This window comes from Micromesistius poutassou, assembly GCF_964030765.1.
Source record: "Micromesistius poutassou genome assembly, chromosome: 11".
In the NCBI taxonomy this organism is placed as follows: domain Eukaryota; kingdom Metazoa; phylum Chordata; class Actinopteri; order Gadiformes; family Gadidae; genus Micromesistius; species Micromesistius poutassou.
The window spans coordinates 13,815,461-13,945,285 of NC_140281.1; the positions used below are offsets into that span (position 1 = coordinate 13,815,461).

Sequence of the window (129,825 nt, forward strand, 5' to 3'; positions counted from 1 at the left end):
ACAGTTCAAATTTTAAGAATGTAAATGTACCAACCTTGTACTGACAGAAGGAAAGCTAGAAATCCTGTTGCTGCTGATTCATATTTTGTTTCTCTCACTCTGTTGTTCTAGAGACACATTTCTACACACATGCAGGTAATACATTTACTGAAAGATATATCATTATTTTTGAAAAATCCCAGATCTGACCTTCTGATTTATTTTACTGCTCACATTTTTATGCTCATGTTCATTCTTAGATCATATAAAGGTTGTGTCTCAGTCAAATGCAAGAGGGAGAAAAAGCTGAACTTCTTTGGAACCTTATCTCACCCTCAACCTTCAGTTTCCGTTTCCGTTGAAGGTACCGATCAACTCCAAAGTGGAAACTTATCTTCTAGTTTCTTCCTCCAAGCATATGTAGTACTATACTCAAGTAAATTAAAAATATTTTCTAAAATAGCACAATATATACAGTATTTTAAAGGTAAATGAATTAGTTATCATAACAATAACTTGTTATTTCTGTGTCCCTGCCAAATAACCACCGAAGTCTAGAAGGCTCTGTCTAGAAACCTGACAAAATAACATGTTCAACACATCGATGATCCATTAGCCAGCCTGACAATATAACCTGTACAACACATCGATGATCCATTAGCCAGCCTGACAATATACCTGTCAAACGTTGATGCTCTGTTAGTCAGCCTGACAATATATAATGTTAAACACATCAATGATCCATTAGCCAGCCTGACAATGTATCATGTTCAACACATCAATGATCTGTTAGCCAGCCTGACAATGTAACCTGTTTAACACATTGATGCTCTTTTAGCCAGCCTGACAATGTAACCTGTTTAACACATTGATGCTCTGTTAGCCAGCCTGACAATGTAACCTGTTTAACACATTGATGCTCTGTTAGCCAGCCTGACAATGTAACCTGTTTAACACATTGATGCTCTGTTAGCCAGCCTGACAATATAACCTGTTTAACACATTGATGCTCTGTTAGCCAGCCTGACAATATAAAATGTTTAAAACATTGATACTCTATAAGCCAGCCAGATGTTTAACACATTGATGCTCTGTAAGCCAGCCTGACAATATAACATGTTTAAAACATTTATACTCTATTAGCCAGCTAGACGTTTAATACATTGATGCTCTGTTAGCCACCCTGACAATACAAAATGTTTTTCGGTCTACATCAGCAGAAAAGAACAGTCTTTGTAATCATCACCAAACATGCCTATCTTTTTAACTGTCAACATGTTGCTGTTGCAAATTCTTGAATTGGATATAGGTGGATTTTTTTCATACCCATATAAGAAATGTATTCAGCAAGAAGTTGTAGGCCAATACATACTAAGTAATGTTATTACTTATGTGAATTTCATAATTTATCATGAAAGAATAAACAGTCCCCAGACTCAAATGTTTGAATGCCTGAACTGTCATGTCATGTATACTTTTGACAGTTTATTCATGTTATCTGAAGGTGATGTCAAGTCAGGGTGTAGGGGACAACAGTAGCAAACAAATAGTTCCCCTTTGTGTAATTATATAATTTGGTTTTATTATGCAGTTATTTACAATACAGGCACATTACAACAGCTGTTCCACACTGTTACTTACTTTGTCTACCTACGTGTGTGTAAATTATATATTTACTCTCCATTCTTGAATCTTGAAATATTCTTCGTAAAATAATTTCTAGTTAATGTGACTGTGAATGTGTCAGTCAAATTAGTTTGATTACGTTTAAAGAACATCATAAAATAAATCTGTACAATTCTCAAAAATCCCCAAAAAAACATTAAATTATCTCAGATCATTCACATCATTCACCCATCCTGTCCAGAACTCATTATGTAAGTATCATTGAAATAGTGCTGATAAAAGGTGGTTTTGATTCGGCGAAACCTCCAAAATAAAGTGACTTGGTTGAAAATCTCTCAACATATCTTCAAACGTTGACATTCCTTTGCAGAAACCCGATTGCGTAACAAAATGTCCTATCTGACCAAACGCGTGTTGCGGATGCTTGTATTAGCTCAGGGGGTAAAAAACAACAACAAGGCTAGAACATCGTCTCTATGACGTCTCCTCGTTGGGCTCGATGTTAGCGACCAGACCCGTGGTGTCCACGCTGGATCGGATGGGGTTATTAAAGTACAAGTGGTTGTCGAAAGTACACTCTCCCAGGGACGGTCTTGGAATCCGGTTGCGCAGCAGGAAGAGCCCGAGGCCGACCGCGGCGATGCTAACCAGCACCACGGCTACGATGACTCCCGTGTTACCGCTGGAGGCATTTCGTTTGCTCAAGGGCGCTGGGGGAGATGGAGGTGAAGGTATGGAGCGAGTTAGACTGAAATGTTGGTAGTCAGCAATTGTATCTTTTAGTTTCCTGCGTTTAACAGACCCCGACGTAACACTAAATAAAGTCTACAAGACAATTTTGAATACAGTGCTAGCATAGCAGTTGCATATCAAAGATTTGTTCGGCTTAATTAACGTTTATTAGCTAACATTTATTAGCTAGCAATACCACCTGAAAAGACTTGCTGTGGTCAGGTATAAATAATGAGAAGATATTATCACATGTATTTATTATTATTATTATTATTATTTATCTGTGAATGTGCTTACCGATCACTGGAGGCTTCTCTGTTGGTGTAATGACTGTAAATAAGATGAAATATACATGTAAATAAAACAACAAAACAAAATCTATATTAATATTATACTACTACTAATGACGCTACTTCTACTGACTGCTTATATTAGTAATAACTTACCTTTTCCTTAAGTCATTTAGCCAATGCTTTTAAGTGACTTACATTGAAGAAGAAAAGTAAGAAACATGTCACGAGGAGCAGATAAGGGTTAGGCATCTAGCTCAGGGATGGCAATAATAATAACCACAATCAGATAAACAATAGTAATGATAATAGTGCTTACTTTTGGCGGTCTTGCAGATGAAGCCCTTGTATCTGCTGCAGCTGCTGATACTCCACAGTCCGCTCTCCGATTGGATGTCCACGCAGCCGTCGTTTATCACAGGGCGGTCTGGCTTCCAGTTAGTGTAGTCCACTACACTGTTGTCGAGCCACATCCCCTCAGCTTGGAGACAAGGGTCACAACATCAAACTAACCTCAAAACAAACTATTAAAGACGGAATCTTACACCTAAGTGATATGAGTATGAATAAATGCTTCCAAGTATAAACAATATATAGTTATATCTACTCTAAACTAAATACTATATTTAATAAATACTTAAATATCTGGAGAATATACTCTACATATATATATATATATATATATACAGTAGTATATATTATTTCTATATAACGACCTTGCATTAAAATAATGGCAGAATATAATGATCTTGAACCATATGCAGCACACACACATATATATATATATATATATATATATATATTCTCATCAGCCAGTCCTACCTTCATGGTTAAAGTACATGCCGATCCAGACATAGGAATCGTCCACTAGAAGCTCCAGGTTTTGCTGGATGAAGTAAGCCTCTGCTGGGTCCGCAATGCTCACCAGAGCTCCACCTGAGTAAATGTACATCTTACATTAACTGGCATGTTACAGCATGTGCACAGCTAGCACTGTACAGCACTAGCATGTTACAGCGCATGCACAGCTAGCACTACGGCGCAAGAACACTACTGCATGTGCACGCTATGGCAAAATGCTACCATGGTGCACAGAACCCCGGCCGGTTTATATTGTATTTGAATACTGTGAAGTGAATCCCAGCTGCATCAAAATCAAAGCACCTGTCCGGAGGCACTTCACCGAGGCGTGGGCCCAGTTCTCCATCTCATAGGTGTGGAAGGAGTAGCAGTGCCCCCGGAACGGGACCCACGACACCATCCACTTTGATTCTGGACAGGTCCCAGGAAACTGTGGTGGCAGCGTTGGGGCGATGGCTGTGTGAGACACAAGAAAGGACCACAGATTGACAGTTTACTTTTAACCATGCTTGCTGTTCAGAATGTAAAAACATGTCCCAGGATTTCCGGCTAACCATCTGGATGAACAAATGAACATCATATACTATATGTGAAAAAGTTAACTTACTTACCCTTTGTTTCTGCTTTGATTTATGCTACCGTTCTATATCTGTCCATTGGTCCATTAATCCTAACTGTTTTTTCTAATCACCCCTGGAAGGAGGCATTCCATTTCTGTGTTCATTCTCAAGGTTTCTTGCCTTGGACTTTGAAAGTAAAGGCTTAGTTAAGGTTGTACGTTGACGCAAGTTAACACGTTAACACAAGAGGGTTTAAGGACCCATTACGTCCTTGCGGACCCTCCTTGCGTCCACCACACGGGCCTGACGTGCGCCACCCAAAAATTTTAACCTTTCGTCGAGCAGCAAGGGCTGTGTTTCGTCTGCTAACTTCACCCCGACGTAAATCAGACACAGAACCAAAACAGGTTCACGACTGCGTCGAAACGACTGCTTGGTCATTGCGTTGCGTCAACGTGGAACCATAACGAAGCCTTAAGTCCTTGCAATTCAGAGGGTGTAGGGTTAGAGGGGTCGAATAATGTGGGCCTGTGAAGGCTTTTGAGACTGACCTGTAGACTGTTTGCAGAGTGAGTAGTAGTTTTCGGTACAGGCTGCGGTCTTCCATGTTTTATCGGTATCCATGTACACGCAGGCTTGGTTCGTCTTGGGCTCGCCCGGCGCCCATTTTGTGAAGGACAGAGGCCAGTTGTCAATCCACTGGAACCTTCCACCGGTCTACAGAAGAGAAGAGACTGTTATAATTGTGTGTTCAGGGAACTTCCTTTCAAGAGGACAGATATTTTTTTCACTACACAGGAAATGCCATTTCTGTTCAGTTGGCGATAGCAGCTTTCAGCGGGGGCTGTGTGGTTATTCCCATGATGCACTGCTTTCCCCCACTGAGCTCCTTTCGCTCACAAATGCGAATCAAAATATTTTATTGTCTGTAATTGTATTTTGCACAAATGAACAAAAATTTTTTAACTATGATTTGAGGTTAGGGTTTGTGTTCCCTTAACTATTTAGACTAGGCTCACAGTGCTCTTTCTGAAAACGAGTCGCAGTTAGGGGCTTCGCTATCCACTGGATGACGGCACGACGAGGAGCCACCATGAAGGTACAGTCACTGCTCTCACCAGGTTGCTGTTGAGCCCGATCCACACAGACTTGTTGTGTCGGTCCACTTGGAGGCTGGTGAAGGCATGGGTCACGGGGTTCAGGATGCTGGCCAGGTCAGCATCGTCTGCGAGACACTGTTTCCTCGCCTCGTCCCACCGCATCTTCATCGTCTGCATCTTGTAGGAGTCGTTGCCAAACTTGACGAAGGCGTTCGGCACAAAGGTGGTGGGCTTCACCGCAATGTTGGAGTCTTTGTTCAGAAAGGGTGTAATGTGTCTGTTAGATTTAGACTTAGTCTGGGTTTTTTTGTCATTATTAATTCATAAAATGTATCATATGTTCAATATATACTTGTCATTTTAGTTTTTATCAACTGCTTAATGGTGCTGTAGTGCTATGGTTGTTTGTGATAAGACGAGACTTCTGGCCAACGTCCTGGCTCCTTACCCACGTTTCGTTTGCAGATGAAACCCCGCTTTGCACCACAGTCGTCTACCTTCCAAAAGCCCGCCAGCTTGGGGACATTTCCCACAATGATCACGCAGTCAAACTCCTAGCGGGCACAACATTCACACACCAAGTTAAATCGATATACTCATTTTTAGATCAGACAACCCATTTCCAATTTAACTTAAAGTTCAGCTCCCTAACATTCCAAGGGGGCGCGACCCCAGTGTCATACCATGCTGATTCTGGCAAAGTGCCCGCTGGGCGAGCTGGAGGGGTGACCTTTGGCCCAGTTGGTGTAGGTTACACCCTTGCCGTCCGTCCACAGGAATCGCATCTCCCAGTTGACGTCATTCATGCCGATCCACATGTTCTGAGAGTACTGCTGCAACTGCATGGTGAGGAAGGCTGGGACAGGAGCACAAAGTCCGCCTCGGCTGATCACCTGACCACTGCAGTAGCATTGTGATCAACCTATGTAGAGGCCCACCTGGCTCCATATTTACATCTTATCCTACGTTTTAGAAACGTTTATATTACCACATTGTTACAACTTAGATTGTGTTTAGGTATAATTTCTGTATGTATTTGTAGCCTTTTCTCTTAACTTGTGTCTCTTTTGTCCCACACTTGCTGCTGAGACACCTAAATTCCCACCTGGGTTTAAGAAAGTACCATCTTATCCCTTGTCTCTTGTTTGATTCACACTTACACTTTAGAGTAATGCACTGGGTCTGTATCTCACTGTATGAGGCTGCTAGTACTAGGCTAGGCTACTAGTCCTCTGAAGGAGCTTGTGGGACCACATCTCTCACCTTGTTCTCTGGTGTTGAGGATGGATGCCAGATTTGCTCCCTCATTTACGCAGTGAGTTCGGGCGTCTTGCCAGGTCATCTTGTCGCTACCTGTCACAAACTTGTAGCACTAGGAAAACAGGATGCGTCACCACTGACGCAAGGAGAAAAACCTGACCACCCCGCTCGCTGTGATCTAATCAGAGGTTCACAGGTTCACCAGGAGGGGAAAGAAGGGCCATTGGGGCTCACTCAGACCTTAATACAATACTATAATCGCCAAATTAACATTAAAGTCAAATTGAATTGGGTGTCCATTTTTTGACTGACAGTGACATTTTATTTGTTGACAGCAAATTATTTTGTCTGATGGGTCAATATTTGGCACAAATCAAGTAACATCAAGCTCAGGCTTTAACAGTTAATCAGATAGATAGACGGATCGGCCCCAGATCCATCCTGCTATTAGATATCCATAACAAATCGGTTATGTACAGTCATTACCTAGCTTAGCTTAACACTGGACTTGGCATCCTTACCTTTCCTTGGAAGGGCGTGAAGTTTGGCGGGCAGCCCCCAATGGGGGCCGAGGTAGGGGCCACGGTGGTGTTGAGGAAGTCTTTGTGTCTCTTGCAAATAGAGGGCAGTTCCACGCCACAGTTGATATCGTTCCAGAACCCTGCATGTCCCAGGTATGCAGAAGAAAAGTAAGAAAGTAAGGAATATCTGGGGTCCGCAAATAGCAATACTTGGGCAAAAATCTGGTCATGATGTGATTGAAGCGATTCTATGCATCAAGCTCGATACGATCATTGAACAGCATTATGTTGAGTGACGAGCCCCTGTACGCACCCATGCTCTTGTATATTGTCACACAGTTCTCATCGTTGTTCGCAAAATTGGGTTCGTTCTGTTCCCAAGCAGCGTAGGTCACTGGAGTCCCGTCCACCCAGCTGCAAAAACACAAAGAAAGCAACTGAATCTTCACAAACATAGTATCCACTTGGTCAATGATGTCAGACAGAAGATACTGTGAAAATGACCCGTTTGTGATGGGATTTACCTGAACGACTTGTCCAAGTTGAGTCTCAGTCCGATGTAGAACTGTCCCGACGTTCCTCTGCTAATCTGATGAAACATAGGAATACATGTAAACACAAGTGTGTATGTTGTTGACTGAATGTTTTAAGGTATACTGCTGCTGTCTTGGCTGGGTCTTTGTTATCAAAGATGTGTTAAATCTTAATGAGAGCAACCTGGTCAAATAAAGTTAAAGGTCAAATTTTATGGATGCTTTAATATAGGTGTTAGTGGGCCCCTAATATAGTACTTGAAGATGTTCAAGAAATTCAGCCTTGGTGCAGAGTTACAGCCACTATGAGCCAGTCCCACAATGAGCTCTCCACAAACGTGCTGTTTTTAGAGGCGGGTCAAGGTGGAGGGTGGGGGTGTGGCCCTGAGCAGCTTGCGGCCACGGTACCATGCACTAGTGTTTACAGTGGAACACTCCGGGTGCTCCGGCGGGAGTCCTGGAGCTCCATATCTAAATAATATCATATTATATTTAGATATCTATATAATATAATATATATTATCATGGTCAAAAGCTGTTTGCGCCTCCGGATGATATTATGAATCTCAAACGACTGCGTCGGGTTCTCAGACGCCTCTGGTTCTTCCACTTCCACGTCAATATTAAGTACAGACTGAACCGTGAAATGGAGGAGAATGGGATTGTTGCCCGGGGTTGTCTCCCGCTGAAGCCCCGCTGCCCGCTACCGCGGTAGCGCTGCCCGGTAGCCGCTGCCCAGCTGCCGCGGTAGCGGGCAGCTGGCAGCGGGGCTCCGGCGGGAGACAACCCCGGGCAACGGGCAGCGTTCAGCGGGCAGCGGGGCTCCGACGGACAATCCTGGGCAACAATCCTTTTCTCCTCCATGTTGCGGTTCCCAATTCCTTCTCACCACAGATAACCTTGTTGTGGAAATACCAGAGACCTCAGAGAACCCGACGCAGTCTAGTCTTTTCACCAAATGGGAGCTTTATGCAAGCTTGCGTTATTGTGTTGCGTGTTATGCACCATAACACCAACAGCAGAACGGTTATCCAAATAACAAAGAACACTTGCGTTACAGTGTGTGTATTCACACACACACATGTGGCGCTCGCACGGTCCTAGCTCATTGTCTCATTGGCGGGCCAAATTCTCTGGGCGGGCCAAGCAGAGAAAGGGGAGGTAACCTGACCCCATATGACGACATATGGGGCCAGATCCCAAATCCACTCGTTTGAGCGTTCATTTTTTCAAAGGCGGAGCAAGATACCTACTGCTCGTTTTACACTTAACGCAATTTTTAGCTACTGGGGGAACATAGGCAGGCTAGGGGAACTCATATTAATGTTCGAAAACCTCATAAAGTGAAAATTTCATGCCATGGGACCTTTAAATACAAAAAATACGAAAGAAAAAGATCACCCAGCAGAAGCATAGCTGTTGACACTCAGACTCAGAGAGAATGCCACCTGCCTGTCTCCAGAGGAACTTCCTCTCGTCTTCCCCGGTGATCACCGCCAGCTCTCCATTCTTCTTATGGCACACTTCTCTCGCCTCTTCCATTGCTAGCTTATCATAGTTCAGCAAGTAATGTGTGTCGTTGTAGATAATCCAACCATCCTCTGTTTTGTTGTACACTGGAGACACGCAATACAACCTGCTTAGACACTAGTGTTGAACACTACAACAACAACACACTGCTTGGACACTAGTGTTGTACACAATATAAATAGCTGACCCTGATTAGACACTAGTGTTGTACACAATAATAACAACACACTGCTAAGACAGTAGTGTTGTACAATATATACTTCTTGATATAGAGAGGAAGAGGGAGGGAGAGAGAGAGTCACCTATGACTGCTGCAGTTGGGTCAGGTTTGGGTGTCACGCCTGAAAACATAAAAAACACCAACGGGGGGATTGAGTGACAGCTCAGAGTGTGTAATGGGTTGTATAACAATAATAAAAATATAAATACGTGAAAACGTGAATAATAATAACGATGATGTGAACAATAATAATATGAATACAAATAACGTGAATAAGTACACATATTGCGGGACCTTTTCGTATCTGGCAGATCCAGTCTTTGTAGGCTTCACAGAAGCAGTCGTTCCATTTGCCGTCGTATAGCTCCACCTCGACACAGTGCTCCAGGTCGTTGTAGTTGTTGGGCTCTCCGAAGCGCCACTTCTCAACGCTCAGCTGCAGAGGAAAGAGGTTCAGGACGATTTGGAATTGTTTCCACCATGTGCATATCGTGAATGGTGAGAGTGATGAACACGGTTAAGTATATCAAATATAAGACAAAGGCGAAGACGACAATGAAGGGGCCGGTTAGAACGATATTATAAGGCCCGTTAGTGCGATATTATCAAGGTCATGAGATGGTCAGTTGACTCACAGCTGAACCGTCACTCCAGGCGAACCCAGAATTGCTATCAAGAGAGCTGAGCCCGATCCAGGCCGGATCACTGCCACTAGCATTCAAAAAACAAGGTTGTGAGAGTCAGAAAGAAGAGAAAAATCAAAGCTTTCTATTGCCAATAGTCCTGCCATATCATGTCTATGCTAGGACTACAACAGGCTAACATATGCTAGGCTAAGCTGGTGATGATGAAGACAACGATGACAATGATAATGATAACGATGACGATAACAAGATGACCATATTGATGATGATGATGAGAATAATGATGGATTACTTACTATAAATTAGTGAAGGGTGTGTTGCTCCGGACGCTGGCCAGGTCTCCACCGACCGCCCTGCAGAAGGACTTGGCTTCTGCATAGTTCTTCTTCTCCTCCTTGGGCTTCCTGTACAGCTACAGAAACAAAATGCTGCTGTCAATCACCTGATTTCACAAACTGACCGTGTGCACTGATTTCTATAGCTACTGTCCTATTGATTTGTATTGCTACTGTCCTACGAATTTCTATAGCTACTCTCATCCTGATTTCTATAGCTACTGTCCTACTGTGTTTATTGCTAATTCTGTTCTGTCATTCTGTTTCCTATGGTCCTTCTGATTTTACCTTTCGATTCAGTTTTAGTATGTTTTAGATACACAGACACACTTTTGTTTGACATACTCCAATTATGATTGCATGTTTTGATTATAAATGGCTAAATCCAAACAAACACTTGCATCATCAAACCAATCACTCACTCTATTGTAGGTGTAGGTCACTCACTCTATTGTAGGTAAAAGCGTTCTATTACATGTACATGTAGGCTAGGGTTATATTTCAGGTAGGCTAGGGTTATATTTCAGGTAGGCTAGGGTTATATTTTATGTAGGCTAAGGTTATATTTCATGTAGGCTACAGTCTAGGTATAGAACTATAGTTATTATAAAATGACTACTGTTAGTAATAAAACATATTTTTTATAACTTGCCAGTTTGTATTTATATAATATGTTTGGTTTAGGCTATTGTTTTTTTTGTAGTGCAATAGAACCCTCAGTTCTATTGCACTGTAAGGGTCTGCTATATTGATGTGTTGTATTCATGGTATGTGGTTCTGGAAGTCCGACTAGGGACTACAGATAGCTCCTGGTGCAACATGTTTACTGTGCATTGTCCCTGTTAAAGGTAGCCTCGCTGGCTAATCAGCACACCCAGACGGCAGTCGTAGTTGATGATGAAACCGGTCAGTGCTGCTAGCTGAATATCATAATAAGATAATAATAAAATAATAACATTAATGCTTCTTTGGAATCACTTGTATTCAAACGGCAGATGTTAAAATTAATGGTAGCGATACCATTTGCGGCTGACCTACAGCATCTTCAAATGCAAATTGAATAACACTGGGGTGACCTCTGACCTTGGTGCAGAATTTATGGTCTTCGGACACCCAGCCGTCTGGGCAGCTCAGCCAGGGGGAAGGGGTGGGTGCCATCGTCGTCATGGAAACCCCTTCAGCACGCTTCTTGCAGATGTACTTCTCACGGCTGTCGCAGCTCACCACGTCCCACAGCCCAGCCCGCATGCCGGTCATCATGGCAACGCAGCCCGGAATTCTGTCTTTGGGCGCAAGAAACAAATGCGGGATTATGATTAAAGAGAGGGAGTGAGGGACTGTGTGAGTGAGTGAGTTCTGTGAAGTCTATGTCCGTGGCACATATAGCGTTGGGCTGTGGGGGTGAAGGAGTGGAGGGGTGAGGTGTAGGGCTGTAGGGGTTTGATTTTATTAGATTTTTATTAGGAATTTAAAAGTAGTGTAGGGGTGGGGTGTAGGGCTGTAGGGGTGAGGTGTAGGGGTGTAGGGGTGAGGTGTAGGGCTGTAGGGGTGAGGTGTAGGGCTGTAGGGGTGAGGTGTAGGGGTGTAGGGGTGAGGTGTAGGGCTGTAGGGGTGAGGTATAGGGGTGCATTGAATCCAGAATATGAATGCAAGGCTCTGTAGTTTAGTGTGGAGGGACATATGCAACATGGATAGTGTGAAGTATATAGGCCTACATATAAAGATGTATATGATAGTTAAACTGATTACATATTCAGATGAATGTACACATATGTCATGTTAATAGTGCTGCCATACCCGGCAATCCTATGTTGAAGTGAGTAAATTCCACAATGGTTCCGGCGGTCCATTTAAAGGTGTGTCCGTCCTCCATGTTGGAAAGTCCTGTCCAGAAATACTTCTCCGGTCTCAGACCGACCAAACTGACAAGATATGCACTCTCATACCTAAAACAAAACACATTGACACATATTTAGAGTTGACGTTTACAGTACTATACTTCTGAATGGGAAAAAACAGCAGCCACTTCAACCAACAATACAATTTGTTTTGAGCTGGAAAGTTAAGGTACTAGGTGAGAGATGGTTAGGTTCAGCTAAGTTACAGATGGTTACGTTGGTTAAGTTACCGTGGTTAAGTTTTAAGTATTAAGTTAGGGATACAGCAGTGCATGATGGGAATAACCACCACTTTGTGTGGAGGCAGAGAGGATGGGATACCTGTCGTGTACATTCACTAGGTTCCCGCCGGACTCCTTGCAGACCTTCTGGGCGTCTTCAAAGGTCTTGGTCTGAGCTCCGATCTGGTAGCAGTACCACTGGAACCTGGTCCAGCCCTGGATCCCACACAACCACAGCTCAGAACCACAGCTCAGAACTAGTCCAGCCCTGGACCCCACACACCACAGCTCAGAACCACAGCTCAGAACTAGTCCAGCCCTGAATCCCACACAACCACAGCTCAGAACTAGTCCAGCCCTGAATCCCACACAACCACAGCTCAGAACTAGTCCAGCCCTGAATCCCACAAAACCACAGCTCAGAACTAGTCCAGCCCTAGACACACCACACAACCACAGCTCGGAACCACAACTCCCCCTCCCCCAGTCAGGAGTGGGAAGAGGACCACTGTGATACAAACATTAGGACACCAAATTTGGCTAGTTCCTGATGAGTGCTTTTGTTAATGTAACCTATTAATATTAGTACTTACGTAAGGTACATTATAAATGTCAATGAACTCCTATTTTTGGTCAATGGTTTGTACAACACTCTACCTATTACCACTTCTCAACTGGATTTTATGTTTTTAACTGAAACATGGCTAGAACAAAATAACAGTGCAACCGTTCTGATAGAGACAGCTCCTCCCAACTATAACTTTTTTGATGTATGTAGATCTGGAAAAAGAGGTGGAGGGGTTGCTGCTATATTTAAAAATGTATTTCAGGGGAAACAGATGCTATTTGATGATTTTCCATCATTCGAATACCTTTGTGCTGTATTGAAATGTTCCCCCAGAGTTCTCCTATTAATTATTTACAGGCCACCCACATACGCTGCAAATTTCTTCGATGACTTTACAGAATTATTGTCTAGCATCTCCACAGACTTTGACTGTCCAGGTATAACTGGTGACTTTGAAAAAGCTTTTTACCATTTTGGACACATTTGAAATGTCTCAACATGTGAAAGAGGCTACTCATTGTAAGGGGCACACTCTAGACCTGGTTATCACAAAGGGTCTCAATGTTTCAGATCTCTCTGTGACTGATCCTTCACTGTCTGACCATTTCTGTGTTTTCTTTAATATATCTTTTATTCCCGACATACAGACAAAATCAAATACTGTCAAAAAACGGTATATCAATGAACATTCTAATGTACTTTTTAAAAAGGCCATCTCCTTGCTACCACCTCTCAACCCATGTTCTGCTGATGATCTTTTAGAAAACTTTAATTTGAAAATTTTGAAAGTCATAGATGTCATTGCACCTTATAAGGTTAAAACGATTTCTGGAAAGCAAAAGGCACCTTGGAGAAAAGCTGCTTTTGTAACAGCCCAGAAAAAAGATTGCAGGAAGGCTGAACACATATGGCGTAAAACAAAACTTCATATTCACCATGACATCTATAAAGGCCTCCGTGCCTACAATTTAGACTTAAAAAGTGCTAGAGAAACATTTTTCTCCAATATCATTAAAACCAATACTAATAATGCCAAAACCCTATTTGCAACTGTTGACAGACTGACCAAGCCCCCAACACAAATTCCACCTGACCTTCATTCCACTCAGAAATGCAATGAGTTTGCAGCATTTTATACTGATAAAATTGAAGGCATCAGACGCGCCATCAATGTCTCCACTTTAAACAAAAATGCTGGACTACCACCATATTCAGGCAAAAGTAACGTGGCAATGACATGCTTTAATGTCATAGACTCTAAAACTCTTGTGGAAACTGTGACACAACTGAAACCATCCACCTGTTGCCTTGATACTTTACCTACCAACCACTTTAAGAATGTTTTTGACTGCCTAGCAACAGACATATTGCAAATAGTTAACAACTCTCTCCAATCAGGCACTTTCCCAAAAGCTTTAAAAACTGCAGTTATCAAACCCCTTTTAAAAAAGTGGAGCCTAGATGCCTCTATTATTAACAACTACAGACCAATATCAAATCTACCCTTCATAAGTAAAATCATTGAGAAAGTTGTCCTCCAGCAACTTAGTGACTTCCTGGCATCAAATGGTTGCTATGACACCTTCCAATCCGGATTTCGACCCCTTCACAGCACCGAGACCGCCCTTATTAAAGTTGTAAACGACATCCGTCTTAACACAGACTCTGGCAAAATCTCAATACTAATGCTACTAGACCTCAGTGCTGCATTTGACACTGTAGACCATACAATACTTTTGGACAGATTAGAAAACTGGGTGGGGCTTTCAGGCACAGTCTTAAATTGGTTTAGGTCCTACCTACAAAATAGGAACTACTTTGTTTCCATTGGCGACTTTGTTTCAGAATCAACAAACGTGACATGTGGAGTCCCACAAGGTTCGATCTTAGGACCCTCTCTATTCAACATCTACATGCTCCCACTAGGGCAAATCATGCAAAATAACAATATTGACCATCACTGCTATGCTGATGACACGCAAATCTATGTATCTCTATCACCAAATGACTATCAGCCCATAGATCTGTTGTTCCAGTGCAGAAATCTAGGGGTTATCATGGATTCAGATTTACATTTCGACAGTCACATCAAATCAGTTACAAAATCTGCATATTATCACCTTAAAAACGTAGCAAGACTTAGAGGGCTCATGTCTACCGAAGACTTACAAACACTTGTACATGCCTTTATCACTAGCAAGCTTGATTACTGCAATGGTCTCCTTACAGGTCTCCCAAAAAAAACTCTAAGGCAACTACAGCTTGTTCAGAATGCTGCTGCTAGAGTTCTAACAAAGACCAAAAAATGTGAACATATTACACCAATTCTTAAATCATTACATTGGCTCCCTGGATGTCAGAGAATTGATTTTAAAATCATGTTGCTAACCTATAAATCCCTACATGGTTTAGGGCCAAAATATTTAACTGATATGCTTCCACTACATAAGCCTTCTAGGCCACTAAGATCCTCTGAGACCAATCTGTTAATTATCCCCAGAGTCAACACGAAACATGGGGAAGCAGGATTTAGTTACTATGCAACAAATAGCTGGAATAAACTCCCTGAGGATTTAAGACTTGCCCCAACTCTGACAGCTTTTAAAACAAGACTGAAGACTTTTATGTTTGCTTTAGCTTTCTGCTAAATCTTAAATCTACAATGCTTCTATTTTTTATTTTATTAGTAACTTTGCCTTTATTTTCTCACTTTCTAAAATGCATTTTTTTTAACTCTGCCTTTCTAAAATGTTTTTTTTTAACTTTGCCTTTATTTTCTATCTATTTTACTTTTTACTTATCTATTATTTTCTTTTATTGTATGACAATGTTTATATGTGAAGCACTTTGAGTCTGCCTTGTGTATGAAAAGTGCTATATAAATAAAGTTGCCTTGCCTTGCTTGCCTACCTCATCCTAATCTCTACTCAAATTAAATATTAAAGATGTATGTTCGGATGTATGTTCGGATGTATGTACGGGCCCATCCTTGGACCCAGGACAATTCGTAGCCACTTTATGCTGCTTCTGTAACTAAGTACGTATTGGAACCGCAGGCACAATGGTGGTGAAGGAGAACATGTGAAGGTTAAGGTAGCAAGGACAAGTGCAATTGCTATACTAGGAAACCTGCCACACACCCATGCCCTGTACTCACCCTTTTACAGCCGGGGTTCACAACCTCGTGGGGTCCCGCTGGTTGCTTGGTGGAAGCCGTCTTCTTGCAGATGTATCCGTTCTCCTTCTCACAGCCTTGGTCGGCCCACTTACCCTCCTGAAGCAGGAGGAAGAGAAGAGATTGTAAGAGAGAGAGAGAGAGAGAGAGAGAGAGAGGGAGAGAGAGAGAGAGAGAGAGAGAGGGAGGGAGAGACATACAGGAGGGGAGGATGGTGTATAGGCTAGCTAGGATGTTGGGGTGACTCCCAGTCCAAAGGTTCTGGGTTTTATCCCATATATCCAGCAGCCTACATGACCGCATCCTTTAACAAGATTTTAAAACTAAAACAAAAACACCACCCCTCCCTCTCTGCTCCCTCCCTGCCTACGTTTCTCCACCCTTGTATTTCAAGTGCCTGTGATTGACAGGCGAGTTGTATTCTCCAAGGCCAATCAGGGAAGAGATGTCCTGATTGGTCAGGGCACCCCCCCTCCCACCCCAGGGCGGTTACCTTTCCGCGGATAAGCACGCAGTCCTCCTGGAGGTTGGTGGCGTGGGACGGCTCGTCGCTCTGCCAGCGGGTGAAGGTCACCTGGGAGCGGTCGCTCCACTCAAAGAACATCTGGCTCCTCTGGTCGTTCAGCCCGATCCACAGCTGGTCCGTGGCCACTGGAGCCGCACCGCCACAAGACAGAGTCAGCCCTGTGCTCCAATTCTCCAATTCTTATTCTTCTTCGTTTCCATCCCCATTTGGTCATACAATTCTTGCTAACCCAAACTTCTTCTTAACTTGCTGTGCATCTGCTTCCCAGCACAGTGATTTAACCCAAACAACAAGTGTCCCAGTGAAGACAATATCAGAGGCATTTTATAAATCCCAGCAGGGAATTTAAGTAGTTGTTTGCATGTGGCTACGTATCATTAAGCCGTCTGTTCATATACCAGTACCATGATCATGTTTTAATCATAAATGTCCCATTAATTAAATTGCATATAAGTCAGCATCCCCCCCAACTAGAAATTGCATTTCCTATGACCCAAAGTGGGCTCCTGTCCCCAAGGCTTGGAAACACTGATTTAACCATGTTTACAAGCGTGTCATAAATCAGTGTATCAGCAGAGAGGGTTAGGTCTATAGTTAGGATTAGGATCAGGGTCAGGGTCAGGTTACCCTAGAGAAAGGGTCAGGACTAGAGTAAGGGTCAGGGCTAGAGTTAGGGTCAGAGATAGAGTTAGGGTCAGGACTAGAGTTAGGGTCTGGAGTCTGGACTAGAGTTGGGGTCAGCACTAGAGTTGGGGCCAGGGCTAGAGTTAGGGTCAGAGCTAGAGTTAGTGTCAAGGCTAGAGTAAGGGTCTGGACTAGAGTTAGGGTCAGGGCTAGAGTAAGGGTCTGGACTAGAGTTAGGGTCAGGGTGACTGTGTTCTTACAGTATCCCATCTGCGAGATGAGGAAGCTCTGCTCCTCGATGTTGTGAACACTGGCCAGGTCTGCCCCATCCTTGTGGCAGGCAGACAGAGCGTCCTTCCACATCTTCTTTCCGCGCTGCAGGTTGTAGCAGTTGCCTGCGTACGGCACCCAGTGCCTTGGACAGAACCCAGATTCCTTCCAAGCTTGGGGGGGGGGGGGGGGGGGGGGCGGACGGACGAACGGACAGACAGACATCTTTAGCATCACAACTACATCACCACAGGAGAACAAGAACCACACTCCGACCCAGACACCTCAGAGGACGAATACAAGTCAACATAATGATGAACATAATAATATAGTAATAATAATAATTTAAAAGTAAACGTAAAGACAACAGGCCCTCAGGTAGACAGATGGACGGACAGACAGACAGTTGGATCTCACCGAGTGGAGGGACCTGATTGGTGCCGTTGCCGCGGCGACATATGTAGCCTCTCTTCTTGCTACACTCGCTGCTCTCCCACTGCACCGCCCTCGCCGTGTTCAGAACCCCGCAGGCCTGGCCCGGGGCTGAGGCCGGCTGGCCTGGCTCCCATAGGGCAGAGATGTTAATTTAAGGTTAAGTTAAGGATAAGGTTAACGATATGAGATACAGGGAAGTAAGGTAAGGTATGAGTGAGGTGAGGTACGGTAAGGTATGGTAAGATAAGATTAGGGTAAGCAGGGCGTGGTTAAGGCATGGTAAGGTTTGGTTAAGTTAAGGTATGGTTAAGGTACGGTTAGGTTAAGGTATGCTTAAGGTATGCTTAAGTGAAGGTATGTTTAAGTTAAAATAAGGTACGTTTGTTATGGTTAAAGTATGGAAAAGTTATGTTTAATTTAAGGTATGGTTAAGTTAAGGTATATTCAAGGTATCATCTAGTCAAAGCATGGTTGAGGTACGGTAAGGGTAAGGTAAAGGTGAGGTAGGATAAGTAAAGGTCACTCACCGGGGGCCCAGTTGAGGTATCTGAAGGGGTTTCCGTTGCTCCAGCACCAGCCGCTGTCTGCCTCCAAACTGTTGAGACCGGTCCAGAGAGTCGCCCCCAACATGTTGGTCAGCCCTGGAGCACCGACACCACAGTCACAGCCTGAGTTTCTATGGTAACACCACTATTCACTACTACTATTAAGCCATGAGCACTATTGGCTCCTATTGTTAAGGCCTTTAGCAGAATTTTTTTTTACAATGAGTAAATCTGTGGATACAGGCAGGGGTTACATCATGCCTACTGTAGACTGTTGACATTAGGGGATCGAACCCAAAACCATTCAGCTGGGAGTAAAATAGCCCACGGCTAACCTGTAGGAACCCTTGGGTGAACTTAAGCAAGACGCCTCTAGCCCCCAGCACCCACTGTGGTGAAACACAGTGGTAGTAAACTGGTAGAGTGAGGAGGATGGATGCCAGATAACCAGAGCTGTTCACCAGATCTTCCATTGATTAAAGTGCACAGAGAGGAGACCACAGAAGCTTCCGGAAGGCGTACCTGCAATGTAGCTCTGCTCGTGGAGCTCCACGATGCTGAGCAGGTCGGCCCCCTGCTGTTGGCAGCTCTTGCGGGCCTGGTGCCAGGTCAGCACCGACATGACGTTTCTCTGGTACTGGACCCCCGTCACCGGGTCCGTGTCCCAGTCTTTGGTTCCTGAGTCCCAGTGATATATACAAATTCAGATTCACATCCAAATTCGGATCCACATCCAAATTCAGATCCACATTCAACTGCACTGCACTTAGATTGACATCCAAACTCAGATCAGCATTTACATTCAGATCCAGATCCACATCCAAATTGCGTTCCACATTCAGATCCACATACAAATTCTGATTTAAATTCAGCTCCAAAATTCAGATCTGCATTCACATCGAAATACAGATGAAAGTTCACGTCCCCACGCTCGTTTCCAAATGTGGAAGTACATCTATACCTCAGATCCACTTCCATATTGTGATTCCCATTTGTTAGACAGGACCTATGAGATCTACTCACAGGCCAGTATAACATATGTACAGTATCTATACAGTCCAGTGCTGCCTCTTAAAGCATTGCAAGCTTGGGATGGATCTGGAAGGGAACCAGAAATAGTAGCTCTGTTCTCTTCCTGTGTGTTTCCTGGCAGGATTTAGGAGCAAACGTCAAACAAAGACGGTTTTGGACGACTAGAGGAAGAGGGAGACAGCGATGCTGCGTTAACACTTTGGGAGAAGAGAAAAGGAAAAGGTTGTTTATTTTTGTACCGAGGTCAGCCGCCAGGCCTGCTCGGAGGCGACCTTTTCCCTTTCATGCGAGAGTTCATAGAAGAATACACCTTCTAGAAAGACTACAAATCAGCAAAATCGGAGGCGCCGGATCACATACTGCGATCCAATTCGGAGGAGAGATGGGGATGTTGTGTCATGGGTTCCTACCTTTGTCAGGACAGAATCCCCACTTCTTGTCCTTGTCATAGTCGGTTTCAGTGGCGCACCACAGCTGTTTGTCCGTGCGGCCTTCTGTGGTGCACTCGGAGTACCACTTCTTGATGAAGAGAAAGGGGAACTGGCAGGGGCCACCGAAGGCGTTACCGGCCAGCGTGAACGTCTCTGAAAGCAATATGGTAGTGGAAAGTAAAGTTGACGTTACAGGAATAGAGTTGACTAAGGGATAGAGTTGCTGTCTATCAGCAGAGTGGCTGATATCAAGAATCATTTACGAGTACATAGAAGCTTAACGATAAAGCTATAAATTAAAGCAGATCCTATAACGGATGTATTCTACAAATAAAAAATGCTGGCCAACCAGCCAAACCCCTGACACTCACTTCGCGTCACACAGTTGCACAGCCACTCCCCTTGCCTAATAACGGGGGGGGGGCGGAGAGGCTCAATCTTACACATTGTGCCAAACAAAAGGGTAAACTACTAGTTAACCCTCAACAAGTGTAAACTACTAACATGGGACGAACATGGGTGAATTACCAGTTGAACAATGGTTGACAACTAGTTAACACCGAACAAGGATTAGCTGGTTAACCCTGCTGTTAGTCGGTGGTCCTTGCTGGCTCTATCTACTTCCGGCTGGCTCTAGCAGGTTCCAGCGGCTTCTAGGCGTCTACCTTGGTAGCCCTTGGAGCACAGGTCTAGTCCGCCATATATCTTCCAGCGACTCCAAGTGCCGATGCCCCAGTGGATCATGATGTTTTTCTCATTGTTGTGCCCCCAGTTGAAGTGGAAGTTCTCCCCCACCAGGCCGAACAGCGTCTCGTTCTTGCACTCCCACTGCTGCAGCTTGTTCTTCTCATCGCAGGGGAAGGGCAGGACCTTGGCAAACCCCTTGATCTCGGTGGCCCCGATGCACATATGGAGGGACGTGCTGAGGACCCGGGAGCCGGACGTCCAGCGAAACTGCTGCTCGGCGTCGTTGGGGTCGCAGCGGGCCACCGTGAGGGACGTGGCGCTCACCGCCCTCACACACTTGTTGTGTTCCTTGTTGTGGATGAGGAAGGAGCTGCTGTCTGGGGGGCGGAGAGAGAAGACAGCGGCTCAGGGCCTCTCTGGGGAGCTGCACTTTCTGAGGAGCCCAAGTCTTGGTAACTGGAGATTGGACTTGTGAGGACTATTAAGAATAACTGCTTGACAGAAAAGGACATCTCAAGAATGTTTGGTTTCGTTCTTTTAAATAACTATTAAATAAAAGTATATTCGTCCAAAGTTGTTAATTGGTGATATTGATTCTAAATGTAGAAGCTATTTAGGAAGCTATTTAGGTTTCTTAGGAAAATATGGAGGATGTGCATTAAGGAACCACTGAGTTCCAAAGAAAAATTAAACACAATTTATTAGAATTATCCCGATAAGCGTTTGTGACTGGGACCCCTGGTTTACATGTAGCAGGACTTTCCCCTCACTGAAGTCTCCTTCCTTTCCAAAATGACATTTTTAGTTCAAGAATACATCCAAATACATTTTCTTCATCCGGCTTACTAAAGTGCCTAGGTGCTCTTATGTCCCAAGTGGATATTACTAGTCACAGTTGTATTGTTATTAAAAAGCAAGCAGTCGAAATTTGGAGCAGCTATGAAAAACCTATTGTGCAGCATTATAACCATACTATATTACTACCATACTATACACTATGACAATGATGATTATGATATTCTTGTAGCCTCCCTAGAAATTTGGATTGCTTGCTTTGGTTGAAGCCAGCCTCCAACGTGTGTGCTGAATGGCTCAATGTAATGGGCAGTACAGAACACATCGAACAGACAGAGACATGAAGGCACGTACCCACGACAGCCTGAGCGACAGCGAGCGCTTGCAGGAGGATGAGCAGAGCTGGCAGGGCGGAGCAGACGGCCATAGTCCCCAGTGGTGTGGAGGTCTGGACTCTTGAGCTCCGATCCAGAGGACGGGACGGTCTGAGACGGAGGAGGTCCGGGCTGGAAGCAGCACGCCACTCAGCAGAGACTAAGAGACTGGGACCCAGAGGAACCCTTCCACTTAACCTCAACACTCTGCACTTCCTGTCACATGGGGACACGGGTGAGGATGGTCAACAAACGACAGCAACTTCCCGATGAGAGGGAGAGGGAGAGAAACTTCAGGATCATAAGGACAACCTGACGCTGGCCAGAGCATCACATCCTGCCAATGACACTGGCCTATTCCTAGGAATGAGAGAGTGTGGAACATTTAGCTATCAACTTCAACTGCTTTCCACAACCACTGCTTGTCCTCGTGCACAAGCAGTGCATGTTAAATCACGTGCACCAGCACCAACCCCAACACACGGAGCAGCCCTTTCACAGGAAGAAATGGTTGGTACGCATGGGTAGACATTGTAGGTTCAATCGAAAATATTTTCATTTTGAAAAATCCAAATATAATGCAAAACAATAAGCAAAAAGAGATTAAGAGCTGTGGCCCGAGAAAGACGACATACTTGTTATTATAATAGATCACATCATGTACAGATCTCTAGGTGGAATTAGAGATGTGGGGGAGCGGCGATGATATCCTGTTTCCAGGGTTATAGTAGAGGGGAGCCCCACCGTATCAGCACAGTGGAGCAGCAGAACGGATTGGAACACAGTAGAACGGATCAATAGAACAAAACAGCAGAACACTGGAGAAAATAGTAGAACACAACTGTAGAACACTACTTTAGAACAGTAGAACACAACAATATAACATAACAGTAGGACATAACAGTGAAACACTGTCGAATATAACAATAACACAACAGTAGAATAAAAAAGAATAACATAACAGTAGAACACGGTAGCACATAAGAATATAACATATCAGTGGAACATAACAGTAGAACATAGTAATACATAAAAGAACATAACAGTTGAACACAAAACACAATAGAACTTTACAGTAAAACACAATAGAACAATGCAATATAACATAACAGTAGAACGCAGTAGAATATAACACTAACGTAAAAGTAGAAAACTGTAGAACATAACAGAACATAAAAGTCAAACAGTTTAACATAACAATCAAACATAACAGTAGAATAGAGCAGTAGAAGATAACAGTAGAACTTGACGAGAACAGGCTCAATCCAGAATCATCTTCTGGTTCTTTCAACGGGGCGATCCAGAAGAACCAGCCTCTCATCTTTGGTTCTCTGGCCGACTGCCCACCGCTCCCACACCAGGTGACCAACTGGGGTTGTCAGGTGGTCCAGTTCAGGTCAGGAACCCAGTAGATGAATGTTATTCTAATGTGAGTCGTGTGTGTTCTTATCATTCAGGACATAGTGCCTGTGAGTTACTTTCATTATGTTGCTTCCAACCATTTTGATTGGACTGAAACAAAACGGGTTAGTGACAAATCAAAAACAATTCCCAAGGAGTATCCAAACAAAATCCATTTTAAATGTTTTATTAATTTTATCCAAATATGTAGATCAATAGTACAAACTCAAACTTGATTTTTCTATGTGGTGGTTGGGTTCATAACTCAAAGCTCAAGGTTACAACATATCTATTTTACACTCTTTATGGTCATAGAAAAAACACAGGTACATTCTGAAGGTGCTGTGGTTTAAGAACCGGTCTGAGGTGGGATGGGTGATTTAAAAAGTTACTTTTAACATCAAAGAATAACAACAAAGAATTTGGTGACACTTAGAAACAAAGTTCCAGTTCTTGTGATCGAATGTCACAACAGCTGTCTGTTCCCCCGCGGCGGCAGCGGCGGCCTCGCTCAAAGAAGACATCAAAGTTCTGCCCTTGCTTTAATCCATCGCTACCCTGCAACGTCTCAACGGAGCTGCGTCCACGCGACGGTTCCCTCACCCCGCTCGTGTCCGCCATGTTTTCCTCCATTTCTGCGTGGTGGGGGTGGGGGGGGGGTGTCTAGAAGTACATCCTCTCCGTGTTGAGGAACCTCAGCTTGGTCATGAAGTTGAAGTAGACGAAGGCCAGGCACACCAGCAGGTTCTTCATCAGGTAGAGCACGGGCGTGACGAAGCCGAAGAAGGCGATGAGGCCGATGCGCACAAACAGGAAGGGGAGGTCCTGCAGGACCACGCCCAGCGCCGACAGCAGCACGCAGCGAGGCATCACCACCAGGCGCAGGCAGGACAGGAAGCTGAAGATGTAGATGGGGAACACCCAGCCCGAGTAGTAGACGGCGGGAAGGCCGGCCACGCGCACCATCTCCACCGTGTCCATCCAGAACAGGAAGCCGTCGGCGAAGACGTCGGCGCGGGCGTCGGCGGCGCACAGGAAGCGCAGCGGGCCGTTGTAGCCGTACGGCGGCCGGTACATCCCCACGCCGCCGCTGCCCGCCGAGTTGGAGCTCAGACCCGAGACGCTGAATGGTCGCCCAGGGCGACCGACGGCCCCCGGCACCGCACCGTTAGCCTCCGTCCCCGGCCCGGCAGGCGCTGCCGCTCCCGCCGCAGGGGCGGCGGGGTCGGCGGGGGCAGCGGGCGCAGCCGCGGGTGCCGGTGCCGCTGCTGGAGCTGGCGTGGCGGCGGCGGCGGCGCCGGGGGTCACTTGCTCTATGTGGGTCAGGACCATGGAGGGGATCTCAGCGTCTCGCTCCACATCGGTCGCTGGAGGGGACGGGAGAAGAAGAGGAGAGGTCAAAGCGAGCCGCTAGGGCGCTGTGGATGCCTCGGAGCGAGCCAGAAGACCACGCTCTGCTACGGGACATTCCAAGACACCGTAAAGGCAAAAATCCCATTAAATATTTAAAAAATGTAAGATTTATTTTTGCATTTTTGTGCTTTATTGTAGAGTGAGATAGATAGGAAGGATAGAGGGCAGGAAAAATGACCGGGATGGCAGGAATCAAACCCGGGTCAATGCGATCAGGACTGAGCCTATATGGTACGCGCCTGGTGAGCCACAGGGGCGCCCCCCGATAAATATACATAAAGGAGGTTCATTAAGAGTTCATAAAGTAAATAAATGTTTGTTTTTACACTATCACAGACTGCCCTTGTGGGTTATCGGTAAGTAAGGTATTGGTATTGGTATGATGTTTAAAGGCTTTAAGGCTAGAATTCCTTCTCATTTAAACCTTGAGAAGAAACTGTTGAAACAGATAAAGCAAGAATCCTAGAGAATATTGCTTCTTTTAACATACTGCAACATACTTCTTTGAATTAAAAAAAAACGGTGTCCCTGGCATTCATGAAATGCTGTGTGCAAAAAACTCAAAACATCTGGCTGAATTTGATGATTTAGTTGATTCAGTTTGGACTAAATCTTAAAAAATATATGTTTTTTAAAAATGAAACAGAAAAGTCAACATGATTCAGCAATTCTGTGATTTAAAGTATTTTCTTGGAACAGACAATAGCATCCCAGAGGAGTACAAGGAAAGTTCGTCCACTCAGCACATGAGAAGCAAACCTTGTGCTCCAAGCTTCCTGCTGACTTCCTGACCGTCGGTTCCATTGCAGCCCCAGACCTCCACATGGGCACTACTGGAGGTTTCAGTAGGAGCTAAAGAACTGGACCTGTCACCACTCAGCTTGGTATACTATACAATTTGATTAAGAATGCATTCGATTTAGAACGCATTTGTCCAAAACGACGTCCAAGTGAGGCTGTGAGCAATCAATGCAAACAAACTAAATTGGAATAGCTACAAAAAAGTGCTTCAAGACCAAATTCCTGAAAGAAACTGCAGAGTAGCAATATTTTCTGTACTAGCTAGCTATTGGTTAGCAATCGAGTGATGCTATAATCCTATATTAGTATGAGTATACTAAAACAAGGTTGGCATTTTTTTTTTATAAGCGTAGAAACCAACGACGTAGCCACGGCAAAGTAGCGACCCACTGTGTAGCCATGGAAACGTAGAGACCCACTGTGTAGCCACGGAAACATAGAGACCCACTGTGTAGCCACGGCAACATAGAGACCCACGGCAAACCCACGATGTACCCATGGCGGCTATTCAACACAGTTAAACACTTAAACCTGCACAGTGTGTTCCGTTGTGGAACACAGTGTGTTCTGGAGCACTGTTCCAGTGCTCCAGCAGGTGTGCGTTTGGTGTGTTGTGCGGCCCACCCTGTCCCGTCAGCCTGCAGTAGCGTATCCTCTCCACGATGTCGATGCACACCAGCGAGAAGAGGACCAGCGACACGGGGAGCTCCGTGAACGTATCCGTCTTGAGGTTATTGTTTATCTGGACCTGGGACACAGACACACAGGCACAAACTTAGCAATGAAAACCACAACTGGCTGAGACAAAACACTCGGAAATATATATATAATATCATATATATATATATTTAAGCAATACATCACGACAGGCTGTGGAATGTGCTCATTATACCACAGTTAAGGGGCGTTGGCGACCCTGGTTACGTAAGTATGGCGAAATGAAAGACATAGACACCGTCAATTTTGAAAAAACGAAAAGCATTTTTTTAACAAATACAAAAATGTAGTCCCTCCTGACTGCCTGCAAAGTGTGCGGTGGTTGCTATGCAACACACTGTAGTGTCCTTCAGAGAGAAGGCTAGAGACGGTAGCTCGGTTCGCCGGCAATTTAGCCTACTATCGAGCAGTTCACTCACCGTGTGCCTATTGCTTTACAACATTTCCACGCTCTCCATCAATCAACATATTTTTAGGCTTCAGTAAACTATGCTATTGCTTTTATATATAAATAAACAACAGTTCAAGTTAGGCGCGGAGTGATACGGAACTCTGAATGGGCGTCATAGCTGTGTGTATACGCTCATTATATGTTAGGAACCAATCAGATCGCTTGATTTAAGCCACCCGTTTTATAAATATATATACATTATATATTATATATAAATATAAATGGATGCAATCAAACATATTTAATGTTTAAGAAGAAGAATTTAGAAAGTACAAGTAATTTATAAGAGTGAGATGTTCTTATTCTTATAAATATAGCTAAATCACATGGGTGTTGATGTTTATCTGAACCTGGACGGACAAATAATCATAAAAATCCATCATAGCCAACGACTTGATAAAACGTTAAAGGAAGAACACTTTTGTCATTTTGTTTTTGACGATTTGTACCATTGTGACATTTCCCCTCCGATGGAATTCATGCATACCCATGCATACCCATGATACTGATCACGGCATCATGTGTGCACTTGTCAACCTTCCAAACCAAGAAGCTGAAGCGGCGACCCACATCTGACGTCTGCTCTGTCTCTGTGCCTGCAGGCTCATCACAAGGTCCTTACTCAGGAGGATCAACAGGACACAGAACAAAGCAGTGCACCGCTGAATTTATGGCTACTCTGTAAAACGCAGCAGATTAGCAGCCTAGAAAGTGCCACATCGACAGCTAATAGGCCCAGCTCCGGCAGAAGACAGGACACGAGAGACCCCCTGATGGACACATCCACAACGTGGACAGGAAGACGGAACCAAGCTGCTTATCTCCGGCCGCTCGTCCCCCGAGAACCATCAGGTCGTTCCTCTCATCTCATCAACACCTCGGCTTGGCACCGCTGTTTCCCACACACAGCGGTACCCGTGTTCCTAGTGGTGCCTTCAAACGGTCCACCCTTCAACAGCGATCCAACAACGCCAACGTTGAAGGTATATGTATATAGGGCTGAACGATTAATCGAATTCAACACAACATCGCAATGTAATAGAACGCTATTTACAATTCGCAAAGGCTGTGTTTTTTGTTTTTTTTGGTGATTCGTATTTATTTTTCTTTTACAATTCAATAGCTAAATTAAGATGTTATAATATCAATTCATGTATCAATTCATCTCAACACATAGGCCTGGCTTAAAGGAAGTTTATATGTTGACTGCCTCCAATGTTGTGTTGGTCATACAATATAATTATTTATTGCTTGTTTAGTGAATAATCCAGAACATAAGGAACTTTAAAAAGAAAAATTGCATACTAAATCGCAATATTGGTTGAAATAATACATTATTTCCCAAAATCGTTCAGCCCAATAGCTATATATTATATAGTTATAATATATAATATACAAAAAATCAGTTTCCACTGCCGATTCCCGGAGTTGTGGACCAAAACAGCATGGATGATACTACAAAAACGATGTATTATCTCTTTTATTTTGTTTTGTACCTATGTCAGGTCTTTAGCCTACTTCACACACCCGGAGGTTAAAGGTCAGACAAAGCTGGCTTTGTCTGACCTTTTTTGGGTTTTACCTCTGAGCTGGCGATGAGGACAGCGAAGCAGGGTAGCGTGGAGAGGACCACGTACACCAGGGCCACAGGACGCCTGTGATTAGAGACCAGAGACAGAGACCAGAAGAAAGGAACAGGAGACCAGAGAGAGAGAGAGGAACAGGAGACCAGAGAGAGAGAGAGAGAGGAACAGGAGACCAGAGAGAGAGAGAGAGAGAGAGAGAGAGAGAGAGAGAGAGAGAGAGAGAGAGAGAGAGAGGAACAGGAGACCAGAGAGAGAGAGAGAAACAGGAGACCAGAGAGAGAGAGAGGAACAGGAGACCAGAGAGAGAGAGAGGAACAGGAGACCAGAGAGAGAGAGAGGAACAGGAGACCAGAGAGAGAGAGAGAGGAACAGGAGACCAGAGAGAGAGAGAGAGGAACAGGAGACCAGAGAGAGAGAGAGGAACAGGAGACCAGAGAGAGAGAGAGAGGAACAGGAGACCAGAGAGAGAGAGAGGAACAGGAGACCAGAGAGAGAGAGAGAGGAACAGGAGACCAGAGAGAGAGAGAGAGGAACAGGAGACCAGAGAGAGAGAGGAACAGAGACCAGAGAGAGAGAGAGAGGAACAGGAGACCAGAGAGAGAGAGAGAGAGAGGAGACCAGAGAGAGAGAGAGAGGAACAGGAGACCAGAGAGAGAGAGAGAGAGAGAGAGAGAGGAACAGGAGACCAGAGAGAGAGAGAGAGAGGAACAGGAGACCAGAGAGAGAGAGGAACAGGAGACCAGAGAGAGAGAGGAACAGGAGACCAGAGAGAGAGAGAGAGAGAGAGAGAGAGAGAGAGAGAGAGAGAGAGAGAGAGAGCGAGAAACAGGAGACCAGAGAGAGAGAGAGAGAGAGAGAGAGAGAGAGAGACAGGAGACCAGAGAGAGAGAGAGAGAGAGAGAGAGAGAGGAACAGCAGACCAGAGAGAGAGAGAGAGAGAGAGAGAGAGAGAGAGAGAGAGAGAGAGAGAGAGAGAGAGAGAGAGAGAGAGAGGAACAGCAGACCAGAGAGAGAGAGAGAGAGAGAGAGGAAGAGGAAACCAGGAAGAGAGAGACCAGAGAGAGAGAGGAAGAGGAGACCAGGAAGAGAGAGACCAGAGAGAGAGACCAGAGAGAGTGATGGAGCGAGGAAGTCAGAGAATTCAGAGAATCAGTCTGAGAATTTCTGGAATTTGCTCAATTCTTTGGACAAATCATGGAATATCCTGGAATTTTGTCAGTCTCAATTTCAGTTACCTAATGTATGAGCATTCTGTTAACTGATTAGCTGCTAAATGGTGACATTAATGACTAGAAATAAATAACCTAAAACAGATAACTAACTGTAGTTATTTATTGCCATTATATATACCTTTGATGAAGAAAATAACTATGTTATGTTTAAATAGCTCATGAAAATTTCAAATAAAGTGTCAGGAAAAAGTCTTTGAGAATTGTACAATTGACAGAGAGCAGACCAAGAACCTGAAAATTGTTCAGGTTCTGGCCCAGCTATCTGAGAGACTACAGTAGATCCAGGACCCAGGACTATCTGCAGCTACAGGGTCTCAGAGTCTAAAGGTGAGCAGCACCTTTCTCTACGTAGTTAGGGGGAGAGGGAGAAAAGTACACACACACACACACACACACACACACACTCGAATAGGGACCCTAACCCCCTGACTACACCATACCTTGTATCCAACCCCTACCCCCCCCCCCCCCTCCCCACCCTCGATATCACCTTATCACGTCCCCGTTGGGGGGTCTCAAACTTTCCCATCCTCGTGCGACCGTGGACTCACCATTTCTTCCTCAACAGAAACCTCTTCTTCATGAACACCATGTACTTCATGGGCACCCAGACCAGCAGCGCCACCGTGGTGACGTAGGCCACCGAGGAGGCCACGATCAGCCAGTAGGCGGTGTGGCCGTCGCCCGGCGGCTGCGCGGACGTCTTCACCCGCGCCACGATGACGGCGAACCTCTGCACGATGATGAAGAGCGGCACGCACAGGCCCGCGAACTGCAGCGCTTCGCACAGCGCAAACTTCAGCACACTCCCCGAGCCCATGCTCCCGCCAGCCTGACGCGGGGCGATGGAGAGAAACACCGAATAAACAGTGGGAGAGAGGGTGGAGGGGTCTGCCGGGGCCTGGGATCACAGTATTGTGTAGCTCCACTAGCAGGTTCCACTGCGCCAGGCTACGGGCCTGCGCTCAGCCAAATGCTTACACTGCATATGGCTTTGTGTTGTAGGGCGGGTAGGGTGGCCACTGATGCCCCTGTGCTCCCCTCTGTCTGTACACAGGTTACCAACACTCGTCGCCTGCTTGGGGTCAACATTCACCATTGCCATAGCGAGTAGATTTGACCCTATGGCAGGTGGACCTTTCCACTGGCGGGTAAAGGTTAATTTTAGACCAAGGCTACTTCTATAATATTTCCGCGCTCGTGGTGTGGTTTAGGTTTTAAGGGACACATTAAACCCTTTCCATCCATAGAAATACAGAAATGCAACAGAGCAGCATCGCTCTTTCATGATTGGCTGCTACGAACCATCGGTATGCGTACCAATGAACACCGCTCCCGACCTGCTTAGCCTACAGCGCCGCTTAGTGTCGACACGCGGTAGGGTGCTTGTGACTAAACGCATGATAAACGGACAGAGCGCTGCTGTGTTGGGCATCACAGCTCACACAGAAATTAACAAATAGTCTCAGTATTTATTTTTCTCATGTACCTAGAATTTTTTTTATATAATCCAGAATCTACAGTGAAAACAACTCTGAACACACACACACACACACACACACACACACACACACACACACACACACACACACACACACACACACACACCACGTCCCGGTCGGGGTATATGTGGCGGCTGTGGTCTATATTTGGTCGGGTCTCTAGTTTACACACATTTCTCCGGGCTCCGTGCGGGACAGGGTATTTTTAGTTGTTGTGACGAGGCGCTGGTCCTCCAGCTGATCCGTCCAGTAAACTTAACAGGAACTCATTCCGATGACATACCACTACAGGGGATACAGTAGATAGGCCTATGGGCGACATCTCATCTATGATTGTTGCGGTGGATTTTTGTGATTATATATACTTTCAGCCAATGACAATTGGTGATCAATAAATGTATGTTTTCCTCATGTTCTGATGATCTTGTCTTCAAGTTCTCATGGAAAGCTAAATAGTCATTTATATGAGTTAGTATTTATCTCGTCCCTACAACACACACACACACACACACACACACACACACACACACACACACACACACGCAAACTAACGTCCACAGCAACGACCGAAGACCCTTCGAACTGCGCGGTAAAAGTATCCCAGTTTTGTGGCGAGGGTTCGGGGGTGCTCGTAGATTCCCAGGTGGACGCATAGTTCTGGACGCTCAAAAAAGCAAGGTAGGCCTATATATAAACGGCTGTATATTAATAGCTCCAAGCGAGTTGGTAGGCATATCAGATCCAGTTGTTAACAAACGCCACCCCATCCATCACAGGGCAGGGCTTCAGTTTTTAACCCAAATAAATTCTTTCTATGTGTTTGTTGACGTGTCGATGAATTGTAGACGGGTCATTCGTCATAAGCGACAAGGTTCGAGTCCCGGGCCGGTCGGGCACGCTCCTCCTATAGTCCCGCGAGACAGCGAGAGAGGGGCTGCACCGTGGGTTACGACCCCCTGCGCGGCGTCCCGTCCCGTCCCAGCTGTCAGCTGCGACCGCGCACCGTTTCCGACGTGCCCGGGAACCATGGCGTCCAGCGAGGAGGACGGAGCGGTGGACGAGAAGGAAACCAACAACAAGAGGAGAAACCGAGGAGCCATCGCCACCGCATGGCTCACCTTCTACAACATCGCCATGACGGCCGGGTATGTCGTGGACTATCGTGGATTAATTACTTTGGCGGTCCCGCTCCCTTCGACATGTCCCTCCGCCGCCCCGTCGCTCTGCATGAGAGAAACGACGCGTTGCTGTTTATAGTACGCTGCCGGACGGCAGAGGCCCCCCCGGACCCTTCACTGGTCACACCTCTGACCCCCCGCGAGCAAAAGTGAACAGTAAACGAGTCGATTTGTGAATGTGTCCATGTGGGTCAGGGGTACGAGGAGTCAAACTGCAGTTTTTGGCCAGCCATTGACGCCGGCCAAGCCTCTCCAAATAGGGCGGGCTGTGCGCGCGCGTCACCGTCACGGCCCGATCCGCTGCCGACAGTTGCAGTGATAAGTATAGACAGGCCCCTGACACTGGAGCCCGCCTCGAAGAAAGGGAAACGCTTCATTGGCACATTTTAATCGGCGCATAAACTTGATGTATGCTACATTGTAAAAAATCACACCGTTACGCACGGTGCGTGCATACTGTGCACGATGGTACGCCACCTGACGTTGGGAAACAAACAGCCGAGATCCGCTTCTCTGCATCTGATACCCGACAATAACAATCAACAAGTTATGACACACCGAGCCAAGCGCTTCGTCGATATTCCAGTACTGTGGGTTAAATGATATGAACTCGTTGACATTTAAGGAAAAGGCCTACCTCACTTGACTCTATGGACATAGAATGCAATGTGGAATGGCTGTAATGACTAAGCACCATTATTAAGCTACAGTGAATATTACTAGTAACTTTCAACTTGAGCAAGAAGAGAGCGACAGTGATCCAAAAGCTTTCTTTTTATGATCATAATAATTGATTTACCTGCCTAGGCCTGAGAGCATATATGCAAAGCCATTGTCATTAGTTTAGAGTTTCAGGTTATCTTCAAAGCATCTATATTGGGACAAACTTTCTTTGTAAACGTCCGGCTTATACATTTGGTACAGGAATTGTTGTTTTTTAAACACATGCATTTTGACGCTTCCCAATGAATGCTATCATCATCGAACCAGAATATTACTAATAGTTTGTAAAGCCCTAAAGGGTGAAGCAGCCTCAAGAGATAGTGGTTAGGCACCATAGCACGGTGAAGCGGCTTCCAGAGTTAGAGGTTAGGCACCATAGCACAGGGAAGCAGCTTCCAGAGTTAGAGGTTAGGCACCATAGCACAGGGAAGCAGCTTCGAGGGTTAGGGGTTAGGCACTATAGCATGGTTAGGCAGCTTCGAGGGTTAGGGGTAAGGCACGATAGAACGAACTCCCACAATATTTGACCTCAACACTATTTACGTTTAAATCAGGGCACAAAACGTCTCTGTTTGTGTCACTTTTGATTAAAAACGTATGTCAGCATGGTATATTAATTCCTTTTTCCTTCTTATACTTTATTTTACCTTTCTCTTTTTAATAGTCTTCTATTGATCCATTAATCCCTTAAATAGCTCAGTGTGAAGGATGCTATATAGATAAACTAGCCTTGACTTCAGTATATCAGTCAATCATCACTCAATGAGTTTTGTGGTTCTGCAGGTGGCTGGTTCTGGCCATCACCATGATGAGGTTCTACCTCCAGAAAGGAACCCACAGAGGGCTCTACAGGAGCATAGCTAAGACACTCAAGTTCTTCCAGACCGCTGCCTTAGTGGAGGTGAGGAAATACCATTTATAATACAATGCATCATAGTTAAAAACTGCCATGTCTTCCAGTACCTTCAATATCTTTGTGTCTGCTTGCAGGTGGGACACTGCGCCATTGGTGAGTTTACAGTTATGCAGTTTCTGTGAAAACAGATTTATTACATATGGAAGTGAATTGCATTCATTTGTGGAAATGGGTGTTCCTGTAATAATCCTATACATGTTATGCGAAAACAAATTGTTTCCCAAACCAAAGGATTTCAATAGGCTACAGTAGTTTAGGATGAAGGATGTATGATTCAAACGTGAAAGTAGTGAAAATATTCTGGCTGTAGGCATCGTGAGGACGTCTGTGATTGTGACCGGGGTTCAAGTGTGTTCAAGGATCTTCATGGTTTGGTTCATCACAAGCAGCATAAGACAGGTGAGGAGAAATGCATATGAGAAATGCTTATCTAGTATCTACATATACATGGCTTTATATTATTAAGTATATATATTTTATACTCGAAAACGTATGTACCAGATCAGCTACTGCCCTAACCAAACATGCTATTGTGGCCAACTTTTATATTTATTTTATAATAACAACGCTCTCTGGAAACTATGTTCAGGTCCAGAGTGAGGAGAGTGTGATCCTGTTCTTAGTGGTGTGGACAGTGACGGAGATCAGCAGATACTCCTACTACACCTTCAACCTGCTGCACCAAGTCCCCTACTTCATCAAATGGGCCAGGTGGAGTGTTTGTGTGGGGGAAGTGGTTCCCAACCTCTGGCTCGCGACCCCGTTTGGGTCCACACTTTAAAATAAAAATTGCAAAAATTGCAAAAATGTATAAAAGCCAGTTGGGGTCACAAGAATTTTTAACCCCCCAGAAATGACCCAAAGAAAGGTTTGGGTTGGGAACCACACAATGCCTGTACATGGTTAGCGTGGGATGGTTGTCATGTCAGACATTGCATGTCAGTTTGTTTCTGCACGTAGACGTCATGCTGCTTGTTGACCCCTGGCATGCTTCCAACACGTACCCAGACAGAAAGTAGAGTCACATGTGTGTATTAGTTTGTTCTGGGATGAGCATAACATTTGCATATTCGTCCACCAATCTACAGCCTCCAGGCAGCACCTTGTCCCAGCATGCACCTCTTTCTCTCTGACAACCCTTATTTAACATAAAGGAAGAAAGTCATTGAGTGTCTGATTGGTCAGCTGTTTGATGGTAACTCTGTTCCCACATCTGAGTACTAGTTACTGTTGATGAATGCTTAGCTAGTAGTGGCTGACAAGATAGCAGTGACAGAGGCTAGTGAGTGGCTTATCAATTTTCTAGCAGTGACTAGCTAGAGGATAGCAACATACTAGCAGGGACTAGAGAGAGGCTAGCAAGGAGCTTGCAGTGACTAGTGAGAGGCTAGCAAGAGGCTACAGGAGGCTTGGCATAACATTTGGAGATTAATTAATTAAGTCAAGAAACCACTCAGTAGGCATGCTAGCTATCTGTTAGCCATCCTTCTGGATTGTTAGCGTTGTGGCAAACTGTTGCTATTCTCTCCACCCCCTTCTCCCCCGGGACCCCAGGGTGGGAGTAGGTGAGGACTCTTCAGCTGCTCCTGTTTTTTTAAGACCATCTGTCTTGGTTGTGGAATGCTGGCCAGATATTTCTCACACTGGAAAACGCTGCACTGTCTTGAACGTAGCTCAGTTTTAAGAATGACTGGTGACCCCACCCCTGAAATAACACTGTCAGATAGATAAATATGTACCCAACCAGACATATCTTTATGTTCACTAAAAATTATGAGTCTTCTGATAAGATAAACTCTTATCAGACGCTACATAGCTTCCTGTCAGAGCTCCAATCTCTTTAGTCTAGACTCCCTGCTGGCTGGGCTCCAAACCACCTTTTAATGCACACACACACACACACACACACATGCACAGAAACACACACACTCACTAATTTCTCACAAATGCACCCCTCTCCACCTCCTCCACCGTCAATTAGAAAAATGTGGAGCAGACAAGCCTCTACTGGGACTGTATTCCACTCTTCAGGGAGTAGCTAGGGTATAGTTTTATGGTGTAGTAGATCATCCAACTGGTGTGGGTTCTCAATCTACACTCGTGCCTGGTTACCTACACACAATCCTGTTTGACGGTCAAAACCATAGCCCTATGCTAGGCTACATTCATGCTGTGCTACAAACATCCAAGGCGTGGCTACATCCAGGTAGACTGCATACACACTAGGAACAAACACAACATTTACATCAATGATATGTTAAATACACATTATACAACTACATACACGCTAGACCAAATCAGCACTAGGCTACATATATGCTAGGCTACCTTAACTGTAGGCTACAAGCACATTATACTTCTGGGATATGCCACAACATTGCCACTTAGCGACATACATGTTTGTTCAAAGTACAGTAACCTATAAGGGTAGTGTTTCTCTTGGCTCCAAATGGTGGATTAATTACCGCACGGTTCTTCTAACGTTGTAGGAAATCTGTTGGTTAACTCCATCCACAAACACCTCACCTATCTTCTCCTACCTCCCTCTGCCCTGGGAAGAGTGCTGCCAAACGCACCACTAAAGACCCCTAAGACCTAGTTTTAAATTGATCCATCACGTTGTTGTCTCTAAAAGGAGAACTCTGGCTCTGATCCATGCAGTCCTCCTAGTGTTGGACCCATCCAACCCAGGGACTTCTAGATGGCCAGACGGGTGTTTTTTCACAAGTTGTGACAAAACACCAATGAAAAAAATACAGTTTGCTGGATTCCAAACACTAATGTCCAGATGTTTAGGGTACAGCCAATGCTTTACGTCAAACTATCAGTTAATCACTCTCACCCCAAAAGAACGTAGTACCACCTGGTCAAAACTAAATGAACAGAACTGAAAAACGTGTGCGTTCTCTTGTTTACGACATTATATGATAATATGTCATATTTTCATCTGATAGGCCTATTTGTTGCTTGCCGGATAGGCCTATATTTGACATTTGCATGCTGGGAGTCTACTATTGTAACAAAATATGTTGAATGTTTCTATGTTGGTGTTGGGGATCTTCAAATCTGTTATTACTGTATATGCAGTTTAGAAATGATGTTCTGTGCTTACATAAATATAATTCGATTATGGCTAATGTGGGAAAAAATATACTTAAAAAGTAGGTAAAGTGTGTTTAAATTAAAAAGATTTTGACAAAGAACAAAGTAGGACAAATAAGTATAGACTTAGGGTTAGTATAGACAACATGACCGAAGCAAAAAAAAAAAAATTATAATAAATAATATAATATAATAATAAATAACTAAAACGAACCAACCAACTTCCAATAACTACGCAGTATAATTTGTACTACTACTACTACTTCCATGTTGAAACTAGTAACACTTCCCAAGAGCTACAAGTGTATGTTTAGATTCTGGATAATCCTCTTGTGTACATGTATTCCCCTCTGTTCTCCCCCAGGTATAGAGGTATTCCACCCAGTGCAACAATACTGTTGTTGCACTGAATCCCTGCTCTCATTACACCACCACTAGTGTGTGTGTGTGTTGAGGGTCCTAACACTCTTCCCTGTGCTCCAGGTATAACCTCTTTATCGTCCTGTACCCACTGGGGGTCGTGGGAGAACTGTTAACCATCTACGCCGCGCTGCCCATCGTACGACGCACGGCTATGTTCTCCCTCCGCCTCCCCAACAAGTACAACGTCTCCTTCGACTACTACTACTTCCTCATCATCGCCATGCTGTCCTACATCCCACGTAAGAACCGCTTTCCAGCCCGCCATCGGACAAACGAAACGGCCGTAGGCGTGGCCGTATTTATGACGCCAAAGCGACCTACAGTGAATTCAGATGCATGTAATCACAGAGCAGGTAGGGGTTAGGAGACCACTTGCTCTAGGATTGGGGGGATCAAACCCAGAACCTTTTGGTCAGGGGTCAAACAACCTAGCCACAACACTATTGCCCCCTTTCCAGAGTCGCTTGTGTTACGATTAACTAATAATTTATGTCTATAGAACTCTTGGAGCGCACACCTTAAAATCTTAAAAAAGTGCCTCAAAAGTGGTGTATTTATGTATCTCTCCCTTGATTTAAATCGTGAACTTTTTGAAACAATGTTTGTCAGCTAAACAGTCATGTAGCCAAAACATATTTCAACAATTTAAAATAACCGGTTATTTAGCATTAGCAGTAAATCGTAGTAGTGTCCAATGTGACCTTCTGAAAACCTTACTGCTCTGATTCTTTGTAGAATGTGTGCAAACCTTACTGTCTGTGGTTCCTCTGAGAACATGCGAGGACCTGACCGTGTGTGGTTCTTCTGCAGTGTTCCCTCAGCTGTTCTTCCATATGCTGCGCCAGCGAAGAAAGGTTCTGCACGGGGAGGTCATTGTTGAGAAGGACGACTAGCTTCTTGCTCCCTGCTCCCCCTGCCAATGGCCTGCAGAGCCTACTCACCTCCAACACCATCTCCACCTCCACCCTCACCACAACCATCTCAACCCTCCCAACCACCTCTACCACCATCCTTATCTCAATGACCACCTCTTTCCCCATCCTCAACTCCTAATCCTCCACAACCTCCTCCAACTCCTCCCTCTGCCACACCAGAACTATCCTCACATACAATATCACCATCCTCATCATCACCACCTCCACCACTATCTTCATCATCTCCACCCCGCCTTCCTGTCCATTGTGTCCTAATAGATCCATATTGATCTACATATAAACCGAGGAAATTCAGCACCACCAAGACAATAACACCACTTCTTTAACAACTACCACATCATGGACATTTAGCAAAGAGGAACAGACCATTGGTCCCTGAAGCTCACCCCAAGACAGCACTCTGGTACCCCCAATTTGGATCACCTTCTTCCTGTGGAAACAGGCACAGTATGGTGTTATTGGCCAGTTGGACACAGGAATAGAGGCTCAGAATGAGAACTTGCAGATCTGAAGCAATGCAGATCTGAAGTGTCTGAAAATCCTTGTTTTCTCCAGAGCTCACCTATCACTGGACACCTGTAATGTCCCATGAAAAAAGTCACCGCTTCAGTCAGCTCCTCTCAAACCACATCTTAGGTCACCTCACAGCCTCAATGAAGACCCCTCACAGCTTCAATCACATCACAGATGTGGTGTCACTCCTGACACATCTTCAGTCAACACCCCTCATATCACAGCTTCAGTCAACACCCCTCCCATCACAGCTTCATTCAGCTCCCCTCACACCAAATCTACAGTCATTCACCATCACATCACAGCTTTAGTCCACACCCCTAACACCATATCTCTGGCTGGTGATGAGTGGAGAAGCAGAAGGAAGTGGTGAAATAAATGGAGAAGAGCCGGTAGACTAGACCCTAACCTTACCCTGTCATTTCAAATTGGCCAACATGTTTTTTTAAGTGTTGTCAATGCAGTTATTTTATACATATTACGGCAAAAAGTACTAGACATAAACCATTGAAAATATGAGACAACGGTGGGTCTATTTTAATAAAGAAACTGAAAATTTAAACCGACATATGGAAGAGGCTGCTTTTTGTGGCTGTTCAGTCACTTTACTAAGGAGCGATCTGAAATGACGAATGCAGTTAATAATGCACAGGTTGTATTTCGTAAAAATACCATTATTTATTTTTCACATATCACTTAGTCTGTAGTGGAGCAGCAAGTTAGGAGGATTTGTTTAAACAAATGCTGTCCAGAGAAGGTCAACGTACGAGCTGCTACCAACTCTTACCTTCTCTTTGTGTTAATGTTTACCTCATCAAAATGAGCACATCTTAATCCAATGAGTACAGACCTGCAGTCCAAAAGCACGTGATGCAGAATGTGAGACAGTCGTAGCGGTTAGTTTATACGTGAGTGCTCACAGTCTTCATTGGACGTCGTGTTGCTGGTCTGCAGTAGCTAGTTCCCACCACTAGAGGTGCTATAGAGACATCACTGTCTTCTTCTGTGCAGCTGAAAGAGAGTGACTTTAATCTGAGTCTAACCTAAAGATGGAAAACAGGATGTGAGTGAGAGAGTTGATTTGGCCTTAGAAATGTTGACCCAAACGTTGGCGGGAAGAAGCAGCCTTGATGGCGTGGTATGCTAACAATGTGAGCAACAATACAGGAGAGAAAGAATATGTGAATAACATTGCAACTTTTCAACAATAAAAATGTGAATCCATTCGTATGCGCCCATGAATAAATCTAATTCAACAATACCTTTGAGTTCATTCTGTGATAGACCTGGCAATAACCAGCTTGACTGTTTGAGAGAAAGTGACATTTCGCCTGATGGCATTGCAACATTAAAGCACTATACCATTGGAAAATAAGATGTTGATGAAACCTTTTTGGTTTGTGTTGTTTTTGTCTTTATTGGTGCAGTTTGTATTATGGCTTGTTGTGTTGGTTGTTTTTTAGCTTGGTCTCTTTGAGGTTTCAAGTATTTTTTGAAACGGTGGGAAATCCTGGAACACACTTCCTGTAGAGACAGGAGGTGCATGACAACATATCAAACAAAACACTGAGCTGAAATTTTTTTTTGTCTTTGGTTTAAACTCCAAATCTCTCTCTTGACATTTGATGTATGTGCAAATACTATCGTCATAATAATTGCTTCATCCCACAGCGCCAGTTCTGCTTACCAAAAGTGTCCCAATGGGTAGTAAATACTACAGTTTTTTAATATTATAAATGATTAAAATGATTTAGTCAGACATTCATGTGGTTAACATAATGAGAACTTGCAAAGAACGGCGAGATGAGGGTTTCTCGGACATGATTCATAATCACACTTTTCATTGTCGTAACAAGTACATTTTGCTGTGTAAGGAACCATTAAGTCTCTTTGGCTGTATAGAAATCATATTAAAAAATGCATAATGAAATATACATTCAGATATTCAGGTGTACATGGAATAAAGCAATATAAAAAACGCTTTTACAGGTCATCATTAAAAAAATATCCATATAAGTCCTTCTCTTGCACATCGTCGGAGGAAGATGGGATCAGGGGTTGTAGGTCGTAGTTCCCGCAGGACGGCAGTGGAGCAGTGGTTTGGCGTCATACCGAGTCCCCAACCAAAATTGTCCTTCTGTCTCCGTACGAGCTGTCCATGCAACAAGCCAGTGGGCCGCCAACTGCTAACCACTAACCAAGTCATTTTTCCCGCTCTTTCAATAGAGCGACGATCTCGGGGATCCTGCTGAGGAAGAAAACAGGAAGTGGGATGAGAAAAACATGGCCACTATGGAGACAGTCACACAAACCTTCTCAGCACGATGCAACAGTTTATAAAGTGGACAGAAGATGAAGAAATAGACATGGCCGCTGAAAGCGAACCAAAGCATTCTAACCAGACAGAAAGGGAGACCTAGAGAGAGCTACATGCTAACCACTGAGAAAGGGAGCCCATCAGGGGGCTAAATGCTATTAGCGGACAAAGAGGGACACCTACAGCTCTCCATGGGCTTCTCACAGATGTAGTTCATAAGGTCTTCACAGTAGAAGTCGTTCCATAAACCGTCGTTGAGGATCCCAGCGCAGTCCTCCCCTTCCTCGTGGCCGTAGCTCCAGTTGTCAGGCTGGTCTTGCTTCCACATCCTACAGGACACCAGCAGGGGGCGGAAAAGCTTCAACATCATCTACTGGGGTCGCGACGTCTAAAGAAGTCAACTGGTTTAAAGGGCACCTATTTTACGACCAGGTGTTTGTGTGATTAGCCATTACAAGTCATTTCAAGATATGCCCCGCCCTGTGACAAAGTGAAATCTTGTGTCACAGGGCAGGGCAGATTTTGAAATGACTTGTAATGGCTAATCACACCTGGTGGTAAAGTAGTGGCCATTTAAAAGCTGACGTGAAGCTTGGTTCTTTCCCAATGACGCCATGACCCTGTTTGTGAAGCCCTGGCGGAGGCTGCTGACATGCCTCTAACTAAAGGGGGCTCACAGTGGTCGGATGCAGAAAGATCTGCCACAATGGAAAAGTAATTCTCGTAATACAAAGCCAAATCATTTCCTCTGTGAGGGGTTAGGATCTCAGCGGCTAGTTCCTTCCCATATTATGTATTTTGAGAAGTCCCATGCGACAGTTTTATTTCATTAAAAAGTTGAGTGTGTGAATTAGTTTTGGCCAATGACTACTGCTCAATGGGGCAAATATGGATCCCTTCTGATAGTGGTTGCAAAACACTCGGCGCTCGTAAAGCAAAATCTACGACTTCATAACGATCTTCATGTGTAAACCAATTGGTGACGTCAGGGACACTACATCCATCATTTTTACAGTCTATGCAGTGTTTCCCCTAGATTCTTTTGTAGCAGTGGTGCTGTGAGTTGGTAACCTAGCAACGCTAGGGGGGTCCGGGGGCATGCCCCCCAGGAAGAACATTTTGAAAAATAACCCTTTAAATGGTTACTTCTGGTAAGATTTTTTTGGGAAGAATGTACAGATGGCTCTTCCAAATATGACATAACAACCAACAGAGTCAACCAACAGAGACCAGATCATTGTGCAAATGTGCCTTGAACTTGGCAGAAACTAAGTTCATCTTTTATGTTAAGTTCCAGCTATTTATTTGATATTTATCATAAGCCTTAGAAAAAATAGATGAAAAAATAATAATAATATAATAAATATAATAAATAATAATATATATATATATATTTTTTTTTTTTTGCGGTGGCGCTGACAATCCAGCAGCAGCGGTGTGCCGCTGCTAAATGCATATAGGGGAAACACTGGTCTATGGTTCTGTCCCATTATAATATGGGATTTATTTAACATGATGATGTATTATTATTTATTACAAGGGTAATCAGGGATATATAGAGGGGCTGACCTCTGTGTTTTGGTTAGCTGGCGGTTTGGATCTATTCAATGTTCAACTAAAAGGTATGAATTGAAGTGAATTCTATTTGTACCACCCATAATCACAGATCCAGTCTCAAAACCTCACATTATACGACATCTTACCCTGATCCCTCTAAGGTGCAAGAAACGACTCCCCCAAACCCAGAGGGAAGAAGAAACCTTGTGGCACATCTTTGTAAACTCACGTGAAGCTTGGTCGCTTCCCGTCCAGCCAGTACCAGACACTCTCCTCCCGGCGGTCGGACAGACCCATCCAGAAGTACCCCTTCCCGATCATCTGCTCCCTCAGCCATCTCTGAGCAGGTAAACACAACCAGGATCGCGTTAATAACAAGATTTATTCTAATAATTCTTCAATGCAATTCTCCGGTGCTTTTGTGTAATGTGTAGCGCCTCCTCTGTGATGCACGCAGAACAGTATATGTGCCAGAATGCTCCCAACACACTGGCTGTCACAGTGGAGAGGTGAGGAATGAATCCAACCAATTAGTGACCGGGGGATGATTAGGAGGCCATGTTGGTAGAAGAGCTAGGTTTAGAATTAGCCAGGGACGTCAGGGGCGGTCCCCCTACTCTTGCAACGAATGCCAGGGAATCTTAAGTCACCAAAGGGAGTTAGTAAATCGGGTGAATGTCTCATTCGAAAGACGGAGGACATTTTGCATTGGGCCGAAGCTTTTGTCCAAATGGATGAGGGTATGCCCGTCAACAAAACCTTGAGGGTTGGCTGTTGCTCCCCACTGACATCAGAAAAACTCAAACCCTACTTCCTACACATCTTCCACCGCAGGCTCAAAACTCATCTGCTAAGACTGCATATAAAAAATATAAATAAATAAAATAAGATGAATAAGCCTTCTCTATCTCTTGTTTCCATAAAGTATTGTAGGTAGCCTTGGACAAAAGCGTCAGTTAAATACATTTATCTTAATTTATTCACAAAAATCAATGGTTTAGGAGACACTTAAATTATATGTAAAAAAGTATATGATTGATAGCATACCCATCTATGTAAATAAAAGGTCTACTATACTTTATGGATGATGTATCCGTATTCACCTGTTCTTCCACGTCCTCCAGGACCAGCAAAGAACCTGACTTCTTCACACAGATCGCCTCAGCGTCGTCAAAGCTCTGCATGTCCTTGGACAAGAAGTAGCACGTGTTCCTGTAGTTGATCCAGTCTGGGGGACAATCTGTAGACACACCCACCAAACCTCTGAGTCCAATACACTATGGACACTATGAAACAGCACCAACAGGAGGATACCAAGATGTTAACATGGATAATGGTTGTGATGGAACAAACACACATAGATAGGCCAAAGTAGGCTTTGCATGTAGACCAAGGTAGGCTTGAACATTAAAAGGGCATTTGACTATAAACAGGCTTAGCCCAGGTCTTATTGGGCTTATTCTGCTTTAGGTGACAATAACTAAACTGTAGAGTTGAGTACAATCATAATCACACTTTTCATTGTCATAACACACATATTTTTGTTGTGTTGAACACAACATATATAAAAAGATGCATGACAAACAACACATTTAGATGTTATATTGTACATGGAGTAGAGTAATAAATAAAATGGTGTAATGCTATAAAACAGATGATCCTTATGTCTGTCGTGTTACCTGGAGCCCAGAGGGTGGGCCCAGGGGCCTGTAGGGAAACCAGCGCCAGTGGCATGGGGGGCGTGCGAGCAGGAAGTCCTGGTAATCCCGGAGGTCCGGGGGCCCCCAAAGGCCCAACCAGCCCCCGCTCCCCCGGGGGGCCCATCGGCCCTCGGATCCCCGGCTCTCCCTGTGGCCCCTGAGGCCCAGATTGTCCGTCTCTTCCCGGCAATCCTGCGGTGCCCGGCACTCCCTTAGAGCCTGGGCCCCCAGCCCGGCCCCCCGACCCCCGGGAGCCCTTGGAGCCGGAGTTGCCGCGGGAACCCTGCGGACCCTTCAGCCCTGGGAGTCCCGGGGGTCCCGGGGAGCCCTTGTCTCCCCATGGCCCCTGGACGCCAGGGCTCCCCTTGTCCCCCTTCTCCCCCACAGGGCCAAACTGACCCGGGGGTCCCTGGGGGCCCCTGTCTCCTCTTGAGCCCCTGGGACCCGGCGGACCTGAGACACACAAACACAAAGTGTACAAGGTGTCATGTCACTGAACTGGTGACCTGTGGCGACTTTTGGCAGACTAATGTATGCAAGCTCGGAGAGACCCATGGCGTACCTTCTCAGGCTGAATAAGGTAACAGAGACCCATGGCATACCTTCTCAGGCTGAATAAGGTAACAGAGACCCATGGCGTACCTTCTCAGGCTGAATAAGGTAACAGAGACCCATGGCGTACCTTCTCAGGCTGAATAAGGTAACAGAGACCCATGGCGTACCTTCTCAGGCTGAATAAGGTAACAGAGACCCATGGCGTACCTTCTCAGGCTGAATAAGGTAACAGAGACCCATGGCATACATACATTAGGCTTATGAAATCACAGAATGCAAACGACCCAAATCCCTGTCAACAGGCAGTGTGTTCCCCCACCTTGTAAGATGGTGAAGTTTGTGATGATCTGGGAGTGCTTGTTGTCTACCAGCTTCATCTCCTCCATGACGATGGACAGGTTGGTGACCTCCGAGTCCAGCCGCGTGGCCAGCTCCTCCTGCTGTGCCCGCAGCTCCGCCGAGTGCGTCTGCACGTCCTCCACGCTGTGGTTGAGGCTCAGCAGGTAGTCCGAGTGGCGGCCCACCGTCTCGGCGCAGCTGCGCAGCCCGTTCAGGTTGATGTTGATGGAGCCCAGCATCTGCGTGGTGAAGCTGATGTTGCCCGTCACCCGGTCCACGCGCCGCTCCGACTCGTCCAGCCGCACCTCCAGCTGGCCCATGCGGCCGGCCGTGCGGTTGTCGTGGTCCCGCTGCTGCTCTATCAGCTCCCGGAGGCTCTGCTCGTGGCCGTCGGCCAGGCTGCTGGTGTTCTGCAGCTGGCCGGCCAGGGAGCCCAGCTGGCCCCCCATGTCCTCCAGGCTGTCGTTGTTGGCCTTGGCCAGGACCGAGGCGTTGGACGCCAGGACCTGCAGGTTCTCCACCTTGTCCCGGAGCCACTCCGAGTCGGAGCGCGTCTGCCGCAGGCTCTGCTCCAGGCTCTGGAAGTCGTTGCGGATCTTCTGGATGGCCTGGCTGGTGTCCTCCACCGAGCGCTGCAGGCCCACCAGCAGGCCCCGCTGCTGGGCCTGGGTGAGGTTCAGGCTGCCGATGCGGAGCAGCGCCTGGCTCTGGAGCTTCACCTGCTCCTGGAGGTCCGTCTGCAGCCGGGTGGTGTCCTCCTGCAGGCCCTCCACCGTGCCCCCGTAGGCCAGCAGGGAGCCGTTGACGGAGCGCAGGGTGGCCGCGTTGCTGTCCAGCAGGCCCTGGATGGAGCCCTGGCTGCTCTGGAGGTCCAGGCCCGAGTTCTGCAGCTGGCCCAGCACGGCCCGGTTGTTGCTGCTGCGCTCGGCCACCTCCGTCAGCTGGCTCTGCAGAGCCTGGAGGTTGTTCCTGAAGGCCTGGATCTCCGAGCTGGCGTTGTCCGACTTCTCCCCCTCTTCGGAACAGAAGGAGGGTTTGGAAATAAATGAGTCATGGGAATCAATCTTTCACCGTGAGCATTAGGGGTGTAAAGCCAGGTGCACATGGAGAACGAATTTAGTCTTATGTTTGTAGCTTGAATCAAATTTGTTTACAGAGCACACAGAGTGCAATGTAGCTTGGGCGTGTTCTATTGCTTGCTTAAAATTCACGTCTTTTTTGGACGCGTAAATTCAAAAGCATAATTTTGATAGAGCGTATTGGTTGTTTGTGGTTATTGAGTTGTGTTGTGGTGCTGCTTGCGTTGTCTTTCTATGTTGTGTTTTATTGTAGTGTAGTGTTTAAACCCACCCATCTTCTTCAGATCCGTCTCCACAGCCATGATCTTCCCTCCATAGTTGGTCATTCCTTCAGTGACATTGTCCACCCGCTGCACCACTGGGGATGAGACAACACAGGTACTAGCAGGGTTAGCATGTTACTACTGATCATACCAATGAGCATCACTGTTCTGTACCACTGCTGACACCCACATTTCCTGTCTGGGATTAGTCAAGGGCATCCTACAAATGTACATGTATGTATATATTAACTTAATATTTTTAGATGCTGTTTTCCTAGACACACAAAGGAACTATTGCAGATCCATTGTCCACATACACACGCACACATGCACACACACACACACACACACACACCCGTACAGAGTGTCAACCATGCATCGGAGAAGGCAGGAGTTTGGATTCTCTTGTGAACAAAACAAGGCAGCCCCTGGGCTCCCTTGTAAAAGAGATTTCAATATCTCAATGGGACTTCACCTGGTTAAATAAAGGAAAAATAAATTAAATAAATAAAAACTTGACATTGTTATACTAAATGACATTAAGTTTATAAAACCTATGATATACTTATTTTCACTAATGTTCTAATGTCTAACAGTTGCAGTGCTGTGTCCTGTGCTGTGTCCTGAGAAGTACTTGCATCACTTCCCGTGTGTACACGTGTACCCATACAGAAGCTCATCAAGGAGAGGCAGAGGAGTTGCCTGGGGCCGGGGGTCTGTCCCTTCATTCACATTTCTGGGGCATTTATGAAACTTAAAAGTTAATTTTAAGTAGTAGTTAATTTTTTTAATTAATTTAAGCCTTAATGTCTGACCCTGGATAAACGTTAGATCAATCTGGGACCAGACGATAGCCTAGAACCACAGACATGTCTCTCCGGGGATCAGCTTTATAGCTCTCCTTTAGGCTCTGACGGAGCACTCTGCGTCTGGATGTACATCTGGCTGGTATGTAATAACAGGACATTTAATAGGCTACGTGCACAACAATGGCGTCTGTTTCCGCTTGTGACCCGAGTGTGCGCTTCCGGAATACTTCCTGATTGCAGCGTTTACAACTAGAACGTGATACCGGCAAGTTTGTTTTGTAGTTTTTCATATGTGTACAATGAGTGTATTTACAGTTGAAGAACGGCGACTTGCTTACCAAAAGGTACGAAATTCAGTGCTCCATTGTTGTGTGCCAAAATGCACAAATTTGCGATACAATAGGGAAATAAACTTTCATTCATTCCCTGTTGATCCCGCATACCGCGGGATCAACAGGGAATGAATGAAAGGCTGAGTGGATGGGGAAGATACGGAGAGAAGACTTCAACCCTACCTAAAACATCTGTGTCTGTAGTAGGCATTTTAATTTCACTGATGTTGCCGTACACCAGGTTTGCGTCCTACTCGCATTTCTTAGCATTTTGGAGATTGATTGAGCCTGCCGTGAACAGCAAGATGGTGAGGATTACCAGCGCCAAGACTGCCTCTGCCAGCAGCCTGTTACATAGTGTGTCATAATTACCAGTGCTTGGGGGTTAACTAATTACAAAGTAGACCTATAAAGCTACACAGATACTTTTGGAATTATATCTTCTTCTGATTTAACTTTATAATAATAACAACAATAAGTAATAATAATGTTAGTCAGCAAGGTTACTAAATCTTTTGTATTTTTTTGTTTTTACATCATCAACAGAAACTTCCACCTATTGACGAGCTGCTGCTGTTCCTGATGCATCGGTCAGTCGGTTAGCCTCTCAGGGACCAGAGAGGTTATACACCGCAGCACTGCCAGTTGGATTGTGTCCACTTTGACAAATTTCCTTCATTGCCTGCTGGGAAGCAAGTGTCTGTGACCTTGGTGAAGTTAGTTTGATGTTGGATATTTGACAGATATTCGGATATTCATTTTGGCTTCATCAGCAATCCCATTAATTTCCTATGGAAAATTGCTTTTTTGCTCAATAGCTTCCGAGTTATGGGACCCAGACACCCCAGACCAATGCAGACCTGTCCTGCTATGTGGTACTGACAAGACACACCTCACTAAAATTTCATATTTTGCATCTCCTATTTTATTTGAATTTTTAAGAATCCCATTCATTTCCTATGGAAAATGACTTTTTGCTCAATAGCTTCCAAGTTATGGGACCCAGACACCCAGACCAATGCAGACCTGTCCTGCTATGTGGTACTTACAAGACACACCTCATTAAAAAATCTTATTTTACACCTCCTATTTTATTTGAATTTTATAAGAATCCCATTAATTTAAAATTTACCTAAAGTGCTCACAAAATAAAAGAAAAAAATATATAGAAGATAATAAAATGAATGAGTGAATGAATAGAATAGTGACATAAAAAAACATAAAATAACAAAGATAAGAATATTGATGTCAAAAAGAATAATGATGGTCTGAATATGATTATCGATTGGGTGAAAATACTAATACTAGGCTGATGACACTGGTGATACAGTTGACAAAATAAAGACAAAGACAAACAAAGACAATGTGGGGTGGGGGTGGAGTGGGGGTGGGGTAGGTAGGGGGTGAATGAATAATGCTGATGAAGGAAATAAAATAAAATAAACAACCAAATGGAAATTAATGAATGTTAAAGGCCAGGGAAAAAAGTTGGGTCTTTAAATTAGACTTAAAACTACTGATAGTGGAGGAGGATTTTATATGTATAGGGAGGTTATTCCAGAGGTGGTGGGCAGCAAAGAAAGCCCTATCAGCTTTGGTTTTTAGGCAAGAGTTTGGGACAGATAGCCTAGTAGTTGCTGAGAGGAAGATCTAAGAGGCCTAAAATGACAGTAAGGACTTAGTAGGTTGCTTAAATAATGGGGTGCCAACCCATTAAGGGCTTTAAAAACAAAAGGCAAAACTTGAAAATCCATTCTAAATTTGATATGTAACCAGTGAAGTTGGTTGGAGTTACAGTATGTGCAACTGATGAGGACAGTAGGCGTATTACAATTTTGGGAAAATGGCCTGCAAGACATATAGTGTAGTGTGTCTTATTACTGCTACTTAGCAGAACAGATTTACATTGGTCTGGGGCAGTGTGCGAAATACCCTTCAATATTCGGGGGGGTCCCCATCTCCCGATTGTTGCGCAATATCGATCTAAATTTTTCTCATGCAGTAAGCCTATAGCATACTTAGCAGACGTCAAGGTGCAAAGTCAAAGTACTTTGTGGGCGGTTCTATTATGACGGCGAGATAAATGAGCTTTGTGCCTGGCGCAATCTAAAATGGGTTGGGCTGAAACCCGTAGGTGTGTTTTGGGCGTAACATGCAATAAACCAATGAGAATGGCATCTCCCATCCCCTTTAAGAGCCAGCACATTTTGAATTGAGTTTTTGACAGCGCGTTTGCAGTCTCCACTGAGACAGATGCATGACCACATGAATTTCAAACTTCAAATGGCTCAGTTTATGGCCAAATAATAGGCATAATTAACACATGGAATAGCGTTTTCTTCTCCAACTTCAGAAACACTGATTCGTCATGTAAATTGCGGCAAAGACAACTTAAAACATATGCGGACGCGGTCCTCGATGGCCGCAACTGTGGGTCTATTTAATGATATGCGGCAATACATTAACAAACATTGTTTGTTACCAGTATTGTATACATTATCGTTGTCGACTTGTGTCGACAACCAAAATGAATATCCAAATCATCTGTCGAACATCCAACATCAAACTAAATTCACCAAGGTGTGTCTGTGGATCCCATCAGAAGTTGTCAGAGCTCAACTACCACCTGAGTTTTCTGCATTTGCTGACACACAGGTGGTGCTTGATTGCACTGAGATTTTCTGCCAAACACCATCCTCTCTTCTCCTGAAGAGTATTCAAGCTATAAATCACATACTACATTCAATGCAATGATTGGCATGGCTCCCCATGTTGCCATTACCTTTGTGTCAGGGCTTTGTGCGGGATTCCTGAGTGAGCGTGAAATATTCAAGCTTTCTGGAATCACAATGTGGCCTGCTTCCTGGTAAATTACCAGAACGGCCCGCTAGTAAAGGCGTGGGCAACTCCACAGTAAATTAAAGATGTGCCTTGACTTGAAAACTGTCAGTGTGTCATTGTGGTCTTTACACTAGATTTTGTGTTTTACTGACATGTAAACACTGAAAACACACTAGATATAACATAAGACAATTTATAATTTAATAAGGAAATATTGCAGATGAACAATACACACATACATTCATTAACAACTCATTGAATCAACCCAGGTAAAAGTGAAAAAATAAGTAATCCCCTCTCTCCCTGATAACCCTTGCCACCTCAGCATCCTTATAGATACTCTAGATGCTTGGGGGTTAACTAATAACAAAGTAGACCTATAAAGGTACAAAGATCATTTTCTTATATCTTCTTCTGATTTAACTTTATAATAATTACAACAATAAGTAATAATTTGTTGTCGTCAGTCAACACACATGCTGTCACCCCCGTTTCTGGAACCAAACAGTAGTCGTGATCAGGTGCCACTGTGACAGTTTCCATCTCGGAGTCAGAACCTGAATCCGGGATATCACTCTCAGGCTGCGGTCGCCGTTCCCAAACACTGGGTCTGGGTACAGGTAGTTGATAGCCATTTCATGCAAAGAGAACAGGTATTGTTCCCTTCCGTAGCCTTTTCAGTCCCCCAGCAGCCACGACAACATCAGTGACATTAAAATGCCTACTACAGACCCAGATGTTTTAGGTAGGGTTGAAGTCTTCTCTCCGGATCTTCCCCATCCACTCAGCCCATACCGCGGGATCAACAGGGAATGAATGAAAGTTTATTTCCCTATTGTATCACAAATTTGTGCATTTTGGCACACAACAATGGAGCGCTGAATTTCGTACCTTGGTAAGCAAGTCGCCGTTCTTCAACTGTAAATCCACTCATTGTACACGTATGAAAAACTACAAAACAAACTTGCCGGTATCACGTTCTAGTTGTAAACGCTGCAATCAGGAAGTATTCCGGAAATACTCAAGCGCACACTCGGGTCACAAGCGGAAACAGACGCCATTGTTGTGCACGTAGCCTATTACACGCTCTGCATGTTCTACCCAGGGTCAGGCTGTGTGTGTATGTGTGTGTGAGGAATAGAGAGAATTGACAGAGAGTTAGTGTCATGTGAGTTAATGGGGGAGGGGGGGGAGCTATAGATGGATGGAGAGAGCGGTGTAGGAAAAGAGTGGTGGTGGTGATGGAGGTTGTATGTGGTGGGATGGTGGTAATGGAGATGGTGATGGGGATGGTGTTGATGGTAGTGGTTCAGGTGGTTATGGAAAGGAAGAGGTTTTGGTAAAGGTAGTGGTGGTGATGGTGACCAGCTAACTAAACTAGTGAATGGGTCACATACAGTTCTAGTGAATAAATCCAATTCGAAGTGTATGATTCGCACTGGAAGTGAATAAATCAGATTAGTAGTGAATGAATCGCATTAGTAGTGAATGAATAACATTGGTATTGAACGAATCAGAAGAGTGGTGAATGAATAACACTAGCAGTTCATTTGCCACTAGAAGTGAATGAGTCACATTAGGAGTGAATGAGTCACATTAATAGTGAATGAATCAAAGTAGTAGTGAATAAATCACAGTATTAGTGATTTAATCACATTAGTAGCAACATTAGAATGAGCAGGAGGTTTACAAACAAGAGTGTGTTAATCTGCTGGATGAATGTTTCATGGCTGAACGGAACCACATGTGGGAAAATACTTTGATGCATTTCAGCCCTCAACACAACATTCTCTTCCAAACCGAATGACAAAGCAGAGCGGGAAGTTGTGTTGTAGTATATACATTCCTCTGAGAGTAGTGGCTTTAGGGGGGCACATTTCCCAGGAAGGTCACAACTATTTAGTCATGTAGCAGACTTCCAGTGAAGATACATCATCAAAGAGCAGGTAGAGGGCATCTTGTTCAAGGATGCCTACAGGTAGACAGTGTACATTGGGAATCTTTTGGCCAGAAGTCAAACACCCTGACCACTACTAGACAACCTGGTCTCCCTAATTCTACCATTGCTCTCTTTAGATTAACCTTCTGTCCTACAGTACTTCCTTCATAACTGAATAATCCTTATTCCTTCCTACCTACCTAGTGTTGCTGATCAGAGAGACAAGCTCTGAGGCAATGCAATTCTCACTACAGCTGTGAGACGAGATTGGTCACATATGCACTGACCTCATGCACTTTATCCCCCCCTTTTTTCTGCACTATTTATTACTTGTACGTTATTAGATTTGTATTTTCATATTCTACATGTGTATGCACTGAGAATGAGATGCTTTCAATCTCATTGTACTATGTATAGTGACAATAAAAGGAATTCATTCATTCATTCATAAACAACAGGCTTCCTGGTCAGACCCCTGACCACACACACACACACACACACACACACACACACACACACACACACACACACACACACACACACACTTTAATAACAATTGTACATTTGCTGTATAAATACACACATTCTCGCCCACAGACAGACAATCTCACAAATATACCCCCACGCACAATCACTTTAATACGCACACACCACATAAATATCCACACACAATAAAACTGTAACTTGCAGTACAATTGGAACACATTCAAAAGTTGAAAATGTGAGTCATGTTCAAGACTTACCAGGAGAGACTTGAAAAGTAGAAAGTAGTAGAAAGTATTTATTTAAAGTTCAAAAGCCGCTCCTATGGGCAGTTCTGTGACACTTGGTTGTGCGTTTAGGATACACTTGGTTGTGCGTTTAGGATACACTTGGTTGTGCGTTTAGGATACACTTGGTTGTGCATTTAGAATTCTCACTATTTGTGGTTCTGCGGACTGTTCCAGAACAAACCCTATCTGACCGGCTTCTGAGTTCTAATGCAGCGACGGAACCCAAGGCTCCTCCCCCCATCTGGGACCAATCAAATAGAGAGAGAGTGAGACAGAGAGCAAGAGCAAGAGCGAGAGAGCGACAGCGAGCGAGAGAGAGTGAAAGTGAGAAAGAGACAGAGTCAGAGAAAGTGAGAGACAGAAATAACAACAAGAAATAGAGAGAGGGAGAGCTGTGACCAAGCAATCTCCAATGTTAATGACCGTCATTACCAGGTAAAACATTCATACACACACACACACACACACATGGGAATGTTTAGCTGAAATACAGCCGGAACGTTCTACAGTTCAACCCGAAGGCCCTCCACAGGTCCCGATCAGGATAACAAGTGAACAGGAAGTGAGGTCAGGCGACGCCACGAGCAACCTTGTCCCCAAGGTGAGATCTCTGGGTGGGGGGGGGGGGGGGGGGATACGCTGGTTAAATAAACTGAAGACAGGCCTGGGGGGTGGAGCCAGTCAGGGAACAGGCGGAGAAAGAGAGAGACAAGAGAGTGAGAGATTGAAGGGGACGGGAATAAAGAGATGGAAAGCAAGACAGAACTAGAGCAAGAGAGAGAGATAGCCTCTCTCTAGCAAAAAGAGAGAGACAGAGCAAAAAGAGAGAGACAGACAGAGAGCAAAGAGAGAGAGAGACAGACTGAGAGAGCAAAAAGAGAGAGAGACAGACTGAGAGAGCAAAACGAGAGAGAGAGACTGAGAGGGCAAAAAGAGAGAGAAGCTGAGAGAGGGGACAGCCGTTTTTTCACTTTCTCTGAGATGTGTTCACGGACATGAGCATGAAAGAGTAAATGTTTTGTGCCGGAAAGCAGTTTCACGCCTCAAACAAGCTGGTCATCGTTTCCACCGCTGCTCGGGTCCACAACAATGAACATTATTGCACAATATACTTGGAACGAGAGACAGAGCCGCTTCGCAGATGAGTGACCTCTTTCTCTCGCTGAAACCCAGTGTATCCGTTAGTCTCTCTACCCCAGGAACCCCCTCAGTGGAAACTGAGTGGATGCGTTCCAGAATGTTGCAGCAGAGCCGATCATATCTCCCCAGGCTGGAGAGGATGTAGCGAGAGAGAGACAATAACAACCGCTGAGTGCACATGCTCTCTCGCTACAAGCATGACAACACAAAACATGACAGCTGGTTTAACTTAACTCATTGCGTCATTTCGACTATTTTACAAAAAATGGTAAAAAGCAGCTTCGCCATGAAGCTGCTTAAAGCGGCTGCCGAAGCGGTGGCGCGCTCTGGAGATCTTTGCACCCTTAGCCATACACCTGATGGTGTACATCAGCGAGTCTGAAGGGTGAGATTGGTCCACATCATCAACAGGCGACGGCATTGCCTTTAATGGCGGTGAAGCGGAAGTAGCGTATAAAGCAACAGGAAGTAGCACATGATGGAACAGGTGTGTGTCCAATGGAGAAACAGGCAGCTGTGTCTTACCCTTGTATCCAAGCACGGCCACCACGATGGTGAGCAGGGTGCACAGGACGTAGAGCAGCACTATGGACCCCTTCAGAACCCAGTCGTTCTTACACTTGGTGCACTGGCTGCCCTCCTGGATGCCTGATCAGAAACACAGTAACACATGTATACCGTAGTTATTACATTTGCAAGTATTTAGTAGAGACACTTTTGGCGCATTTCCACCGCAGGGTACGCTTCGGACCCAGCACGCCTCAGCTCAGCCCAGCTCGGTTACGTGTCGCGTTTCCACCGCCACCGGTACCCTTATGGTAGGGCGGGGTTTAAGCCGGACGGCGATAGCCATAGCAGCTACGTAAGCATCGTGATCTCATAGCAGCCCGACACAGTGTAGCCTGCTAATAAATCCAAGGCAAAAGAAGAACGCACACAATGAACAAAGAACAACAATGTAGGACGTCTAAGTAGGACGGCTAACTTTTGCGCAACATTTTCTTCCATAAACAAAGCTTTCGCCGTTGTCCTGAAATATCTCGCTGGTACTGTGTTTGTTTGTTATTATCCCCCTGTCGCATGGAAGGGACGATTCTGTCGACCAATCAACAGACGGCGTGTGTAGCTCAAACTTGCCGGGACCCTTTCAGGCTCTCAGTACCCCAATGGAGCAGTACTGTGAGACGGCTCAATACGGCTCAGTCTGGGTCACGCCCACTTTTGGCGGTGGAAACACGACCCGTGCCGCACCTTTGCAGACTGAACCGACCCGCACTCTACAGTGGAAATGCGCCATTTGACCCAAAGCAACTGACAAGTGACATCATAAAATTCACAGTAGGCGTTAACGTCCTGTTCTGCTCTGATTGGTTGTTGGTCTGTTCAATTGCGTCGGAAAATCCAGAATTAAGTAAGAGGTTCAAGGCAATTAGGAATTCGGGAACTGGTCTGGTGAGATCATTCTACTCAAGAGACGGCCACAGTGGAAAAGGTCCTCAAGTACCTTAACTGTGTGTGTGTGTGTGTGTGTGTGCACGTGCGTGCGTGTCATGGTGGTATATATGGACCCTCTATGTCCCGCATCAGAGTGCAGCCCCCAGCTGCTCCATCTGAACAAACAGCCCCCCTGCTGGGGGGGGGGGGGGGGGGGTTGGGACAGGAAAACAAGCCCCCCCACAGACCTGTTTACACTCAGAGAGATGCTTGTTTTGCTGGGGGGGAATTCACTCAACATACCTTTCTTAAACACACACACACACACACACACACACACACAATGTCTCTTAAACACACACAGAGTACATAAAGACGGAGAGAAAGAGAGAGAGTAACTAAAGTAACTCAATCAAGTTTTCTTCCTTTATCTTTCAGAGAATAGATATACCCAACTAGGAAAGACATGTTCAGCTCCGCAGCATCGCCTGCGCCCAACTTGTGGAAGTGCCCCTGGGTTACCCCCGGAGCCCCGGGCTGCCCTCCGCGCTGGCACCGTGGTCTGTTTAGTGAGAGTGTGAGAGTTTCAACTCTTACTGTTGTAAATTCCCTATTAGTTTGTTTATTGTATTACGTATATAATGCGTATATATATATATCGTTATTTCTGTTCAGGCATTTGGGACAGCCCAGGTAGCGCCGTGGGGTCCTAGAGTCACTAGGTGTACGGGGCTACGTCAGAGCTTGTTGCGCGCGACCGCATAGCACGCCACGATAAAGAATGCGTTCGTGAAGAGTGAGTAATGTACTGAACCACGTATATTTATGAATATTTACGTAGGATAAATATTATATGCAGTCCGCAATTCGATTCCATATTAGTGGGCGTGATTTCATGTTTGAGCTGTTTTCTGCTATTTAGTTGATTCACTCACGAATTGGGTAGCTATTGTATGAGCCTGTACCTCGTGTAGCATTGTGTATACGTCACTCGGCTGCGCCGTTGTCGGCTGTTATATTGCACGTGTTAACGTGTCTATGTGGAAACTATTTGTTATGCTTGTATAGCATTTATGGGGTGTTAAGCCCGATGTTTTAGGTGGATCTTGTAATAAGTATTTGTCTATTTCTTATTCTGTCTTACAGAAAAACCATTCATTCATTCATTCATTCATTCAATCATTCATTCATCCATTCATTCAACCATTCATCATTCATCCATTGCTTGATTCCTTGATGTCATTCGCAATATTGAAGATATAAACAACCAGAACTGTTCCCTGTGTATGAGTCTACTCTCTGACCGGAGTTGCCGTCCTGGATAAAGTGGTCCCAGTAAAACACACAAGCACATTCTCCAATACTTACGCTCCCGGAACCATGGCAGACGCCTCACCTACATGCGCCTCTGCTCTTCAATCTACTCCCTCTGCTTTTGAATATTCCTGGGGACAAGGATCTCCACCGCCTGCCTCTCATTTCCTACCAGGATGCAGTGGAGAGGAGGGGAGGGCGGGAGGGCGCGGTGGAGGTGGGAGGCTTGATAGAAGGGGGGGGACAGAGAGGAGGAGGGGAGAGAGGATGGGGGGAGAGGAGAGGAGGAGGGTACGAGAGAGAAGGAATCCTGGTTGAGGAGTCGGACGACAAGGAGAGGGGAATCAGAGGAGGAGGCGAGACGGGGAGTGGAGGAGGAGAGAGGGGGATGGAGAAGGAGCGAAGGGGGAGTAGGAAGGGGGGGGGGGGGGGCTGGAGGAAGACGAGATGACTGGTGGTCGGAGGAGGAGGTGAGGTGGAGTGGGGGGAGGAGAGGGGAGGAGGAGAGAGACTAAGGGTTTTTTTAGGAGGAGGAGAGAGGGTCGGTGTAGGAGGAGTAGGAAGAGGAGGAGAGAGCCGGCCAGGGAGAGTGTTACTACTCCGGGTTACTGGAAGAGGTTTAAGTGTACCTGGCGCAGAGTACTTGTCTCACATGACAATACAGTACAGAACAGAACCCACCCATTCCCTGCCGTTTCCATGGCAATGGACATGATGTTCTACGTTGGAAGTGTTTTGATTGGGAGGGAAAAGTTGGAAAAACATTTTGTGGTAAAGGTTGAGGTTGGTTCTGATATTATTCTGGAAAGATACACTCTGCTGGTGGTCCAGGATGTACCAGAACATATTGGATACCAGAACTATTTTCACAACATTCACTCAAACAGACTTTCATGTATATGTATAACCTATGTACATATGCAGCATTTTTTGTTTACAGTCCTTTCTATTTTGAGCAGAGCAAGTGGGAACCAATTTCCCTTAGGATCAATAAAGTATTTTGAATGTGAATAATGGATAAAACAATACACCACGCAAAGTATATCCAAATAAGAGACATAAGCAAAGGAGAATTTGCCTTTACATGGAAAAATTGTTGTTAAGTTTTTCTAAAGCTCCAAATGCTGGGCAGTAGGCAGGATCCACATGGCACCCTATGGGATAATGTACTAATAATAATATAATAATATAACAATAATAACCATAATAAGTTACAGCATCTTAGACAAGTGCATGGTCAGCGATAGAGATGGATTACACTTCTTAGTGTTAGCTTCCACAGTGGAATACAAACATCCATCGATCAGCCTGAATAATTCCACTTTTCTGTTTCAGAGTAAACACAGGGACACTGTGTGTATGTTCAAGGCTGGGATTACTACGCAACATGATGTATAGGAAACTGAGTATTAAACAAAGCAGAGAGTTTACTTTGGCCCTTCTCAGAGACACAAACAAGGTGTTGGTCTGCAGATGTACTGAGGAGAAGCCAAGCACTCTCGCATTAATGATGCTGGGCAATCATACAACACAAAATGGCTGCAAAAGAAAAAGAGAGAGAAAGAGAGAGGGAGAGAGAGAGAGTGAGAGAGAGAGAGAGTGTGTGAGAGAGAGCGAGAGAGAGAGAAATAGAGGGGGAGTATTATTATAGTGAGAGAAGGAGGAGGAATTTGTGGGAGAATGAAGGATAGGATGAAGACAAGAGGGAGAGGGAGAGGAGGACAATGGTGTGATAAAGAGGAAGAGGGAGGGGGAGGGGAGGTTTAAAAGAGCCAGATGTCCCTGCAGAGCCCCTGTATTCTAGGAGTCAATCATCTGTCTACGGCTGTGCCAGAGGTCTCAACCCTCCGGCCGCCTGACTCCCAGGAGGTCACATCCTGGATGAGTCCAGACATGATGGGACAGACGTCGATGGTTCCTTCAGACATGAAGGTCTACTCCGGTTCTCAAACATATTCACTCTACTCCTGGGGGCAGACTGACAATCCGGGAGGAATCCAGGAAGAATCCAGGAAGAATCTAGCAAGAATCTAGAGAACATCCAGGAAGAATCCAAGAAGAATCCAGAAATAATCGAGAGAACATCCAGGAAGAATCAAAGAAGAATTTAGAAAGAATCCATGAAAAATCCCAGGAATGTTTCCTCTGGATCTTTGCATGATAAAAGATGGAGATCGGCGGGTTCAGATTTCATTCACATCTACCTAAATCTCCATATTGCTGAGAGAGCAGATGTACAGAGAGGAGAAGCACATGGAGTGGCCGTCGGTTTATAAACACATCTGTTTTAGATTTTACTGAGAGGAAGGGATATTACAATGCATTCACAATCTATTGTCTTGTCATTTATCAATCAATCGATCCTCAAGCAATCCTTTCCTATCAATTAACCCATCATAGTCAATACATCTCTCTAAAATAAACGAGTCGTACATAGTCACGAACCCCACCCCCTCCTCCCCTCCCATCGGTTCATTAAAACACGTTTGTTTAATGTAGTGGCAGAAGTCACCATAGAAACGGATGACATAACAGCGTTTTGCAACAGCTCTGAGGTCCCACACACCAAGAGAGACTTGGAACACTGCTTTGGTTCTCTCACTCTCTAACAAACACACATACACACACACACACACATATACACACGCACACGCACACGCACACACAAACACACACATACACCATCTCTCTGACCTCTCATAATAATCTGTGCATGGGAGTTCAGATCAGAGGACAACAAGAATCCATCTCATCCAATAGGAAGCGGTGATGCAATCAGACAAGGCCGTAAACAACGTGTTTGCTGATTGGTTGATTAGTTAACTGGGGGCTGTTGAGTTGTGTTTTACTACAATCAGAAAGCCATCTGGCCTCCATTAGCACTAGCTGAGCATAAACTAGCGTTATGCTGCTAGCGCGCTACTAGCACGTGTGTGTTTATGCGTGTGTGTGCGTGTGCGTGTGCGTGTGTGTGTGTGTGTGGTCCATATAATCATGATTCATGACTGTAAATAGAAACGGGTACCATTGGATGTGAATTACAGTCCAACCACTGTTTACCAGTTCTGGAGCTCTGTGAGTGAGCCGTAGTGAACTGTTGGATCAAGGTACTGCAGCATTCTTGTACTGCAGGATTTGGGGTCGTGAGCTGGGTTTTCAGAACCCCACGGGGGAGGCTCAAGGAGATCCGGCACCCTGCCACCATGACACCACCATGACATCACCATGACATCACCATGACATCACCATGACATGCGGAGCCCAGAGAGTTCATTGGATGGCAGGAAACTGACCCGGCACGGATCCGTGTGTGGTCCCATTCTAGCGCTTGCTGCTTTTATTACCTGTGATGGAAACCATACGCATGGATATGCACACACATACACCCACTAACCCTGGGACCAGCTCACACTAACACACACACCCAAACACACATACACACACACACACACACACACACACACACACACACACACAAACACACACGTGAACACATGAACACATACACACACACACACACACACACACAAACCCTGGAACCAGTGCACACCCAAACACACACACACACATGTACACAGAAGGGGGGGGGGGGGAATATGATGAGTCAAGCTAGAGAAATAAAGGGGGGTAGCAGCCAGAAATGAAAATAAAGAGAGTTGGGCAAGAGGGGGACAAGAGAGGGGCATGAAAGAGAGAGAGAGACTGAAGGGCTGATTATGGTGCCACGTTCATGCAACACAATGACCACGCAGACACTTCGACGCAGTCGTGAACCTGTTTTGGTTCTGCGTCGGGTTTAAGTTAGCGGACCAATCACAGCCCTTGCTGCTGCGTCACCTCGACGGAAGGTTACAATTTTTGGGAGGCGCACGTCAGGCCCTTGCGGTGGACTCAAGGAGGGTCCGCAAGGACGTAAGGGGTCCGTAACCCCCTTGCGTTGCGTGAACGTGGGACCATAATCAGCCCTTGAGAGGAAAGAAGAAGAAGAAGAAGGAAAGCAAGAGAGAGAGAGAGAGAGAGAGAGAGAGAGAGAGAGAAAGAGGAAATGTGTGGTTTCATGGAAGTGACTCATGGAAGAGTAAACTTTACACCCTAAACTTAATTATACCTAGCTTTATACCCAGACTTAACTATTATCAAACTTTACACGCTTATTTAACCATCTCTAAATTAACCTCCCAACTTAATCCTCTCTGAATAAAACCAAACCATAACCACGTATAAATGTACACGCTAAAGTTATCTATATCTAACTTTACACCCAGACTTAACTATATTTAACTTCACACCTTAACTTAACCATGTTTAAATATATCCCCTAAACAACCTCTATCTTTATAACGCAATAATGTCAAAATGTGCACTCAAACTTGATTTTAATCAGTTTAAGCTCTTACAACAAGGCAGCCTTATAATGTGTACAGACGTTTTGAAACAAATGACTGAATGAATGCTTTGTCCAGCCTCAGTACAATGACATAATCCCTGAGCAAAGAACAGCCAATTGGAAAATGTTTGGCACTTCAAATTATGGACAAGTGGTTTTTCCAGCACTGCTCGATAAAGACACGTCTTATCTTCAACCAAGAGCTTGTTCAGTCTGCTGCAAAAACCCTGTACTCCTGGAATCACTCTATTCGTCCGCCTTGAACTTTGACCCCCTAGCAGTGTGAGATGATAAGCTGACCTTGACCAGAACATCCATCCCACCTAGGATCTGTCTCCATAACACCTCCATTCAGGCTGGGAGAAGCCTGTGTCTCCTGTAGAGATAACAAACATGAACATATCTCCAACTGGGGGAGGAGACTATGAGGATGAGGTGGAGGGGAGGGGGGTTGGGGGTTTGGAGAATGAGGGGAGGAAATGGTGGTGAATGAGGAGGTGGTAGAGTCAGACTATCAGCCCTCTGAGACAGGAGGTTTGATAAAGGAGGAGGGGAACACATGGACCTGACAGCACACTATCTGAGAGGATCCTGCTGGACTGGACTCTGCACATTTACATGCATTGATGGTCTAGCGGTTAAGGTGCTAAGGCTCCCAGCAGAAAGGTCCTGGGTTGATCCCCACACCTCAATGTCGTGGATCGGAAATGTATTGTACATCACTTTGGATTTGGAAGCGTCTTCTAAAATTGTTAATGGTAGATTTACACATTTATTCAGAGATCTCAGTTCCCAACTTCCTTCACAACCATATTAATGAAACATTAATAAAAACACTGAAGAGGTTCTGATGAAGAACGGGGTGGAACTGTGGTGGAACCAGGAGCCCTTTGCACCATTGAGAAGATGGAGATAGTGGTCTGACCTTTCACCATCACCACATCCACCACTACTACCTCCTCCTCCACCCCTTGGCACACCACTACCACCTCTACAACCACTACTTCCACTCCCATCTCCACCACCACCCCTACCACCAACGCTGCTAAGACCACAACCTCCCCCACAACCACTACACAAACCACCATCCCCCCCACTGCCCCCAAGACCCACATCTGTAGAGAGTCAGCACTTGCTGTAGTTACATAAACAGGCTTTCCAGGAATGGAGGGATGTGGGGGTGGCGCGTGTGTGTGTGTGTGTGTGTGTGTGTGTGTGTGTGTGTGTGTGTGTGTGTGTGTGTGTGTGTGTGTTGTGTGTGTGTGTGTGTGTGTGTGTGTGTGTGTGTGTGTGTGTGTGTGTGTGGTCCATGATTAATGGAACAACATACTGGTATTCAGAACCTGATATCCTACTTCAGCAGCTCGGAGAAAAGCAGAGCAATTTAGAAGAATCCAGAACAGAATGACAAGAATAACAACAGAAACCCCATTAGCTAGCGAAAAGCTGATGTACAAGCTTGCCCTTCCAAATAGCTTCCATTATGAGCTCTAGCTTGCTTAATCAAACTAGCCTTCAATACAGGCTATAGCTAGCTGAAAGATAGCGCACTAGACTCAAGACTGGCTGAGCCAACCAGCTTCCATTTTGGGCTTTAGCGAGCTAAAAGGTAGAGCACTTGACAGACGCTAGACAAAATAGCACTAGACTCAGCATCTCCATTTAAATGAAATGGTACTTTCCCTTTTTCAACTGTGTATCGAAAGTCAATGATAATCGTACAATAAAACATCCATTGTTGTCATCGCAACCACTTCCACCTCCCCGCATGCCAGGTACTGCCAAGTCATATTTCCCAATATTCCTGTGTCCATTGTCCCAAATTGGGCAGTTGGCCATTACATTCAGAAGAGTGTTTAGAAGCTCAACATGGTGAAGTGCATCCGAACTGCCCTCGCTAGGTAACTCTCTCCAATAGTGCCCACAAATGAAGTTTGGAATCCGTGTTTACAAGCCACTGCACATGCTCATGGACTTAAAGACTGAGGCGGCGCAGTTAGCATTGGATGAGCAAGGGACGACGGCTGTGTTATAGGCAGTGTGATAATTCAGAAATATGAGTGCAGAGCAACATTTAAACAAGTCGCGAGAGTGGGAGTTTTTTAACGTTTGGAGTGATTTCTGCTGCATCTGTATGCCTCCTCATTCTATCGCTCTCCGCCCATCAGATTTATTTTCCAAGTACAAATAACAAAAACGCCACTGAGCTGAACGACCTTCACTAAAAGCATGAACTTATCAACACATTATCACAAAAATAATACTGATTTGGATCTGCATTGCCTTGACACTCATTGGTGGCTTTTGCGCCGTCAATCCCGTTTGACCCCTCACTACGAAGACGAGAGAGTAGCAGACTTCAAAGGAAAACAAACAGATCGCTGTCCCAGGGGAGAACAAAGGAGGAAAAACAGAGGGAAGAAACACAGGGCCGCTTGGTTCCCTGTGAGCGGCGGGGCGAGGGGTTGGACCGCGTCTGCTCGCTAGGACGATCTGCGGCGAGGAGGCTCTTTGAACCCAGGAGGAACAAGAGGTTCCTCTGTTCTTTGCTATTCTGGGCCCACAATAAACTCTGTGATCTCCCACTGCACTTATCCTCTCGCACACACTCTTTGAGTTCCCCCCCCTCTCTCTCTCTCTCTCTCTCCATAAAGACCTTATGTTCCTGCTCTGAACTGCAAACTGCCAGTCTCTCATACCGAGAGACAGAGGGATAGAGAGACAGAGAGGTAGAGAGATGGAGGCATAGAGAGTTGGAGGGATAGAGAGACAATGGGGTAGAGAGATGGAGAGATAGAGAGACAGAGGGGAGAGAGATGGAGAGATGGAGAGATGGAGAGATAGAGAGACAGAGGGGAGAGAGATGGAGGGGTAGAGAGATGGAGAGATAGATAGATGGAGGGATAGAGAGACAGAGGGGTAGGGAGATGGAAAGATAGAGAGATGGAGGGATAGAGAGACAGAGGTAGAGAGATGGAGAGATAGAGAGACAGAGGGATAGAGAGACAGAGGGGTAGAGAGACAGAGGGGTAGAGAAATGGAGGGGTAGAGAGATGGAGGTACATAGTTGGAATATAACTTTTTTCCCCAAAAATGGTTTTGTATCAGTATATGAGCAGTACCTTCTTAAAGTGACATACATGCAGCTGAAACACTTGCCAACACACATGCTGATTGAACATGTACAAAAACCAACGTGTCTTGTCAAGGAGGTTAAAGTTCAACTTTGGAATCTGCTCTGCTTCAGGGCAGGAGATGATTGGTTGAGAGGCTATACAACAAGGTCATTAAGCAACAACGCAGATCGTTTTTTTGCGACAGGAAGTCATCAAAGTCTCGAGCCTCCTATTCTCGAGCCTTTCCTACTCTCTACTACGACCATTCCCGGCTTGGCATCTCACCATGTCTGGTTGAATAGAGCTTAGAAAAGGGTCTAGGGTTTGCTGTGTGCCCGTGGTCAGTGAATGATTAGGGGGAAAGCATTGCATGATGGGAACGACCAGAAAAGTGAATGTAGTGGTACGTTTCTTTGGTCACTATCTGCATCAAGGAAGCTGGCTAGAGAGTGGAGATATGAGTAATGATAGTACCATTTTAAATGTATTCCCAACAACTTTGGAGCCCTTAACACAACATACAATCACAGATGGATGATTGATATTCTGCCTATGACCAGACATTTGATGACATCCAAGTCGAATGAGGAGTATCAGAAACCAACTTTACTCTCCAAAAGAGTAAAGTTGGTTAATGCAGCATGTTGCTGCATTAGCATGCTGCTTTATTAGCACATCGCTACTTCAGCCTGTTGCTTCATTAACATGCTGAACCATCAACATATCAAGCATTTTCCCTGAATCGTCTGCTGATTTATATTCGGCTGCAGGACAACGCACACAGGATGTGAACTCTGTGTGTGGCAACACACACGTCTAACATCAACAACTTAAAACACAGAGACAAAAAAACAAAAAAAAACAATAAACCCCAAAAATATCCACAGCCGCAAGCTGTTTCCCTCTCACAGGTAACAATGGGTTAGACTCGGTCCTGCTGCATTGTGGGTAGCGGTGTGGGGGGGCAGTCTCCGTGACAACCAGTCAACCTCCGCCCCCGGTTGTTAGGAAGAGCGGTCCAGCGTTTACCGAAACCGACACAGACGGAACGACAATGTCGCTCAGTGCCTACCAGCAAATCAGACGAGGCGCCGACAGGGAGACAGCCAATGAGAGGGCTGGGAGTTTAGCGAGGCTTACGGGAATAAATAAACAGCAGACACCGGCTGGGACGGGCGGCCGTAAGCGTTTGTTTGGGGTAATTTGGGAGCGGGGATCATAGAAACTCTGTCTTTGTGCTGTTTAGCATCACAGGGGAAGCAAGGTTACCTCATCATTCTCTCTCTAAACAGCCAGCTCTGGTTACTGAAAAACAGTTTTCCTCGACAAACCTCTGGACACGGGCCAGCCATCCTGTAGCCTGGAGCCATGTACACACACACTAAGTGACACACGTACACATATAGTGTGCACACTGACTCATACACACACAGTAACCCGCCCATGGGCTGGTGAACACTAACCCCCCATGATGGCCTGGTGAACACTAACCCCCCATGATGGCCTGGTGAACACTAACCCCCCCGCCCTGTGATGAGTGTCTGGTGAACACTAACCCCCCCGCCCTGTGATGAGTGTCTGGTGAACACTAACCCCCCCGCCCTGTGATGAGTGGCTGGTGAACACTAACCCCCCCACCCTGTGATGAGTGGCTGGTGAACACTAACCCCCCCCATGATGGGTGGCTGGTGTGTGCAGGTGGGAGGGGCAGCAGCGCAGGTATCAGTCGGGGCGCGTCATCACGTCAGAGTTGAAGCGCTTCACGGCTCGGGGAGAGTAGAACACAGACCGGATATCTGGAGAGCGTGTGCATGTTGAAAAACACACGTATGTATGTACAGCGGGTTTACGCTGTCATAACAAACCAGGTACTGAGGGAGCAGGGGGGGGCTGTGTGGGGGTTGCGGGGAGATACGGTTAACCCAGACGTCGGAGGAGGCCATTAGCAGCAGAAGGCCGGAGCAATCCGACTAGGCTCTGCTTGGGAGAAAGTGCAGAGTAGCCCAGTCTCATATGGTTTCACTTTCCCCTCACCATCAACCGCATGGACGTGTGATAGACTACACACAGAGCGCAGGGAGAGGAATGTGTGAATAGTAATTGAGAGATTTCTGTGTGTGTGTATGTGTGTGTGTCTGGAGTGTTAGCTGGGAATGTGATCAGACACACACGCCACTCTCTCCATCGCTCCCTCTCCATCTCTCAGAGCAGGAAACTCCTGGTTTATCTTGGCAGTGCGTGCTCTCCCCCTCTCTTCTCTCTCCCTCTCTCTTTCTTTTTACCCTATTTCCTTAAGAACTCTGATGACTAATGTCTTCTACTTCAAGTAGGGAATAATAAGTTGTCGTAAAAGCTGCTGTTAACTGTATGTTTCTTATCTCTTCTTTCCTTCTCACGTCTCATCTTCCCTTTCCTCTCCTCATCTTATACTGTCCTCTGTCTGTGTGTCTGTGTGTCTGTGTAATTGTTCCTCTGTCTCTAAGTGATTCCTGAGACTCTAAACAGAAAACCAACACACACTTGTTTGTACACAGAGACACATAAACACACACACACACACACACACACACACACACACACACACATACACACACACACACACACACACACACACACACACACACACACACACAGGAGTTAAACACACCTGGTAAAAGCATCATGACCGTCCCCTGCATGGGGTCCTAAACAACAGACGGAGAATTCAACAGTAACTGTGGTAAACACTGGAAAACAAAAACTACTCTACACTCCCCATGGAAACATCTTCTAAATGTTTTCCCACAAAGAAAAGAAATCCAGAACATTTTGATACTAAACACACTTGACCAAGACATACCAAAAATAATCAATAAAACCAAAAGACATGTGGATAGAATCGTTCTGCCTGCGTGTTAGACATCAACACAACACAGAAAGGTCACAGATCCAGAATCTATTTACATTGATCAACGACCAGAAATTAGACGACAATATCAAAATATTCGGTGCAACAGAGGGCTAAACTTTAAACCTTTCACTGTCGAAAAGGAGTCAGACATGAACACGTTGTAACAGCTAGCGGAGATGCCCGGTCGCTGTGTGCTAACAGAACAAGCAGGGGTATGAACGGTGTGTTCCTGGCCAGATACAACCAGCAGACCCAACTGAACTCAGAGCAGAACCCTGGACCGGGCTCCAGGAAACATCCGGTCCTGTTAAAGAAAGCATAACAAGAGCAGGAAATGGATTAACACACTCTGGGCACCACACAGCCACAAGCTGCCCGTGCCCAGATGTCTGGGAAGAGGAGGAGCGGGGAGGGAGACGGAGGAGAAGGAGGAGGAGAAAAGGAGCGGAGTGGAGGAGAGCAGAATAAAAGGACATTGGGGGAGGAGAAGGAGGGGAGAGAGAAACAGAGGATGAGAAGAGAGGAAGAGAGGGACAAGGAGGAGAGGGAGGACGGGGGGAGAGAGGAAAGAGGAAGAGAGGTTGAGAACAGAGGGAGAAGAAGCATGGGGGGAGAGACAGAGAGGAGGAGAAGAGAAGAGAGGGATGAGGAGGAGAGGGAGGAAAATAGGAAGAGTTGAGGGGAACAGGGAGGAGAAGCAGGGGAGAGAGACAGAGAGGAGGAGAAGAGAAGAAGAGAGGGATGGGGAGGAGAAGAAAGAGGAAGAGAGGAGTAGAACAGAGGGGGAAGGAGGGGAGAGGGAGAAGAGGAGAGAGAAGGAGACGATAAGAGGAAATGGAGAAGAGAGGGAGGAGTAGTAGTTAAAGAGGAGAAGAGAAAAGAGAGCAGGGACGCTTTCACTTTAAACATCCCGATATAGTCCAGGAGGACCTCGGATGCGCTTTGACCTCTGAACCCAATGATCAGCTGTGAGACGTCTGCATGAGAGCAGATCAGGAGGGCTGAGAAACTTCTGACCTCGCTGGTGTCCTGGTGTGAGCGGCTACCTTACTGACCTGCTATATATCACCAGATCAAGGAGGCTGTTGGACTCTGAAGACACAAACTGGAGGTCTGGACCATGAGTATAACCAGCTTCAGGTCGCATTAGCCTCGAAGCCCCTGCTGTTTACTTTACAAAGAATCAAATATCACTTGTAGCCTGCTTAGCCCCTGCACCAGTGTGAAGGATTATTTTAGCTCTTTACGGGAATCCTTTATGTTTTTTCTTCCAGGCCAACTGCCAAACTAACTGCCAAGCAAGCTGCCAAGTTATAAGTTAGCATAAATTAACCAAGCGTATACCTCATTAGAGTTGAAGTGGGTCTTTGTGTTTCCAAGACCACGTTGAACGAGATTGGCTTGGATTTATATCAAAATGCCCCCCTATTTTACATCAGGTGTGAGACAGATTACAAGCCATTTCAAAATCTGTCCACTTGTGACATCACAGGTGGAACTGTCCACCCAGATGTATGATGGAAATATCAGATCAACCCAACACCTGGCGCTAAAATGGTTGCCCGCTCTGCTCTGCTCTGCATTGTAAACTGGGCCATGGAGTTCAGGGATCGGCAAAGTTGGAACCAGGGTTTAGGGGACCAAGGGGGTCTGGGGGTCTACACAGAGATCACAATCGTTTCTGAACCGGTCTGCTTCTTATTTCAGCACCTCGCAGAAAAATAAATGTGTCCGAAGCCGTTCAGCCATCTGGCTTTCATTTAGAGAGAGATGGATTACACCAGAACTCAGTCAGCACACACACACACACACACACACACACACACACACACACACACACACACACACACATATATTAGAATATGTATCTGTGTGTCTGATTTTAAGGGTGAATGAGTATGTTTGTGTGTGTGTGTGTGTGTGTGTGTGTGTGTGTGTGTGTGTGTGTGTGTGTGTGTGTGTGTGTTTAGCGCACATGGTTTGGGTATATAACCAAGGGCCAACTGTAGGTCTCCTGCAGGGTGCTGACTCTGCGTATCAACATCTCAAATTCCATCAGAAAGCACAGAAACCGCTCAAACATGTGGGGACCGAGTGTGGGACTTGTGTAGACAAGTTCATATTCAACCATTACACACTCACATACAGACACACAGACACACACACAGAATGTTCTATACATTGAAAGAACGTGAGTCCCTTCACCATGTAAAGAAGTCGTTAAAAGCGCCCCAAGCGTATCGAAGTGAAAGTAAAACTGTCTGAGATCTGTCCCAGGGATAAGACGACATTAACAACTCTCTGGAGGAGTGCAGTGAGACTGGCAGAGTTTGTCCAGGTCTGGGCCGAGGAAGGGCGGGACAGAGGTATGGAGGTACGGAGGGGTGGAGGGACGGAGGGACGGAGGGGTGGAGGGATGGAAGGATGGAGGGACAGAGGGATGGAGGGATGGGTGGACGGAGGGACAGAGGGACGGAGGGATGGAGGGACAGAGGGATGGAGGGACGGAGGGGTGGAGGGATGGAGGGACGGTGGCACGAAGGAATGGAGGGAGGGAGGGATGGAGGGACGGTGGGACGAAGGGATGGAGGGATGGAAGGAGGAAGGGATGGAGGGATGGAGGGATGGATGGACGGAGGGACAGAGGGTCGGAGGGACAGAGGGATGGATGGACGGAGGGACAAAAGATGGAGGTGGGAGGTACAGACTGAAAGAGTGTCATAACACAACGATGGACCATCAGTCTGGATCACTACAACAAGCAGCATGGAGACCATCAGAGATGAAGTGGAGGGCTGCAGTCCAATATCGCTCTCTCATGATGATGCACCCTGTAGTGTATGCGGTACTGTAGTACTGGTCGGACTAGAGCATGTACTGCAGTACTGTGTAGTACTGAGTAGTGAAGGATTTCATGATTTATTTCCTTAATTCAGTTTGCGTCGGTCAGTTCGCCAAGAAGAATCGTTCAGAATCATTTGTTGGTTTGTTGGTTCAGTCGCGTTTCCGGTAGCGGTGAATCATGGAATGCACGGTTCTCATCTGAGTCAGTCAGACTTAGCTCCTCTGTCGTTCATGAACGATCTTGCAAACGGTCAATCAACACACAACATTACAATTAAGTTCCTTTCAGCTGAAGAGCGCTTCATGTTCGGAATCAGGATGTTGTTGCCCACGCCAGTCCCTCCTCACCACTCTGCTAACTTAAAGTGAACAGCGAGTCAGCGAGTGGGAGTCGAGTCTGGGAGAACGAACGATAGAGATGAACTAGAGAGAACTGAAATGGGGAATCAGGTCAGTTCATTCTTGTTAAAGAGTCCTTCGAACTGATTTGGTCGCAGACCCATCACTAGTACTGAGTGTATACTACCCTATGCAAAGATGTACTGCACTACTGTGTAGTTCTGTGTACAGTAGAAAGCACACAGCTGCTATATTAATCAGAATATCAAAGACTCAACTCTGCTGTCAACCTGGCAATGGCCTCTCTCTCTCTCTCTCCCTCTCTCTCTCACAGGTGAGCCAACAGGACATGGAGGTCTCTTTGATAAGGGCTGTGTTTCCTCACCAAGCGGGAGGCCCCAGCAGCTCCGGGGCCCGGGGGCCCAGGAAGGGGGTCCCTGGCAGAGGGCCCGTGCTGGGGGTCTGCCCGGTCCAGTGACTCACTCTGGGCTCCGGCTCCAGCCAGACCAGAGCGTAGCTTGTTACTGTTGGATACGTGTGTGTGTGTGTATGTGTATTTGTAAGTGTATGTGTGTGTGTGTGTGTGTGTGTGTGTGTGTGTGTGTGTGTGTGTGTGTGTGTGTGTGTGTGTGTGTGTGTGTGTGTGTGTGTGTGTGTGTGAGCATGCGGGGGTGGGGGGGGGGGGTGTATGCTTTACCAGCAGGAAGCCCAGTTGATGGTCAGATGAACAGAGAGCAGGATAAGGCCCCAGAACCGCTGTCCCATTTACGACCCCGCCTCAACCCTGCACCTCCACAGTTACGCCTCTTGCCCACTGTACACGTCCGTCGACGGATGGGGGCTTTTTGACGCATCTATGTGTTTTCCCAGGTTGTATAACAAAGGCGATTTCATTGGACAGTGCACTTGCGTATATTTGCATAATGCAAGCATAAACTGGGAGCCGACTTGACGGACGGACCCACAATGCATTTCGGGAGCGTCCCATGCAAAGTCAATGAGATCCGTGTACAGTGGACAAGGGGTGTTAGCATCAATAGCTTTGTATTAGTCATCACACTTATAACCAAGACTGTGAAGCACACCCCAAACTCACACACTTTGTTTGGTGTTTAGACAAAGGACCTTAGTTGACGTTAGGCCTACCGTAGGCCTACTGTTGTGTTCTTCACATCTCTACTAGGCCTAGTGTTGTGTTCTTCACATCCTCAGTAGGCCTACTGTTGTGTTCTTCACATCCCTACTAGACCAGGCCTACTAGGGATGTGTGTAACCTATTATTAGGCCTGGCCTAGTAATAGGTTACACGCATCCCTAGTAGGCCTAGTAACAGGTACTGCACATCCCTAGTAGGCCTAGTAACAGGTACTGCACATCCCTAGTAGGCCTAGTAACAGGTACTGCACATCCCTAGTAGGCCTAGTGTTATGTTCTGCAGATGTAGGCCTAGTAATAGGTTCTACTTACCAAACCTCTTGTATCCAAAAGACTCCACCTCCTCTTCGTCAACAAAGTCGTCTGTGGAGAACCAGAAAGGTCATCAGTCACTGAAAGGTTTCAAACAGGGTCGTTGCTAGAATTGGACATTCATGGCTCAGCATGGACCTCTTCGTCCAGGGGATTATTTTTGATTAACAAGCTATATATATTTTTTAATCTTTTTAGGAACTCAGGCTCCTTATTCACATTCAAGTCTTTATCAGTGAAAATATGAAATGTGTACCTCAAAAACTTTTAGCTATTTAAATAGTCCGGATTAATTATGAATCGTGATGTAAAATATATGAGTAGTTGTCAGTCAATAGTATAAGTAGTGAGTAGAAGCAGAATACCCCACAACTGCAATATTAAACATTTATTAATATGCAGCAGTACCAGACTAGAGAAAGAGAAACAGTCTCTCTCTCTCTCTCTCTCTCTCTCTCTCTCTCTCTCTCTCTCTCTCTCTCTCCTCTCTGGTTCTCCATCTCTGGCTCTTTGTTCCCGCGTTCAGTTTAACTCCCCTCCACCTCTTTCCTCCACTCCCGCAGTCACCGGCTGATTCCACTCAACAGTGGAACTCTGGGAAGGCGCCAATTAAATCAATCCACACGGGAGACTCCAAATACCGGAGTGGACTTTTCACTGTGTGGCCCCGGGGTCAGTGTGTGTGTGTGTGTGTGTGTGTGTGTGTGTGTGTGTGTGTGTGTGTGTGTGTGTGTGTGTGTGTGTGTGTGTGTGTGTGTGTGTGTGTGTGTGTGTGTGTGTGTGTGTGTGTGTGTGTGTGTGTGTGTGTGTGTGTGTGTGTGTGTGTGTGTGTGTGTGTGTGTGTGTGTGTGTGTGTGTGTGTGTGTGTGTGTGTGTGTGTTCTGAGGTCTAGAGTGCAGGACTGCTGTTTTGCAGCTTGTTTACAGTTGTCTGCAAAGCCTCTCAGCTACAGTGTGGAGCGGAGACAGAGAATTCCTGCTAATTCTAAACAGATGCGTACCACAGGGGGGCGTGGTCATCTGAAGCGATGTAGAAAGTCGTTTTGCGATTGATCAATGTCCTATTTTCCCCCAAAAGCGCCATATGATTAATTAAAAATCAAGACGTACTAACTTGTAAATTAGTTTGACGTACTTTGCCCGCTGGATATTGAAGAATATTAAATAGTAGCTCATAGTTCTGCTCATGGCATTAAATACCATAACGGTCACATTCAGATGGAAAGGGGTTATGCAACTCAGGTAGCGCTACGGTCTCTTTTCCTTACGTGTCAAAAGTTGATGAATTTTGTTGTTATCCTCTGTCAATATGCTCACTGTGAACACAGCTGGACAAAGTTTAGGAACGTCAATAGAACAATTATGCCTGCACGCCATTGGCTAAAAGTAGAACATGCTCAATCCAGACACGCACGTTACCAAAACTTCATCTCCTCTTTCTGCCTCTCTACACGCGATGGAAAAAACCCTATCCAGTGTTCTACACGTCAGCTGAGCTCCAGATCGCTGATAGTAGGCTAATCTCATCCAGATGTGCGCGTGGGTCGCTCGCGGGCTATCCGTCAGCGCGCATGCATAGGCACCCAACAACGGACCATCAGAACATGAAACGCGATTTCCCAGATCGTTTATCCGTATTAAAATCCGCGTACGCATAAATACCTTTCATGGTGGTTGATGAGTCGGTGCGCACTGCAGAAAAGATCAGAGGTTGTGTCACTTCTTTTGGAGCATCTCAACAAAAAAACGGCGAATAAATCAGATCCCCTCCAGATCCTCCGCATTGGCTTTGCGTCTAAACGTAAGGACTAAAGTCCCGTCTTCATGTCAGTGCTCTTCTGTTTTGTTTCAAGAATCCCGTCCTTGCGTTGTTTTGTTTTTTTTCGACCCCGTAGAGAGTTTATACCGGAGATCTCGAACTTTTGCTGTTGACGCGCAGCGCAGCGGAGCGGTGTGCGTCGCCGTGCGCAGCCTCTGGGCGCAATCACAAACCGTCTGCTACGTCACGGAGCTCCGCGTCTCAGCCGACCAATCAGCGACTCCACCACGTGTTCCCTGGACCGCTTTACTCCAGTGTTTACCGCCTGGGGGGCGTGGCACTGGGACGTCGTGCGGCTATGCAATACCGCGGGAGATGAGATTAAATTACTTGCTTGAAGGCAATCGCATCCCTGGGAAAATAATCTGGTTCCAATTAAAGATCATTTCAAATGTTGGACTGGAACTGCTGGAACGAGACACGCCTGCCTAACATAACGTATTTTAAAGGTCTTATTCTTCGATGGACGCTGAAATTGGCAAAAACTCAATAAGACGTATAAATTGGATTGCGCTGATCTGGGTGTTTATCCAGAACTAGGCTACTACTACCTACTACTACTATAGTAGTAGTAGTAGTAGTAGTAGTAGTAGTAGTAATAGTATACTATTACTACTCAGTAACTACTCATACTAATTCTACTATAGTTACATCAAAATTCTACAGTAGTATTTTTAGGATTAGTATTATTAGTTGTATGGAGTAGTAGTGGTAGTACACTAGTCGTAGTAGATCTCTGTACAGGATCGGTGAGTCAGAGATCAAAGCACAGAGCATCCCGAAGATCAGAGAAATGAGTCTGGTTTCATCTAATTAAGCTGTTTAGTCTCAACGGGAAACAGCTGTGTCCATGCACACACCTGTGTGTGTGTGTGTGTGTGTGTGTGTGTGTGTGTGTGTGTGTGTGTGTGCGTGTGTGCGCGTGTGTGTGTGTGTGTTGCGCACATGCATATGCAAGCCAGATGGGTGTAACAATTTATCAAACAGTTGAGTCTGTAAGAAACTGAACTCCAATAACATCTCTCCTGATCACTCCTGATGTTGTCTATAACCTGCTGATCACTCCTCTGATGTCGTCTATAACCTTCTGATCACTCCTCTGATGTAAGGGGGTGGGGACGCTCTGGGGGCCCTGCAAAGAGTGTCCAGGGGTGGGGGTTGAGCATGACTGACTCAGCAGCCAAAGAAAGGGTACATTGATCACCCTAAAGTCCACATTCTGAGCCCTCTGTAGATAACCCAGCAGGGGAGATCCTGGCAGGATCCATATCCTGTGGGTGTGTTCCTACAGATGCTGACCGGTAACCAGACAGGTAGCTCCTGGTGTCTGCTCACTAAATGAAACAGAATACACGCCCTGTGCATGGAGGCCTGTAGATGAAACGGTGACACTCGCCTTCACTGGTTTAGTGATTGGCAGTGTTCACTAATCAATAACACTGAACTAGACGTGTCAGCCGTGATCCCACACCTGGAGTTCTGAAGACAGTCTGTAATGCTATATCTACGATAGATTTTACTCATGTAATGTAGTAAGCCGTAGGCTATGCTATGAGGCATGCACGCACACTATAAAATGTTGAAAGTCTTCACATACACCCAGAGCCGGCCTCCCTATATGCGGGGGGGGGGGGGGGGCCCCCCAAGAAAAAGAAAAATACACATATAATTATTTATTTATTTATTTATATTTTAATACACAAAGCAATTTACTTAACAAGAAAGTAAACATTATAAACATACAGCTCATATTAGTATAAGATTTTATATTAGTATAAGAAAACAATGGTGATGGTCGGTCTGATCATAATAACCTAAAATGACCTGATTCTGACTGACCTGGCAACCCTACACATGTTGTTAATGTAATGCTCGGTGTTGCTGAGAGGGCAACAAGCAAGGAACATGATGTTTAATTCAGCGCAGGCACTGGTTTGACTGATCCCAAACTGGCAACCGCGATAATGACGATACGGTACATGACGAAGCTCGCTACCTTTGTCCGACATCGCCTCTCTCCCACTCTCTCCCCCAGGGCCGGTTCTAGCCCTTTGATAGCCCTAGGCGAGATTGAGTTTTGCCATAGCGAGCGGAGCGTTGCTCTGTTTATTGACATTGCTATACTAAGCATCACTGAAGACACATGATGATAACTGATTTACCTTAACTTTGCTTAGCAGTTTTTTCACCCACTTAAATTCAAATAATGAATTTCAACTTTCACCTCTTTTAAATGTGAAAGGAAAAAGCAGTTCAAAGGGTCAAGACAGGGGTCAGCAACTTTATTGAAGATGTTTTAATACGAGGGGTGCACGATAATTATCGGGCTGATAACATAGCCTATATAATTTCAGTGCCCCGCTCCGACTAACGCTAAATGAAAGGTCTTATCGTAACCCTAAAATTACACACATACATTTGCACATACACAACCGGACTCGTTCATTACTTCACTAAACTGACACACGCTACTGCTCGCTTTCCTCACTCGTCCACACACACACACACACACACACACACACACACACAGACACACACACAGCCATTCCCGCGCACACACATACGCTACTCTCGCAACAATTATTATTGACAACAGTTAGCTGAACATTATAGGGTCCCGGCCTTCCACACTTCCACTTTTCTCAGTTAAACACAGATATCAACTACATTTTTAGATGTGAAATGTGAAATGATGTGAAATGAAGCCAAAAAAGACGCTCTCTTCCTCTGGTAACGCAGTCGTTCGCGACTCATGCTCCAATCTTTCATCAATCGATGCAGATGTTGTGGATGCAACGGAATATATGATGCATTGCTGCAGCAACATTTAAGATGATTGCGATGAGTTCTGCCGATTCTGCCTCTGTTGTCTGCGGTCGGACCAAAACACACCTGAGTGACAGGTCCTGCGAACCTCGACCCTACGTCATATCCCGCCCCTTGCAAGCCCGCCCCCCTTTACCCCCACTGATTCTACTGATGTCTGAGCGAAAATGTCATGATCTAAGGTTATGATCATATATATGTATCTGTGTGTGTGTTATCGGTTATCGGTATCGGCCTTTAGGAGCTGAAAGTTATCGGTATAGGTTAAAAAAAAAGTTATCGTTCCACCCTATTTAATACTAAAGGTTGTAAGCCTCCTAGTGGACAAAACAGTTAGTGCTGTTTTAAAATGTAAAAGTAGAAATGTGGTAGGTGTGTAAGCTTTACTTTACTGTTTCAGTGAGTATACTTAATAAGTAGTGAAATAATTGCGGCTAATCATGTTCAAAGACTACTCTATCAACCGCAAAGCAAGGCCCCAAAATTATCCTGCTTAGGGCCCCCAGGTGTACAGGGCCGGCCCTGCATACACCTATTGATAGTCTTCGCGATGACACAACGAAACCTAGTAATCCACTGCCTTGATGCCCTCTAGCGGTCAAATCGCCAAAGCGCATATTTGATAGTCCATTGGATGCCAGTGTAAAAGTAGATTCTGTAGAGGCATCCAACACCATCTGACACAGAGTTTCGTATATCGTGTATATTAAACTCTTGAAGTTTATTTCTTAGCTCCAAGTATACAACATTTCTTCTAGGGCGGCTCACCACTAAATTACCACTCGGCTCAGGACGCCAGCGCCCTGCGCGATGATTTCCTCTCGTCCCCTCACCCCGCCTCCATCTTCCTGTTTCTCCAGTTACCTTTCAAAATAATAGTCCTTGCACCTTTTCAGTGCTACAACAGTATACGTCAGTGGCGGCTGGTGATAAAAATTGTTGGTGGGGCGCAGTAATAGAAAAAAAATTATTTGGTAGATTTGATTTCCTGTATGCTGGTGCATTTTGGAGATGGCCACTACCTATTACCTACTATTCATTCAGATTCATAGCCTACATCCTGACTTGCAGGGCCTAAGCTTACCCATTGTTATTATTATTATATTGAAGCAAATCATGATCACCTATAGCGTCCATTTTTGTGTGCAATGGCTATTTCAAATGCAGTTAGAAATATGGGACAGTTGCTTTATAATGTTTATATGCTACAGGCCGAAAGACTAAATTAATATGGAACTTACTTGCTCCTTTTAAGTATAACATTGCTTGGGGAGTCCAATTCCTCCACTGAAATGGGTGGAAAGTGCTTTTACAACTCTCTCCTAGTTAGCGATCCATCTCTTCTCTGCTGTGTTGCGCGAGTGTTGCTGAGGGAGGTAGCCTATTTGATTGATTCGCTGAATTGTCCAATCGTGTGGTGATAAAAAAAAAAAAAAAAAAAAGCCATACCATTGGCCAGGGGCACACACTGGTGCGCCCCGATGGCAATTTTTTTTACGCCAATGAAAAGCCGTCTCTGCTTGATAGACAGCAAAAGGTTTGCGAGCTTACGTTGACTTCAACTTGGCCGGCGCCCCTGACCTGAAGGAGGGCTTTATTTCGAATGACCAATAACTAGCGTAGCCCAAGACGTTCAGACACATTTAAATGGTTGCTGGCAGTTGCAAGTACGGTCTATCACATAATTAAACGAGGATAAACGCTATGTATTTTTGTTGATTTATTTTGTATGTATAATAGTTTATTCAAAGTTGGCAGATATATTCAAGTGAATATTTCACGGAGGGGCAGTGCCCTAGCGCCCTCTATTGACCAGCCGTCACTGGTATACGTTGTCACACAGACAACAATACATGCATGTTAAGCGATGGAGTTTGGCCTTATATAATACCTTCATAAAGTAGAGAGGGACGCGTCCAGAGTTCATCAGCTCTTTTACAGTTCAAGGGTCTGGAAAATAGGATCATGTTGATGGTGGGAGCAACAATCAATTTTCTAGCTAATTCAGTTTCGATTAAACTAATTTCAATGAATATTTCACAGACACATAAAATCAAAAGATGTGATGATTCAGTTTACCTATCAATTCAGAGTTAATCGAACACTGACTTGCTCGCCTCGCTCAGCTGATCACAAAGCAGTCAACAAAACAAACCATCCCGCGCCCCATCCAGCTTGGACGGTCGAAGTATACGAAGTATAATTCATTTACAGTTGTTCATGTTGTATAATGAAACAGGCCAGTTTAGGGGGTATTGCCTAATTTCATTGTCCGAGACGTGCAATGCAATTCAGCGCGCCAAAGCGTCAGCTTGTTCCATTATCCAAGTTGTACAATGATATTTTAACAAGGAAGTCGAGAGCCGGAAACAGAGACAGCTCGCCTTCAAAGTAAAGCTCGCCTTAGAAGTAAAAGTCGTGCGTTTTGAAGCGTGAATTTTATTTAAGGAGAGCCAAACTAAATAAATAAACAAAGAGCCTAAATAATGAACATAATTCATAACTGTTATACAGTCATATTTCTGCCACTTTCCCACAACTGATTGTGAATAAATTGCCAATGGGCACCAACACTGGAATTATTATAGAGTGCTGTGATTCATGTATGCAGTTAATGATTAATTTACATATTCATCAACTTATTTACTTGATTAAGGCTACTTAATCTGTTACTTTGGGTGAACGTTAAACGTTATATAGTGTTGCGACCTGTGATGAGTCTGACTGGTAGAAAGAGTTGATTTACCTTGACTTTATTGCTGGCTCTGTTGTCATGACAATAACGCCACTAGCACATTATTATTGCTTTTTCATATTTTCATATTTTTCTGACCTTATACATATTTACATCCTGGTTTTATATATATATAATTTATTATTATTATTATTATTATTATTTATTTATACTTACATCCTGATTCTACTGTACTGTTGTTGCATATTTTGTATTGTAAATAATGTTTGTTGCATTTTCTGATATTGTCCTTTTCTGCACAATTTCTGTAGGCATTGCCACTTTTCATTTCACTACACATCCTGCATGTGTATGTGACAATTACAATTCTTGAACTCTTGGACTTCCTTGTTAAATTACATGTAATTGATTCAGTGTAGACTACACAGATACACTGCACACATGAAAAGCAAGTTGTGCAATAATTTTATGAGAGCAAAATTAGATCTGCTGGCTCTATGACCTCAGTATTTTCCCCCAAATGCATGTGCTCACCCAAAAGGCCTAGCAACTTATATTATTGAAATCCATGCCCACTGTGCAACCCGGTATCACGCCAAACATTCTCCCAGCATTTGGTGAAATGTTTACGTAGTCTTTATTATCTGAAGGGGAAATGCAATATTTTAGGGCAGATTCACCATTAAACGTGTTTCTAATAACATTTCTAGCGAAAAATATACTTTTAACTTGCATAATGTTCAGTCAGTGAATGTGTCTGATCTTTAGTTTGATAATTTATATATTTTTTTCGGTCTCGCTAAGCATGTTTCAACGACGTCAGGTTGCTAGGGACGCTGCTATCTTAAACTAGCAGCTCACATGTTTTCTGCTGTTGTGTTATTAAACCGTTACTTTATGAACTTTTCATGATATCATCTTATTAGAAACACGTATATCTGAGAGCAGGGATGACGTCTTGTTTAGATTGATTCAGGTTAGCCTGCTGCAGCCACATCCTCTCTGTACAGTTGTTAGCATTAGCTAAGCCCGGCCATAGAGGAATTAAACACCAGCGAAGAAGAAGCCCTCAGCTTGAAGAGCACACCCAACAGGGGGCGACAATTAATGTCAATGTCAACAACCCAACAAGCAGCGTTGAAGGATTAGAATCTTCGATCTTCCAATCCAACAGTCTCACTCCGAGAACGTCAAATCCCGACTAGTGGCAAGGGCACTTTAGCGTCAGTCACTGACGGGAAAGGTACCCTTTGGCTCCCCCTGCAGACGGAGAAGGGATTCAATTCACTACAATGTAATGCCATCCCGTCGATGTTTGACGTTCAGACCGGCTGCTCCAGCAGCCCATTCACTCCTGTATTAACCCGACTACGGCTCTAGTAGACGTTGTGAGCATCTTTCCTATTGGATAGTTATTAGGATTTTTATTGTGAAAATGGCGGACATACTTTATAATAACATGGTTGCTATGACCGTTGCTATGGACGCTGAACCCAGCTGCTCGTGTGCCGTTTAAATCATGGCTGTAAATGTTTGTCTTTGCTGATTATGTTATTTTATGTAACCGTGTAATGATGTTCTCTTATTAACGTGAAACCAGGACGTTTTGACGAGTTTTCAGTGAGACTGTGTTGATTCTCGCCCACCCATCTTGTATTTAATAAACCATTTTCGTTGCTTCGAGGAGGTCTGGTGGTCTCCGTATATAATAAATAAATACATATATATATATATATATATATATATATATAAATGAAATAATGGCCAGGTCGTGTAGTCGATGGCAACCACCATAGCGCCATAGAATCCTGCACAGCCTGCCCCATATTCTGTCGAAAATAATCTCCCGATTGAAATGCATTGGATTAATTCACTCTGGTTTAATTCACAGCCCATTCACTCCTGTATTAACCCGACTACGGCTCTAATAGAAATAATATTGATTATTAAATTATTGCACAACTTAAATTTGCTTTTCATGTGTGCAGTGTATCTGTGTAGCCTACTGAATCAATTACACGTCATTTAACAAGGAAGTCCAAGAGTTCAAGAATTGTAATTGTCACATACACATGCAGGATGTGTAATGAAATGAAAAGTGGCAATGCCTACAGAAATTGTGCAGAAAAATATCAGAAAATGCAACAAACATTATTTACAATACAAAATATGCAACAACAGTACAGTAGAATCAGGATGTAAGTATATATAACCAGGATGTAAATATGTATAAAGTCAGAAAAATATGAAAATATGAAAAAGCAATAATAATGATTATTACTACTTAATACGTGACAAATTAGTCTATTTAAATAAAGGCTAGTCACCTCCCAAATAAAATTGCGAAAGCACACGGTGCATGGCGTGTCTGATTTTGTTGTATTGCTCTTTACTTACCACTGCATTAATTTTGTTATTATACAGGCCAGAGGATAATCCACCAAAAAGATATATTTTTAAATTTTATTCATGTAGCCTTAAGAGAGAGAACGGTAAATAAACTTGAAGGAAGGCGGGGGGTCAGATCTTTCTTTCAGTCACAGTGAAATCCGGGGACATTTCAGGGGACAGCAGTAGCCGGGGACAGGTTACTGAAAACGGGGACTGTCCCCGGAAACCGGAGACGTCTGGTCACCCTAGTTTAGACACCCACGTTTTAAGCCGTTACAAGCGCGCAGCGTTTGACCCTCGCCATTCAAAACCATGGATGATTGTTTCTAATGTTGAAAATAAATGAAAAATAGGGATAATGTGGTCTTTGGTGTATACGTTTGCATAAACCCGACGTTATTGAGCTAGTTTACTTCAGGTGTAGGCCTACGCCTTTTTTGGTAAATACATTCATGGGGTGGTCTAGTTTACCTCAGCAGTACCCGTACTTACCAATTACATCCATGGGATCCCACTGTGAGGGATTTATGGCTCAACGTCGCCCCCTAGCGTGCATCAGCTCTATGAGAAATGATCAAGGACAACCCCATCAAAATGCATGGGTTTACATTTCGTTCAGTGTAGCACGAAACAAGTCAAGACAATCGTGCTCTGGGACACGATTCAATAGATAACGTTCGCGCGCATGAGCACGAAATTGCGTGATACCGGGTTGGTCAGCGACCACATTACATTACAGTGTGTGTGTGTGTGTGTGTGTGTGTGTGTGTGTGTGTGTGTGTGTGTGTGTGTGTGTGTGTGTGTGTGTGTGTGTGTGTGTGTGTGTGTGTGTGTGTGTGTGTGTGTGCGCGCAAAGCGCGTAGGGCATCCACTGGGCTGGGGGGGACAAAGGACGGAGCTGACAGCTGGTGGGGAATATCACACATCAGAGATGGATGTTCGCCTGCAGGGCTTGGCTCTCTGGTTGGCAGCCGTGCTGTCAGGGCCTCTGTGTGTCAACTGTTACTACGTCAATTGTCAACTGTTACTACGTCGACACGCATAGCCCACTGTTCGATGACGAGCATGCTCGTCTTTTATCATTCTGTCATTTAGCAAACGAGATGTTACTCAAAGTCGCTCGAGTTAGTATTGGATGTGTCATTAAGGCAGGGTTGCCTTAATGGGACTTTGGCTGGAGAGAGAATCTGCAAAATGTCAGCGGGCGTGCGAAGAGCGCGCGCGGCGAACATTTTTGATAACCATAACCCAAATTTCGTTTACATAGTAGGCCTATCAACAAATTGAAGGAAGGCTTATATAAAAGCCATTGGCTGTTGTTGACGTAGGACATTCAAAATGTGTTTAGATATGTTTTAATCATGCATTTAATCATGCATTGACATGGGAACACAGCTGTATACTGATACCTGCTGCCATAGATATGTATTTAACCAAGACCTCAGAATTTATTCCCAGTCTGACCCAGAAATAAGGAATTTAACAGAAGGTAACAGTGTGTCATGGCCTTTAATTAGTTTAGTAATTTGGTCATTGGTTGATAGCCTACACTACATTAAGACACCTTGTAATTTTGTTTTGAGGAGGGCCTTTAGACCTTTAGGGTCTATATTGCGAGAATAGGTTTCTTGGACTCCGCTAATTGCCAAACGTGACTTTATTTAGCCTAATGACTGATATTGAAAAGTAACAACATGGAATTAATGTTAAATCAGAATTAAAATAACATGTCCTTATTAACCTATTTGAAACTGTAACATAGCCTATGGATTATCTAGCCTATAGAAGCCTACTTGTTCTTTCCGTGCTTAGCTCGAAAGGCACTTGTAATATAAATAAAATATAGGCTAAGTAACACCAAACTAACTATTTGAAATCCAACAAGGTCCACACAGAGAGGCAGAGAGACAAAAGACATGAAAGGAGGGAAGAAGAGAGACTGGAAGAGTTTTTGAAAAGGATCATGTGTAGGTGTACGCCTAGAGTGTGCATATATTTCTTGATATGTAGCCCCTACGATAACCTTTCCCTCAAAATAGCCTCACCCAATCACACCCATGAACTTCGCCATAGGCTCGGCCAATCGGTACTCGCATGCAGTGCACTGGCGAATAAGAGGAGAGAGCTTGAGAGAGCGGGACTTGAGAGAGCGGGACTAGAGAGAGTTGGTGAGGAAGAACGAAGAAGATGGCGGCGCTCGGCGAGGTCCCATGCTGACGGAGATTTCGGTATGATAGATCAGTTGAATAACAGTTTAGCTCTTAGTTATTGCGTGTGCGACATGTTTTAATCTGAGCTACGGAACAGTTACGGCTGGAGTGGCGTGTGGAGGAGCGGAAGACTCCACGCCATCAGCGCTGAAGATTCACCCGGGGTCGTATTATTAACAAGTATAGTTCGCGTAGTGCGAGGCGACCGTCCTCGCTAGGTAGTGCAAAGTGTTAACTATTCAGTTATATTACTAGCCCGTCGCCAACGTTGGAAGCTTGTCACGCCAAAGAACGAAGAGCCAGCCAGTTCACTGCTACAGACCGGGACGTGTCTGTGGCTCCTGCTCTCTCCCTCTCCCGCCATTGATGCACGGTGCGGTGGGTGAGTAAATAGGCTACCCTGCTGCCACACATGGCTATCATTCTCAACGGACAGCAACGCACTCGTGATGTCTAATTGGTGAACGGTCGGCACACACGTAACGTGGACAATCCGAACCAAAAGGAACATTGAACCGAGAGTGGACATATTGTTATTGAGTGTTATTATGTGTATGGTGCAAAACCGTTTCTGAAGTTACAATTGACATACTTGTTACTGTTGTGTAATAGTGATAGTGTTGTTAAGCCAAACCGTGAAAGTGTTATTGAGCCACTCTGGTGAAGTGGATGTTGATGTAAGGTTTTGAACATTATATGGTGGTTACAGGTTGATAGGGAAGCTATTCCTCTATGCTTTACATTTGATATATATATGTATGTATGTATGTATGTATGTATGTATGTATATGTATGTATGTATGTATATATATATATATGTATATATGTGTATGTTTATTTCTATTTTTCATTTACTTTTCCATTTTACTTAGCATAAGAAAACTAGTATAATAAATAACCACTCATTTTTCAACTTTTACACTTTTGCTTTTATTGTGGAGTTTTTCTTCTCTGAAGTAGGGGCGTCTCACCCTCTGTCCTTAAAGTGTAGTAGTTAGGGGGAATACAGGGTAAGTCACACACACAGCTACTTACTGGTATTCTATTCTTTAGGTCTTCACTGTGACAGGTCTAAATTCTGAAGCCTAAGCTATTGTACTTCAACTGAGCAGGCAGAGTAGACACGAGACTAATAGGCCTGGGGGTTAGGGACCTAGATCCTCTGATTTCCAGCCATTCAGTGAAGAGTGATTTACCCCTACTAAGCGGACGTAGGTTCCGTCCGCTACACATGCCATTTAAGAGAAGTTCTCTGAAAAGCTCTTTGAGGTATCTTTTTGCCATCTTTCTCTCTTGTTCAAATGTTTGGAATCACATAAAAATGTTCTTGTTCATTTTGATGCCCTGGCTGTAATTTTAGGGTTAAGTATTGAGTAAGTAAATGAAACCAAATAGCAGAGTATCCACATTAATTGCCATAAAAAATAACAGTAATAAAAGAAACGTAACATTATTTTAAAATGACAGCACTAGTTTGAGGCATTTATTTGCGCTTTCAGACCTTAACCTTTCTGTCGTGTTCGGGTCAAATCTGACCGATTTCCTACTTTCATCAATCATACATATTGTGTTTTACATTTTATTGTCTCAAGGCCTTATGATATCCTCCACACTAGGCATTTGAACATATACAATTGCTGATCACCACTTTCATTGAATTTTGAGTGGTTTTGAGTGGTTTTTGTAACACCTGTGGTCCACCATCACCACCGCACGCACACACAGTTTCTGTGTCTATTCTTTGTATATTCACTGCAGTTATTCATGTAAACCATGACTCTGAGACATTGTTTACAGCTTAAAGGGGAGTTAAATAAAATTTGGTGATGATAAATTTTTTCTGTGTGTTAATGTAAGAGCAATTACAACAGGCTGGTCAAATTTGACCGGGAGCACCAAAATAAGGGCGGAGAAATGAACACGACACAAAGGTTAACCAATACTTTATTTTCTTCTTCCCAAACGCACGTCTTTCACTCAAAATAAACATTTCATGCGCAATTAAAAGACGCAAAGGGAGCAAAAGTCTTGAGCATGTGTACACTAAAGTCACAAATGTGTAACAGTAAATTTGAAGTCGGAAATATTTATTCTGCATGTGTACACTAAAACAGTAAATTTGAAGTCGGAAATCTTTTTTCTACCATTGTAAACACAAAATAGGGGCTACGAGTTCACAAGTCCTTTGTTACAGGTGCACAAATTCTATCCTGTGCATCACAACTTCAAAGAGTCACACACTTTTGCTACAATCATTGCAGCGCAGTTGGTGCAAAACACATTCACACACCCGTGTTTCATAATCTGAGAATGTGCACATTTGTGCATTCGTAAACCGTTCCTCACAAATAACAAACTAACAAACAAACAACAAATAATAAACTCTTTATCGAGGTCTCGGTCGGCTGATTTGGTGCGCTGAGGTGGGTTTTTTTTCAAGCCGACGAGGCTGTGATCGAAATGTGGGACAGTTGCGCAGCATCGTCTTTTTTATAGCCAAAATAATTCCACACAACTGATGTGCCGCCCCTCTTTGGTACCAAACTTTCAGCTGTGCGCTCTTCTGACAAGCCTGAGGCCATTGTGCAGCAGGTTAAAGCGCAGCGTCTCTCCCTGCCTGCACTGCTTTGCTCCGCTCGGCTCACTCGCAAGTCACGTGACCAATCAAATCGCAGCCTTTGCGGTTAGAAAATCTCGTTTTGTCATATCATGATATTATCGCAAATGCAATTAATCGTTCAGCCCTAGTAGAAAGGATGTTCGTGCAACAATTGTAACTGAAAATAAACATTTGATGAACCAAATTACAACCAATAGCTTCAGTCATTGAGGGCAGATTTTTTAAATTTAGTTTTACAAATCAAGAGTAGGCCTGATTTGACTAATTGGCTTTGCATCCTTTCCTTCTGCCCTTGTAGTCCAAGACATGCTGCCCACCAGCTTGCCACTAGTGGCTTTGTATCAATTTTATTCACATAATTATCCCTCCCTACTATTTTGTAGTTCACCAAAACACCCTGAAACAATTTGAGTCTCACATTCTTATGCCACCATATGCCACAAACAGTGCAAGCAGGCCAATGGCAACCAAGTGCACAGTCCTGGTGCTGCAATTAGAGTAACATATTCTGTACTCTTCTTCTGAAATGTTCCTGCAGGTTACAAGCAGAATCCGTTTGTGGTACGGCCCAGTTACCATAACTGGGCACCATGGATTGGTCCCCACACAAGAGGCTCCAGTGTGGTGTCAAACACAGAACACTGCAAAATCCACACACCAAGGAACCCAGTTGAAGAATCCGACCTCTTAATTACAGAGGACCCACTGACGAGATTCTGAAACTGAAGGTATTTGCACACACACAGGGCTGTAATATTTGCTATTTAACATCATAGGTGGAAGCTGTGCGAAGTCTCTGCAAGGGGTGTGGCATAGACTCCAAGGGCTCCAGGATGGACCTTTATTATGAGGCTCTGCGAAGAAATGCAGAACCGGTCAGCATATGACAAAGTGTTTGCAAAGGTCTGGGGGGCTTCTGGTGAGTTGATTTATATTCAAAAGTGTTTGCATCAGTAATAACTTTCAGACTTCACTACATTTCACTGTAATGGTTACTCATAGCGGGTACGATAACTTTCTTTTACCAGGTGGATGTGCTGTGGTCACATGCCCTTGTGCTGTTGTTTATGGAGTTAAATTCAACCTAAGGGCTGAGAGCCCAAGAGATTGTGCTGATCTGCTGCTATCAATGAAGCATTTCCCCAATGTGACCTTGTATGATTTTGCAAGGGGACTGGCAACACATACATACAAACATAAGAGAGCCATAGTCCTCGCCCTTAAGCCCTCATGAGGGGAGACTGCTGGATCCTACTGATGACAACATCAGATTGGCCTCTGCAAAGAAAGTGAAAGTCAGCTTGCCTTGGCTAACTACAAAGAAGCCAGTACCTGATGAAAATGGCCACCCTATTACAGGGTCATCAGAGCATTATGCTCTTTATGACCGCTTTCATGAGGAACACCAAAGACCCAAAGGATGTTCTGCGCAAGGTAGAGCTTGTGCCTGAGTTACGTGGCTGGGCCAATAGCCAGTGTGCCGAGCAGCTCTTCAGTGGATTGAGGAAGAACAACCACTTCTTAGACATGATGAGTCTATCGTCCCATATTTTTTTAATGAAGAACATTTTGCACCACTACAACAACTGATGCAATGCCAAAACAAAAGAGAACATGAAGAAAACATTGGGGAGTGCACTGCAAATCCAGTTGAACTCCAGTGGGCAGACGGTTTTAGGTATGTACGTGCACAGTATAGTTGTGACATTCGGATTTCAAACTGGTATTGTCTTGTAAAGCCATCTCCTGCAATAAAAAAGGCTTTATTAATCCAATGTGTGGAAATTCCTAGCAGTAATTGTTTGTTTTGGTTAACACGTACTGTTTAGAATGTCAAATGTCATAATCTTAATTGTTTCCCTTGCCTGCTGACAGCATCAGCAGCCACTGCTGCATCTTGCACAGCTGCCCAGTCTGTAAACACTGCAGCAGCCTCTGTTGTGACACAATCCGTGGCACCCCCTGCGAACCAGGCCGCTGCCATCATCCCACCACCGACCACCGGTACGAACCAGACCGCTGCCATCATCCCACCACCGACCACCGGTATGAACCAGGCCGCTGCCGTCATCCCACCACCGACCCCTGCTGTCAACGTAGCCCTTACAATTAACGTAGAAGCTTCTGGCATGAGTGCAACAATAGCAGTGGAAGCTCCAGCTACAACCACAACAGGTATTCCAGAGATCATCACAGTACAAAAATGTAGCACCTAATACTACACTATCTAATGCACTAAAATATAATGTTGTACAACTTGTAACATTATTTACTAAGTCAGTTGCTGGAAAGACATGCTATGGTACAAATTCCACATTGCTTATTATGCTCCTGTCATTTCTGAAATTGGGCTTCTCTGACCATATTGCAGGAGGTTTTGAGGTTTGTAATCAACACTGTTGTGGAATGAAGCACATATACCACATATGTGCAAGAAGGGAAGTAACGGAGCATGAGATGGACGAAGGACAATTGACATGGGTAAATGTATTTTTTTATTTTTCTTGATTTAGTTCTAATAGGCCTAATATGGCCCACATTAAACAAAGTTAAATATTTTCTTCATATAATTGAGTTCTAAAGAGGTTTTCTATTGTTTGTTTTTTGCTGTCAAGTATGATATACTGTAGTAGTAAGTACTTAACTGACTGTCATTTTAAAGCTTGATGATGTGTTGGATGATGTGTTGGATGACACAAAATCACCAGACGAGGCGATTTGTAAAGTGGGCACCACAGTTTTAAAAAGGCTGGACTTCCTGTCCCTGGGATTGGACAGAGAAGTGGAGGCAACAGTAAGTACACTTTTAATCACCCAAATATTTGAAAATTGTTTAGTAAAATGTCTTTGCAATCCATAAAACATTCTGTTTTATTACAGATCGTCAACTGTTGTTTATCACTGGTCATCAATATTGCCAGGCAAAAGGTGTGTATGGATATTTTTTGTATCATTTCAAGGTACAACTTTCTATCATTGATAGTGCTTATTTATTTTATGTAAACCCAAATAATTTAAACTGGTGTTCTGTGATTTACAGGGAAAGTATGTTCATGCTGTGGATGTTATCCCCACTTGGAGACCTCTCAATGTCGACCCGTTTTTCTCGCTGCCAGTAAGTTCTATGCATGTGTTGTGTATGGCTTAAGTTTGTTAACCCTGTACATAGTGACAGTATCTCGTACTATGGTTGCGTATCTAAAAATATCTTCACATTGAAACTACAAGCTCTTATTGTTGTCATTCGAATGATGCAGGTAGATGCAGCATCTAGAGACTGCATCCTTTTTCCTGTATGGAAAGAGAGGAGAGGATACGTCTTGATTGCTCCAAGCTTAGTTGCTATGGAGACTGGCATTATTTATCCATGTTCATGTTTCAGTCTAATATTGAGGAACCGTTCATTGTTCCCGTAAATTAATATTCGGTTCGTTTTTGTGTTTTGCATGGTGTTATATTGTTGTTATTCATATTATGTTTAGGAACCGTTCAATGTTCCTAGTAGAGTTAAGAATGTTGGCAACCGTTCAATGTTGGTTCTGCTGTGTTCAAAAAAGCCTTCTGGTGATGTGTTCATTACATTTGTGGTGATCAAGGTAGCACAATCTGGAGTCATACTATGCACACCTGCTCCACTGTTGCTTAAACCAATAATGGAAGCCAATTAATTAAGCAAGCTTAAATGGCTTAAAATGTTGACCACAAATGTCACGTCACATCAAAATCATGTGAGGTCTTTAATAGTGTATTTCATCATGCTATCCTTTTGTCTTTTATAGCACCATTGCAGCAAAAGATAGTGCCAGGATCCTGGGCATTTGTTTCAAACAAGGTGATGGAAATTTTGGATTTATATATGCCTTGTGAAATGTGCTATGCATTGGAATAGTACTAAGAAATGTAATTGTATTAAATATATTTAAATATAATTGAATTGTCAATAACTTCTGGCTTTTTTATCAGATTATTCCAGAACAAGCAGGCAGCGCGGACTGTGGCGTGTTCATGCTAATGGTAAGTGATGGGATTGTGCACCTCGGCATCAAACATAATAACATAAGCAGGTGCCAAGAGAAAAGGATCATTGACATGGTTTATATGTACAGTAACAACTGTATCAACTGTTCTATTATATGTTAACCGTTGTTTATAATATGGATTATAGTACGCACTGTACATGGCACTGGACTGGACCTTCGACTTCACTCAGGTCAGCAATTTAAATCTGAAATTGTTAATGTACAGATTTTAGGATTGAAACTACAATGACATCTTTCTTCATCTACTAGCATGATATGCCACATATAAGGAGATGGTGGTGCCAGCTTCTGTTGGACAACATTGAACACCAAAGGTATGAACAACTTCTTACTTGATAACTACGATGTGTTTCTGTGGGGGGGGGGGGGGGGGCGCTTAAAGGAACAGGAAAGGTACTGCAGTTTGTATTAGTCCCCAGCAAGAGGATTTTGTCAACAATAATAACACTTTGTTTTCCTGTACCAAATGGACTCTTAAACCGAAATATGAACCAAACCATGTGTACCGTCAAACCCCCCTACATGAAAAGCATCTTGCTAATGTCACCCCTTTGACATTTCTACGTAGGAAGAGAAGACGGCTAGAGCCCATGACACATGGAAGAGAGCAGGAGCAGGAGTTGGCAACATGTATTGAGCAGGTCTTTTATTTATTAATAATTTATTTTTGATTTTGTTTGTTTGCATGTGTTTCTTTTTTGGGGGAATATAATATTTATTGAATACATTCAGTGCTCATGCTTTCAGTATTTCTATTAATGCTGTTTGGCTTAATACTAACTGGAGATGATGTATTCAATAGAAGAATCTTATTTGTTTCAGTTGCCATCTTGCCTGTTGGAGATCATCTTTACTGAGGTCGTTCTTCATGATGGAGACAGAGCTCTAATGACCCTGTCCCTGGTGCCTTCCTGCTTCAGAGAAGTGGTGGAGAGGGAATACTTCAAGAGAAAAGTGCATTTTCTTGACAGTAAGATTACAAAAACTGTCGTAGCTATACTGGTTGCATACTGCATGTTTTCCATGTTAAATCAATTTGAGAAATCATCTTATTCTCAAAATTGTTGTTGCAACAGGTGTTGCAAACTGGACCATGTTCTCGGCACAATACAGGGCAGACTTTTACAAAATGTACACTCTGGATATGTGTGGAGAGTGCAGGGTGACTTTCAAAAACTGCATACCAGGTATGAAAATTATGCATGGAAATGTAATGAGTACTTCTTTCAGTTATTGCTACCTAAAGATGGCAGTGAAAACTTTTTTTAAAAACTTTTGTAGAAGTTGTTGCAAAGACTGTAGTGTGTTGACCAAGTACTTGAAGACAAATTTATTCCTATTCCATGGGCATCCTTAAGGCAGTAATGATGGTCTCATGCAGTAGTAAAAGAATAATAAATATGGATATAAATAATTTAATAACTAATAATTGTAGCCGTTTAAAACTGACACAAGTAAACATTGCAATTACAAGTAATAAAACCCAAGAGACACAAAAATAGAACCTTACAATGGGTATCTCTATGGGTAGAATACTGACCAGAGGACTTCTAGACACCAAGGGTTTCTTCAATGTGATAATCCCTAGAAAATAAAGGGGGGCCCTCTAACAAGGACTGTTTTTATTTAGCGACAGGCTACAAGAAAGGGGAAAAGAGGGGGGCTGTGGGGCATCTACTCCGAGAACTCGCACGCTGGCTTCTGCTCTCACACAATAAATGGGCCATGGGTTGGTGGGTGAATATTCATTTATTTTTATTTATGATTTTATTTGGTTGAAAAGTTTCCAGGATGCTGTGAATGTTGGTCGAAATAGGATCTACAGAGGGGCAACTCCAAAATATATATGAAAATGTCATGCAGGGTCGATTGCAGGGTCATGTCAAAATAAAATTATATCGCCGGGGGGGGGGGTTATGCATAAAGTGATCAGAGGTCCAAATCCCTCCGGGATAAATAACCAACAGTCCCTAAGTTACGTAAGTTGCAATTTACAACAGTTTACAGTTACTTGTGGAGACCACGAGTGGTTTTACCACAAGTCCATTGGGTTGAATTTGTTATTACCCAGTGTGCTTTGTGGAATGGTCTCAATGTTTTGTTTTATTTCATGTGAATAGCCTAGGCCTAGTTTACTAGTAGGCCTTTTTTTCAGAAAGCAGATGTTCGTCACACGATGTCATTGATGTGAAATATTAATGGAGGCTATCGGGTGACAGCGGCAGAGGGCTAACCTGCTGTGGGACTCCCAGCGTCCTGCTCTTAAAGGTGACATATTATACCACCAGGTGGGAGTGGGATTAGCCCTTAAGAGCAGTTTTTTAAAAATCACAAGTGGGCGTGTGCACCTAGATGTACGATGGTAGACTGATCTATCCAGCGCACATCTAGGTGGACACGCCCACTTGTTCAAACTGCTTGCAACGGCTAATCGCATTCACACCTAGTGGTATAACATGTCACTTTTAAACACGCTGACGCTGGAGGGGTGTTCTGACAGGCAGTGTGGTGTCGTTCTGATAGGCTTTCCTTTTTTTTTTTGTGATTATTCATGTGCGTCTTCTCTCTCCCCTGCACTCTGTCTCTCTCCCCTGCTCTCTGTCTCTCTCCCCTGCTCTCTGTCTCTCTCCCCTGCTCTCTGTCTCTCTCCCCTGCTCTCTGTCTCTCTCCCCTGGACCAGGGCAGGACGCCCGCCTACTACTACAACTGCTCCAGAAAGGGCCACTTTGGCCATGTGAGTCGCCGCTTCAGTTTGCACCGCAGCATCCTCTCCTCTTGTCTCTCCCTCTATCTCTTTACCCTGCTCTCCCTTTCTTCATTTTCTCCAAAGCAAATAATGAATCAAATTTATGATCTAAAGAGGAATATTATCAAAAAATATAGCGAGCGTGTGCCCTTTTTGCAAGATCAGTATTAGGTGTTTGTGTGTGTCTCAGGCATGTACACAGCGTCGGATGTGTAATGGGACCTACCCCAGCATGCCCTTCATCAATCACTATGACACTCCCGTCAACTTCAACCAGAGGGAGCACAGGGTGAAGTGGAAGGTCAAAGGTAAGCTCTGTCTCTCTCTTCTCCTCTGACACACAGCACCCTGACCCCACTAGTTTCAGAATGCCACTGAATAACGTTGTGATTTTATTTACTATTCCCCCCCCCCGTCCAGAACTTGAGGAAGCCGGCCTGCTCGGCACCACACCCAAACCCCCCCACCGCCCCGGGACCACCGAAGAAGGGGCAGAGGACCAGCCACTACCACGACTACAAGAAGAAGAACCACCACCGGCAGCAGGAGAACGCCAACACCCGTCCCTCCTCCGCCAGGGTCCCCACGCCCGGCTCCAGCTCCACCCCCACCCACACCCACGCCCCGCTGGCCGGCCGTCGTCTTCAAGACCAAGATGTCCGCCAAGCTGAAGCCGACGCCCGTCAGTGGCGCCGCCAACCAGTGGAAGCCCAAGCGTGACGTCCCCGCCACCAAGGCTCCGCCCTCCTCCTCCTCCACCGCCGGCGCCGCCACACCACAGAAACGCACGTTCTATGAGGAGGAGTGCTTCCGGGGCGGGGAAGAGAAGGCGGCGAAGAAGAGCAGGAACAAGAAGAACCCCAACCGGCTGAACTGGGGAGCGGCGGCGACGGAGCCGCGCACGTCGCCCTTCAAGCGTGAGTCCTACACCCCGCAGCAGCTGTACGGCGGCCGTGGGGCGGGGAAGGAGAAGGGGAAGAGGGCCGGCGGGAGGAAGAAGAGGTCATCCAAAGGCGGCGGCACAGACATGTACCCCGCAGACGAAAACCTCTTTACCATCAAACAGAGGAAAGGGAAACGCAAGCAGTAGAGCGACACGGTTACCGCTACAGAGCTGAGCTGTTGGTCTTGTCAGCCTGAATTCTGTTGGTTTATATGAACACACACAACACAACACACAACTGGTTGAAACACTGCAGTAGCAGAAACCTCAAAGATGAATGGAAGGCAGGTTCAGAATAAATGTGGAGATGTTTCTTCATGGTCTTCTAAGTGGGTTGGTTTATTTACTTCCATGATGTTAAGTCAAGTGTAAAGTCAAGGCGAGTTAACCAAAATTGATATTGATAAGTGGCTGTCAAAGGAACCAATTGTTAATGTTTTACCTTATGAGTCTGCTCAACCTCTGTTCAAATAAAAAAGTTTTTGGCTTGTAAATCTGTCAAGCCTATAGACTTTGGTCTCATTTACTTTCATGCTGTGCGTTTGCAAGTTCCAACTTGGAGATTGAATATAGTATAGGAGACTACCATTGTGCCTCTGATATAAGCTGGTAGTTTTCAGTGCTTTACAGTCTGCTTATTCTTGTAATAGGCCTATAAAACAGTCTACTGCAACACCTTGTGGTTATATTCTGCTAATCAAGTTCTTGAATGGAGGACCAAGCAGAGGAATCATTCACGTTGGAAGTAATCTCTTCAACTCACTAAACTAAACTGTGCCTACTATAACTATAGCTTGTATAGTCTTATATCTTTCCTGAAGTGAGTTTAGAGGCTGTCATAATGTTGACCATAACTGTAAATGCACACCAGTCAACCACCAGCAATTCCCAGAGACAAGAGTTGGGTCAGATATGGGAAAGGTATATTAATTGTTACTTACATTTGACATGCTTTATGTTCTGTGTTTTTCAACGAATGTTTACTTTGCTAAGCAACGTGGAACCAGTCAGCTTCAGATATGATCCATCTTGTGGAATCTGCGCAGTCAGAAGAGCTTTGGGCCCGGTTTCCTGATAACGTCCAGTCTTAACGCGCTACAAAGACTCCTACGTTTAGACGTATCATTTGTTTACCTACATAGGCATGGTTCCCAAATGGTCTCCTACGACCAGTTCAGTAATGCATTACATTACTGGCGTGAGATTCTGTAGAATCTTGTAATGCATACCTTATAGCAGGGTCCGCGGGTGTAAATGTTGACTGTGGGGGGGGGCGATCGTGATTGTTGACGGGGGACGGACGGACCGACGATCGGGATTGACGGGGGGGGGGGGGGGGGGGGGGGACGCGTGTTTTTTGTTTTTTTGGCCGTGAGAAATTGGATGTGTGGCGTGTGTAAGCAGGCAAAAACGTGTGTCACACGGTGAAATCGTGCAAGTTGGCAGCTCTGAAATGTATAAATCGAATTACGTGGGAGCCAGAGGGAACCAAGCTCCCAAAAAGGCAACAAAGTCAAAAAACTGGGGGTCTCTCATATATCTGAAGGTGTCTGCCATATTTGGCATTGTAATTTCATCTTAAACAACGCTCATTATCCATCCCCGTGCGGTCTTACCTATTATTAAATAATAAAAAAATAATTATTATAAAAAATATATAAATATATATAAAAACAGATTTAAAAAATATATTTAAAAAATTCTGAAAAAAAATTATATAAAAAAAATTGTATAAAAAAAAATATTATGAAAAAAATTATATAAAAAAAAAATTGTATAAAAAAATTATATTAAAAAAAATATTATATTAAAAAAAAATTATAAAAAAAAATTATAATTAAAAAAAAGTTATAAATGTTTTTTTTTGGATCTGCGCGCGCATCTTTTTTTTGGACCTGCGCACGCGCATCTTTTTTTGGACATGCGCGCAGGTACAAAAAAAGATGCGCGCGCGCAGATCAAAAAAAAACATTTGTGCGCAGGTCCAATTTTTTTTTTATTATTATTTTTTTTAATTTATATATATTTTTTTAATTTTATTTTTTTTTATATAATTTTTTTTTTATATAATTTTTTTTTTTTATAATTTTTTTTATATAAATTTTTTTTTAATAATTTTTTTTATACAATTTCTTTTTTATATAATTTTTTTTTCATAATTTTTTTTAACTCTTCTAAATTAAGGAAATGATACAGGGAAACGAATAAATCATTACAAGCGATCGAAATACTTTTTTCAACCACCGCCTCTTTCCCTTGACATTTAGTTTTCACCTGACAAATGCGACCGATGTAATTAAGGCAACCCGGTCTCACAGGAATCCGTGAAATGAGTCATGTTTATATATAATTGTGATATTATAGTACCTGTGGTCAGGGATGCAAACAGACCTATGGTCAAAAAAGAGAGATTTTCGAAGCCCGCGCCCCCGCAGCAAATATCAAATAATGACATTTCCACCAACCTCTGCCATCCCCGGCCCACCCTATACACAGACAAAGTGCAAACTGAAATTCTTAAAATGAAAATCCACAAAACGTTAATTTTGTTTAACTAGTCTTCAACACACACACACACACACACACACACACACTCACCTCTCCATTGGCAATCCGATTGCACATTGGAATCGGGAGTAGGCTACTACACTTTCCCTGATCTTTTCGGCTGCTGAGGCCTGATTCTGGCTGGTAGCTGGTAAAGGATTGTCCTTACAGAGGAGCTGGGCCACACTTTGGGTAGATACGATGGAGGCCACTCTCTGTGTGTGTATTGTGCTCTGGCAGTGTTCCAACAGGGCATGCAGCCCTCTGGAACCATAATTTATCTCTTTAACGCAGAGAGTGCATTTAGCACATCCCTTTTTTTCAATTTTTTAAAAAAAGTCTGATAATTTGAAATTGCGTTGACTGCCTTGACCTCAATTGCAGTTTCAACTTTTAGCCAAGGCCACTTCCAACTGGTTTTACATCCTTTATCCACTTGTTGCACAGTAAGTGCCGCACTCTAATCAAATTCTCTCATTCTGCAAATGAAGAGTTGAATATTTTAGCCATACTGTAGCATAACGCGAACAGACTGAAACCGGGACGTCTGATCACCCTAGACTTTCTGTATCATAACGGAGAGCAAAGTAGTTCACTCAGCCCCCTTTCCTCAATATGCCCTGCGCCACCTTCAGCAATCTATTTGACTCAATTAAAATGTATTAAATTATTTTAGTATCCTTAACAAGCAGTGCCGCCTGTTGATAAAATAAGCCCACTCCAGTGTTTCCCACACATAGGCCAATATTGAACAACGAGCGCCACAAATGGATTCCGCTTTTCTTATTTATTTTTACTTGAACGCGATTTTTAAATTTAACTCCGCCAGCCCGTAATCGCGCCCCCGTAATGCTGCCAGTCCGACGTGTTCCCATTCCGACAGTCCTGTGCGCGTATGCAAATTAGCCATGTGCGCCAAACAGAAGAAGGGCCCTATCTTGTGCCCGGCGCAATTGACTTTCTACACCGACGCATGTGTCATTGCTAGTTTGCACCCGGCGCAAAGCTGATTATCCCCCGCAGCAACCAGGCACCATTACACTTGCATGTTAAATATTATGATGTCAAAGATTATTCATACGTGTGAAACTGCATAGAAATAGCGTGTGGATTGTGGAAACATTTTTTTCCCTGCATGAATGAACATGAATTAAGTATAGTAGGCTATGCCATCCGTTAAAATAATAATAATAACAATAATATATTCGAGCAAAGTATATTCCAGGCTTCCAAAACAAAATCTAGTTTTAGGGTAAATGATTGGGTAAGTTATTTGGGAAAGAACAGCTGATACAGCGGTAAGTTGTACTTTTAAATCAATGCATCTGCAAACACCGTACAGCAAACACATATGTTCTTGACCCAGACATCGTGTACAAGCCCATTACTTTTAGGATTGATGAGTATTTGATTGAGTATGAGTATGAGTATTTTTATTTTCTCGTCGCAAGGAGTCGCGAGTTGCAAGCAGTTGCGTCGCGAATCTTTGGTCTGAACTAGGCTTTAGCATTATAAGCAGTTGCGGTTTTAGGCACGGGCGAAAAACGAGACACACGAGAAAGAAAATGATCCGCATTTTCTATTATCGATAATAACCCCCCCCCCCCCCACCCCCCCCCCCCCCCGTGATTGGTAGATCATCTACCAAATAAGTAAATGCATAGATACAGTCTATATAGAGAAAACAGTAAATCAGAACGCTGCGCACGCGAAGCCAGTTGTTTCGGCAGGGCGCGCGCACCAGTATCTCGCGCTGCAAGGATTTTCACATAGTCTGACCCTGGAGTTTGGCGCCGCGTCTGAGGGTCTGATTATAATTTCATCAACAGTAATTCTGTATTGTATCTACCGTTGATGCAATACAGAATTACTGTTGATGAAATTATAATCAGACCCTCAGACCCTCCCAGATCCCCTCCCCCCCCCCAAAAAAACAAAAAACTCATCGGATCTACACGATTCACACAAGTCACCCAAACAGCCGTGAAAAAAGCGGCAGCCGCCGAAAAGCGCGCTGTTTGCATCCCTGTGTGGTTTTGGTGGACTTTGGTGATTTGGATACACTCTGACCCCAAACACACTCATGTGTCTTGGGGTGATTGGGTGATTGGCAGGCGAGCCTATAAAAGGCCGCTGCGCCCTGTGACGCATCACGTACAAGGAACACGGATGAAGGGCTAGACCCGAAACGTTTCCCCTTGTTTATGTGTCCTGTAATTGTTGTTTCGGCTTTTAAAATACTTTTGGAACTTCTCAGCCCTAGTGTGCGATCTCCCCATTCTTCACTTGATAAACACTTAAAACATTAGTTTGCCAGCTGCTGGTCAGAGATGACTGGGCATCAAAAGAATTAACATGAAAAAATTCAGTGTTAAATTTCACATCACATCATTCACAGCTGCTAGTCAGTGATCAAAGTGAATTTCAAATTCAACAATATGGCCAAATATTCAGGTATAACTTGAAAAAACATTCTGCAGTTACACTTATGCTAGAACAATCATCCCTGCTCAGATGCATGTAAAATACAATTTAAGACAATAAAATGTGTGATAAACACTTAAAACATTAGTTTGCCAGCTGCTGGTCAGAGATGACTATGGGCATCAAGAGAATTAACATGAAAAAGTTCAGTGTTAAATTTCACATGACATGTCATTCACAGCTGCTAGTCAGTGATCAAAGTGTGAATTTCAAATTCAACAATATGGCCAAATATTCAGGTATAACTTGAAAAACATATATAACTACATAACTTACAAATGGGTGTAACACACATTTGACAAACTTTTGAGTTATTAACCAACAATTAGTCTGAGAACACAACACAAAACAATTATGTGAACTTGTCAAATTTCACAGCTGCTAATCAGAGCTGACTCCAAGAGGGAAAACCTGTTTCTTTATTTCACTTTTCTTTTTGCAATGTTTAGACAAGACAAAGCTTTTTCTTTAGAGATCGCACACAGTTAGAGCATTTTGGGCCATTATCCAGGAACACGTGTTTCAAAGGTGTACTTAAGGTCCTCCGGATAGGAAATATTGAGTGCATAAAGGAGGCCGAGAAGGTAGGCCATGGGAGTATCCGGAAGGTCCTTTACTACTATGGATTCCTCTAAGATGAGTGCAATGTTTTGGATCTTGGGGGATGAGGCTTCAGCCACACAGGACATACAGAATTCCCACAGTGACTCCCTTGGCAGCCACGTCATCTGGATCAGTTTCCTGTTTGAGGACATTAAGAAATATGATTTTCAATTCAAACTCACATCACATACTACGTCTTGTAGGGAGCCAGGCATCTCAAATTGGATTGTCATATCCAATATGAAGTTGTCTGTCATTTTAGCTTTGTTGTTGAAGGACCATTCCGGTGTATACTTAAGCAATAGATCACGACAGGCCGTGGTATACGCTCATTATACCACAGTTAAGGGGCGTTAAGTTAAGGCGCGACCCCCTTCACTGTGGTATAATGACCATATATCACTGACTGAAGTGATCTATTGCTTTTATAAAACGGTTACGTAAATATGGCGAAATGAAAGTCATAGACACCCTCAATTTTGAAAAAGCTGGAAAGTCGGAAAAGCATTTTTTTAAACGAATACAAAAAAGTAGTCCCTCCTGGCTGCCGGCAAAGTGTACGGCGGTTGCTATGCAACACACTGTAGCGTCCTTCAGAGAGAAGGCTAGGCTAAAGACGGTAGCTTGGTTCGCCGGGCAATTTAGCCTTCTATCGAGTTCACTCGAACTCGATAGTAGGCTAAATTGCCGACCGTGTGCCTATTGCTTTACAACATTTCCACCCTCTCCAGCAATCAACATGTTTTTTAGGCTTCAGTGAACTACGCTATCGCTTTTATATATACATAAACAACAGTTAGAGTTAGGCGCGGAGTGATACTGAACTCTGTAAACTGAACGGGCGTCATAGCTGTGTGTATACGCTCAATATACAACAGTAGTTAATAATATAACCCCCTTATAACGATCACGGAGCTCTCCTACTTCCTGTCCAGATATTAATATTCATGTCTCAGACCGGAAGTGTGCGTATGGCTGTGAGCTCGTTTTTCCCCGGGTGCCACAGTTTTCTGGGGGGGTGATGTCTGAGCAAGTGCTTGTGGTGGAGTAGGGAGTGCTAATGGGTTTAGAGTGCCGGAGGTCGTATAATGTTTATTGGGGGGGGGTTCTGTTGACAGTGACCTGACTGGGCCAGGCAGATCTGCGGGCTGGGTGTGGGACTGTGTCTGTGTGTGTGTGTGTGTGTGTGTGTGTGTGTGTGTGTGTGTGTATGTGTGTGTGTGTGTGTGTGTGTGTGTGTGTGTGTGTGTGTGTGTGTGTGTGTGTGTGTGTGTGTGTGTGTGTCCAGATAGGTGTCAAGAAGAAGGGTTAGTTATGTGTTTGTTAATTCTGAGCAGCTTTCCCACAGACATTAGAGGATGTTTGTTAAGTGCAGGGTGCAAGGCCAGTGTGTGTGTGTGTGTGTGTGTGTGTGTGTGTGTGTGTGTGTGTGTGTGTGTGTGTGTGTGTGTGTGTGTGTGTGTGTGTGTGTGTGTGTGTGCGAGAGCGAGAGAGAGCACCCCGCCGTGGTGCTGTTTGGCTCGTTGTGGGCTGTCAGCATCTGCCAGGATGGACGAATGTGCTTTGTGTGTCAATGATGTATCTGGCTGATCGTATTTGCTGTAGATGGATGGTTAAATAATGTCACGCGATCGGTCATACTGTAGGCTCTCATTTGCAAGTTCACTGATTGCGTGTCTGATAGGATATATACCTGGCGTTTATTCAGTTGATTGCTCTTCTAAAATGCGCCAGATTGATACCAGTCATTACTATTGTAATGTACATCTTGGTCTCTCCTTAAAACAACGTACATCGAAACAACTTTAGTCAATGCAGCCTCCTATGTCAGTGTTTGCTTTACGAATACTATAGCATATCGGTTTATCAAAATTGTTAAGTGGGGGCGTGTGTGTGTGTTGTCATGTAGGCTATAGACTGTTTGTCTTGGATTGCATTACCCCGAATATTGACGGGTATTTTGCACGCTGGGTAAAAGCTTCGCAATAAACACTACCATCAAAACGTGGGATAACTAATGTATGCGCTGCTGTTCATAGACTAGCTCCAGCGCTCGTTGCTGTGTTGCTAAATGATAGCAACTTTCCACTCATTATCCTTTGACCATGCATTTAATATTTACATATATAATATGCGGACGCGCTGTGGGTGTGAAGGATTTGTATATGTCCAGATAGGAGTTATGAGGAAGGGGGGTTATGTGTTTTGTTAATTCTGAGTTGCTTTCCCGCAGATAGTAGAGGAAGTTCATTAAGTGAAGGGTGCAAGGCCGTGTGTCTGTTTTCTCGGATGGGGAAGAGGAGGGGGTAAAGTGGACCATCCAGAGTTTGTATAATGTTTTATTGGGTGGTCTGCTGTCTATGACCCGGCAGTGCCCTGACAGACCTGATGGCTGGGTGTAGGACTGTGTGTGTGTGTGTGTGTGTGTGTGTGTGTGTGTGTGTGTGTGTGTGTGTGTGTGTGTGTGTGTGAAGGATTTGCAGGTGTCCAGATAGGAGTTATGAGGAAGGGGGGTTATGTGTTTGTTAATTCGGAGTTGCTTTCCCGCAGATAGTAGAGGAAGTTCATCAAGTGAAGGGTGCAAGGCCGTGTGTCTGTTTTCTCGGATGGGGAAGAGGAGGGGGTAAAGTGGACCATCCAGAGTTTGTATAATGTTTTATTGTGGGTCAGCGATTTTACCAGATACCGATGGATGATCAGGGGTTGTGAGATGATCAAGGTTGGGCGTAGGCCTAGGGGTGAAGGATTTGCATATGTCCAGGGGGGGGTGGGTGGTGATCAATGAATCTGATACGTTGAGGGGTGTCGACTGGGTGTGGGGTTATAAAAAAAACAAACCCATAGATCAGGATTTGTTAGGCAACTGATTCCCTGTCCATACCCAAGAGAAGACAACCACCTCTGCAGCTCTTTTTATTTTCGCCAGTCGTACTGAGACAAACACAGCCCACTACAACATGCTGATCAGCAGTGAGTATCTCCTAATACCTTCTCTATTTCAGTTATATTAGACCTATGACATTGTGTAACTGTTTTTTTTTTTTTTTATATTTGTTTTGATGAAAAAGTGGGTTATTAGGTATTTCAACAGATGCACAGGGACATGTGTTCCATTATCCAGACCCACCACTGTGTATGTATATAACCCTACCCTTTTAATCATTAAGGTTGAATTATTACTATTATTATTATTACTACTTATATGTAGACCCTGGAGGTAAACAATCAATGTCTATGTTATGTGTTAGGTCTGTTTGACACTGTGTCGACGAGGATAACTCAAAGCCCAGCTCTTATTGATCTGACCAATGGGGAGGGTCCATCTAGAGGTAAGGTATCAAAATATTATTATGGTATTCTGATGTATTATCTAATTGCTATTCGTCACATTTCTTATTCTATGCTTTCTTTTCTTTTTCTTTTTTCATAGCACCTCTACCCACAGCACCACAGGAGTGTGTTATAAAACCTGATGATGTCACTGATTTAAGGCCTGAGAGGAAAACTCAAAGCCTGTTATCAGGGGAGACCATAAAGCTGGTCATAGCTGAGACCAAAGAGGGGTGAAGCCGAGAGGAGAGCGTGTGAGTATATTGTGACTGAAGGAGGGGTCCTAGCTGTGCAACCGGGTGATGATATAGGCCTACCAAACGGTCGGTAGTTGTAAATACTGATGTACATACACATTAGCGCTAGATATCACGTTATTGATCATTATTGATTGTTAATTTTCTTTTCTTTTAATTAGGTACCGCAGACATGGCCCCTGAAGACCGGCCGGAGAGAACATATGCGGAGGTGACTGATGCAGATTGCGACTTCCTGATTAACGGTGATCCGGGGGACGACCAGTTCATGCGCCTGGATGCCCCACAGCGTGCAGTAGAGCCATCGGTGGACAGGAGCGATCTCACCCCCTCGTCAGACCTGCAGAATACTGCAGAAGAGGTGTCGACCAAGGCCAACGCTCCATCTACCTCTAAAACCCCCTTTGAACAATCCGCCTGAGGTGAGCCGTGGTGACGACACAGCCCGGTCCGCGGCGGTATAACCACACACACAGACGATGAACCTTCTACCGTTGTACCTGTGGCTGGCATAAAAACAGGGTCAGAACAAGATGTCTATGCTATTCGCATTCTGAAACTCGAACGTAAAGTTAAAATCCACGATATAATAGCTCGCAGACGTTACAAGATCGAAGCCCTTAAAGTTAAAATCAACGATATAACAGCTCGCCAACGTTACAGGGTCGAAGCCCTACGGGAGAAGGCTGTGCGGGAAAACTATGCTAAATGCTTGTCTAAGGTGATGAATGTGGCGGATGAGGTTAAAGCGCATGATAAAACTCTAGGTGACCACTCCAAAGCTATCGATAGAATGCTTACATTGCTCGTGGGCCTAAATAAAAAAGTTTCAGAAGCTCAAGAGACGCAAGAGGATGTAGCCTTAGTCAACTTTGGGGATTGTCTTTTGTAAAATCGTGTCTTTTTAAAATCACGTATTCATCTTTTATTTTTATATCTTTGATTTTTTTTTTGTTATGTTTTTTTTTTTGTGTGACGTTGTATATTCGTTTTGGTAAATACATATGTAATCAATCAATAAACATGAGCCCCAGAAAAAGAAAATGCAAGTCTATTAATGGCAATGTCAAGAGGAGATGTAGATCCAGCAGTGGTAGTAGTAGTAGCACTAGTACGGACACATGTTTTGATCAGCTGATGAATGAGTTTGCTAACGATACAGGCATGGTGGCGGAATTGTCAGATGCCTGGGGTGATGAGGATGACGATGATGATGTGTTTGATGATACTATAGACGTGTGTGATACAGATCTTGATGAATTGTTAAATAGTACTGAATTCAATTCTATAGAGAGGACTGTGTGCGGGGTATTAGAGGATCTAGACAGAGGGGGTGAGATAGAAGGTTTCTTTGGCCAGGGGGGTAATGACGATGATGTCGTAGTGGTTGTACAGAGTGTAAATGAAGGGTCGTCTATTCAGCGTGGTGGTGGTGGGGGTGGGGCCTGTACAGGTGATGGTGTACAGGATGGTGCCGATGCTGATGGAACAACGGTGGGGGTAGATGAGGTGTTGGGCGTCCGGGGTAGCGCTGATGGAGGCAGTAGTGGTGATGGTAGTGGTGGGGGTGGTGATGATGATGATGGTGGCCCCGAGTGTGGAGGGGCAGTCAGCGCTAATGATGAGACGAGGATAAGACACTATCCCTACTTTAACGGCTTCGAGGTTAGGCGCTCTGTTGATCTAAGGACTATCCCTATCGATAATTTAGAAGAGATACCTAATTTTATCAGGGAGAGGTTGACAGGCGTCATAACAGAGTGCTCTCAAAGAACCGTCCGAGGCAGTGTTTTAAACGTGGTCCTGCGGGGTCCGTCGTTGGCCAGTGATATCCAGGCTGTACTCACGACTGGTGACGATTACAATGATGATACGTTTCTAGAGCAGATTTCGCAAGTTATACAAAGTAATGACGCTAGCTTGACTGATGATGCATTAGAGTTTGTTGTCACAGGCATTCACAATAAAAACGGAGGCGTCCGGTTAAAGTTAAAAAGCGTCCCCTATGGTGATATCATAAGCAGGAAAAGATTGAGTCTATACACCCCCTCCAACACTCATGACAATCTATGTTTTTCGCTATAGCTCATTATCTAAAAGAGGGGGTGTCGGAGGATGATACAGTGTCGGGGGGTGATACAGTGTCGGAGGATGATACAGTGTCTGAAGAGGCTAAATTGTTGGTTGCCCAGGCTTTACACATTAGCTTAGGATTTGATCACAATCATCCAGTTGGCTTTGCTGATGTTTCTGCGTTTGTAATAAAACATGTTATTGGCTAAAATAAATACTGTTGGGGTCATAAAGGTTTTTTCACCACAAAGGATCCACCCATCAGAGGGCTAAGAAGAGACTCCTGGTTAAAAACACATCAGTTGTATGGTAAGATGGCTACTGGTCAGAAGTCGGTTGTTGGAGAGATGTTTGACCCCAGACTTCAGCACCCGTTCAGTATGGTAGTGTCTGGCCCCTCCAACAGCGGAAAAACCTATTTTGTCAAAACAATCGTTGAAAACGTTGGTCGTCTATTTTCGGAAGATATTGAAAACATAGTCTATATTTATTCATGCTGGCAACCGATATATGATGAATTGTTAAAGATAAGGAGTATTAACTTTGTGGAAGGGATTCCCAAATCTCTTTGCGACGATTCAATATTACCGGTCAATACTAGAAATCTTCTCATTATTGATGACTTGATGAATGATGCGTGCAATAATATAGAGGTTCAGCATGTTTTTACAAAATATGTACACCATCGTAACCTTAGCTGTATGTATCTGGTGCAAAATTTGTTTATGCAAGGTAAAACCAGCAGAACAATAAGCTTAAATACAAATTACATGGTCTTGTTTAAGAACCCACGTGACAAATATCAGATTTTGTTGATAGCCAGACAGATGTTTCCGTGTAAGACAAAGTATTTTCTAGAGTCCTTTAACGACGCTACTAGCATACCCTATGGGTATTTGCTTGTCGACTTTAAAGCCACGACCCCCGACAATATGAGACTTAGAACAGCTATTTTATCAGACCGTCAAGTCGTCTACACCCAGAGAGCAAAGTGACTAGCTAGAGGCCATGTCGGAGCGTATACGCAGAAATCGAGACCGCCTAAAGCTGTTATATAAATCACCGCCTGCTCTGCGTAAAGTTATTCTACGGACAGCCAACAACGATTTTATCAACTCGCTGTGTGAAATAGCGTTGAATATTTTACAAGGCAAGATACCAATGACCCCCAGTCAGCACAAAAGATTGCAGAAACAAAAAAAGGACATTAGGTTACTGGCTAATAAGTCTGTGGTGATTTCTAAAAAGAAGAAGAGACTCATCAATCAGACCGGTGGATTTCTGTTGCCTTTACTGTCTGTAGCCATACCTTTGATTACCAGTCTTTTCTCCAGAGGTGGTTGATTGAAATCGTAATGGAGCACACTCACAAGATGTATCTAGTTCCTCAGCATCAACTCGATGCCTTAAAGCAGCCCCATCCTAGGGAATCGGTTAGACAGACGGCTGAAAACGCTTTGGATAAAGCTATCGAGGAGGTGTTGAACAGCCCCGATACCGATTTGTATGAAAAAGCCAAGAGGTACGGATCTGTTTTACAGCGATATCTATCTCTGGTTAAACAAGGACAACGTGAGCAAGGAGAGTTGACTCTATCACTTGCTGAGGACGGGTCCAAGTCTCAGCCGCGGGATGCAGATGAGGGGGGTAATGCTAGTGCTGGTGATAGTGTTTTTGAGGAGGTAATGAGACACATACCGACAAAAAGTAAGAGAAACGCCGGACACATCATGGAATCGTTGAAGAAATCTAAAAACGTATCATGGACGGACAAGGGCGAGCTTGTGTTAAAAGGAGAAACTATTAAGGGGTCACATATGTATGATTTGTTAAAGAATGTCACAGCGTCCTATCGCGTTTTAGATTCCGACAGGCCACCGGGGTGGATAGCGTTTCTGAAAGTTTTAGCCCATATTAATGTACCGTCTACATCTATACCTAGTAAACGACTTAGACAGTTGGTAGACATGTATAAACATGCCCCACCATCGGATAGTGTTAATGCAATTGACGAGTATGAGAGCCACCACTCTGGATCTAATAAGAGGAGAAGACGTGAACGACCTGACTCACCTTCTAATACCCCTAAAACACACGAAAGTGCGTGGTTACAATTCTGATGTGCCTATCTGAATAATTGTATATATACTGTGACTGTTATCTTTTTGAAAAACGCTTGTGTAGTATCAGCTAAATAAAAAACTTGACAACATAAACTTTTTTACTCATCTTTGTATTTATTTTCAAAAGGCATGTTACATGTTACAACCACAGATACACGACTGCACACATATCAGTTCATGTTCATTACAAAAACTTGGTTTTACACTACTAACAAAGTCGTATACCTTTTTATCATTGCGGGGTAGATTAGCCCCAAACATTCTCAAAAACTTGTGGTACGACACACCTTTCTGCATATTAAACAAGAAAAATAGGCAATGCTGTCCACAGGCTGTACTTAAATGGTCCTGGATCTGTTGTGTAGAATAAACCACATCACTACAGCTATGATCAAGAAACTGTTGTATGGATACGGGAAACTCTGAGTACGTGGGTGGGTTTCCATAGGAGTCAAAAAAGTATCCTTGTCTCTCGGCCGTGATATATACAGCTAGCCAATGGGCCCCGGCTGCATTTGAAGGTTCTGTATTAACCACTAGCATAGCAGGCACGTGACGAATGTCTCTAGGTAGATGATCGCACGGTACGACCCCCAGAAAAGAAGCCCTATGAGCAATTTTCTGGCCTACAGCTGTTAGCTCGATAGTATTCATGTTTTGCAATAACTCTTCAGTAATAGTCCAGTAACACCTGACGTCTGTTTGATATTTCTATAACAGAATCATAAACTGCATAACATATTAAATTGACGGTTGTAGCTAGAGCGTTTCTGAATCGTACTTCTAACCTTACGTTCCCTGTTTTGACTAGCGACACATGCTGTCCACACCCTTCATCTGCTTCCAGGTTAAAACAAAACAATGCATAACCGTCTCCAAACTCTTCCCGGGTGATGGCAATATCTCTGTCTTTCAGCTGACGTCCTGTTGCCTGAATAAGCTGGAAATATTCCCTTGTATACAAGCCATTTCTAAAGTCTGGTTGAAAGGGTTTAGCAGGGTATGAATGTCCATCACAGTAGAGTGCTAGGAACTCTGTGGTGAAATGTTGAAATCTGAACGGATTCCGAACATAGCTCCCCGTGAATGCTTCGTTATCCACGAAACCTATAACAATCATCTTCGGAATTTGTCCAAGAAACAAATTGTCTTGATTGCATATTCTACTACCCGCAGGGATAGATACATTTTTTAGACACACTCTATCAACAGGATATTTTATGTTAGCTTGAGTCAACGCTCGGGCATGCGCCAACTTGACACCCGGTGCAACTGAGACCTTCTTAATAAATATATTCGCAGACACTATAGAGACTCTGTATTCCACCGGACCGGTGGCCATGAGACAGAAATCGTTTTTTGCTCTGATGAATCTTATGCGAAGATCAACACCGTTAATCAGTAGTTTTTCCTGGAAAAACATGTCTGCGTGAATAGGGGCTATTAGTTCGACTATACGACTACGTGTTGAATATGCACTCCTGGCTGCTAAGCCGCGATTAGGACCGTCGGGGTCATGTACATCCATTTCACCATACGTGTCTTTCTTGAATAGACCGCATCCAAACTGTGTGTCCAGAGTACCATTTCCATAGTTTAGCAAGCATTCTATTATGCCTCTGTATGGATAGGTATTTGATGATTGGGTAATAAGCCTATCACCTAGAGTAATATCCACCTGTGAGAATAATGTACATCCCGGATAGTTAATCAACCCCACTTCTGCATCCTCGGCTAGGTCTGTTCCATTGGGATTAGTGATCTTGACCCGTAGATGCAGATACGTGTTGTTTAGATCCATATAGTCTTCGCTACTGGCCGACACAAAGAACTCTATGGGGCCCCTGTCTGTCAGAGCCGATAGTGGAGGAATCTCTATATACGTACTTTTCTCTATAGCTGTCTGCGTTAACGGTAGAGTGAAAAGGTCCAGCTCACTCTTGACACATTCTTCTGACATACGATGTAGGAGAGCCATTGTTGTTCAATACCGATTATTGACAGCTAAATGAATATATCATTAGCAGCCCCTCTAAAGCGACGGTTTGATACCTTCTTGGTCCTTTTAGGTTTTGCCCTTTTTCTGCCTGAGGCTGGTGTTTTACGTTGTTTTCTACGCCCCGTAGGACACCGGGACCGCCCCCAGCTTGAAGGAGGATATTTAGTGGGTCTTTTGAAAGAAGCAATCATGCCTGCTCCCTGTTGTTTCGGCGTAGATGACGCCCGCGTTATATTTGTAATCACGTCACCTATAATGTTTTTGGCAGCACTTTTCAAATGAGGCTTGGCTATGCTCACACCCCTTTTAAATAAAGGTACCGCCATCCTAAAGAGGCTGCGGAACATTCCACCGATTCCAGCTCCATATTGTGTGCTGCTGCCTTCATATCCGGTTAATCCGTTCCCGGCCTGGTTTAAATAATACTGTACGTATTTTTCCTCATCGTATGGCGGTCTATAACCCATTACACTGTGCATTGGGCTAGAAATGTTGTTGTTTTACCGGTCTAAAATGAAGCTTCAGGATCACTTTGCCGTATGTGAATGGTATATTTGTATTCTGGTCAGACTTTAGATCGATTTCGATATCTCCAATAGGGTCTCGGGACACGTGAACGTAGTGCGGTTTGTCAAACATGAGACTGCGGTGGCTCTTGTGTGTGTCAGTTATATTAATACACCTTAACAACGGGACATAGCTGTCCCCCACCCACTGGTGATCGACAATATCGCTATAAATAAACATGTTATAGCACCCCCCATGGATGTCTGCTGGATGTGGTGCGAATAACGCTCTGGTCTTGTCTGCAGGGTACATTTCGCCGGGGTTGAAGCCCAAGATGTTAGCCAGTCACTACCTTTGATGTATACACGATTTCTAATACTTTCGTGGTAAAGTTTAATGTCCACTTGAGGCGTGTGTTTGGTTATAGTCTTGTTGATATGTTCTAATAACCGGGTAATACTCTCGTAGAACCCCGTTGCTAATAGCAAGGTATAGCCTGTTTTAGAATCACCCAGAGATATTACGGCGTCCTCCCACGGAAAACTCAGCCATCTGCATGGATATTGAGCTTCAATCAGCCCTACTTCATAGGGTTGAGTTGTATGTATAGCTTTTGCTAATTTAGTTCTAAAATTCCATATCTTATTTTGAGGGTAGACCCCCGCTGAGGCGTTACTAGCCAGAGTCACATAAAACCCCCCTGCAGCCTCCTTCTCCATCGAATATCTCGGTTATAATGTCTTATATTCCTCTTACACGTCGATTATCACATTTTCAGGAACCCACGAATTGAAAACGTCCGGCCACCCTAACCATTTAACAAATACCATATTCTTACGCCCCACCTTTTTTCTATCGATAACCTTCTCTATTTTAAATTCTTTGTTTTTAGGCACTATGACTTTTTGTAACTCTTTCTCGTAAAACGTTCCTTGCAGTGTATCACCTCCGTAGTCTTTTAGCTTGTAGACTGGGGGGTAACGCGATATCTTCTGTGATATCACAAAGTATTCATCTGTAAATGTCTGCTCGTAGCCTTTTCGAAATATACCTTTTGCTTTTGAAATTCTAACCGTATCGCCGATATCGTACCTAAATACGATCTTAGCATCTTGTTTTGTTTTGTAGAGGGTATTAAATACCGTTTGCTCATTATCTTTAACAACGCTGACAGGCGTCATTTTTATAGATCTGTGGTATGAGCGATTATAGGCATGTACCATATCTTGTAGTTTGTCTACGTAACGTCTGGAATTGGAAGCTGTTAAATATCTCCACATGTTGGTTTTCAGAGTCCTGTTGAAACGCTCAACTATACTGGCCTTGGTCTCATTAGATGTAGAGAAATGTTTAATGTCGTGACGCTCCAACAGCCGCTGGAAGGTCTTGTTGTAAAATTCTTTTCCGGCGTCAGTCTGTAGTTTCACAGGAACACGTCCTTCTTTGAGAATATCACCAAATGCTTTACTGACATCTAAAGCACTCTTGGATGGTAAAGAGCGAACCCATGCGTATTTTGAAAACACATCAATACACGTCAACAGAAAATGCACCCCGTCATTTTCGGGCGCATACTCGGACATATCCACTAGATCTGCCTGAAACTGTCTATCTATACCGCTGACCAATACTCTATTTCTGCGGAAATGTATAGAAGCTGGAGCATGCAGAGTATATGCATCCTGCTTCAATAGCCATTTCTTTACATATTTTAAAGGAGGTATCTCCTCGCCACTATGCTTAAGGCCCCGTTGTAGTTTATCAATACCACCGTAAGAGCCAGATCCCGCAGAGTCGTAATAAGTTTTAGAAAGCAGTCTATCCATATCGTCTGACGGTGACAAACTGAATACTGGTACACTGAGCAGAGTTTACATCATCATTTTATTTAAAAAACAACCGCCCACTTTCCACAATGTCAAGATACAACTTACAGACAGTTTTATTTTTCTGTACCATTTTACAAGACATCATTTGAGCAACCCTAAGACACTCTGATTTTTTATCCTTATTTAACTTTAAGACGTCGGATACAAATGCACATATACACATGACATGCCCAACAGTAAAACATTTGTCATCTGAGAAATGGTTAACTAGTTCAGATAACATTAAATCCTGGGGTCTGTCACACGAGAATTTCAGGACCAAATCATTCCAATCCTTATACACACATCGGATATAAGCATTATGATTAATAAATGCATCATTTTCTACCATACTAAACATCAAACCAGCAAGTCTATGTGATACAGAATCGACAAACATGTCATAACCAAAAGAAAACAGATTACCCATTTTACAAACATTTGTAGGTCCTCTGTGTAGTACGACGCCACTCCAATGTACGCCTCCACAAACGTGATGCCTCAATTATCTTACGCTGATATTCAGGAGAGATACACTTTAGGGTTAGCTCCTCCAGCTGGTCCATAACATAGAATTCAGTTAGTAAATCACATAGCATAGTGTCCACCGCCCCTATGACTGTCTTATGATCCAATATTAAACCAATTGTATTTTTTAATATTGTATCCATAAGAAGTCCAAAGGGCTCTCTACCCAACACAACACATATATCATCGTAATGGGTCTCGTAGTGATCCTGAGATAGTTTGCACAGACAGGTATGCCGTTTTTGACTCGGGGTGTTGTACGTACACCCCCAGCAGTCTGCGCGGATCTTCCAGTCGATGATGGCAGCTATGCAGACACCCGTGGTCGCTCTCAAAACACTGAGGGATTCAGAGTTGATACGGGTGTGAAGAGATACGGTTGGCCATCCATCCGCCTCCTCCGTAGCCGTATCAACCACCAGTGGACCTCCCTCATAGTCCGGTAGAAAGGTTAGATTCAATTCAGATAAATGCTTGGCGTACTCTTGAAGCCAATCGTCATGTTCAGGTTGTCCGTCATTTACATCACCACTCATTGCATTGTCGTCATCATCATATCGGGGGTAATTGGCATGGATCTGTTCTGTATAACATAACAAACATTACATTAGACACTACTGCATACATGAAAACTATACACCCACACATGCTGTAATAACGCAAAACACAATCTCTAAATATTCACCATTCTCTATAGCTAGTAGTCCTCTGCATCCTAGCAAGACACCATCTCAACATCACTGTGATCTGAGGCCCCCACTTTATTATCATTCGATAAAAATAGCTGTTTTTTAACATCATCAGCATCGCTTGGACTCCGTGGGGTATCTGGATACCATACAGTTGGGGTAGTTGGGTACTTCTTGACCACTCTGTCAATCTTCTCAAAAATCGAGCGTATCGCGGGCCAATCACATCTCTGGATAAAAAAGACAGTTTCAAACCAACGGTCGGATGCTGCGTAGCCGTCAAAGCGAGGGTGACGTGTGATAGAAAAAGGGTCACAGCCACCCAGTACCGCTCCTGGTTCAACGCATCGCTTGAAAAAAATGAAATTAGTTGTACACTTGGTGGACTCCATCCGATATAACACAGATCCAGAAACCCCACACCATTGGGTGACAGCCGGAGGTTCACGCCATCCAACAACGTCTAACTCGGGGGTTACATTCTCACGGAAATGTAGCCAATCCTCGGTACACATATGCACCACGCCATCACAGTCTTTTGCTTTTAACAGGACACATCCACCCCCGAATGAAATTACGTACTCAAAGCCGTTCTTTCCTTTATGCCCGTATGTCGATTCGGTACACGGGGGTCTAGCACCTGAAACAGGCCTCAGTCTTTTGATTGGCGCATTAATCAAAGATACTCTTTCAGCACTAAAAGCATGGGTAGATTCAGGCGTACAATGGCTGGACATACCCATGGGGGACTGGTTTTCAATGGGGTCCATTTCCAAGGGTTTTCGGGATCGTGTTGAGAAGTAACGCGTAAGGCCGTCGGCTGCTGAATGCTTCTGTATCACTGGCTAGTGCAGAACGCCAACCTTTTAAACCTATTTCTCTACCCCTCCGAAACACACCCACTTTTACCAACTCATCCCCATTGTGGCCATGATGCGTATAGAACATCAACCAATGTCAGGTCACTGTCAGGTCACTGTCAGGTCACTGTCAACAGAACCCCCCAATAAACATTATACGACCTCCGGCACTCTAAACCCATTAGCACTCCCTACTCCACCACAAACACTTGCTCAGACATCATCCCCCAGAAAACTGTGGCACCCGGGGAAAAACGAGCTCACAGCCATACGCCCACTTCCGGTCTGAGACATGAATATTAATATCTGGACAGGAAGTAGGAGAGCTCCGTGATCGTTATAAGGGGGATATATTATTAACTACTTACAACGGTTGGGAACCAATCAGATCGCTTGATTTAGGCCCCCCGTTTTATAATGATCCATATCCCCGTCATTCAAGCCTATCTGGTGCTATCCATGGGAAAAATGAGAAAATTTGTAAAGCTGACTTAATGTGGTATTCAATAACACACAAGTTTAAGCAAGCACTCCGATTGGTCAATTCCCATTCTAGAGTGTGTTTAAATGCCTGGTGAAAGAACGGACAAAAATAATGTGCCTAATTACAGAAAGTATCGCTACGCTAACTAGCCGAAACTACTTTCATGAGCCTAGTTTCCATAACAACGTTCAACTGTTACATAGTTTCACTTACGCAGTAGGAACGAGGCGCTTTTACTATAGGAACTATTTTCTGATGGAGATGAACTCGGGCAGAAAGCTTGAATTTGAGGGCAAATTAACCCACAATATGAAAACATTTTACAATATTGTTGATAATGAAGATGGTTTGTGTTATTGATTTGCAATCTTACACTCGATGGTGTTCTTGAATGTCATTATTGGTACTTGAAGCACAGGACTTCGGAACTTGGCGCAAGCACCTCGTTCCTACGGCTGTGCTTTGTGTACCAATGACATTCAAGAACGTCATCTTGTGTAAGATTGCTTAAAAGAACTGATCACAGGTGGTCAGAGTAGGAAATGTGACATCCACTATCCCTCAGCACAAGTGCTTCCCAGGGCCAGAGCCGTATATAGAGAGAGTTCCGCCAACTCTGTTTAGAACGTTCAGGACAATTCTGTCGTGGATTGGTTCAAAGGTAGTCACGTGTTTTGTGTATGCCAAACATTAATCAATCGTCATTACCATGCTATCAAGGCAAGTGCGACAACTTACAAGAGAGGAATATATATCTGTAATATCATTACTTTTCGAAAGAAAATGTCGTGTTGTGTAGCCTATGGTTGCTCTCTAAGGCCCGGACGTGGTAAACGTCTGCATCATTTCCCTCAGGACCCTACTAGGAGGAAATTGTGGGAGCAGAGGGTCAGAAGGATGAACTGGAAGACGAATAATTTTTCCTTGTTGTGTGAGGTAAGAACATTTCTATCATGGACTTTGTAAAGAAAACACATTTGGAAAATATTATTGTACCCCATCAATTCATGGCATGCTTCGAAAAAAGTACTAACCAAAGTGAATTTGATTTGAACTTAGCCTAGTAGTGTTAAGCTACACGATGCTCGCTAGCTCTTTGCGCCTTTTTTATGCTAATGCTCGCACTGAACTCCGGGACAAACAACCTGCATCTGCCCTCTGTATTTTTCCACCAGGCTCTTTTATGCATAAGTATGCATAAGTGGTTAGATGCCATTCTGTGAACATCTATGCAATTTTTAGAATAATGACAACTATTAATACTACATCATTGCAAGGCTAGCCTACTTGACGTGCTATCTTTCTGCACTGCCACATTTTACCCTGCATTCTTTCAAAACACCGGCTGCATTGTCTTTGTTTATGTTCATGCATGTCAGAAAGATTGTGATTAACTTTGCACAGAAATCATGTGGATATATTGCAAACAAATGCCCTTTTGCAGCATTGCTTGGTCAGCTATTTCTCGAGTTACAGATAATACATGGTCAGTTCATGTTTGCTGGAGAGATTTATGTTACTCTTGTCTAGAGTCTAGTGCAAACAGCATGGTGCCAAAGCGCTTATGTAATCCATGCAATAACTATGCATTGGTTAGATGCCATTCTGTGAAAATCCATTACCATCATTTACTTTCTCTCTGAAATTTCATTAAAATGTCTGACTCCGTTTGTAGGACCACTTCGATGAGACACAGTTAGAGTCACAGAGCTGATGGTGTTAGGAAGCTCAAGCCGAATTCCATCCCAACACTGTTCGTCTTCACCCCGACACCGCCCAGCAGACCCACCAAATGAAAACGGACTGAAGATGAACCATCTCTGAATGCAAACATTCAGAATGTATTCAGAATGTATTATATGCTATATAGTGTAAGAAGTAAAGATATTAAAGATTGTCTAATACAAAATGTATACTTTTACCGTAATATTTGAGATGTTTTAATGGCTCTTCCCTGATTTCACTGTTGATATTTTAATATGAATATTGAATATGAATTTTCCTGTTGGAGGATCTTCCTGAGAGTCTGTTGTTTAAATGTTGTACAAATGATTGCGTACTGCTAGGATTTGAATGCAAACATTCAGAATGTATTATAAGTTATAGTCTAAGAAGTAACCAAAGTTATTTTTATATTGCTAACGTCTGATTCATTTTTTATGAAAGAGAAAATTCTTTAATTGATAAACAAAATCATACGTGTATGGTCTTTTTTCCCTTGGGCATTAGTCATCAGTCAGACTTTTAACAATAGACACAGTCTGATCATGACACCTAAGTAGGCTACGAGAAGGGTTAATTTGATGTTTAGGGGAAATATTTATAGTCTAGATTAAAATAAATAACCAAGAAGTTGTAATTTTTAGCCAATGTCTCAATAAGTAATCGTAGGCTACACGGCAACGGCTATCGGAGAAGGTAAGGTGAACGCGGCTCCACTGATCAGGGCTCCAGAGTGAGACCTATTAGGTCGCATATGCGACCTAATTTCTTAAGGTGTGAGTTAAAATTTAATGAGGTCGCTCCGGTGCTACTTGCAGGAGGACGAGCAGATATGAAGCGGTCGATAGTAGATTATTTTAAGAAGAAAAATGTCTCGGAGGAGGAAACAAATGAGGCTGTTGTTGGTGCTGGAGAAGGGTTAGCAGAGGAAGCAAAAAGAATCTCAGATGCCGCTTTTCCACCGACAGTATCAGCTCGACTCGACTCAACTCGCCTCGACTCGGTTCCAGGCGCGTTTCCATCTAAAAAAGTACCTCTTCAATGTGGGCGGGTCGTAGAAAAGAACCTCTCCACCATGGGGTCCGTAGGTCGTCATTAGGTTTTAATCACGGGAGACGCAATTCCCGGGAAATCTGAATCTGATCAAGACTATTTCCTGATTCCCGGGAAAGGTTATGATGGGAAGTAAAATAAAATAAAAAGCGCAATGACTGCGCGTCTATTGTTGTCATACGGTAACGTTGATGGAGGCGAAACTCGAGCCCTAGGAAAGGAACGACACTAAAACGAAACAGCAAAACGCTGATCCTCCGGAGCCGGTCCGTGGACTCCAGCCACGCCGGACACACACAACCACGCGCAGCCTAACTCTAGCCCCGGGAAAGGAGCGACACACACGGCGAAACGCTGATCAGTGTTCCCCTCGGGAGCGGGTTCGTGGACTCTAACCACGCCGGACACAACTTAACTTTGAGTGATTATTCTCATTTACAGCCGCTGGCCAATCAGTTACCAGCAGCCTGTTTACGTCACACAAAAGTACCTACTCCGCTCGCTTGGAACCTCGACAGAGGTAGTACTAAAAAAAAGTACCCGTTACTAGGTACCAGGTACTTTTTTGCCAATGGAAACGCAAAAAAGGCGAGTCGAGTCGAGTCGAGTCGAGCTGGTACTGGCGGTGGAAAAGCGGCAATATTCTTATTCTGAAGAGGACAGTGACAGGTTGGCGAAAGAGGCGGGGGGCAGTGGGGAGAAAAAAAAAAAGTATTGTTTTCAACAAAAATGGCTGGCGCAGTTCCCGTGGTTGTGTTATGAGGGACAAACCATGGTGTGTGTACTGCAGGACATGTGGCCCGTCCGTTGCAGGCAAAACACATTTTGTAAATGGGTCTACACAATTCAAAGTTCAGTCATTAAAATTACACAATGAAAGCCAAAAGCACAAGACGTGCAGGGACCGCTGCATCACATGAAGCTCCCAGTCTCTCCCCACCTAATTTAATCGGATAGATGAGACCAATCGCTTGGCGGAGAATGAACAAATGATCATCAAGTTTAACACCGCCTACAACATCGCTAAAGAGGAACTTGTTATATATTAACTTAATTAATAACCGTAATAATGATGTCTAGACCAGGAGCTGCAGTCAACATAGCTTTACTGTTCAACATGCCTGAAACATAAAACACTGCGCACACATAGCACCCAGGTAACGCATACGACAAAAAGTAGTGCCTTCATTATGTGGCTATACCACATACATAACAAACTCCCGTTCACAAAATGATGAAGAATAACGGACTGAACGTCAACCCCACATATTCCAACGACACTGTGTGTGCACAATTTGTGGGAGTTATAGCAGACACACTCAAGGGAAAGCCGCTGACAAAGTCGCATCCGCCCCCTACCTCTCGTTCATGCTTGACGGTTCCACTGACAAATCCACCAAAGAGTGCGAGATTATATATGCCCGTATCGTTGAAGATGGAAAACCAATATTCTTATTGGCCATATTGTGGTTGAACATGCCCATGCAGAAGGTAAGGAGTGTGTCTCATATAGCCAAATTATAATAACTATATGGAAAAATGCTCTATAGGTTAATTATAATTTCCGTTAGAATTCAATTATTATTTAATGCCATCATGCCCAGGTATCTTATAAAAACACACAGAATTGTGTGTGTGTGTGTGTGTGTGTGTGTGTGTGTGTGTGTGTGTGTGTGTGTGTGTGTAAATATAAATATTCCATGTTATGTGCTTAATTTAAGGCATTTATCTATCTTTATTTTTATTCTTTATCTATTTATTTGTCAATCTTTCATAAACATAAGGTCATGTATTAATAACACGCTATACAAAGAAAAATATGGTGCTACCTAATTTGTTTTGGTGCTACTAAATGAAAAGCTAGGTGGCACCAGTGCTACCTGTGAAAAAGTTAGTCTGGAGCCCTGTAGGTGATGTAGGCATAATTGTCTGTCTTCTCGAGACGTTCAACGTGATATATTTGTAAAAGCGTTTATATTTTAGCAAAGTATGAGAAACCTTTTAACATTCACAAACAGTTTATGATGATAATGAGCGATTTGTTGCAACATCCCATCTTCGTTCCATTGGCAGACGTTGTACAGTGAGCTGACTTGGGTCTACAAGATGGCACCCATGATTTCAGTTGGCAGAACTCTCTCTATATACGGCTCTGCCCAGGGCTATGTGATGCACCCGCTGCAGAGCAGCAATCACACCTCCATCATCAAATCTGCTGCAATGGGTTGGTGCACCTGATCAGCAGAAACAACAATCAAATGGGCCTATACCTAAAAAGGAGCCCTATGAATTAATAAGCCATTTAAAAGGCCCCATAGCATGAAATTTTCACTTTGAGGTTAACGGCTAACATTAAGGCTAACATTAAGTTGAGTTCCCCTAGCCTCCCTATGGTCCCCCAGTAACTAAAAATTGCATTAGGTGTAAACCGAGAAGTAGCTATCTTGCGCCGTCTTTGAAAAAAGGATCGCTGAAACGCTTCAATTTGGCTTCCGGCCCCATATGATGTCATATGGGGCCATGTTACCTCCCCTTTCTCTGCTTGGCCCACCCAGAGAATCTGGCCCGCCAATGAGACAATGAGCTAGGACCGTGCGAGCACCACATGTGTGTGTGTGTGTGAATACACACTGTAACGCAAGTGTTCTTTGTTATTTGGATAACCGTTCCGCTGTTGGTGTAAAGGGCCATTCACACCCTATGGTAAATACGGATACGGACACTTTTGTCTGGTCCCGGAGGTCGTCCGTCAGTGGGTCCGTCGCCTCTGAGCTTACGAATCCGGAGTGCTCCGGACAAACCGGAGCACTACCACCGGAGATCGAGGCGGCATTAGAGGCAGAAGTCCCAACCATGAGAGTATATATATAATATATATATATAATATAATATGTATATATATTTTGTATTTAACGTTTTATACTTATATTATACTATATACTTGACCTTATAATTTTATTGTTCACCTGCTTTGGCAATGCAAATGTATATTTTTTATGCCAATGAAACTTTTTTGAATTTAAATTTTGAGCAGAGAATCTGCAGGTTGGTGAGGGGTGCCACATGCCACCTCCACGTACACTTTGTGCCGGATGACACAGAGCATAATCATCTCCTCTACAGATACCATGTTTGCGATTGTCGATGCCGGTCATTTTATACACGACAGTCACTGCCCTCTAGAGGTTGTTTTGCGTAACATCCATAACAACGCTGAAACCGGACGGAGGTATGAAGGGTAGTCCTGGAGACAACGTTTAGTACGGACGGACAAATTTCGTCCGGATCCGGAGGTATGAGGCGGCCTTCATGGCGCATAACATGCAACACAATAACGCAAGCTTGCATAAAGCTCCCATTTGGTGAAAAGACTAGACTGCGTCGGGTTGGTTGAGAAGGAATTGGGAACCGCGACATGGAGGAAAAAATTATTTTTTCCTAGGATTGTCCGTCGGAGCCCCGCTGTAGTGGGCAGTGGGGCTGGGCGGGCAGCCCCGGGGTTGGCCAGCGTTCAGCAGGTAGCCCCGGGGGTGGCCAGCGGGCAGCGGGGCTCCGACGGACCGCTGCCGTGGCAGCGGGGCTGGGCGGGCAGCCCCGGGGGCGGCCAGCGTTCCGCGGGGCTCCGACGGACAATCCTGGGCAACAATCCCTCCTCCATGTCGTGGTTCCAAATTCCTTCTCAACCAACCCGACGCAGACAACCCCGGGCAACAATCGCGGGCAACAATCCCCTTCTCCTCCATTTCATTTCTCCGTTGAGTCTGTAGCCTACTTAATATTGACGTAGAAGTGGAAGAACCAGAGGCGTCTGAGAACCCGTCGCAGTCGTTTGAGATTCATAATATCATATGGAGGCGCAAACAGCTTTTGACCATGATAATATATATTATATAGATAACTAAATATAATATGATATTATTTAGATATAGAGCTCCAGGACTCCCGTCGGAGCACCCGGAGTGTTCAGTGTTCCACTGTAAACACTAGTGCATGGTACCGTGGCTGCAAGCTGCTCAGGGCCACACTCCCACCCTCCACCTTGACCCGCCTCTAAAAACGGCACGTTTGTGGAGAGCTCATTGTGGGACTGGCTCGTAGTGGCTGTAACTCTGCACCAAGGCTGAATTTCTTGAACGTCTTCAAGTACTGTATTAGGGGCCCACTAACACCTTTATTAAAGCATCCATAAAATAGCATGCCATGGGACCTTTAAACAAATAACACTTCCTAGCATTCAGCTAATATCTCCTCATGATCCAATAGCTATGCGACCCCTGAGGGTCGCATAGCTATTGGAAGACTCTGGTCTTCTCAGCAGCACGTAGGCTGATAACTATGAAAACTATGTAAACTACACTACCGTAATTTCCCGCATATAGGCCGCATTGTGGACAAACCGCAAGCCTTTAATTTATGTATTAAAAAAACAATTGTGTGCATGAGAACGGTGAGAGCACATCAAACGCACGTAGCAGCTAAGACCCGTCTTTTTTTACTGTCTCCGAGTGTGTGTCGCTATTAAACACCTGACAATGAGCTAGTTTACCATGATAAGACCGCCATATGAATCTGGAAAAAATGAATAAAGACAGGATTTGGTCTCCTATATTTCCTATGCAGGATAACTCATGTGTGTTTCCATTGAAAACAAGAACATTCAAAGTGATCCTAAACTTTAAACCTACTCTACGTTCTGTTGGGCAAAAGCATCAACCAAGAAATTTAAACAAATAATACAAACTGAACTTCCACCATCATGCATAGCGCACATTTAAACAGATTAAAGAGCAGAGAGGAGCCAGCTCAATAAAAGCATCTTCCCTCATGGTATAATCTATCTATCTATAATCTATGGTATAATTCACCCCTGTGAGATGCGTGCCAGCTCACCAGCATAACCTGCAATGTCCACAAAACCAAGGAAATGGTTCCAACCCAATGTAGAAGAGTATATCACCCTTGTAGTTATGTGGCCCAGAACATTTGACTCGGACTGTAAGAAAAATAATAGCTTGTAGCCTGTAGAGGCCTAGACCTAATCACTAGTATCAAAAGAATGACCTGACAGGTGGTGAGTGATATGGCTGTGATCTAGCCCCCTAGTTCTAGCCAAAGCAGGTAGCCTCGGTCTAACATCTGCCGACAACAACCTGTATATCAAAGCAGCATCTTCCTCATGGTATAATCTAAAACCCCTGTCAAATGTGCTAGAGGGACTCACTTCACAACCAATAAGCTTTTATATAAGACAGGCAATTAACTTCCCTTCCCTCTCTCAAGCAGTCCGAGGGCGAAACAGAAATAAACTTTCAGATTTTCTACTTGTGTAGTATTTTCAATTACAGTATCTTCATTTTACAATTGTATCTCTATGCTTGTAAAATTTATATTAATGACCATTAATACTTACAAGACACTGCTTGAAAAGTAGATTAGGATCTTCACGTAGGAACACAGGAAGTCCTTTCATGGCTGCTTCCTTGCCGTGTCAGACGACGTTGGTGGTCTCAAAGAAAAAAAGAAAAAACAGAAAGATAGCTCTAATAATAGCAAGACTAATTGTAATTCAACAGATTGAATTTCATCTGGGCAAAAGTATTGTTTGGTACTGTACTGTGCACACACCTCATCATCAAGCTTTCTCAGTATCTCCTTCAGGTCCTTGCCAAACTCCGAGTAGATCTTTTTTTTCAGAAAAACTCCTCACAAATCTGTAAAATGCAGGAAAAAACAAATATGTACAGAGGAATAGTAAGTAAATTGGGAGAATTTGTAACCTGTCAAAAATTATCTATAGCCATTATCATTTTTAAAAGCATTTACAGCCTCTCCAGGTTGTAGTGGGTGCTTGCTTGAGTGAATGAACGTGCGTGCACGTGTGTTCGTGCGTGTGTGTCGTCGCTTATTCGCTTCAAATACTTTCTTTTCTTTTCAAAACTTGGGAATTAATACGGCACGGTAAATAAAGTATTTAAAGCGAATAAGGGACGTTGTTTTTGTTGTTTATTTGGTTTTGAACGAATAGTTTTGGACGCATGCATCGGCTTTGAGTTTGTTACTTTGAAATCACACACACACACACACACACACCAACCTGCCCGAGTGATGCCGCAGCGCGTTGACTAGTCCGTTCTGAGGCGTCCATAGGCTTTATGGTTTGTGTGTTTGAAAGCCGTGACACTCCTTTACCAGTTGGCCTGAAATACTCGACTTGATTCGGAGGACTCACCTGCCTCAGCCATTTTTCATATCAAAGCAGTGAAGGCGGGGGGAGGGGGAAGAAAGAGGATAGCAGATTAACCAGCAGGGCGCACACAGCGCACAGACTTGTGCGGAGGTGAACTTACAGTTACGGGAGAACAAAAATAAATAGGCGGTCGACTGATCGCGGCACTAGTCTCAATGTGCTACGACCTACAACTCCAAGGACAGAGCTGGTGGTCTGATCACGTGCTAAGTGCATGATGCCTGTTGTTGGAGCTATTTATTTAGTTGTAGTACTTAGTGCTGTTTAGTTTATTATTTTGTTTAGTGAGTATTTCGTTTTTGGTTATTCTCAGTCAATTTGCTTGATTTCATTATGATTAGATTTCTATTAGTATTCTAGTTTATTATTTGTTTACTTTAGGTGTTTCTTGTTTATTATTTGTGTTTTGTTTCATTTGGGCACGGTAGGGGGGCACCTGAAGTTATATAGGTAGGCTGTCGGTAAGGGACCAGCATGCACCTGGGTGGGCAAATGGTTTTTTACTTATGTAGCAGCCGATTGCAAACAGATAAAAGTATCAAATCAAACTTCAAATTATACTAATCAAAGGGCCACTGTTGCACCATGGGTTGTGGTGTACGCGGATGGGAAAAACATAATGTCCAAACAGATGTCCAGTTTCAACAAAAAGCGTGGTTTATTTAACCAAACAGCGAGCAAACAAAGAACAAAGAAAATTCCTGTGCCTCTCCCGCTCCGGTAAAAAACCATTTACAGTTTGCATCACATGAACTGGAGCATCAACCTTTAATGTCATTTCATCCATTTGTTTAATCTGTTTTTGTTTAGGCTTAACCACTGGTGGTTGGAGTTCAGGAGCAGACAAACCAAGAGCATGATCTTTTTTATTCATTTTATCAGGCATAAAGGTGTTGGCATGGGGATTTAATTCACTCGCACCATGAGAGTTGTTCCTTTCAAAATAAGAGTTCATGCCGTTTGAATGTTTTGAGCCACACTGTGAACGGATTTCCAAGACTTGAAGCTTTGCCTTTGTTGCTGCCAGTTCCGTTTCAAGCTCAAGTTGTTCCTTTTCTCTCCTCAGTTTTTCCTGTTGCGCTTCTATTTGATGTTTCCTTTTTTGCGCAGCGATGCGCTCCACAAGCGCTGCCTTATCGGCCTCAGCTTTGATGCGTGCAGATGATATTGATGAACTCCGTGATAGTCGGGAGTGTGATCTTAGCGAACTTGATTTTATACTTGCAACATTGGAGGCACTATCTTCAGGATGTATTCCATCAGCAACACATTGATTGTCAGGATCGTCTTTATTTGTTTCAACATATGGATGACCCGCATCAAAGAGCCAGCCTTTTACGTTGTCAGTGAAATCACAAAACATTGTCATTTTTTCCAAGAAGTATTTGCTTTGCCTTTCAACTTCATCTTTGGGCAAAGGTAGACTCATAAAAGATGTATGGGTTTCATTTGCGTCTTGGTAACATTGCATGAACACAGCAAGCTCATTCTTTACTGAATCAACGTTTTGTATTGATGCCATCAACGCACTCATATGTTCCATGCATCTTTTAGCTTGTTTGCATTTTGCACTCCTTTTTTCCTGATACCTTATCACACTGTATTCCATTCCTTTAGAAGACATTTTAACAACTCTTTTTGATGACGGCTCTTCAGCCTCCGTTGCAGCAACATCAGACATTTTTCCGTTTCTTTTAATTGCTTTCTTTCCTTTTTTATTACACCAATGACAGTCCACAAACGCACATAAGAGCAAGTTGCAAACACACGATGCTTATTGACCAACAGATCCTCTTCATCAAACAAACACACACTGCGGCCGGCTTTTTATGAATGAATGAATGCGCCGTGGCCGTGCGTAAAAGTAGACATGTAGCGATTCAACCATGCACTCATTGAACTCCATGTATTGTGAGATACTGTGTCAAACTCCACTCGTTTGGCCGTTTTCCATTACAGCTTTTTACAGTTATATCACATACCGGTTTCTTTGAGAAGGTTGAACGTCTTGTCGATCTGGGCCAGAAGCAGCATGCGCGCCGTGGCTGAGTCCAAAAGGTGATTAAACAATCTCTGCTTTCCATTCGTCCATAATGCGCACAATGCAACAAGTCCAGTGTTGAAGCTTATTTCCTTTGAGTCCAAGGGCAGGTTTTTTACTTATGTAGCAGCCGATTGTCAAACAGATAAAAGTATCAAATCAAACTTCAAATTATACTAATCAAAGGGCCACTGTTGCACCATGGGTTGTGGTGTACGCGGATGGGAAAAACTGAGGAGAGAAAAGGAACAACTTGAGCTTGAAACGGAACTGGCAGCAACAAAGGCAAAGCTTCAAGTCTTGGAAATCCGTTCACAGTGTGGCTCAAAACATTCAAACGGCATGAACTCTTATTTTGAAAGGAACAACTCTCATGGTGCGAGTGAATTAAATCCCCATGCCAACACCTTTATGCCTGATAAAATGAATAAAAAAGATCATGCTCTTGGTTTGTCTGCTCCTGAACTCCAACCACCAGTAGTTAAGCCTAAACAAAAACAGATTAAACAAATGGATGAAATGACATTAAAAGTTGAAGCTCCAGTTCATGTGATGCAAACTGTAAATGGAACTCAAATGGGACATGCTCACCATCAAACTGCTCTGACTGACAACCATCAAAATGACATTGTGAACATTATGCAAAGACAAAATGACATTGCTGCGTTGCTTGTCCAACAAAATCTGTGCTCTAACCTCCCATCTAGGAATATCCCTGTTTTTGATGGAGACCCACTCCAATACAGGTCTTTCATCAGAGCTTTTGAAAATGGAGTGGAGGAGAAAACAGACAATTGGAGTGACTGTTTGCACTTTCTTGAACAGTACACCAGGGGGCAGCCAAAAGACCTGGTGCACAGTTGTCAGCACTTGCCTTCAGAGCAGGGATACCACCGAGCCAAGAGTCTTCTTGCGGAGCACTTTGGAAATGAACACAAAATTGCAGCTGCATACATGGAAAAAATACTTACCTGGACACCTGTAAAAAGTGAGGACATTAAAGGGTTGCAATCATTCTCTTTGTTTCTACGTGGATGTTCAAACTTAACAGAGCAACTGATGAACATGAAAGAGCTGGACTTACCATCTAACATGAGGAGCATAATTGTGAAACTTCCTTACAAGTTAAGGGAAAGATGGAGAAATGTTGCTTGTGATCTGCAAGAACGAAGAGGTAACAGAGCAATGTTCGCTGATCTTGTTGGTTTTATTGAAAGACAAGTCAAAATTGCTTCAGATCCAGTTTTTGGCAACATTCAAGACCCACAGCTCACCAACTCCAAAGCTTCCACTGTTAGTCACTTCAAACAAAGGAAAAAGGGAAGCAGCTTTGCTACTAACGTCACTACAGTAAAGGATGGAGTCATAACTCAACATACAGGAAACAAGATCAAGTCCTCCACTCTCAACTGCCTGTTCTGTTCACAAGTTAATCATTCAATGGACCAATGCTCACAGTTCAAGATGACAGTACACAGGGACAAGATTAATTTCATTAAAGAAAAAGGAATCTGTTTTGGTTGCCTGAAAAAAGGCCACACTAGCAAATACTGCAGGAGTCGTTTGGATTGCAACGTGTGTCACCAAAAGCACCCAAGTGTCCTTCATATAGAGCGTCAGGATAAAGCCACACCCTCTGATCAACAGTCTGTGAGCTCTTCAAATGTTTCACCTGCAGTGTTTCAGACCTGTGGCCATATTGGGGCCGGTCATGAAGATGCCTCCATTTTTTCTATTGTTGCAGTCAAAGTCAAGAGTCAGAGGAGCAACAAAACTGTGCAGACGTATGCTTTCTTGGATCCTGGGAGCTCAGGAACATTTTGTACGGAGAACTTGGCAAGAAAATTGAATGTGAGAGGTAAAAGGACAAGTATTCTGTTAAGAACAATGGGTCAAAAGAAGATAGTAAATGCTCATGTGTTGTCAGGTCTGGAAGTGTCTGGTCTGAATATGAATGACTTTATTGAGTTACCTGATGTTTTAACACAAAAGAACATGCCTGTCTCATCACTCAATATTCCACGACAAGAGGACGTTGATCAGTGGTCGTATCTCAAGGCTGTTCAACTTCATGACATTGAGGAAGGTGTTGATCTGCTCATTGGAACTGATGCACCAAAAGTGATGGAGCCTTGGGAGCTCATAAACAGCCAGGATGAGGGACCTTATGCTGTCAGAACCAGGGTCGGTTGGGTCATTAATGGTCCACTTCGTGGTGGGAGCAACAAGAATAAAAGTGACTGCTCTGCTGTAACATCCAACCGGATCTCTGTTGAACATCTTCAAGAAATGCTGGTTAAACAGTTTAACCATGATTTTAATGAGAGGTCATCAGATGAACAGATTGAAATGTCCAGAGAGGATGTCAAGTTTATGAATGTTATGAATAACACCACAAAGTTAATTGGAAGCCATTACTGCATTGACTTACCCTTCAGGCAGGAAAACCCTCTCATGCCAAATAATCGTCATGTTGCAGAACAGCGCCTCCAGAGCCTGAAAAGAAAGTTTGCCAAGAATGGTCAATTTAAAGGAGAGTACATCACATTTTTAAACAACATGGTGGCTCAAGGATATGCTGAAGTGGTGCCTTCTGATCAACTTAAACAGAGTGATGGAAATGTATGGTATATCCCTCATCACGGGGTTTATCATCCCAGAAAAGGCAAGCTGCGAGTTGTTTTTGACTGTGGAGCAGCATACACAGGGACGTCACTGAACTGTCAGCTTTTACAGGGCCCTGACTTTACCAACTCTCTAGTTGGAGTCCTTGTTCGATTTAGACAAGAGCCCGTTGCAGTAATGGCCGACATCCAAGCAATGTATCACCAAGTTCATGTTTCTGAAAAGCACATCAACTTTCTCCGCTTTCTCTGGTGGCCTGGGGGAGACGTTTCACAGGCTCCAGTGGAACATCGCATGAAAGTTCATTTGTTTGGAGCTGTGTCGTCACCAAGCTGTGCAAATTATGCATTGAGGAGAACAGCAGATGACAATGCCGAACATTTCCCCCATGAAGTGGTCAATACAGTAAAGTGTAATTTTTATGTCGATGATTGCTTGAAATCAGTGGCCTCAGAGGAGGTGGCAGTGCAAGTGGTCAAGGATGTGACTGCGCTTTGTCACAAAGGAGGATTTAATCTTTCCAAATGGATCAGCAACAGCCGAACAGTGCTGCTGTCAATTGCTGAAGACTGCAGAGCAAAGGAAGTGATGGAGCTGGATTTGGATGTGGACCAGCTTCCGATGGAGCGAGCTTTGGGGCTACAGTGGTGCATTGAAACTGACAAATTCAAGTTTAGAACCTCAGTGCAAGAACAGCCACAGACAAGAAGAGGTATTTTGTCAGTGGTCAGCTCACTTTATGACCCCTTAGGTTTTTTGTCCCCATTCACCATTCCAGCCAAGCTGTTGTTACAGGAGCTTTGTAGGAGAAGCTTGGGGTGGGATGAAGCTATCCCCCATTCTCTCTCCAAGAAGTGGTTTGAGTGGTTGGAGGATCTTCAGAAGGTGGCTGAATTCAATGTGGATCGCTGTATGAAACCCAGAGACTTTGGAGACCCTGCCACTGCACAGCTTCACCACTTCTCTGACGCCAGCCAAGTTGGATATGGAACAGTGTCCTATTTGAGACTGGAAAAGGATGACAGCGTTCAGGTTTCATTTCTGTTGGGAAAGGCCAGAGTTGCTCCACTTAAGCAGACAACAATTCCTCGACTGGAACTCACAGCAGCAGTTCTTGCAGTTCGAGTTGACAAGATGCTTCAGAAGGAGTTGCAACTTAAGCTGGAAAAGTCAGTTTTCTGGACCGACAGCACAACTGTTCTTAAATACATCTGTAATGAAACCAGACGATTTCAAACTTTCGTGGCAAACAGAGTCTCCTTCATCAGAGGAGCATCAGATACTGATCAGTGGAGATATGTTTGTTCTAAGGAGAATCCAGCAGATGATGCATCAAGAGGAATGACGGCAGATAATTTCCTGACAGGCAGGAGATGGATAAATGGGCTGAAGTTTC

General features: G+C 44.2%; 5 protein-coding genes and 1 long non-coding RNA gene across 12 annotated transcripts; 3 read left to right on the plus strand and 3 right to left on the minus strand.

Annotated features, from left to right (window-relative positions):
• Positions 1-2,036: 2,036 nt before the first annotated feature.
• On the minus strand, positions 2,037-21,825 carry mrc1a (mannose receptor, C type 1a; the record flags this gene model as incomplete). The annotated part of the gene is made up of 30 exons (XM_084474862.1): positions 2,037-2,315; positions 2,635-2,667; positions 2,947-3,108; positions 3,450-3,563; positions 3,792-3,944; positions 4,600-4,765; positions 5,167-5,399; positions 5,597-5,702; positions 5,832-6,004; positions 6,412-6,520; positions 6,930-7,069; positions 7,243-7,343; positions 7,454-7,518; positions 8,915-9,078; positions 9,295-9,333; positions 9,507-9,648; positions 9,848-9,923; positions 10,153-10,268; positions 11,275-11,474; positions 11,989-12,137; positions 12,411-12,526; positions 16,036-16,152; positions 16,547-16,704; positions 17,464-17,646; positions 17,891-18,031; positions 18,436-18,549; positions 18,976-19,131; positions 19,896-20,069; positions 20,582-20,980; positions 21,753-21,825. 30 exons carry the CDS (start codon positions 21,823-21,825, stop codon positions 2,080-2,082), a joined length of 4,308 nt encoding a protein of 1,435 aa, XP_084330988.1. The 3' UTR covers positions 2,037-2,079.
• Positions 21,826-23,836: 2,011 nt separating this feature from the next.
• LOC311355523 (transmembrane protein 236) lies at positions 23,837-30,193 on the minus strand (the record flags this gene model as incomplete). The annotated part of the gene is made up of 4 exons (XM_084475280.1): positions 23,837-24,540; positions 26,012-26,135; positions 28,138-28,210; positions 29,925-30,193. The coding sequence occupies 4 exons, from the start codon at positions 30,191-30,193 to the stop codon at positions 23,837-23,839; spliced, it is 1,170 nt and encodes a 389-aa protein (XP_084331406.1).
• A 1,628-nt stretch (positions 30,194-31,821) lies between these two features.
• Positions 31,822-39,926, plus strand: hacd1 (3-hydroxyacyl-CoA dehydratase 1). The gene is made up of 7 exons (XM_084475641.1): positions 31,822-32,020; positions 33,560-33,677; positions 33,767-33,785; positions 34,003-34,091; positions 34,282-34,403; positions 37,278-37,456; positions 38,028-39,926. Exons 1-7 carry the CDS (start codon positions 31,902-31,904, stop codon positions 38,108-38,110), a joined length of 729 nt encoding a protein of 242 aa, XP_084331767.1. The 5' UTR covers positions 31,822-31,901; the 3' UTR covers positions 38,111-39,926.
• Positions 39,927-40,059: 133 nt separating this feature from the next.
• Positions 40,060-74,010, minus strand: LOC311355802 (collectin-12-like). Of its 2 annotated transcripts, none has more exons than XM_084475640.1 (10): positions 73,762-74,010; positions 72,101-72,151; positions 54,835-54,957; positions 46,484-46,570; positions 45,114-46,148; positions 44,219-44,692; positions 43,643-43,779; positions 42,769-42,878; positions 41,166-41,311; positions 40,060-40,910 (listed from the first exon to the last, which is right to left on the minus strand). In XM_084475640.1, coding segments are annotated over exons 1-10 (2,172 nt in total). In that variant the 5' UTR covers positions 73,769-74,010; the 3' UTR covers positions 40,060-40,908. The 2 variants fall into 2 exon arrangements, with proteins under 2 accessions (XP_084331766.1, XP_084331765.1); XM_084475639.1 differs by having other exon boundaries at positions 40,060-40,913.
• Positions 74,011-84,027: 10,017 nt separating this feature from the next.
• Positions 84,028-94,187, plus strand: LOC311355699 (uncharacterized protein). 6 transcript variants are annotated; one of them, XM_084475508.1, is made up of 18 exons: positions 84,028-84,422; positions 87,199-87,579; positions 87,689-88,338; positions 88,536-88,835; positions 89,032-89,141; positions 89,323-89,454; positions 89,541-89,588; positions 89,701-89,775; positions 90,440-90,492; positions 90,634-90,674; positions 90,826-90,870; positions 90,950-91,014; positions 91,269-91,341; positions 91,523-91,670; positions 91,777-91,887; positions 93,381-93,434; positions 93,637-93,754; positions 93,867-94,187. In XM_084475508.1, the coding sequence occupies exons 8-17, from the start codon at positions 89,708-89,710 to the stop codon at positions 93,660-93,662; spliced, it is 684 nt and encodes a 227-aa protein (XP_084331634.1). In that variant the 5' UTR covers positions 84,028-84,422; positions 87,199-87,579; positions 87,689-88,338; positions 88,536-88,835; positions 89,032-89,141; positions 89,323-89,454; positions 89,541-89,588; positions 89,701-89,707; the 3' UTR covers positions 93,663-93,754; positions 93,867-94,187. The 6 variants fall into 6 exon arrangements, with proteins under 6 accessions (XP_084331634.1, XP_084331636.1, XP_084331635.1 ...); XM_084475510.1 differs by lacking the exon at positions 93,381-93,434; XM_084475509.1 differs by lacking the exon at positions 90,826-90,870.
• Positions 94,188-102,017: 7,830 nt separating this feature from the next.
• On the plus strand, positions 102,018-105,543 carry LOC311355889. The gene is made up of 4 exons (XR_014637546.1): positions 102,018-103,156; positions 103,272-103,352; positions 103,454-103,607; positions 103,772-105,543. It is a non-coding gene; the product is annotated as an uncharacterized lncRNA (long non-coding RNA).
• The last annotated feature ends 24,282 nt before the right edge of the window (positions 105,544-129,825 follow it).

Excerpts from the sequence above, each read along its gene's own strand:
- hacd1 (XM_084475641.1), top strand. The coding sequence starts at position 31,902 with ATGGCGTCCAGCGAGGAGGACGGAGCGGTGGACGAGAAGGAAACCAAC. Across the intron at positions 32,021-33,559 it reads AACATCGCCATGACGGCCGG|GTGGCTGGTTCTGGCCATCA; the intron begins GTATGTCGTGGA and ends GTGGTTCTGCAG. Across the intron at positions 34,092-34,281 it reads TCACAAGCAGCATAAGACAG|GTCCAGAGTGAGGAGAGTGT; the intron begins GTGAGGAGAAAT and ends AACTATGTTCAG.
- LOC311355802 (XM_084475639.1), bottom strand. Across the intron at positions 42,879-43,642 it reads TGGAGGACGTGGAAGAACAG|AGATGGCTGAGGGAGCAGAT; the intron begins GTGAATACGGAT and ends TTACCTGCTCAG. Across the intron at positions 41,312-42,768 it reads GGGAAGCGACCAAGCTTCAC|GATGTGGAAGCAAGACCAGC; the intron begins GTGAGTTTACAA and ends GGTGTCCTGTAG.
- LOC311355699 (XM_084475506.1), top strand. The coding sequence starts at position 88,275 with ATGAAGAAAACATTGGGGAGTGCACTGCAAATCCAGTTGAACTCCAGT. Across the intron at positions 88,836-89,031 it reads TCCAGCTACAACCACAACAG|GAGGTTTTGAGGTTTGTAAT; the intron begins GTATTCCAGAGA and ends ACCATATTGCAG. Across the intron at positions 89,455-89,540 it reads ACAGAGAAGTGGAGGCAACA|ATCGTCAACTGTTGTTTATC; the intron begins GTAAGTACACTT and ends GTTTTATTACAG.